The 139932-nt window shown below is 42.5% G+C and overlaps 2 protein-coding genes across 2 annotated transcripts; both read right to left on the bottom strand.

The window, feature by feature from the left end:
- Positions 1-10804: 10804 nt before the first annotated feature.
- Positions 10805-34146, bottom strand: LOC117368644 (vomeronasal type-2 receptor 116-like). Its single transcript, XM_033962371.1, has 4 exons — positions 34048-34146; positions 32504-33301; positions 25819-26083; positions 10805-11700 (listed from the first exon to the last, which is right to left on the bottom strand). The coding sequence occupies exons 1-4, from the start codon at positions 34144-34146 to the stop codon at positions 10805-10807; spliced, it is 2058 nt and encodes a 685-aa protein (XP_033818262.1).
- Positions 34147-63927: 29781 nt separating this feature from the next.
- LOC117368643 (vomeronasal type-2 receptor 26-like) lies at positions 63928-125499 on the bottom strand. The gene is made up of 7 exons (XM_033962370.1): positions 125294-125499; positions 116916-117204; positions 95245-96045; positions 74758-74985; positions 68902-68910; positions 65141-65255; positions 63928-64823 (listed from the first exon to the last, which is right to left on the bottom strand). The coding sequence occupies exons 1-7, from the start codon at positions 125497-125499 to the stop codon at positions 63928-63930; spliced, it is 2544 nt and encodes an 847-aa protein (XP_033818261.1).
- Positions 125500-139932: the final 14433 nt, after the last annotated feature.

The following is a 139932-nucleotide window of genomic DNA, read 5'->3' as shown; positions in this document are numbered from 1 at the left end:
AATTAAAATAATAGTAAGTGGGGGGGGGGGGGGGGGGGATTTTTGAGAGGACATCCAAGTCTGAGGGCGGACATTTTGGGCAAGACATCCACAAACCCAGCAGAAAAATGTCCATTTTCAAAACTGTCAGATGTCTATTTTTCATTTTTGAAAATGACTCATGTATAAGTTTTGATCCTTTGGATGTCTATCTTTTTTGGCCATTTTCAAAAATAAAATTGTCCGCGTGAAAACACAAAAGCAAGTTTTGTAGACGTACGGAACTACCTTGATTGGCGGCAGCAGAGAAATCACCATCAACTGAGCTGGTTTTGTGGATTTCTGCCAGCTCAGCTGATGGGGATCCCCCTTGTCAGGATCAGCTGAGCCGTAGAGCCCTACATCCCTCCCTTGACATCTACCTGACATCTACAGACCCCGCATCCCCCACATTCCCCCAAATTTCTGGACCCGCTGACATCCCTAGACCCTCACCAATATCTTCCAACATTGTTGGACTCCCTTCCACATCCCCATAACCCCCAGTACTGCCAATGACAGATTGGCAGGAGGGACTCTCACTCCCTCCTGCCTACAAGGCCACATGCTGCGAATGACAGGCTTTCCCCTCCCAATGCATCTTGGGATACAGTTAGAGGGGACTAAGCCCATGATTGGCTTAAAATCACCATTTTGAGTGGCTTTCTTCCTGCTGATCTGCCATGGGCAGGTATAGGAGGGTCTGAGGATGTTGGGGGGGGGGATCCAACATTGTTGGGGGATGTTGGGGAAGGTCCGGTGATGTTGGGGGTCCAGCAATGTTGGGGGATGTGGGAGATCCAAGGATATCAGTGGGATGATGGGGGATGTCAATGGGAGGGGTGTAAGGCTCTGTGGCTCAGCTGATCCTGGCAAGGGAAATCTCCTTCAGCTGAGCTGGTGGGAATCCCCAAACTGGCTCAGCTAATGGGGATTCCTCTACAGTCATTAGCTGATGGCAAGCCCTCAATGTGCTGTTTTTCCTCCATCTCTGGGTGGAAGTTTGTGACCACTGGGGGAGTAAGGAGGTGGTCATTCCATAAACACACTAGAGGTCATCTTGTCAGTTGGTCACCTTTGGGGCACTTAGACCTGTTTTGCTTTGGTCTACATCCCGGTACGTATGTTCTACCTATAATGTCTTGGAAAAGCTTCAGGTGGAAGCTGCCTGATTCCTGCCCATAACTCACCTCCCAACATGTCCCTTTGAGCTCTGGATGCACAGCAGCTTAGAAGTGCTTCTGAACATCCAGAAAGCTAGCTTTGATTATCGGCACTTGGACATCCCTGCTATTAGATCATCCAGTGGCATAGTAAGGGGAATGCGAGAGGGGAGATATGTCCCCAGACATGGTCTTTTAAGGGCACAGCAGCACCCTTCCTGCTCTCCACCCACCCACTCACTCGCTCCTTTGCTCCCTGCTCCTCTCACTGCCATGGGCACACATGCTCCTTGGCTTCCCCATTCCATTTTGGTGTGAAGTTGCTGACCTCACTTCCAGGACCTGCGCCTAGGAAGTGATGTCAAAGGGTTGATCCGACCCCGATGTGGACAGCATTCTGCTTACGCTGGAGACGTTGAATAGGGATGGGGAAATGGAAGGGGGTGAGTGCATGGAAGGCGGATAGGGAAGAGGGCAGGGCAGGAGCACCACCTCCCCTGGCGCTGCTTACTCTTACTACGCCACTGAGGATGTCTGAGTGCTGACCTACACAGCTTTTTGGATGTTTAAAGTTTGATTATGCCCCTCTTTAAATAATAAAGATATTTCGCATTTATATTCCTTCTGATAATACTGATATAACATCATCAGCCCCCTGCATCTGATTTTCTGTTTCTCATGATCTCTTACATAGCAACCAAGAACTTAAGGGCGCTTTGTAGTGTACCTGCAAATTAGTCTCCATTGATACTACAATGCAGTCACTGTTACTACTCTGTTAAAACAGCCCTCTTTAATTTGTGGGTAACCTCCAAGCTGTGTTTTTTGGAGGTAGAACTGGGTGATTTATAGGAAAAGAATGGGGTCAGAGTGTATACACCTCAGTTAGCGCACATTTTGTCCCACACGCAGAGGGACTTTTCTGATGCAACAATCTTTTCAAAATAATGTCCAAATGAAAAATACACAAAAAAACAGCCATTGGGACATAGGGGGGGGGGGGGGTCAGCATTCTTAGTAGACCGGCTACACAGACATCCCAGCAGAGCAGTGGAGCACCCTAGAGGTCACTGCAGTGAACTTCACATAAAAGGTCCCAGGTACACATCTCACCTTAACTAGGGTTACCATATGGCTACAGAAAAAGGAAGATGGATTGAGACATCCAGGTTTTACTTCCATCACTTTCAATTGAAGTACAACCCAGATGTCTCAATCTGTCCTCCTTTTTCTGGTAACCCTAACCATAACCCCCCTAACATTGTATGGTGAGCCCTCCAAAACCTACCATATCCAACTGTACACCATCTCAATAGCCATAATGCCTGCAGGTATCACCTCTATGTTGGTACAATAGGTTTTTGGAGGGATTTGGTGGGTTCACACTTTCCACTACAAGTGAATTAGTTAGAGTGGGAGATGAGCCTGGGTCGTCTTCTCTGCGGCTAGCGTGGCAGGTGGTTTAATGCGTGGTATTATGCGCGTTAAACCCCTACCGCAGCTTGATAAAAGGACCCCTATGTGTTCAAAGGTGAATAAAAAAATTCCTAGACTCTGAAATAAGGTTACAAAAAAATCTCTAATGTAATTATAAACTCAGCAATATCTACAATTGAAGCTGGGAAATGGGATCTCCTAATTATTCATTGACCACCAAAGATTCTTCATACAGGAACAAGTTACTTCTAGAGTTCAAAGTGAACAGCTAGTCACAGAGCAACTCACAAACACTTAGGAAACTGGAGGCAATCAAGGTTTCAAGGTTTTATTAAAATTTGATTTAATCGCTTATCTAATTTCTAAGCGAGTTTATAATATATAAAAAAAGAGCATGAACATAATAAAAATGCCATTAACAATAACATTCATAATTAAAAAACAAATAACAACAAAAACATATTACAAAAAAACATCAACTAATAATTGGCATATAAAAAAGGGATAAGTGAGACAGACAGACGAGAGTCAAAAGGAAATAGGTTTAGAAATGCAATTTGGATAGGAACAAAAGACAAATAAGGAAAAAAACAAACACAAAAGGAAAGGGCTCGTTGCTTAATTCCTTAAGGGAGTTAAAAAGGATACAGTAAAATTTAAATCAAATGTTAAAAGCTTCTTTAAATAAATGACTCTTCTCTAACACAATGCTACTTATTATGAATGTTCAATAGATAATTCGTTGCTAAAAGATTTCTTCATCCTAAGACCGTACTGTTGAACAAATTCCCCAATTATAATGTCCCCGTCCATGTAGTAAAAATTACTCAAAAAATCTCACCCAAAGTGGCTCAAAGGATACAACCTATTATAAATGCATAAATATACCACTTTATAGGGACAGTACATCCACTGACATCACTTTTTATAATGTCATATAAGAAATAGACTCAGGAAAAGGCCTCAGAATCGGAGCCTACGCACAGTCCTGATCACAGACTGAGGTCATAACAGTTGCATCTACTTATAGACGATCTAGTCATTTAAAGTATTTAAAAATATTTATTGAAAATTATTTAAAAAAGTATTTAAAAATATTTATAAAAATTATTTAAAAACATTTAAAATATATTCTCAGGTTTTTCCAGCCAATGACTGGAGCTAAGGAGCTAAAAAAAAACTATGCTGACAATCTCAAAGGCTCCGATTCTGAGGCCTTTTCCCGCCCATGTAGTAGCCATCTTTTGAAAAGTGCATTTTCAGTTTTGGACATTGGCTCTCAATTGGTTTCCAGAGATCAGTGTAAATTATTGATAATCCAATGGCTTACCTAGCATATGTGAGACCCAGGGCCCATCATTTTTTGACAACCCCCCCCTCCCACCATCTGTATGAAAAACATGATTTTTAGTAACAATCCACACATCGCACAAGAAAACGCAGCATTTTACATACTGCAGTGAGCAGTACAACATCAATACACTCAATACCCTGGAAAAGCGGAGACTGAGAGGAGACATGATACAGACGTATAAAATCATGAAAGGCATAGAGAGAGTGGAGAGGGACAGATTCTTCAGACTAGCGGGGACAACAAAAACAAGAGGTCATTCAGAAAAACTGAGAGGGGACAGATTCAAAATGAATGCAAGGAAGTTTTTCTTCACTCAGAGGGTGGTGGACACCTGGAACACGCTTCCAAATGAGGAAATAGGACAGAGTACAATACTGGGTTTCAAAAAGGGACTGGATGACTTCCTGGAAGCGAAGAGGATTGCAGGGTATAGATAGAAGGTTACTCTACAGGACATAAGCGAAAAGCGTATGTGAGTTTTAGGGTAGGAGCACTATCAGGTCCTGGACCTGAGGGGCCACCGCGTGAGCGGACTGCCGGACACGATGGACCTCCGGTCTGACCCGACAGAGGCAATTCTTATGTTCTTATGTTCATTGTAAAACTAAACAAGCCAGACTAGTACAGATCAATCCTGCCCAGTCAATCCTAACAAAAAACCATTTATTTCAAACACACAGAACACAGAAAACACCTTCGCCTAGTATGGAATATGTCATCACAAACTAAGCCCTCCCCCTTTTACAAAACTCTAGTGGGATTTTTAGCCATGGTGGTAGAATTCTGAGCATCAGAGCTGCTACCACCACGGCTGGCGCTAAAAACGCTCCACGGTTTTGTAAAAGGGGGGGGGGGGATAAAATAGAAATACATAGACAAAGGTTAAATTGAACCAACAAGAAGCTGGACTTTGCATACAATGCAACACCACAGAAACAGTGACACATGTCTCCTAAAGCAATAAGTAAATAGAAAATTTTTTTTCTACCTTTATCTTCTCTGGTTTCTGCTTTCCTCATCTTCTTGTTACTCTCTTCCTTCCATCCACTATCTGCCGTCTCTCTGCCCCTATATGGCATCTTCTCTCCTTCAATGCCCCTTCCAGAAACTGTATGCCTTCCTCTTTCACCTCCATTGGTCTGGCATCTCTCTCCCCTCCTTCCCTCTCCCACACTTCTCCTTTGCAATCCCTTTCCCTTTCCCCCTCATTTTCCTTTTCAATTTATTTACTGTATCTGTCTGGATTACGTTTTTACTACCCAGTCATCAATTTCCTTTTTTACTGTCTACCTATAGCTCGCCACGTCTTTCCCTCACCCCCTCCAGTATTTCATTAACTCAATCATTTTCCCCCCCATCATGTGCCCTCCTTTTATTTATACCCTCCTTCCATCATGTGCCCTCTTTCTCTACCCCTTCCATCTAGTACCTTCTCCTCTCTCTGTCCAAGTTTCAAGTTTATTTAAGATATCATATAAAGTACCACCCAATCAGCCTTCTAGGCAGTGTACAATGTCATAAAAACACGTATTGACTAAAAAAAAAAACATATTTAGGGAAACAGCACATCATTAAAAAAAATAATAGTTATTAAAAACAATTAAAAACAAACAGAAACAAAAGGGAAAAGTGCTAGAACTACATTTCCTTCCTGCATTTGCTCCCTTATCTCTCCCATTCGTACTTCCATCCAGCATAGACTCTCACTCTACCTTCCCCACTACCATCCAATGTCTGCCCTTTCTCTTTCTATCCACCCCTCTTCAATTAACATCTACCCCCTTTCTTTCCCTCCAATCTAATTCCATCCAGTATCCTTCCCCCTTATGTCTCTCTCCAGCTGGATGTGCACCCCCCTAGGGCATGCACTCGGGGCAGTCCGCCTCCCCTTGGTACGCCACTGATATAATAAAAAAGGGATGAGCTCCCGTATTTCAAGTTTATCAAGTTTATTTGAGTATTTGATTAAACGCTTATCCTAAGGTACAAAGCATTGTACAATAAATTTAAAATTCTATAGGATTTCAAGGAGACAAACAATTTTAATTGATTAGTCTTAAGAAGTTATGTAAGTCTAAAGAGACATTGGGAATGAAGGGAGAGCTATAATTTTTATATAGGAAAGTACATGAAAGGGAAACACAATAGGGATAGGGGGAGTTAAAAATTGCTGGACGTGTTTCGAATATTCAGTTAAAGGCGTCTTTAAAAAGGAAACATTTTAAATTACTTTTAAACTTCTGCAGATTACTTTCAGATCTTAAATATATAGGAAGAGAATTCCAGATCATTGGAGCAGTCACTGAAAAGATGAAGGTACGACGAGTACCCATTAATCTCAAAGAAGATGAGAAACAACTGCTCTTCCTGCTCTGCCACTCTGGAAAATTTCTAGTGAAAGATTTTGCACAGTTCATAGTGACCCCCCCCCCCCCATAAACACACCTTTTCAAATCTATGTATTAAGTATTAAGCAAGACGTTTCAAATTGACACTGAGAAGACATTTTGATGGACACAGATCACATTACAGATGGACCAGAGAAGCCTTCTCCTGATCTGAGCGAGAGTCCTGCAGCTCTGTGGGCACCATGTGATCTTTATAGGACTCTGTTCCTAAAAGGTTCAGCCTCAAGGGATATTGTCCTCTCATCTGTGCATCTATTAAACATAGATTGCTTTGTTTCTCTGAACATGACCTTGCAAGATAAATGTTAATTTGAAAGGATTGCTTTGTGAGGAGTGCACCTAATTTATAATACACAGAAAATAAATAAAGTAGACAATACACAGAAAATACACAGAAAATAAATAAAGTAGAAAATACATTTTTATGATTAGAACCTACCATAGTAACATAGTAGATGATGGCAGATAAAGACCCGAATGGTCCATCCAGTCTGCCCAACCTAATTAAATTAAATTTTTTTTTTCTTCTTAGCTACCAGATATTCAATCCCCTGATGGCCAAGGCAGGGCTCACTGTATATACAATACTAGTTTCAGTCTTAGAGTCAAACTTAACAGTTATTCTAATTATGAAAATACAGAATTGGGAGGGCATTTCGTGCCATATTGAAAGGGAATTGTGTTGTATTTTGTTTCATATAGTTTGGATTTTATTTTAAGGAAATGGTACTGAATCCAATAAAGTTGTGTCAGTACTAAAATCTCTCCTGATTCTAATGATCTAACATCAGCAGCCTCTCCCTCCCCATCTGAGTCTCTCTTCTCCATAATCTCTCGTACAACAACCACATCACTTAGGAGCCTTTCACTAAAGTGCATTATGCAGGTAAGACTAGATTCTCTATATCTGTGGTTCCCAACCCTTTCCTGGAGGACCCCCAGGCCAATCGAGTATTTAGGATATCCCTAATGAATATGCATGGAGCAGACTTGCATGCCTGCCACTTCCATTATATGCAAATTTCTCTCATGCATATTCATTAGGGCTAGCCTGAAACCCAATTGGCCTGGTGGTCCTCCAGGACAGGGTTGGAGACCACTCCTCTATATGGCTTTGGGAAAAAAAATCAATAATATCCAAATTCTATTAAAAATGCCTAATGTTAGGCACTTAAATTGGCCTGCCTATTCGATCTAGGAGTCTAACTTAATTGTATAAAAGGCTTAGCTGAATTGATGCAAATTGCATGTAATCGAATGGTACCATTTTCTAGTCCAAGGCCCCTAGATTGCAAGCTCTTTCGAGCAGGGACTGTTTTCTTCTTCTTTGTGACTCTGTACAGCGAGGCACTATAGAAATAATTAATAGTAGTAGTAATGTGAAGAGTTTCAGTCTTTGGGAATGCCTCATTCCACCAATAAGAGCCAACCTCATCAGTGATGTCACAATGCCTTGATTGTCCTGTACTCCCCTCTGTCCTCCAATCCAGTCAGCTCATTAACTGTTCCCCTTAACTGGATCCATGACATCCTGTTTGTCTTGGCTATTTAGATTGCAAGCTCTTTCGAGCAGGGACTGTTTTCTTCTTCTTTGTGACTCTGTACAGCACTGTGCACGTCTGGTAGCGCTATAGAAATAATTAATAGTAGTAGTCATAGTCCAATGCACCTACCTTTTGGGCGAAACGCAGTCTTGTGTCAGGCTCTTTGCGGTTGGTTGTGGTGAAAAAAGAAAAAAAAAAAGAGGGGAAAAAGGACAAAAGAATTGGTATCTAATGGACTTAGGGCTCCTTTTACTAAGGTGTGGTACGCGTTTTAGCGTGCACTAAATATACACACGCGCTAAATGCTAACGCGCCCATTATAAGTCTATGACTGAAACCCCTGTAAGAAGAAAAGAAGTGTGGACTTTGCACAGGTGAATCAGTTTGAACAGACTTCAGAGGACTGCCTGGCACTGGCCTTACCTCACAACCACAGAAGTTACCACCAAAGCTCACTCCAGTCCATCCTGATCTGTCTTGCCCTTTTTAGGACACAGATTGTAGAAGGTTGCTCTGCACTGACCTTGCTTCCCAAATTATAGAGTAGCCTTCTAAGCACCATGCCTGCCAGTCAGAACACATCTGCATTCCTGCATACTTGATTCACTTGTTTTCTGTTCCTTTAAGTTGTAGTGTCATTGGTGTTCTCTGCAACCCTTATAGTACCACCGTCCTACCTCTCTACCATACCTTAAGAACATAAGAATAGCCTTACTGGTTCAGACCAATGGTCCATCAAGCCCAGTAGCTCGTTCTCATGGTGGCTAATCCAGGTCACTAGTACCTGGCAAAAACCCAAAGAGTAGCAACTTTCCATGCTTCATTTTATTTATTTATTCATTCATTAATTCAATTTTCTATGCCATTCTCCCTGAGGAGCTCAGAATGGTTTACACAAATGTATTCAGGTCTTTAAGATTCAGGTATATAAGCATTTTTTTTCCTGTCTGTCCCATAGGGCTCACAATCTATCTCTAATACCTGGGACAATGGGGGACCAAGTGACTTGAAAATAATTTACTCAATGAAAATGCATGTCATCTAATTTACTTTACAACATTTTACTTGAAGGAAACGATAATTAAGAGATTTTCTCATATTAAAGTATATATAAAAACTAGTCGTTAAGCCCGTTACATTAACGGGTGCTAGAATTTATGTCTGTCTGTATTTTTCTTTCTGTCTCTTTCCTCCCTCCATTTCCCTGTGTAGCGCTGTCTCTGCTTTCTTCCTCAGTCTGCACTCTCAAGCTGTAACATTACTGCTTAGCTTTTTCTCCCTGCAAGCATCTCTGCTCTAGCCCCCTGTCCTTCTGTGACTGTCTGTGTGTCTCTCTCTACTTGTGCACTGTTTGTTTGTTTTTTTCAATCTCTCTTTAGCTCCTGATCCCCTCTCACTGACCCTTGCCGACTGCATGGCAACCCTGCTCGCGGGTCTGTTCGGTAGGGCCGTTTTTTCGGGTCTGCCGGCGCCGGGTGGGGAAGAGTCCTGGCTCCTTTTTTGGTTTGGGCGCGTGCAGAGGGGCTCAACAGCGCACAACCACCTTTCCTTCCCTCCCTCCATCAGGTGCAGTGCAGCTCCACCAATGTTAAAAGCAGCCGCATCGAAATCAGAGGCCTGCCACTGCCGTAGCACGTTCCCCTCTGCCTTGGTCCCGCCCCTTCTCTGACATATGGGACCGCGGCAGAGGGAACGTGTTACGGTGGCGGCAGGACTCCAATTTCAAAGCAGCTGCTTTTAACATAGGCGTAGCTGAACTGTACCTGATGGAGGAAGGGAAGGAACGGTGGGGCAAATTTCGTCAACGGCAGTCCTTGTGCGGTTCGAGAGAGGGGGGGGGGTGGAGTCGGCGACTTGCAGCTTCGCGTGCCTCCCACCCCCCCTTCCCTCCGGCTCCGCCGCCGATAGTCTCCACCTGCATTGCCCCTGGCGCAGCACTCACCGGCCCGTCGGGCGGGGAACGGAGGAACAGGTTCAGGGCTGCCAGGGGGGGAGGAGTGAGTCCGTCTGAGACTGGCAGGAAGAGGAAGGCGGAGCAGGTGAGCCGGCACCGAAAAAAACTTTAAAGAGCCAGCCAGACCGTGAGTGCGAGCTGTTGTAAGTTTGCATGTGCACTCTTGCCGGCCACGGACATACGGATCACGGAAGCACGCGGATTAGAGTGCGCATGCGCCGCCTACGGTTTTATTATATAGATAAATCATATATAAATAAACAAGATTTTAGGATCAATGATAATGAAATCCATTGGTTACCAATTGACATCAAAGAACTCTATGATTTGGAATTCAGAGATCCTTTTTCCTTCAAGTGAAATATTGTAAAGTAAATTAGATGAGTTAATCAAAACATAAAATACCGAGAAACAATATTATCAAAACACAGCTTCAAGCTTAAATTCAAATAATTCATAAATAATGAAGCTAAATATTCTTTAATTTTTTTAACATATATATATATATATATCATACAATCATTATTACTAAAATACCTACAATTATATACATTAACCATGTTAACAAATAAGAATACAGTGCATGAAAGCCCATTGCCTTCCCAGAACCCACCACCTTCGATTAGTATATGCTGACTGGCAAATTACAGCAAAAAGCTTTAATGCACTTTCTGATCAATTATTTTCCCTATATTAAGGGCTCCTTTTACGAAGCAATGCTAGCGGTTTAACGCGCATAATAGCGCATGCTAAAACCACCAGCCATGCTAGCCGCTACCGCCTCCTCTTCAGCAGGCGGTAGTTTTTCGGCCAGCATGGGGGTTAGCACGTGATGAAAAATTTCGCGTGTTAAAACCGTAAACACGCCTTCGTAAAAGGAGCCCTAAATGTGTGATAGCATTTAACGCAGTTTGGCAAAAGGGCACCTATATTTTTCTTAGGTCCTTCTTGTTGTTCCTTTCAGGCCTCAGCAGAATAATATAGCATTTAGGGATAAAGATACAGACCAACAGTCCAGCACTGGAGGCCAGAATAGCAAATATCTCCACTGCCACCATGTACTTGCCCTTGGAGCTCAGGTATGTTGGGATGAAGGAGATCCAGACGCTGCAGACAACCAGAAGACTGAAGGTGATATTCTTGGCCTCATTGAAACTGTCAGGTAGATTTCTTGCTAGGAAAGCTATGATGAAGCTGACGCCAGCCAGAAATCCCAGATAACCCAGAACACAGTAAAATGCAATTACTGACCCTTCATTACATTCAATTAGTATTGTTCCAATTTCTGATCTCATATTAAGATATGCAAATGGGGGAGCAGTGAACAACCAGGCAAGACACAGAACTGTTTGAATAAGGGAACAGGAAAGGACGATAGAGTTAGAGACCCTGGAACCCATCCATTTCCGGAGCTTGCTTCCAGGTTTGGTGGCTTGGAAGGCTATGACCACAGTGATGGTTTTTGCCAATATGGAAGAGAGAGCAATGGAGAAAGTGATTCCAAAGGTGGCATGTCGGAGGATACAAGACACTTCGTTTGGCTGACCGATGAATATCAAGGAGCAGAGGAAGCAGAGTATGAGGGAAATGAGGAGAATATAGCTGATGTGTCGGTTGTTGGCTCTCACTATGGGAGTGTCTCTGTAATAAATAAAGATTCCCAAGATGGCAGTAGTGATGAGAAAGAAGAACATGCTGATGGAAGTTAAAATAATCCCTAGAGGCTCTTCAAAAGACAGGAAAGTTATCATTTTTGAGATGCAGGCATCTCTTTTCTGATTTGACCATTGATCATCCGGGCATGTTGTACAGGTGTCCATATCTGAGAAAGAAGATTATCATCTCATTATCTCACATATATAATGAGGTCTATTTACTAAAGTGCACTTAAATATCACGAGTCCTATAATCTTCACAGCTCAGCCAAGACAGAGCAGTCTAATTCACTCTAACTGCATGGAGAGTGAAGGACTGTGAATTGCATTTTGAGTTAGCACCTGGTAATTTAACTCTAATGTCTGCAAATGTCTGCATGTAAGAGCAGGTAGTATATGCACTCATGCTACTACAAGCAGATACCATAGACCATTGCACAAAAAAATGCAACCATTCCCCCCAATATGAATCCTGAACCCCTCCATTCTACTGGAGAAGACCTAACCCTTCTCTCGCTCATACGGATCACCCAGCCTTTAATGATGGTGTCCCTGGGGGGTTAGGCAGGGGGCATGAGCAATCCTCAGACATTTTTGTTGCTTTTCAAGCTCAAATTGAAAATAGTGGCTCTGATCCATGGTAGTACTATAACCAAGGTTATAATATAAATTAAATTCCTGATCCATTTTCCAGAGGCATATGGCCATGTGTTGTGTCAGATACTGTGGAGTATTTGTGCTGGTGTTGTGTTGTGGAATGTTGAGCCCACATTCAGCAGAGGTGCTGTTGGTAGTTTCCTAATGCAGTGCTATTTTAGTAAAGATATTGATTAGAATGTGTTGAGAATCTATGCTAATGTAAGAATGTTTCTGATTGGCTGCTGTTGGTAGTTTCCTAATGCAGAGCTATTTGAGTAAAGATATTGATTAGAATGTGTTGAGAATCTATGCTAATGTAAGAATGTTTCTGATTGGCTGCTGTTGGTAGTTTCCTAATGCAGAGCTATTTGAGTAAAGATATTGATTAGAATGTGTTGAGAATCTATGCTAATGTAAGAATGTTTCTGATTGGCTGCTGTTGGTAGTTTCCTAATGCAGAGCTATTTGAGTAAAGATATTGATTAGAATGTGTTGAGAATCTATGCTAATGTAAGAATGTTTCTGATTGGCTGCTGTTGGTAGTTTCCTAATGCAGAGCTATTTTAGTAAAGATATTGATTAGAATGTGTTGAGAATCTATGCTAATGTAAGAATGTTTCTGATTGGCTGCTGTTGGTAGTTTCCTAATGCAGTGCTATTTTAGTAAAGATATTGATTAGAATGTGTTGAGAATCTATGCTAATGTAAGAATGTTTCTGATTGGCTGCTGTTGGTAGTTTCCTAATGCAGTGCTATTTTAGTAAAGATATTGATTAGAATGTGTTGAGAATCTATGCTAATGTAAGAATGTTTCTGATTGGCTGCTGTTGGTAGTTTCCTAATGCAGTGCTATTTTAGTAAAGATATTGATTAGAATGTGTTGAGAATCTATGCTAATGTAAGAATGTTTCTGATTGGCTGCTGTTGGTAGTTTCCTAATGCAGAGCTATTTGAGTAAAGATATTGATTAGAATGTGTTGAGAATCTATGCTAATGTAAGAATGTTTCTGATTGGCTGCACAAGTCTGCAGGGACATCAACTGTCTTGTGACAGTTAAACAGACTGAGTTGTCTTTGAAGAAGGGAAAACGGTTCTGGTTTTGTTCTGTGTGTAAATGAGAGTAAGTGAGATAGAAGGTGAGGTATATGAATGAAACTTTAATAAAAATTGTGTGTATGACTAACAGATTTTTGGAACAGATTTAAGGCAAATTGGTGTGTGAGAAAGTTGTGTGTTGTTTTAATGTCTGTCTAAGAAAATGGAAAAATGTAAGTAAAGAGAACTCAGTCTGCTACAATAGTTAGTTTAAGGAAAATAAAAAATAGTTTAGATAGAATTCCAGTTATAGAAACTATTTTTATTTCTTTTAATCTTATTTAGTGGAACAGTTCTTAGGTATCCTGAACTGGCAGGCAAACTTAAGATACTTACATATAGGGAGTGAGGGTATTTTTCCTCTTATTTTTATTTGACTTAGAGAGGTGTAGGGAGAAGAACAGATGAAGGAAAGAGGCCTGAAGATTGAAGAATGAAGAACAAAGATAAGTAAAATTCACCAAAGACAGAAGTCATTTTAATTTCTGCTAAGAACAACTTTGCCTACCTGAAGTTAAGACTCTATGACTTTAAATGACATTTATGACCCTGAGAACCGTGTAATATAAAGAAAGGTTTCTGTACTGTAAAGGAAACACTGTTGTTCAGTCATCAGTATGTATTAGTGATAAATAGTGAATGCTGAAACACGTTAGAATATTAGAATACTGGATCCAGTTAGGCATATGTTATTAAATTATAATGATAAGCACTTTATAACTTATTAAAAGATTTTATTTGCTTTTAACCATTTTAAAGACAAATTATTGAAGGTGCAATAAATTTGTTTTTGCACCTTGCATCTAGTCTGGCTATTCATTACAATGTTTATAACCTTTGTATATTTTATCTGATTTTCAAAACATTTAATCCTAGCCAGTTCTCTTAAAATCCAAGTTAAGAGTGGCTAGTGTTCATTTTTCTTCTGACTTTCCTCTTTTTCTGGCTGGGTGTTGAGCTAAGCCACTTGGATACCATGACTACAGTTTAGGATCCTCAGCACTTTGGTAAGAAAAAATAGAGGGGGGTTACAGTACAGTCTACCAAATAAGTAAGATACAACTTTGAGTTAGTTCTGAAAGGCTGATAAAGCAACATGAGGAAATGGGGATCATTATTGCCCCACTTGTAATGCATGGGAGATACCCATAAAAAAGTGCTGGGGGTGTGATTTCAGGTTTGGGTCTCTGGCCTTATATCAAGGAGTTATGGGTCAAAGATATTAATGTAATGTAATGTAATTTATTTCTTATATACCGCTACATCCGTTAGGTTCTAAGCGGTTTACAGAAAATATACATTAAGATTAGAAATAAGAAAGGTACTTGGAAAATTCCCTTACTGTCCCGAAGGCTCACAATCTAACTAAAGTACCTGGAGGGTAATAGAGAAGTGAAAAGTAGAGTTAGAGGAAAAATAAAATAAACATTTTAACAAGACAGCATTGATCTAAATACTTTGGAAGGTAGAAGAGAGGAGAGAAAGGAATAGAAGCAGAAGGGGGAGCCGTTGAACAGTAGAATTCTGCAGCATCCACTATCTCCTCCTCTCCCTATTGGCTAAGGCTCTTAACATTTGCATATCTTCTTCCCATTGGCTAAGGCTCTTTGCCTGCATTGTGATGTCATAGAGCTTTATGGTTATAGAAACCTAGAAACATGATGGCAGATGAAGGCCAAATGGTCCATGTAATGTAATGTAATTTATTTCTTATATACCGCTACATTTGTTAGGTTCTAAGCGGTTTACAGAAAATATACATTAAGATTAGAAATAAGAAAGGTACTTGAAAAATTCCCTTACTGTCCCGAAGGCTCACAATCTAACTAAAGTACCTGGAGGGTAATAGAGAAGTGAAAAGTAGAGTTAGAGGAAAAATAAAAATAAAATAAACATTTTAACAAGACAGCATTGATCTAAATACTTTGGAAGGTAGAAGAGAGGAGAGAAAGGAATAGAAGCAGAAGGGGGAAATTTAAATGATAGAAATAGAACAAAACAAAGACAAAAGGCAAAACAATAGATAAGATTAAAGATAAATCATAAGCTGGAAAGAAAAATAAAATAAAACTTTGTCTTCAATCCACGGTTTCAGCGTCAGTGATGAAGTGGAGCAAGTAAGTTTAGGAGGAGCGATTGACGTTTCCAGAAAGGGCTTCTTCAGGGAAGAGACTTGGCAGACAGTCCCAGGATGCCTATGTCTCCTCCCCTGCGATGTTCTCCCATCCATGCATTCCCTCCCAGACACATTAAGAGTAACAAATGTCCCAAACATTATTGGGATTGTGGGAAGGGTGGGCAGGTGAGTAGTATGGAAATCTAGAATCCTGTCAGGGTTGTGAATTCAAAACAGCACATTGCACTCTTCATACAGCTATCTTCAGACATTCAGTTTATCCTTGGAACTTATTCTCAATAGTTCATCACCTTAATCAAAGACAGGGCCAAACAACTGTAAGCTGTGCACAATTCAGTCTTGCAGCCCTCCCTGTGGGTTTTAAATAATTTTTTTTTTCTTTTTTATATAGTTTCTCTTATTGTAAACCATTTAGATATCTTTGAGGGACGTACATCAAGAAACTAACAAACTTGAAACTTGTGGAAAGTGTATTCAAGCAATCTTGTGTAATTCTGCAAGCAGGGAACCAGTTTAGACAAGCCCACAACTCTCAGGAGGAGTCGAGTGATTAAAGAACAGTCTACACTTGTTGCTAGTTTCCACAAGCCCTAGCAATGGAAGGCAAAGAGGTGGAATGGAGAGCAGCAGCACTGAGAAGACACAGGAAATGAAACCAAAATCCCAGCCACATTTGGAGAGGAGAAGCACAGCCCCCCCCAATGAAACCAGGTCATACAGCTACAAGATTTTGTATTTGAATTCCGTGAAAATAAAATGAAGGAAGGGGTTCTCAGGGAAGACAAGGCCATAGTCAAAAGATTAAATTAATGTTTTGCATTTGTCTATAATGAGGAAGATAAGGGGCAGATACCAGTATCAGAATGGTAGTCAATGCTGATAAACCATAGAAACTGAAACAGATCTATGACACACTGGAAGATATAGGGGCCCTTTTATCAAGCTGCGGTAGGGGTTTAACACACATTAAACCACCTGCCGCTCTAGCTGCTAATGCCTGCATTGAACAGGTGTTAGTTTTTTAGCCGGCCGTGGGGGTTAGTGCGTGATGAAATGTCCGACACGCTAACCCCACAAGCGCGGCTTGATATAAGGACCCCTTAATGTATTTTGAAGATTTAAATTATTTAATTATATTATTGTAATCACTTCATATGTATTATTGTATTAATAATTGAGATGAGTATGGGAGAAAATATTTGTTTTATATATTATTTGTGTAGTTTATAGTGCGTTTATGCAGTATTTTATGTTCAATTAATTATATTGCACTATCAAAGTTTGAAAATCAATAAAGATTAAAAAAAAAGTCATGCTAATTTTAAGGCTTCAATGGCTGGGAGGGTTTAGATGGGCTGGAGTAGGTAGTAACGGAGATTTCAGCAGTTGGAACCCAAGCACAGTACCGGGTAGAGCTTTGGATTCTTGCCCAGAAATAGCTAAGAAGAAAAAATTTAAAAAAATTTAAATTGAATCAGGTTGGGCAGACTGGATGGACCATTCGGGTCTTTATCTGCCGTCATCTACTATGTTACCTCACTTTTGTAAACAGCCAGCCACTTTTACAGGTCACTTTTGTAATAATTCACCTCACCTCAATTTTGTAATAATTCACCTCACTTTTATAAACAGGTCCCCAAAGAAATTTGATCACGTCACGCCTCTATTTATCGATGCTCACTGGCTTCCCATTAGCCACCAAATTTTATATAAGGTTATGCTGCTCATTTTTAAAACCCTAGTTCATAACGATCCTCTGTTTATATCAAGGATGTTAATTCCTTACAACCCTGTTCGCTCACTTAGATCATCTTCCCAAAACTTATTGGTGATACCCTCTCTAAAAGCAATAGGAACAAGAAGAGCAGACATGTTTTCCGTAATGGGTCCACAATGGTGGAACTCTTTACCACACCATATCACAAACGAAAGAGATCTCCATTCTTTAAAAAAAAAAAAAATTGAAAACCTACCTTTTTAAAGATGTTTTTAATACTCATTAAAATTTTTTTTTAATTTTTAACCTTCTACTTACCCCTGTTTCCTCATGTTTTTTCCCGTATTTGTTTTTTCTATATATAATAGATGTAATCTTTCCCCCACTTTTCCTCCCAATTCAAGTTTGTCATGTTTTAAAATTGTTGTTACTGAGTTTTTATTTGTATCTTTGTATTTTACTTTTTTAGTTATGCACATCGCTTTGTAAATAGATTTAGCGATAAATCAAATATTAATAAACCTTGAACCTTGAAACCTTGTTTTACAGCAATGGGAGAAAATCTTTAGATTATAAGCCCTCTTGGCACAGGGCAAGTTTTATTTCATTTTATTAAAAATGAACAAACCACTCTGTTCCAAAGTGATATACAGTACCTACAATGTCTATAAAATTTGAATGTAAGTCCTTCAGCTACAAATATAGAAGTTGAGTGTTTAATGCATTATCTTAAAAATTCTATAATATATATATTTTTTTATATTTTGGTGATTGTGTGGCTCTACATAATTTTCTTTTTTTTAATATTCTTTATTCATTTTTAAAACTTATAATAAGTGCAACAGCATATAACATCAATTTATATTTAAATACATCACTTAATATCCATAACCCTCCCTCCCTCATAGTCAATGACTTTCATCAAACATAAGAAGACATATAATAACCCCCCCCTTCCACATTATTTGCACTCATAAGAAAACCAAATTTTCATAAGACAAGATTGATTCAATTTTTATTTCATGGTATCTCTGTGCTTCGACTAAGCTGAGTTCCTGAGTTTTCATAGAAAGATAGAAACACGACAGCAGTTAAAGGCCTAATGGCCCATCCAGTCTGCCTTTCCCCACCACCCATAAGAACATAAGAACATAAGCAGTGCCTCCGCCGGGTCAGACCATAGGTCCATCCTGCCCAGCAGTCCGCTCCCGCGGCGGCCCAAACAGGTCACGACCTGTCCAAATCACCAGAAGGGGCCCCCATGCCACCCTGGCTTCCCATTGAGTCCTATCTTCCCATCAAAGTCCTAGCCCTCCGGTCTTGCACATGCACGACCTGGTCGGGTTTCTATACTTATTTTCTGGTTAGCTTTCTCAGTATCCCACGATCCCTTTATCCCTCAGGAATCCGTCCAGTCTCTGTTTGAATCCCTGTACCGTACTCTGCCCAATCACGTCCTCCGGTAGCGCATTCCAAGTGTCCACGACCCTTTGGGTGAAAAAAAACTTCCTTGCATTCGTTTTGAACCTATCTCCCTTCAGTTTCTCCGAATGCCCCCTCGTACCTGTTGTCCCCTTCAGCCTGAAGAATCTGTCCCTATCCACCCTCTCTATGCCCCTCATGATCTTGAAGGTCTCTATCATATCACCCCTGAGCCTCCTTTTTTCCAGAGAGAAGAGCCCCAGCCTATCCAACCTCTCGGCATATGGGCAGTGTTCCAGCCCTCTTACCAGTTTTGTTGCTCTCCTTTGGACTCTCTCGAGTACCGCCATGTCCTTCTTGAGGTACGGCGACCAATATTGAACACAATATTCCAGATGCGGACGCACCATTGCTCGATACAGTGGCATGATGACTTCCCTCGTCCTGGTTGTTATGCCCCTTTTTATGATGCCCAGCATCCTGTTGGCTTTTTTTGAGGCCGCTGCGCACTGTGCAGATGGCTTCAGTGATGCATCCACCAGCACTCCCAAGTCTCTCTCAAGACCGCTTTCTCCCAACAATGCCCCCCCCAATTTGTAGTTGAACAACGGGTTCTTTTTCCCTATATGCATGACCTTGCATTTTTCCACGTTAAAGCGCATTTGCCATTTGTTCGCCCAGTCTTCCAGCTTGTCTAGGTCCCTTTGCAGGTCCTCACACTCCTCCCTGGAGCTAACTCTGCCGCACAGTTTGGTATCGTCTGCAAATTTTATAACCTCGCACTTTGCCTCCTTTTCCAGGTCATTGATAAATATGTTGAAGAGTAACGGCCCCAGCACCGATCCCTGCGGCACACCGCTCGTGACTCCCCGCCAGTCAGAATATTGGCCCTTTACTCCGACCCTCTGCAGTCTACCCGACAACCAGTGCTCTATCCATCGGTGCACATCCCCTCCCACCCCGTGGTTCCACAGCTTCCTAAGCAGCCTTTCATGTGGCACCTTGTCGAAAGCCTTTTGAAAATCGAGGTAAATGATGTCGATGGGTTCCCCATTGTCCACCCGACTGCTTATTCCCTCAAAGAAGTACAGAAGGTTCGTTAAGCATGACCTTCCCTTACAGAATCCGTGCTGGCTTGTTCTCAGTAGGCCATTTCTCTCAATGTGCTCGCAAATGCCGTCCTTTATCATAGCTTCCACCATCTTCCCTATAATTGAAGTCAGGCTCACCGGCCTGTAGTTCCCGGGGTCACCCCTCGATCCCTTTTTGAAGATAGGTGTGACATTCGCCAATTTCCAGTCCTCTGGTACCTCTCCAGTTTTCAAGGATAGGTTACAAACATGCTGTATTGTGCCCGCTATTTCTTGTCTTAGCTCCTTCAGAACCCTCGGGTGGATCCCGTCCGGACCCGGTGATTTGCCGCATTTTAACCTGTCTATCTGTTTGAGGACATCCTCCTTACTTACCTCTATGTGCTCCAATTTTTCAGCCTGTTCCCCACTCATGAGCTCCTCTGAGTCCGGTATATTAGATGTGTCTTCTCTCGTGAAAACCGACGAGAAGAACGTGTTCAGCCTCTCAGCTACCTCTTTATCCTCTTTAATCACTCCCCTCCTATCCCCATCGTCCAACGGCCCCACCTCCTCTCTTGCTGGTCGTTTCCCCTTTACGTAACTGAAGAATGCCTTGAAGTTTTTCGCCTCCCTGGCCAGCCCCTCTTCGTATTTCCCTTTTGCTTTTCTAACCTCTCGGTGGCATTCTTTTTGGCATTTCCTGTGCGCCTGGTGATTTTCCTCCGTTGGATCCTTTTTCCATCTCCGGAAGGATACTTTTTTGTCGTTTATTGCCCTCTTTACTTCTGCTGAGATCCAAATCGGGTCCTTTGACCGCTTGTTCTTGCAGCCTTTCCTGAAACTGGGGACGTACATTTTTTGTGCTTCCTGCAGGGTGTCCCTGAATAGGGTCCAGGCGCTTTCCACAGTCTCCATCCTAAAGATGTTTCTGAGCTTCCTCCCCACCATTTCCCTCATAGCAACATAGTTCCCCTTCTTGAAGTTGAGCGCAGTTGTTGCGGTCCTCCTTACTATGGGTGTCCCCCTTTCTAAAGTGAATCTGATCGCATTGTGGTCACTGTTGCCTAGTGGTCCTCCCACTTCTACCCCTCTTGCAGGCCCTCCTAATCCGTTCAGGATGAGGTCAAGAGTAGCACTCCCCCGCGTCGGTTCCCTGATCAGTTGCTCCATAAAGCAGTCCCTCACAGCTTCTACAAATCCTGTTTCCCTAGTGCAGTTGGAGTGACCCGTACTCCAGTCTATCCCCGGGTAGTTGAAGTCCCCCATCACTGTTACACTTCCAGTCCTGCACTCCTGTCTCAGTTCAGCTTCCAAGTCGTGTCCGACTCCTTCCGGCGCACCAGGTGGGCGATAATACAGCCCCAGTTTTATGTCTGCACCCTTGTTTCCCGGCAGTTTGACCCATAGCGATTCCAGCCCCTCTGCCTTCGTTGCCATATCCATCCCGACCGAGTAGATAGAGTCTTTTATATATAGTGCTATGCCTCCCCCCTTCTTGTGGGTCCTGTCTCTCCTGTAGAGCTTGTACCCCGGCAGCGCCACATCCCATTGATTCTGCTCTGTCCACCATGTTTCTGTAATTCCAATTATATCTAGGTCTTCCCCCTTGGCCACGACCTCTAGTTCACCCATCTTGGCCATGAGGCTTCTTGCATTTGCGTATAAGCACCGCAGGTCCCGTTGTTTTTTCTCCACCTCTGCATTCACCTGGGCCGCCTCTCCTGTTCCCTGTACTTCTGCTTTGCCCTCAGCCTTTACCCTCGTAGCTTTCATCTTCCCCACATTTCCGCCACCCCACTTCCCCGCTTTTCCTCTGGGTTTTCTTGCCCCCACCTGGGCCCCTGCCTCTGTTCGATCCCCCTCGCCTTGTGTAGCCCCTATGATACCCTCAACTTTCGCCCTCGCGCCACCCAGTCCCCCTGTGTCTCCATGCCCTTTAGTCTCTTCCCAGCAAGCTCCCTTTACCTGTTGTTTCCCTCGCTGTCTGATCATAAGGTCCACTGGTCTCTCTACTTCCTCCGTGCAGTCAGCCCGTTCAGCATCTGTTCTGGATACTGTTGTCCGAAGCGTCAACATCAGATCAGCTGTCGGCTTTCCCCCTCTCCTCAGTTTAAAGCCCTCTCGATCTCCTTCTTCACATTGGCAGCCAGTAGTCTAGTTCCCTCTGTGCTCAGGTGCAGGCCGTCCCGCCGGTAGAGCTTACTCTTTCCCCAGAAGGACGTCCAGTTCCTCACAAAGTGGAAGCCCTCCTCCTGGCACCATCTCCGCAACCATGCATTCACAGCCTGGATGTCTGCCTGCCTCTTTGCATCTGCTCTCGGTACAGGCAGGATCTCTGAGAACGCTATCCTCCGGGTACTCCGCTTCAGTTTTCGTCCCAGGACCCTGAACTGGTCAGTCAGCGTGGCCATGCTGAAGTTCCTCCGGCTCACATCATTTGTTCCGACGTGGATTATCACCACAGTCTCCTCTGCCTCTGCTCCATCCAGGATCCTCTCGATCCTATCAGTGACGTCTCGTGTCTTGGCCCCTGGGAGACAAGTCACTAGCCGGTCCTCCCTTCCTCCAGCTACGTGACTATCTACCTCTCTCAAGATCGAGTCTCCCACCACAATAGCAGACTTCCCTTTCCTCAGCAACCTCCTCTGTCTCAGGTCCGTGTCCTCGGTGTAGTGTGGTGTCTCACTCTCGGGGTCTCGGTGAGTCACGGTCTCCTCCTCTTGCGTGGTTCCTCCGCTAGGTCCTTCCTCGGTGTCGCCTTGTGGATCCTGGGTCTCGTCTGCCGACATCCATCCGTGCAGCTGCTGGTCCTGTCCTCCCGCCTTCCTATAGGCCTCCTCGATGAATCTCTCGAGGTCCCTCACCTGGTCCACAATGAGGCCTGCTCCGTCTGTGTCCTTGGTTGACCAGCTCGTCTCCTCTGTGTCGCGCAGTCCCTCCAGTCCCTCCAGTTCCTGGACCTTGACCCTCAATCTGCTGACCTCCATCCTCAGGCTTTCCAGTTCCTGACACCGACCGCATATGTATGCCCGCCTCCCGGAGGGGAGGTAGTCATACATATGACACTCGACGCAGTAAACTGGGTAGCTCTGCTGGGTTCCTGTAGCCTCCATATCCTTCTCTTTGCTCCTGCTGTCCCTCGGTGGTCCCTCTTCTCTATAAGAGATCCCACATGCCTGCTCCATGCTGTATTAAATTCAGATACAGTCTTCATCTCCACTACTTCCACTGGGAGGCCATTTCACGTTTTACCACCCTTTCTATAAAGAAGCATTTTCTTAAATTACTCCTGAGACTATCACCACTTAGCTTCATCCTATGCCGTCTCTGTCTGGCATCCTACCCTATGGTGTTTTGTTTTTAAAGAGACAAGGGCTAGTTCCTGAATTATTACCATGACTGTGTGGCCAGCTGGTAGGAAGAGAGGAATCTTATCAAGTATTTTCCCCCTTCTGTAAAGGAAAAAAATAGTCCCAGCCAGCCTGTTTTCTCCCTTATTTGTATCTCTATCCTATCAATCATTGAATTTCCAGCACTTTATCATATGTATGAAATTAAATGTCTTTGGCTGATAAGCAGTATACAAATTTTTTAATAAACTTGAAACTTGAAAATGAATTACACTTTTTGGAGACCTACAGCCCTTCTTAATTTCAAGAACAGGGACCATAATAGATACCCTATATTTATTTGTATCCCATGTTTTCCATGATGTCACCCACCAGTTTGGTTGGAGATCTCTCCCTCTGCACACGGAATACAGTCATAGCAGCAGATGGGTTTTCCTTCCTTGGTTAATTTCCTGTAACCAGGATGGCAACTTGGACTGCATCTGAACTGCGGAGGTTTCTGAAGATTGAGAAAGCATGTTAGAAACATAGAAACATAGAAAGATGACGGCAGAAAAGGGCTACAGCCCACCAAGTCTGCCCACTCTACTGACCCACCTCATTAAGTCTGAGTGCTAATGACCTAGTTCCTTAACTCGACCCTCGTAGGGATCCCATGTGAATGTCCCATTTATTCTTAAAGTCGAGCACGCTGGTGGCCTTGATCACCTGCACCGGAAGTTTGTTCCAGTGATCTACCACCCTTTCTGTGAAGAAATACTTCCTGGTGTCGCCACTAAATTTCCCTCCTTTGAGTTTGAGCGGGTGCCCCCTTGTGACCGAGGGTCCCTTGGGAAAGAATATGTCATTTTCCACCTCGACACGACCTGTGACGTACTTAAATGTCTCAATCATGTCACCCCTTTCCCTGTGCTCCTCTAGAGTATAGAGCTGCAGTTTGCCCAGTCTTTCTTCGTATGAGAGATCCTTATATGTAACTTCATTTGATACTGGATGGTTGTTTCTGAACTGGAATGTTTCTTTTATTTATTTTTAAATTGTCATCATGTGTAGCAGCATATTTCATGCTTAGGAAGGTACTTGTAAAAATACCCAAAAAGTGTTGATTCTTGTCAGTGCATAGACAGATTAGACCAGCCTCAGATCAGATGTGATCACTTTAACGAAAATAGATTTATATAGACTAATTAAGTTATATAATAATATATAGAGCTTACTAACCTAAGGATAGATTATAGTAATCAATAATTGAATATTCATAATACATCACATTAAAAACAATAACAGTGAAATGGAAAAAAAACCTGTTAAAAAAATGCAGATCAGCCAACAAATTTCAAAATAGAAAAAAACAGCATCATGCCTCCTCACATTCTATTTGCTTCCTGAAAAAGAACACCTTCTCCTTTCTAAGTGGGGGAGTGGCCAAGTGGTTCAAGCAGCTGCCTCAGCACCCTGAGGTTGTGAGTTCAATTCCCACAGCAGCTCCTTGTGACTCTGGGAAAGTTGTTTAATACTTTTGGAACTTTACCTGTTCTAGCAATTTTTAAAGACTCGTTATTTAACTTTGATAGAAACTGTAAATAAATGATTTGTGACTACAGGATGGATTTGACATCTCCAGTGTATCTTTTTGTTGATTTTGCTTTGCGTCGAGGCTTGGTACCTTCTTTCCCTTTCCCTATAATACTTTATTGTACCAGGTCTAAATTAAGTACCTGTCTAAAACATGTAAAACACTTTGTAATCACAGAAAAAAGCAATATATCAAACCCCATCCCCTTTCTTTCTGTTTCAAATGAGTCAGGAGTTTGTTCCAAGTAAGTAGGCAGACATGCCTGTAACAGTTAATTAGTGTCAATTAACTCCAATTGACTAATTACTATGGGCTAGATTCACTAACCTTCCGATCCGTGTCCAATCCATGGGCGATTGGAGGCAGGCCGACTGATTCACCAACCATCTTCTTGCAAATGGGGGTGATCATAGGCATGCCACCAACTGACCACAGATCATTAGAGCCCTGACAGTAGTGACAGGAGAAGCAGCCTCTTGTCACTGCTGTCAGGGCTTTTGCCGGCTTTTAACAGTTTTTTAATCGGGCAGATATTTTGCGTGTTTTATACACACAAAATAGCAGCTTGGGACTTCCTTAGGAACTCACTAAAGAAGTCCCTGATTGGTTGAGGCACCTCAGGCCCCTTCCAAGGGCTGAGCCCAAGGCACCTGAGCCAATCAGGCCCTTAGGCCCCATCCCTCCTGCTATAGGCTACAACAGCAGCGGGCAGAGGCAATGGTGGGATCATCGGGGGGCATCGTCATGGGGGGGGGGGGGAATGGCATGCGGGTTAAAGGTTTTTGCAGAATGTATAAAAAAGGGGAAGTGCAAGAGAGTCGGGGCTGAGAGCAGGAGATTGGGGCAGAGAGCAGGAGATTGGGGCAGAGAGCAGGAGATTGGGGTAGAGAGCAGGAGATTGGGGCAGAGAGCAGGGTTTTTGTACAAGTGACTAGTCCTCACCAGTCGCTTGTTTTTGGATTGGCCAGCAAGTCAGTGTGCCCTAAAAATGTTTAGTGAATCATATCTTTCCCGTTTCCCCTCATTTGCATGCATGGATCAGAATCGGATCGGAAGAGAGGTTAGTGAATTGGGTCGGAGGAAAATCAGGTCGTAAAGGGGTCACAAACTGATCGGTACACGATCGGTTTGCTTAGTGAATCTAGCCCTATATGTACTCATCTGGGATCAGCACTCCAATTGAAGTGACCTTTACAGAATCTGGAAGCTAACGTTTTGCCCAGAAAGCCAAAATACACCATTCTATTGACCATTTTATGACAAGTTTCATGATACCTGTTTGGATCAGCACCTCTGATAGTTTAAATCTGACCTGAGTGAAAGAATTCTCCCAGATGATCGCCTTCTCATCAATGGTGAAATCCTGCCCTGGGGGAGCATGGGGGTTATAACGTCCAACAACTTTATATTCCAATGTTATATTAGGAAGAAAGTTCAAATTCAAAATATTGTATCCAGAGGTGAGGTCTCCATTCTCATCCAGGTACATCTCTTCCTCTAGGCCATTCTTAAAATGGAGGCGCCTCATATAACGATGGAGCTAAGTGAGGGGTGCATTTTAAGTAATGTCAGGTTAGAGAGATAATTTCAAGCATACATAAACATTTGTTTATAACTGTGAGAAGAAGTAATTTTAAAGCGCTCTTTATCTCCTCCTACTTACAGATAGACACAACCTTAAAGTACGGACCAAATCCCTGAAGAAGCTTAGGAAAATTATTTTATAACAGCCATATAAACTTCTCTGATTCCATTCTAGAAGTGCAGTAACCCCCTCAAATATAAATGATAATTTACATTTTCTAAGCGTAGTGTGCTTCGTAGTTTTTAAAAATTTTATGGTTACCATTATGAATTAATAAGATAGTATGTGTACATAAAAAATGAATGGAAGAAATTAGGGGCAGAATTGGGGGTGGGACTAGGGCGGGATTGGGGTAGGGCTATGGTGGGATTTGGGGCGGGACTGACAATTAATAGATGTTCCCTTTTGATGAAAAAATAAATGGTCACCTTAGTCATGCCTGCAGCAACAAGTTTCAGTTAGCGTTCATAAGAACATAAGAGCTGCTGCTGCTGCTGCTGGGTCAGACCACTGGTCCATCTTGCCCAGCAGCCCGCTTACACGGCGGCCTTCTGGTCAAACTGAGACTAGCCCTACCGGTGAGTGGCTTAACATGAAGAATTTTATTTATGGATTGATTTTTTGATTTATTTATGGATTTATTTATGGATTTATGGATTTATTTATGGATTGATTTTTATGATTGATATGCAACAAGTACAGGTTTTTTTTTCATATGTAAAGTTTTATACAAAATAGTTTTTTTGAGGACTGATAATAGTAGAGTCACTAATGCGATTTTCATTTTGGCTTTGCAGCATTCTACTCTAAAAGCTCACCCAAGCCCTGAAGAAAGGGTTGAAACGGATATTCCGTTGGAGAAGTGTTGCTGCTAAGCAAGCTAAGTACACGTTCGATAAATTAGAGTGCATTTAGTAGGTTTTTTAAACTTTATTTTATTCAAATTTTTCATCATAAAAAGTACAAAAACTTGAAAGGATTTGGAAATAATCCAATAAGGTAAATATAATTGAATTAACATCAAACAATAGATTAATTAATTATTTAGTCCACAATCTTTGGCTCCAAGAACAAAGAAAATTAAAATAAAGCAAAACAAATACTTAACCTATTAGACAGAATCAGGGACACAGGCCAGGATTCACTAAACCTCCAAACTGTGCATGATCCGTTTCCGTTTGCAAGCAGGCCGACTGATTCAGTAAAGGCCTACATGCAAATGGGGATGATCGTTAGCAAGCCCCCCTACCCACGTCCAGAGCGATCCCGACTCATGCGCACACAGGAGAAGCAGCCTCCTGTCATTGCTGTCAGAGCTCAGCCCATCTGAGATCTCTCTTGCCTGCTCCCGGACTCTCCTGCTCTCTGCCGCCATTCCTTGTAGTGCAAGCCCGTGGTTTTAAAGCGGGCTTGTACTGCATGGTTAAAGGCGGTAGAAAGCAGGAGATTCCGGGAGCAGGCAAGAGAGATCGGCCTGACACCCCCCCCAGGCCCCGATCTCTCCTGCCTGCCCTGCCCTGCCCCCCCCCCCCCCCCCGAGAAATAAGCAGGAGGGATACCAACTCCCTTCTGCCATCAGCGGTAAAAAAAAAAATGCTGCATGCATGCAGCACAGCCCTCGCCTCCCCCTCCTAGCACGGCCCTCCCTCACCCTCGCCCCCTCCCGGCATGGCCCAAACCCCCCAGCACCAAAAAGTTGGGAGCAGGAGGGGTGCTCAATTCCTCCTGCTCCTAGGCCATCAACCTCCGGCCCACCTCTGGTTGACCCATGCGGTTGGGCCCGGCCCACCTACCCGGTACCTGTAAAAGAGTTGGGAGGGGTGCCCGGTCCCTCCCAATCCTTGGACAAGGCTCCCCAACATCTTTGGAAACAGGAGGGGTGCCCGAACCCTCCTCCTGCTCCTTTGCACTGCCAAAATCTTCGGGAGCAGGAGGAAAGTCCTCCTGCTCCTACTCTTCAATTGGTCATCATCTGATGCATGGGGAGAGGCCTAAGGCCCTGATTGGTTGAGGCGCCTCGGAATCCTCCCTATGGAGGGGCCTAGGGCACCTCAGCCAATCAGAGATTTCCTTAGGTAGGAGTCTAAGGAAGTCCCCAATTGGCCAAAACAGAGGAATACATAAAAAAGAGGAATACATTAAAAACAAACAAACAGAGGAATATAAAAAAACAGAGGAATACATAAATTTAAATTAGTATTCCTTTCCACTAGGGGTATAGAAACCTTAGATAAGCTTTCTCAATCTATGGCATTTGCTTTGGTAAAAATCTGGAAAGATCTTCCTTCAGAAATTAGACTCCTCTCTTCTTTGACATTTCATAGAAAGACTTTGAAGACGTATCTTTTTAAGAAATTCTTAAATGATAAATAAGGGATTGTAATAGATTAATTTTGTCGTATCATTGCCTCCTTTGCCTTTTTGGTTAATTTTGTAAACCGTATCGAGTCCCTTTCTGAGAATGACCCGGTATATAAGACAAAGGCCTGGATCGATTGGTATTGGTTATACACATTCAGTGAATATTTAATTACAGTGGAGCTCATTGCAATTCAAACAAATAACTAAAGGACTAGATCTGTTGGCTACTACTGCATGATCAAAGGGAGAGGAAGTATAAAATTTGATAATGGAAGAGCAGAGTCAGGAGCTGTTTAACCTGTGCTACTGGGGTTATTGTTGAGCATGTGACAAACCCCCCCAAAAAAACTTATATATACTGTATAAGTTGAGCTGAATATAAGTCGAGACCCTCATTTTCCCCCCAAAAAGGAAGAAAAATGGTTGACTCGAATATGTCGGGTGGCTTAATATTCAAGTATCCTGTCATGCCAGGTTCTGCATTCAGCCCCCCCTCTCTGCCAAGTTGTGCACCCAGCCCCCTTCCCTCCCTGCCCTGCACTCAGTCCCATTCCTTACCAGGCTGTGAACCAAGCCCCCCTCCCTGCCAAGTTTTGAATATTGTCCCCCCTCCCTGCCAGGCAATGAACAATGTCCCACCTTCCTTCCTTGTACCCTCTTCCCCCTAAAAAGAGCCAACCTCATCAGTGATGTCACAATGGCTTGATTGTCCCATACTCTCCTTTAACCCAGCCAGTAGATTAACCCTTTCCCTTAACTTAAACCACCTAATGGTAGGCTGGGACAGAAGGGATCCCTCCTGTCTCCTGCCCTGGCTGACACTAATAATTACCATCCTCCCTCCTTCCCTCCCTTGTGTACCTGTTCCCTGGAAGTCCAGCATGTATCCCGAACTGAAATCCTCCTTTGTAAAGGTAGTAGCCAGCAGCGCACCCGGTCTGGCACGTAGGAGCGAGCTTTTCGTGCTGCCGGCCCGCCCTGTACCGCTCGTTGATAGGCTGCTACGAGAACCGCAAATCCTGTGAGAACTTACGGCAGCTTATCATGGAGCAGTGCTGGGCCGGCCGGCAGCACGAAAAGCTTGCTCCTGCGTGCTGGCCCTGTTGTGCTGCTGGCTACTACATTTACAATCTTCGAGAGGATTTCAGGTGGGATACACGCTGGACCACTAATTTTGAAAAGGCGCTGAGGGGGGAGTCCCTGACCGAGTCTCAGCTCCTTTCACTCTCTCTCCTGCCTCTAATCTCAGAGCCCCCAGGGCCTGCAGCGTGTGAAGGAGCAGGGACCCTTTCTCTCTGGCTTCGGGGGGAGGAGATGGAGGACCATGCTATGGAGGTATTGGACTCCTCGCTGAAGGAGAGGGGCTTACAATTGCCAGGGGAGAGAGGCGAGGGCTCTCAGAGCATTGGTCTTCAGTGCTGGCTGCTTTTGCTGTAGGAGGAATCCTGATCAGCTCCTCAGTATGCAGGTCTCAGTGCAGCTCCTCACACCATCAATGGGCGGAGGGGAGGGATTAGGGGGAGGAGGGGGAAGGCCAGAGCAAACAGCATTAAGGCAAGTCCCAGAGAGAGAGGGCAGCGGAGGAAGAAAGGAGGGGGCGGTACAGAGAGAGTACGGGGTTAGGACTAGATAGAGATGGGGAGGGGAGGAGATGGAGGGAGAGAGAAGAAAGAAAGAGTATGTGGGTTGGGGATAGATTGAAAAAGGAAGAGGGAGAGGTGAGGGCCAGAGATGAACAGGGGGTGAGGCTGGTGAACAATTCCAAAATAAAGGGAGAGTAAAGAAAATGCGAGAGTGAAGGGGGTGACATGATAGAGAACAGAAAGAGGGGAAGGTCCATCCATTGATAGGAAAGAAGGGCAAGAACTGCAGCTTATATCCTGTTCCCAGAGGAAGACGCAAGAGTAAGTCCAAGTTCAGAAGGGAAGATAGCGGGGCCCCATACAGGCATTAGGGAGGGGGGAAGGAGGTGTAGACGGGCAGTGCTGCAAAGAGGGTGGCATGGAGCCTTTGGACTGCGTAAGCATAGGAGTGAGGAAAGAAAATGGACGGGGAGCTTTGTACGAGCACCAGAGCTGGAGGAAGTGGCAAAGTAGGATTCAAGCCCCGCTTTAACTTAGTGAGCACACGGCAGACAAAGGAATGAAATCAATGAAGCTTCCACTGAATGCAGGCACTGCTTCATCTTTCCAAGAAATTTAAGGATATTGGAGTCCCACTGGCTTGGCACTGTTGGATTGGCTACTTCTAGGAAACAGGATAGTAGGCTTGAGTCCTTTGGTCTGACCTAGTATGTGACCCAATTGGGGAGTGAGAGGGAAGAAGGGAGAAGGAAGACCAGAGAAGGGAGAGGAAAACAAAGAGAGATGCCAAGACCTTGGGGCACTCCTGGACAACAGACACCCTTATTAGACAGATGTTTGCGGCTTCTGAGATAAGTCCTTGTAGATGGTAGTTTACGTTTGTTGTACATATGTAATTTCCTGCTTTCACAAGGCTCATCAAGTAGTGATTTTTGCACTTTTCTTTGCTTTTTGAAATTCTGGAAAGTTGTCATTTTGCTCTTGACACTTTTGGCTTTTTATTATAACTATTACCAATTTTTGCACTTCTGAATTCATATTTATTAGATTTTTATATATATACAAAAAAAGCTTATTGAACTAGAGCTAGAGCAGTGTTTTTCAACCTTTTTTGGGCAAAGGCACACTTGTTTCATGAAAAAAATCACGAGGCACACCACCATTAGAAAATGTTAAAAAATTTAACTCTGTGCCTATATTGACTATATATAAAGTAATTCTCTTGAATAGGAATCAAATAAACACAAAGAAAGTATTTTATAATGCTGCCACCGCCAACAACACCGTTGGCGGCGGTGGCACTCAAGTGGCTAAAGAGCCGCAGTTTGCCGGCCTAGGGACAACACTGGAGGGTGGCCAGCTGTGCACCCCCTTGGGACGTAAACCCGGGGTGGGGCAGACCGCCCCCCCCCCACCCTGGTATGTCACTATCTGTACCTCACTCCCTCCCTATGACCAAAAATTCTCCTTTCTTCTATTCCCCGTGTACACAACCATCTCTTTCCCTCCCTTCCTCTCTCCAAAGTCCATGCCTTCTGTGTCCAAACACTCATTCCCTCCCTTCCTCTCTCCCAAGTCCATTTCTTCTGTGTCCAAAAACGCATTCCCTCCCCCACCTCACCATCTCTTCCCCTCCCTTCCTCTCTCCCAAGTCCATTTCTTCTGTGTCCAAAAACGCATTCCCTCCCCCACCTCAGCATCTCTTTCCCTCCCTTCCTCTCTCCCAAGTCCATTTCTTCTGTGTCCAAAAACCCATTCCCTCCCCCACCTCAGCATCTCTTTCCCTCCCTTCCTCTCTCCCAAGTTCATGCCTTGTGTCCAAAACGCACTCCCTCCCCCCTTTTGTGTTCCGTGTTTGCCTCCCAGCCCATCTTTGCAACTTTCTCAGCAAAACGAAGCTCAAGCCGCAAGGCTTGTCTTCTGCTTCCTGCCTGCCCTGCCGCGCACAAATAGCCGAACGGAAGTATTCTCCGACGTCAGTGCTGACGTCGGAGGGCAGGCTTTGCTTAAGCCCGCCCTCCGACGTCAGCGCTGACATCAGGGAACGCTTGCGATCGGCTATATGTTAGCTGCAGGGCAGGCAGGAACAGAAGACGAGCCTCGCGGCTCGAGATGTATTGAACTCCGCGGGTCCCCCGTCCAGCTCTCTCCTGTCCATGTGGGGCGGACCGCCCCTCTCCCTAGACTGGTGGTACTGCCCTGATGGCGGCCCTGACCGTACGGCACACCAGGCAACATCTCGCGGCACACTAGTGTGCCGCGGAACAGCGGTTGAAAAACACTGAGCTAGAGGATGGTGTTATATGATGTTTGTAGGTAACCTTGCAATTTTCACTCTAGAGTGCTGTATGCTTTTTGTCAGAGTGCCCAGTGGACCTGTGTGCCTAGGGGCCCTCGATGAATTAATTCTGTCCTGAATTCAGGTCCTTACCTTCCATGGCAAAGAGTCCAAAACGTCCATATTTTCTCTGGTCCATGTAATGCCATTTCTTGAGCCAGACATGATCATGTTATGCAGTGCGTGTGCCACGGCATACACAGCATTATACACACTGTAGCTGCTCCCAAGGAATGTGCCGAGACAGTGAGCTACGACAACTTTCTTAAGTGTAGAGTTGCAGTCTCTTCTGATCTTCTTTGGGCATCTGCTGTCACACAGGACCTTCCACCAATGTTTACTATTGACATCACTTGCCAGCCTGACAGGTATCATCTCACGGATAAATTTATAAAAATTTGGCATAGCTTTCTTATATGGTTTGAATATAAAAAACTTGTTCCTTATGTTAAAATGTTTTAGATTGTCTTTTTTTTCTACCTCAGCTATAGTGATGAAAACCCGGCCCCTTTTCACATTTGCTTGAAGATTCCATAGATCATGTAGAAAAAATGCACCATTTTTATTAGAGTAGTAAATGTTCACAGCAGATGATTGTTTAATTGCTCTATAAAATTTCTGTAATTCTACACTTGAGCAAATGCTCTGGTGAGGACAGCTTTGATGTAATGCGATGCAGCCACCATTCCGTTCAATCCCTTCTTTCATGATCTCGATAGCTCTCACACTGCTTTCGTCATTGGTTGATATGATATTGACCCATTTCCAGCCAAAATACTTCAGTAGCTTGTCTATCGCAGCACAGAGATGCAACTCATTGGGGATAGTCCGGTAAAAATAAGGATACTTAACAGGGTCACTCATATAAAGATTCTGTGAGATATAACTGACCTATCAGGACAATATAAAATAATGAATATATAATCCTTTTTCATAACTCTGAGAGAACAGTTTATATCACATAGGTCATAGGATTTAATAGCACATAGTTTGCAGGAGGGTGCTTGTGTCTAGGCTCCTGTTAGTCTCTCTTTTATAAAATTGCTCTCCATGAGTGTAATTTTATAAAGGAATATATAATATACCTGATATTGCATGCTCCCCCTTTGGGGATATTTAGTCATTGATACATAGACAGCCTCACATTAGGCCAACTCTCTTCCTCCCACCCTCCCTCACAAATCCAAGGAGGTACATAAATGTATTTGAATCTAGAATGATTTTAGTGCAGTATTGTTTTGCAAGTTAATCAAGGCAACATCGACGGCTTCTTTTACAAAGCCGTGTTAGCGGCTGCCCTGCACTAATGGCCACAAAGCCCATAGAGATTTAAAGGGATTTTGGGCTGTTGCCGCATGGCTTTGTAAAAGAGGCAGTAAATGGTATTGGGTTTTCTTTGGAGCCTCTGGAAGAATACAGACAAAGTGGGGAACAGTCAGTAAATTTTTCAAGCTGTAAATATTCTGCAATCCAGTCACTAAAAAGCATGTATATTTGTTTTAGAGCAGTGATCTCAAACTAGCGGCCTGGAGGTCATATACAGCCTACCAGGTACTATTTTTGCGGCCAGCGGTCTGTACTAGTGCAGACCGCTCTTTGCAGCATCCTCTGGTTTCCCCCCAGCCTCCTGCTCTTACCTTCAGATCCGCCTGAAGAGCGGATTGCCAGTGATGTAGTGATCCTTGCAGGCTTCCATTGATATCAGCAGCACGTTTCCTGTGCCGCGATCCTGCCATCACAGGAGGGGCAGGACCGCAGCAGAGGGAATGTGCTGTGGAGGCCGATGGCAGCCTGCAAGGAACGCTACAGCACCAGCGATCCTCTCTGCAGGCTGCAGTAATTAGCTGAAACTAAGACCGGGAGGCCAGGAGGAAGCTGGAGGACACTGCAAAGAAGGAGGAAACATGCAGGCCTTCAGGGGGAGGGAAGATTAATAAATTATAAAGAGCTTTACCTCATGCAAAATTGTCATTTCTTTAATAAGACATTAACGCATGTATTGTTTGGCCATTCCCCCCAATAAAGTGGTCTAAGAAGGGAATTAAGATGGATTGATATTGTAAGATTGATTTTCAATGCTTTGATTTGATTTTCCTCCCTGTGTTTAATGGAGCAAGATGTATTCTTGTAAAGTTTGATGTATAATTAAAAATAAATAAATTAAAAAAATAAGACATTAACTATTTTTTTCTGAGGCCCTCCAAGTACCTACAAATCCAAAATGCGGTCCTGCAAAAGGTTTGAATTTGAGACCACTGTTTTAGAGTGAATGCATATGAAGTAAAGGGAAATAGGGACATTTCAAGGGGAAACAGTAAGCAGGAAGATGGGCTATTTCTTCCTTCTGGTTGCAACTTTTGGTTTAATTTTCAAGGCTCCTTTCTCTTGAGAACACAGATTAGTGCACGGGTAGATGAGGTTAAATATGATCAAGTGCAGGGTTCCATGTTAGAAGTCACCACCCATGGAAAGGATCTAGATGTCATCACTGAGGATACATTGAAATCCAGAGCTCAGTGTGTGGTGGCAGCTAAGAAATCAAATCAGATTTTAGAAATGGGAAAAAAAGATGCAGAACCATCTGAGACTCATTCAACCAGATCACAGAGGAAGCTGTTGAAATAGAGTCATAGAATCATAGAGTATGACGACAGAAAAGGGCCATTGGCCCAACAAGTCTGCCCACTCCAAGAGCCCTCCCCTTAAAAGAACCTACCCCATAAAAGAACCCTCCCCCTAAGCATTTCCCCGGAGTGAACCCACATGTTTATCCCATTGTCTCTTGAAGTCGAGCACATTGCCGGCCTCATCTACCTGACGTGGATGACCATTCCAACAATCAACCACCCTTTCAGTGAAGAAGTACTTCCTGATGTCACCATGAAGTCTCCCACCCTTGAGTTTGAGTGGATGCCCTCTTGTTGCTGTGGGACCTGTAAGGAAAAAGATATCTTCCTCTACCTCAGTAAGGCCTGTAAGATGTTTGAACGTCTCCCCTCTCTCTGCGTTCTTCGAGAGAATATAACTGCAGTCTGCTTAGACGGTCTTCATATGGGAGATCCTTGAGTCCTTGAGGCCTACAACCTGCCCTTTCTCCAGCAAAAATAGTACAAGTGAGTATTGGCCTCGTTGAAGGGGGCCAATTAAATTGTTCACTCCTTGTTTGGAGAAGGGCAGCAGACAACAACACAAAAAAAGACCTGTGGTACACCTCCTGTTGATAAAGAGCTCCCTTGATGAGGACAAGCTCAAAAACTACCAACTAGTCCCTAACATGCGTTTCCTGACAAAACATAGAATGGACAGTTTGCATTCAACTCAATAACCAGTTAATTGAATGTAAATATCTAGACCAGGATGTCAATATGGCTTCAGACCTGGGTATAGAACAAAGATAGTTATTGTGTCCCTTCTTGATAATCTGCACAGGGATCATTACAGGACATTAGCCTTTAACACTGAATCATAATATCATTCTTACAAGACTGGCAAAAAAAGGTATTTGTAGCACAGTACTTACAGTACATGGCTCAAAACCTATTTGTCAAAGAGACAACAATGAGTTTTGTTCAGCAACAATACATCATTACCTTGGACAGTGAACTGTGGGGTACCACAGGGGTCCATACTCTCTTCCATCTGATTTAATATCCACCTTAAGCCTTTGGCTGAACTGCTTCAGTCAATGGACTCAAAATTCTATATCCATACCAATAACATGCAACTTCTCTTACCCATTGAATGAGATCTACCCATAGCTTTGAGTAAACTGACTGCCTGTTGTGACCGGGCATGGCCAAGCTGGGCTCAGCAAGTGACCTAACCCATGCACACAAACCTCGGCCGAGCGGTTTGCGAGGTTGTTTTGGTATCAAAATAAAAGAGTTCAAAACTTTGGGTGCAATTTTTTTGGGTACTATTTATTGTTTCACCAGCATAAACAAGTGTCAAATAAAATGCTCAGGTTTGTGTCATCTTGTGCTTAAGTCCAGCATTCACAAAACAAAACAAAACAATTGCTGTCCAAAAATATGACAGAATATAAAAGCCTTATTCCAACAAAATAAAAGCTTTTCTTCTGAGGAAGGGCACTTTGTCCCTCAAGGGCCCTCCGTCACATATGAAGTGGAACTCTTATTAACTAACTGATGTCAAGACTCTATATGCAGGCCTGCCCTACATTTCATTTTCAACCTTCTTAAATTTCATTTATTAAAAAAGCAAGCTGAAGCCCTGCAGGACACCAAGCTTTTCTGGAAGAACACAAACTTGTCATGTCTTTGAACATGAATCATGTGAGCAAGAAGTTAAGAACATAAGAAGTGCCTCTGCTGGGTCAGACCAGAGGTCCATTGTGCCCAGCAGTCCGCTCGTGTGGCGGCCTAACAGGTCCAGAACCTGTGTAGTAGTCCTCTATCTATACCCCTCTATCCCCTTTTTCTTCAGAAAATTGTCCAATCCCTTCTTGAACCCTAATACCGTACTCTGTCCTATCACGTCCTCTGGAAGCGCATTCCATGTGTCCACCACCCATTGGGGGAAGAAGAACTTCCTATCATTGGTTTTGAATCTGTCCCCTTTCAGCTTTTCCGAATGCCCTCTCGTTCTTGTAGTTTTTGAAAGTTTGAAGAATCTGTCCCTCTCCACTTTCTCTATGCCCTTCATGATCTTGTAAGTCTCTATCTTATCCCCTCTAAATCTCCTCTTCTCCAGGGAAAAGAGCCCCAGTTTCTCCAGTCTCTCAGTGTTTGAAAGATATATGGTCCCTGTTCCAGAGAAGCACAAGCAAAACAACTGGTTGTAAAGATATAGTCGTCAGGCCTTAGGAATGTACTAAACTTTTTACCTATGCTGGACCTGACCCCAAATAACACAAAAAACAACAATTTTAAATTTCCGAATAAGGAAAAGACAGAACTATAGAAAAAACTGTGGACTTGTGTATGGATTAGTCATTTATAGATAAGCGCAACTATGGTTTCCAGGAAATTGAGCTATCACGATCAAATAAGTTCACTGTTTAGGAACTGCCTCTATAGGCTAAGGCTGATTAGATCACTATCCACATTCCTGGATGAAGCATCTCTAAACATCTTAATGCACTACCTAATCATATCAAAAATTGACTATTGTAATGCTTTGTATAAGGGAATAACTCTTAAAGAAATACGCAGACTACAAATCATACAAAATACGGCAATAAAAATAATCCCTAAAAGGAAAAAAATTTGACCACGTGACTCCCCTACTGAAGAAAAAACACTGGTTACCTGTTAACCATAGAATCACATACAAAATAGCATTACTTTCACATAAAATTTTAATGAACAAAGCTCCTGCTTTTTTAGAAAAATACTTAATCCCTTATACTCCGATAAGATCTTTAAGATCAGAAGAGAAATCACTCCTCCTAGTCCCCTCATTAAGAGTCATCTACTCTAGGAGTGACACGATCTTTTCCTTCACAGCTCCCCAAATCTGGACTTCTCTCCCAACTAATATAATGGAAGAAAAACTATTTGGCAAGTTTAAAAATCTCCTGAAAAGCTGGCTTTTTAAAGATGCTTTTAACTGAGTTATGTGTATTTTTATATATTGTTCTACTAAGGGTTCTGAGATTCTGGAACATTTGATATTGGACTTATGTTCCAACATTCTGATCCTAAACGCTCTAGTTGTCATTCCTACATACAATTTATTACAGGGGCAACAAATGACATACACTACAAAAGTGGATTTACAGTTCAAAAAACGAGTGATTTTATATTCCTTATTGTTATTAGGATTTTGCCACAACTTAGTTTGTACACACATCTTACAAATATTGCAAGAAAGGCATTTAAAGAAACCTACAGGGGCACACTTTTGTTTCTGCATACACTTATTTTCGCCTGTTTTTAGTATCTCTTTTAAATTTTTACCTCTAGAATATGCTATTCTGAGCTTAAGATTTTTCAATGCTGGGTGAATGGTAATAATATCCCAATATTTATGTAAAGAATTGGATATTGAACCACTCAATCTATTCTGTCTAATGACACAGGTTACTGTATCTTCTTCGATGGACTCTTTATTGGTTTTCAGTAATAACCAATCTCTATTGCAGTATCTAGCCCTTTTAAATGCCTTTCTTATAATTTTCTTTGGATAGCCCCTGACCAATAATTTCCTTTCTAAAATCTTACCCTGTGCTTTGAATTTATGAACATCTGAACAGTTTCTTCTCAATCTGATGAACTGAGAATATGGAAGACTATTCTTTAACTTGACTGAGTGATTGCTATCATAAGATAGCAACGTATTTCTGTCAGTCTCCTTGATGTAAACATCAGTATTGAACATTGACTGATCTTGTTGAATCTCTAGGTCTAGAAAGTTCAGTTTAGTTTCAGAATATGTCATGGTAAACACTAAATTCTCATCACTTGAATTCAACTACAATACAAAGTTCTGTAAAGCATCCACTGAACCCTTCCACAGCATAATCACATCATCAATAAATCTACGCCATAAATAGATATATTGATAGATATATTTTTATATACCCAGGATACTCGTTAAAGTAATAGCAAGATCTATAAGCAAAAATTGAGTGGGTAATCTTTCCCCCATCCTTTTGTTTCACTACCTTGCCCTGTTTGATTTGATTTACAAATAGTATTTAATCCTTTTTTATTTCTCCCTATTGTGTTTGTCTGGTTCAAAGGTGTGTGAATGATCTTGATTGAGCTATGTGTTTTTTCATTTTGTTACCCCAATTTTACTAGTTCTTGTAAATCACATTAAATTAAGATTTTGCTATCAAAATCAAAACTTTATTAAACTTGAAACTTAAACTTGATAGGATATGATAGATAGGAGCAAATTTGCAATATGAGTTTTGATTGGCATAAGAGTAAAGGGTGTAGCCATGAGAGAAGGTTATAAAAATCGATGCATGCCTTTGTGTAAGCTAGGGATGATTACTTACAGCTAGATATTTTCTTGCCTTGACATCTACCTGTACCAATCCCTCCAATGCATACCAAATGAGACAATATCCTTTGTTAAATACATTTTGTGCTGTTACATTTTCATATTCTGCTTAAATAAAATATTGGGTAATATTGCTTTTGGGTAATACATTGCCCGGTTATGTCAATTATTGAGGAGCTTGGCAGTGGCTTCTCACTTCTTCCAGGCAAAACTCCCTTGGGGTTAGGCTTAATGCCCCAAGGATGGGATCCTCTCCAAATAATATTCCCTCTATGGATCAGCTTGGAAAGATCCCCTCCCCAGATCCCAACAAAATAGCAGCCTGTGGCTTGTATTTAAAGTTCAAAACAAAACCTCAACATTTTCAATAAACTTGGGCAGACTTTACTTTTCCCTCCAGCCCCTTTATTAGCAATGGCTCTCAGCCTATGTCCATACCTTCAAAGCTGAGCAAATCAGAACATTCTATTTCCATATCATAGGTAATATCATTATCTGCCATTTCACTATCCTGCACAAACCCAGAATTAACCTTATCATTAGCCTCTTCATCACAAATCTCTGCCTGAGTTTGTTGACATGAGATGGACTGTTGCTTTCTGGTTCTCTGTGGCTGTAGTCTCCTGCTTTCTTTTTGCTGTGTGGCTCTGGCTTGCTGAGTCTGGAGCAGATGTGCGCTCTGAGGCTGGTCCTGAAACTGTCTGTGTGAAAACTAAACCCTTTTCTTTCATTGCAGGGAGCTGATTAGTCCTCCATGCAGGTGTGTTAGGGTAGCCTGCCCTCAGAGAATTTCTCACCAGGCCTAAACCAGTTTGAGCTTGTTTGGGTGTGGTGAGTATGCCATTCCTGCTCTTTTCTTTTTCTGGCCCTATGGCTGCTGGGAGATGTAGCCTTTCCCTCTGTTTTCCCACAACTGGCTTAGGTAAAGCTAATCCGGATCTGCCTGCTTTAGGCAGGGCTTTAGGAGGTTTGGGAAGGCTTGGCTTGTGAGTATTCCTAGGGACTACTTTGGGACTCTCCTTAGCAGGCTTAGGAATACTTTCAAGGGATTTAACCTCATTTTCTTCTTACAGCAAGGCTTCCTCACTAGGAACAGGGTCCGCCCTGTGACACTGTCTAACAGCAAATCAGGAATGAGAAAACAACAACAAACTCCATCTGAACCCCAACAAAACAGAGATTCCATGGGTTCCTAACACAATGGGACAAATACCTGACTTCAAAATTTATTTGGGTACGTATGAACACTGAAATGACCAAGTCCCAATTTGTATTAGCATCGTTCTGCTGTCCTCACTACAGATGCATCCAGGGACACCTCTGTAGAAAGAAAATCACACATACCCAAACACACATGCAAATAGACAAAAAAATGTCTCTCTTTTATTCAGAGTACTGCATACACCTTTATAGCATTTCACATTGGTCAGTTTTTTTAGCATATGACTTTAGGAAAGACCATATATGGTAACAGGATACATAAAAGCAACTAGAAAAAGGTAGCAAACATAAGGAATGGGGGTAACTATGGCATATAATACTGTCTTGTCTAAGGTTCAGCAATGCTTCTTATCTAAGTCCTGATGCACAGAACAGCAAAGGGTGTGCACAAGATGTGGGGGTAAACTTGGCGAAACTAATCAGCTATAGAACAGAAAAAGAAAAGACCTTGTGGCCTCTTGACAAACAAGAACTGTTTCAGCAGTTTTTGTATATGTTACACAAGCAGGAATAGAATAGACTTACAAGAAGTATATGCCCCTTCAATCCCCTCTTACGTCATGAAAATGATGTCAGAAGTGCACAGCATGAGCTTGGAGGGAGAGATATTCCGGATATGTCCTATGATATATATTTCAATAAGAAGGTGTTTAACCCCTCTTGGGACACCAAGAGCAGCAATATAGACATGGGGGTCAAAGCTTCTGGAAAGGTCGGGGGTCTGTGGTAGGGACCGGTAGGTACTAGTCAGGGCTGCAGTAGAGCAATGAACAGCAGAGTTGACTATATCATGGAATCACAGGGACCAGGCAAGGCAGGCAGCCAAGAGCGAAAGAGTCAGTCAGCAGAGAGGCCACGACAGGTTCGGAGAGGAACATGAGCCAGTTTGGTGATGTGGTCCACATCTTCCTCGAGCACGGTACCATCATCATCAAGATCAAGGCAGCAGTTAGAGAGGTGGAACTTGCCACAGACGCCACCTTCCGCAGCCAGCAAGTAGTCTAGGGACAGTCGATTCTGGTACATGGCACTGTAAAAGTTCAAGAAGAGCCTGCAAGTGAAGTATGCAGTTGAGCAGGTAGATTGGGGTCCAACAACCCCAGGAGCCATCTTTGGCCCATGTAGCAGGTCCATAAGCAGCAATGATCCATTCAGCAGGCTAGTTGCCACCCTATTTTCCAATCTGTATGGGGTGGAGAATGCTAACCGCTTTTAGCGACCCCCTAGTGTCGAACACAGGGGCTCCCAGGTGTTCGCTGTCGGCCAGCAGTAGCATAAAGGAGCTGGGACGGATCCAAGTACACATGTACCAGTCCGGTGAGCAGGCAGCCAAGGGTAAGCAAACAGGCCACAGAGCCAATATCAACCATCAGGAGCTGGCCATCGGGCATAGGAAGTTCCATGGAGCAGGTGCTGAAGAGGAGGTCCTGGTAAATTGATGATGCAATAATGGAAGGCAGGTCTAGCATATCCAGCTGTGTTCATGGCCACTGTTCTCCCATACCGGTCCCAACACAGAAAAAACAATTGCTGACATTAAGAGTCTGGTCTATAGATTCAGCAAACTGTCCTAGTTGTGACAGGAAAAACAAAATCTACTTTCATATGTGCAGAAAAATGGGGGAAACATAACAGAAAATAGCACACGAGACACATTCCCATAAAGGACAGGCTCCTCCATGAGTGAAGGTATCCTCATAGGGGCATTGCTTGAAATACATTTGAGATAATAATGCTGCCAATCGAGGAACAGTACCATGACCATAAGCAACATCAAATAACATGCATGTATCAAAATACAAAGGCACTGGGCGAGGAGGGTAATGAGGGGGCCCCCAACACCTACTAAAGGCACTAGGTGGGGGTTGCGATAAACCACAAGCTGCCAGTTACACTCAAACACTTGTAAACAGTTCCTGTCTAAGAAATTAAAAGGTCAGGATGTGGCGTTGCAGGGGTATCAGTTTCTTTAAACTGGTAAGGTCCATACTCGGAGAGAAAGGTGTCTGCACAGACAGGGAGGGATACACCAGCTTGAAAGGAGTTCAGGTATCATCCAGCAGCTAAAGCCCAGGGAGGTGAGTCAAAGGAGGACATTTACTTGGTATAAGTACGGAAATGAGAGACAATAGGCAGATACACAATGTTCATAAGGGTGATAAGTTGGTGTGGGTTGCGCACAACTAGTAAGGCATTCAAGAGAGACCATAAAGTGTTTGTTTTTCCTGTCACATCAAAATCTAATCTAAATAAAAACATACATTACGGTGCACAGTATTTCTGCCACATTAAATTGGTGCTAGCAAAAGTCACACACCCACAGCTTTATAAAAGAATTCTAATGTCTCCTAAAGCCAAAACATATCCTAAAACTATTAATTCATAAATTGTTTATGTAGATCAGAAAACTAGTTTTTGGCTCCTACAACCACAGGTCTACCTAGCTAAGTTATCACACAGTGTTGGGTTTTGTTTACTTTTATTATTATTAGTATTCAAACTCAGTTAACATTGATTCTCCATAATTACCCAAGCAGTGTTTGCTAATAATTCCCTGTTCCTTTCTTCTAAGCACAACACAAACAAAAAAATGACAATCTCCTTTCAAATTTGCAAAAAGAGTCCTAAGCACTAGTAAAAATTATTGAATTCCAAAGCAAACACTTTCTTCCTTGCTTTAGGAAATTTTGTTCGTATTAGCTCAACTACTAAAGCTCTCTTTCTTCCTGAGTCTTATCTATTTCAGCTTACTGCTCCCCCTTCCTATTCTGAATTTGAGAAAGTTTAATAAGTTTCAACTCTAGTCAGAAGTTCAGTATAGATTCCGACTTTTAACATCCAAACGAGGAAATGTTTTCTCTCACCCTGACTCGTTCAGCTCCTCCCATCTCTGTTTAAGGCACCATCTGAAATTATTTTCTCCTAACATCCCCTCTCCTCCGAGGGTTTTACAGGGAGGAGATAAATAGTTTAAAGGGTATCATGGGCAGATTTTTTACCTCTTTGCAATCCACTTTGTTTTTGTTGTTTTTTTTCAACAGGAAACATTTCTAGCTTCCTTAGTGTTGCTTGCAATTTTCCTACTAATGTAGAATTTGACATAGCCAATTTTTCCTCCGCACTAAACTTTGGCCAGAAGCTAGGTGGAATCTCAATACTTAACATTTGCTTCTTATCTTGCCTCTTAATACTGGACACACTGTCATTATCACTGCAGGATCCTCTCTAAGGGCTTTTCCAGAGGATTGCTGGCTGGGGAGGTCTCTCACTTCGGCTTTACTCCCCATTCTGGCCCCTTGAGCCACCTCACATTCAACAGAAATCTTTTGCTTCATCCGTCTCTGGCCACGCCCTTCGCAGGACAATGGAAACGCAAATAAGGACTCCCTCTCGCTTCGTGCCCCTGGCATGTCTCACACAATTGCAGGGTGCTCACAGAAGAAACTCAAGCCAGATCTGGACTCAACCCTATTCTTTCCCCTAATATAGATATATACAGTATATATACAAATGTACAACGTCAACTTTCTTTCCCTATTACAAAACACAGCGTGGTAATACACAAATCTTACTTACCTGACCTTATAAACAAGACACCGTAATATACAATGCAATAGAAATATAAAGCACATGCAAGAAAGTTTTCCCAGAACAGCAGAACAGGCGAGTCTGTACAGATTTGAATTAGGTATGTCAGTCCTTCCCAAAAGGACAGGTAATCTGTGGGGTTGCCAAAACCACAACTATTGACTTCACAAAAGCCCAATATAAACTCACAAAGGGTCAAAAGCCTCAAGAGACTTGCCAAAAGCCTCAATAATCAAATAAGGGCGTGGAAGAGGGCAGAGTCCAGTGAGCACTAGAAAACAGATACTCACTAGACCGGCACCATTCTCCACTTCCGGGCAAGCAACCAGCTGAAACGACCAGGTCCCAATTTGTATTAGCTTCGTTCTGCTGTCCTCACTACAGATGCATCCGGGGACACCTCTGTAGAAAGAAAATCACACACACAAACGCACATGCAAATAGGCAAAAAAAATGTCTCTCTTTTATTCAGAGTACTGCATACACCTTTATATCATTTCACATGGGTCAGTTTTTTTAGCATATGACTAGGAAAGACCATATATGGTAACAGGATACAAAAAAGCAACTAGAAAAAGGTAGCAAACATAAGGAGGGGGGGTAACTATGGCATATAATACTGTCTTCTCTAAGGTCCAGCAATGCTTCTTATCTAAGTCCTGATGCACAGAACAGCACAGGATGTGCACAAGATGCGGGGGTAACCTTGGCAAAACTAATCAGCTATAGAACAGAAAAAGAAAAGACCTTGTGGCCTCTGTTTCAGCAGTTTTTGTATATGTTACACAAGCAGGAATAGAATAGACTTACAAGAAGTATATGCCCCTTCAAACACCCCCTAAAATGACAGAAAAGGAATCTTGGGATACTGTTAGACTCATCGTTTACTCTGATCCTGCAAATTCAAACAACCTTTAAAAATAGTCTGTATCATCTTTGGCAGCTATGAAATATCTTTCCATATATTGAAAATACAAGTCTAAACAGAGTTGTCTATATCATGATAGCATCATGACTAGACTACTGCAATGCTCCATGCATAGTCTAAACAAAAAGAGTTTGAATCAGATGCAATTAATTCAGAATTCAGAATGAAAGCAGAATGACCACATTGCTATCTTATTGAAAAAGCTACATTGTCTACCAGTACCTTACAAGGACAAATTTAAAACTTTATTTTGATCTTCACTAGAACTTATGGATATACAATGAAGCTACTAAGTAGTACAATTAAAGCAAAGTGGCTAAAACATTTCCTTACTCAACATGTAATTAAAATTTAGAATTTGCTGCCTTTGCATGAGGTGAAGCAGTTATCTTAGCAGGGTTTTAAAAAGTTTGAATAATTTCATAAAATAAAAGTCCATTAGCCGTTATAAAGATGGACTTGGGGAATTACACTGGTTATTCCTAGGATTAGCAGCATAAAATCTATTTTACTCTTTTTGAATCTCTCCAAATACTTGTGACCTGGGTTGACTACTACAGGATACTAAGCTTGGTGGACCTCCAGTCTCTCCCAGTGTTGCAACTGTTTTGTTCTTATGATGTTATGGTACTGTAGCTCTGATGATTGAAAAATAAGATTGAAAGAATATGAGAGTGATAAAGCTTTCAAATGAGGGTTCACCATACAATATAAGCAGTTTATATTGACATGTGTACCTTGGACTATACAAGGTCTGTTCAATTTGGGAATGTATTGTGTTGCAGCAAAATTTGTTCTACGGTTGATGACCGATGACTAGAAGAACAACAACAAATTGTGCACAAAAATCACAATGACAGCTCTTCCCAACGTACCTTAATTTCCTGACTTGGCGCCAGCTGACTTCTTGTCTTCTAAACTTAAATCCATATTGAAAGGAAAGTGATTTGACACCATTGAAGTCATAAAGCAAAATTTGATGAAGCAACTTTTGTCAATTCCTGAAGATCTATTTAATGACTGTTTCCAGAAGTGGAAATGACATTGGGAAAAGTGCATATGTAAGGAAGGGGAGAACCTTGAAGATGACCCAATGGAATAAGTTGTAGGATTGTATAATATATTTTTATAAAATCAGTCCTGGAATTTTTAACAGACCTCTTATGTTACCATGAGCTTATCCTATATTATACTTTCTCTGGCCAAGAATCAAGATCCAGTTTCCATATGACCAGACCCTTCTCCTTATCTCACACTGTTCCTGAAATGAGCAGTTGTTGGTCAGATTTACATACCTCTGTTTGGTTCATTTAGCATGTGAACATGTCTCTATCTTTTTGCTATATAACAACAGGGGACAGCTGTTGCCCAGACTCACAATACATTTGCTAATTCTTCTCCTTCCTCTCCTTCCATAGTTCATAGATATTCCAGTGAGCTTCTGGTGGGATTTCCCACTTGTGGCTGCTCTACATATTTCTTGCTGGACCAGCTCCAGGAAGAAAAGGACATGGCACCTCCCTAACTTGGAATATTATACTTCCCTCCATAAAGCTCAAGCTCAAATCTAGTTGGGCCACTTCCTCAGCACAGACCTCTTTCTATTCAGATTTGATTCACACATTTTGGGAGCAGGAGTCTCAAATGTTCTTACTGCAACTACAAAGGAAAGAGCATTTTGGCAGCTTGATACAGATGAATTCATTTGAAGAGGATTTATATATGCAAGAATGGACTATATAGGGTAAGGGGTACAATGTAAAGTAAGATTAAGAATCTCTCTGACCTGTGGGTAGTGATATATCTGGAACATGTTGTAGAATGCATATGTTTCCTCATTTGTAAAGCCTTCAATGATGGCAGCCACTGTGCGAAATGAATTACACTTGAAATTTACGATTGTTCTCTGTCCTGCCAAAATTTGCAAGGCTGATTCCATTATTTTCCTTGTATACATGAAAGAATCTTTAATATGGAGCCCCAGTATGATGTTGGGTAAGAGCTCTGAGTTGTTGTTAATTTCCTCCACCGCAAAAACAAATGCCAAGAAGTTATAATTAATATAATAAAAATATCTGTAATGACATTAAGATCATAATTTCATAACAGTGTACCTGAAATATTTGCAAAAATGCACATATTTATGCATATTTATTATTTTAATAATATATCAGAATGCAAAACAAAACAAAATTATGTTCTCTTTTACCATGCAGTGTGAAAAAGAAACCTGGTGTGCTGAAGCCACTTGTAATGCTGCCAGGAACATGCAGCTTTTTCTATTTTTTTATAGTGGCCATGAGCTAATTTCCCCACTAAAGCAAGGCCATTAGATTGTGAGCCTTCCAGCACCTCTTTTGCACATACTATGAGCTCACACACTATTCCTGAGCTAATCAGTTAGCAATGGATTTGCATAGCTTTGTCTACCCTCTATTCCCTACAAGTATATCTTATCTTCTATAATATAAACCTTAAATACGCATGTGCTGTTGAAACAGTGTGATCCCTGCCCCGTGATGTCTGCTTCTGTGCCGAATTCGACTTCAGGCGCGTGGGGAAGCTTGCGACGGCTTGCGGCGTGTGCAACGATTTGAGCAGCGGTGGCGGTTTGACACCTGGGCTGCCACTGCCTGGATGCCTCTTCTCACCCCCGGACCAGCAAATGCAGCAGCCGCGGGGCATTTGCTAGGCCGGCCCACTTCAATAATGCGAGCTGGGCAGGCCTAGCAAAAGCCCCAAGACTGCCCGGGCTAGCAGATGCTGGACAGTGGGAGCAGGGAAAGGAGAAGGCCTACTGCTGGACAGGGGGATCAGGCAAGAGGTGCTGCTGGGCAGGGGGAGGTAAAACGAAGCGAGAAGGGCTGCTGCTAGACAGGGGGAGCAGGGAAGGGCTGCTGCTGGACAAGGGAGAGCATACAAGGGGTGGTGGACAGCCAAGGAAAGAGAGAGACAGAAAGAAAGAAAGACAGACAGACAGAAAGCGGCCAAGAAGAGAGAGAAAGAAAAAAAGAAAGATAGACACACACATCTATTCTAGCACCCATTAATGTAATGGGCTTAAAGACTAGTAGAACATAAGAACAACCATAATGGGTCAGACCAATGCTCTCCTGTTTCTAAAATTAGCCAATCCAGGTCACAAGTATGTTATGTTAGGATGTAATGTAATGTAATGTAATTTATTTCTTATATACCGCTACATCCGTTAGGTTCTAAGCGGTTTACAGAAAATATACATTAAGATTAGAAATAATATCTCAAGGAGGCAGTGCATGCAAATCCATCTCATACATATTCATTGTGGATATCCTGAAAACCTGACCTGGCTCCGGCTCTTGAAGACTGGAATTGCCTACCTCTGCCCTAGAGAAATACACAACATGATTAAATATCTAACCAGAATTGCCTACCCCTGCTCTAGTTTGTCAGCAGCATAAATGTCCTGAAACAAGTTGTCTTAAATTATGTACCAATGTCTGGAGGTGAAAAGGGCATATATTGTTTGAACTATTTTTGAATTTTCTGGGCTTTCTGCATTTACAAGTTGGTGGTGACTGCTAACAACAGAAGTAAATAGGAAAAGAGAGTCACTTGATTAAAGGCTTACATCATAAGATCAGGACCTGGAATAACTGCGTTATAGAAGGTCATATGATCCAGGTTTCATAAGCAACTCTGATACCTCTCTTCCAATTAATAGAAAGCAGTTTTTTCAACAATTTGTTTTGATGTTAATTTCAAATCTAGAGAGTGATAGTAATTTATCTATTCACCTATCCCCCTTTTTCTTTTGACTTGTTGAGGCCATGTGGGACAGTGTGTGAGAGACCCAAATAGAAGCAACATTTCATGCTACTGATCCCATGGCAAGCTGTGGCTTTCCTCAATGTCCATCTCAAAAAACAGGCTACGAGCTTTTCCTCCAGGAACTTGTCCAAACCTTTTTAAAACCCGGCTATGCTGACCACTGTTACCACATCCTCTGTCAATGAAATCCTGAGCATAAATATTCTATGAACTTTTCCTCTTTGAATAAAAAAAACTATTTCCTCCTATTTGATTAAAAAGTATCTCCTTGTAACTACATCGACTGTCCCCTAGTCTTTCTTTTCAAAGTATTCCCTGGTAATTTAATTTAAAGTCCCCTGGTTTTTGTTCTCTTTGAAAGTGTGAAAAATTGACTCTCTCTCTTACTCTTACAGGGTATAAATTTATCCTTCACTGATAAGTCTCTTACTGTAAAATTTGGTGAGTTCAGAAAAGCAAAATATAGTTTCACAAACTCTTCACTCTTTCTATCCAAAAGAACATTTTATTTGGGAATCAGTGTTTCCCATTCAATACAAGAACATAACACCTTTGAAATTAAAATGATGAAATATTTTGACTCCTACCAGACAGCACTTAAAGATCTGGGCTTTATTTCATACTCCAAAGAAATTTAAAACTTCTTAGCCACCTCTCTTTCTTCTGTCCAGCCACCCACTCCTCCCTCTTCCTGTGATACTATCACTGAAATGCTTATATGTTTCCCTTATATATACTATTTGTCACCATTTGCATCATAAAATGCTTTGAGTTACCTTTTTTCCTTTTTTGTTTTATTTCTTTTACCTTGAAAAGTGGGCCAACACAGCCACCAACCATTTCAACACATAAATAAAGTCTTACTCAGCAACTCAGTGGCATAGTCATGGTAAGAGGTATCCCCTCCCCTTCTGCACACCCACACTCCTCCCATGCCCCTATCAAACATTTGTCTACTTTTCTTCACATATCTCTTTAACTCTTTGCCAGCACAAACAGCTCCTACAACCTCCTGCCCACACTGGTATTGGTCACCGCATCTTAAGAAGGATATGGCAATACTTGAGAGGGTCCAGAGAAGAGCGACACGAATGATTAAGGGCATGGAAAACCTTTCATACACTGAAAGATTGGAGAAGCTGGAGCTCTTCTCCCTGGAAAAGCGGAGACTCAGAGGAGACATGATAGAGACCTACAAGATCATGAAGGGCATGGAGAAAGTGGAGAGAGACAGATTCTTCAAACTTTCAAAACATAAAAGAACAAGAGGGCATTCGGAAAAATTAGAAGGGGATAGATTCAAAACAAATGCTAGGAAGTTTTTCATTACTCAGCGGGTGGTGGACACCTGGAATGCGCTTCCAGAGGATGTAATAGGGCAGAGTACGGTACTGGGGTTTAAGAAAGGATTGGACAATTTCCTGTTGGAAAAGGGGATAGAGGGGTATAGATAGAGGATTATTACGCAGGTTCTGGACCTGTTGGGCCGCCGCGTGAGCGGACTGCTGGGCACGATGGACCTCAGGTCTGACCCGGCAGAGGCATTGCTTATGTGCTTATGTGCTCTGTTTATCAGCATTACCCCACACCATCTTACATCTGATCAGCTAGTGATGCTTCAGTTGCACTGCATTTTCAGTGGCATTAACCAGTCCAGTAGTGCTGAAAATCCAGGAGTAGCCAGCTCATCAGGAATTAACTAGGCAAGAGACTCTCATGATGTTTAATTTCTTATCTAGAATTCCCTCCTAAATGGTCTTCATTTTGTAATGTATATGCTTTAAATGTGACTGCACCTGCTATTTTGAGTGGTTGATTGAAAAGGGGAAATGCCCTGCCTTCTTGTGAAAATGTCATGTACATTCTCTGCTTTTCTCATCTTTTCAAAGCACCCCTTGGAGAAAACCTTCATACTGGCTGCCTAAAGGTGGAAGAAGAAATGTACTTTTCATTGGGCAGGGGACATTTTCAAACAGGACTATCAAGGCATGTTCATTTGTTTTAAGATTGACAAAAGTGCAAATATATTAAACTTCAGTTTAAAAAAATGATAACATATTAGCAGTGTATGGAAGATTATTGCTTCGCTAGTAAAAATTCACTTGCTACAGGTTATCATGAGTTTATGTGTTCAATGATAAATAAAAATATTCATAGACAGAATGAGGACACCAAAAACAGATGTACCGTATTTTCACGCATATAACGCGAATACGTGTATAACATGCATATGCGTATAGCGTGCGGGTCCAAACCATTTGTGTAAAAAGATTTTTATATAGCACGCACACGCGTATACTGCGCATGCTGCTATAACCTCCTCCCGCCACTCCCGCTTACCCCCTCTTCTGGCCTGCGAACCGGCATCCTCCCCCCCACTCGCGTCACCCCCCTCCCCCACGATCCTACATCCCCCCCAGCACCGCAAAGACATCGGTCGCTTACCCGATTGGGCACCGGCACCAGCACCAATGCACAGGACTTGCCAGTGCCAGTGCCCGAAGATCCTCCCTCGGGCTGGGCTGGGCTGGGCTTGGCAGTGCAAGGGAGATCCTCCCTCTTCCCTGTGCCGGGCTGGATTGGACTTTGAGCATTTGCGCATGCTCAAAGCCTTCTGGTCTCGCTCTCTGAGAATCTCGTAGAGAGCGAGACCAGAAGGCTTTGAGCATGCGCAAATGCTCAACGCCCAGTCCAGCCCGGCACAGGGAAGAGGGAGGATTTCCCTCGCACCGCCCAGCCCAGCCCAGCCCAGCCCAATGAGGGAGGATCTTCAGGCACTGGCACTGGCACGCCCTATGCATTGGTGCTGGTGCCGGTGCCCAATCGGGTAAGCGACCGATGTCTTTGCGGTGCTGGGGGGGATGTAGGATTGCGGGAGAGGGGGGGTGACGCGAGCGGGGGGAGGAAGCCGGTTCGCAGGGGGGATGCCGGATCGCACTGAAAAAAAAATTTGTATAACGCGCTCACACATATAACGCGCATGGTTATACTCAGTTTGTAAAATCGTGTATAACGCACGCGTTATATGTGTGAAAATACGGTAATTATAAATGTAGTAATATCATATAAAAAAGAAGGAAAATGTAAACTCCTTATAAGACTACAAAACATCCTTCATACAAGTACAAGTTATATTTCCAACAGCTAGTCACAGAGCAACTCACAAACACTTCTGAAATGGGAGGTAATGCACAATGCTACTTACCCTGAGTAATTAAAAGATATGGTGTTGGTAAAGGATTTAGTTAACTTAACTGCATACTGTTGAACAAATCCCCCAATTATAATGTCCCCATCCATGTAGTAGCCATCTTCTGAAAAGTTCATGTACAGCTTTGGACATTGGCTCTCAATAGTCTTCCAGAGATCAGTGTAAAATATGAATAAAATCAAAAGGGGATCAGCTGCCATATTTCAAGGTGAGGAACAACTGCTCTTCCTGCTCTGTCACTTTGGGAAATTTCTAGTAGTAGATTCTGCACATCATGGTAAACCCCTCCTTTTAAAATCTATGTATTATGCAAGAAGTTTGAAACTCACACTGAGAAGACCTTTTGATGGACACAGATCACATTATGACTGGACCAGAGAACTTCTCCTGATGTTGATGTGAACGCTGATCTGAGCGAGTATCCTGCAGCTGTGTGGGCATAGTGTGAACTTTATAGGTCTCTGCTCCTGAAAGGTTCAGTCTCAGGGGATTTCATCCACTGACTTGTGCATTTGATATTAAATATAGATTGTTTTTATAAACTTGTTTTTCTGAACATGCAAGATAAATATTAATTTGAAAGGAGTGCTTTGTGAAGAGTATAACAATACCAGCAGGGGAATTGTGCACTTGATTTATAATACAAAGAAAATAAATAAATTATAAAATGCATTTCGATGATTAGAATATAACAGATAGTCAACCCCCTGAAGACCATGACAGGACTCACTGTATATTGTGGCCACCATTACAGCCTAAATCAGGGCTCTGGAACCATCCTGAAAGTAGCCCCAAACAAAGTACTAGCGTGTGACCCGACAGAGAGTCACCCTGCAGGACTGAACTTTCAAAAACATTCACAATTATTTTCAAACCAAAAATAAAGTCCCCACAACAGGTAGTAGATTAGAAAAATAAGTCAATTTTACTCATTCACTGAAGCAGGTAAGTAAATCCTCAATCTTTGTCACATTAGTCAGGATGCCATACATCATTAAAGCAGAAAGAGGGGAAAAAAACCTGCCAAAAGGCCTGAACACAAAACAGTTCATAAACAAAATCAAACTTTCTTCTTCTGCTTATTAATTCCCAATTGTCCTTGATATCACAGTTAAATACAGAGCTTGTTCAGCCTGCTCCAAAGCAGGTATTTCTTTAACTCAGTAATAAAGTTCAGCATTCAGAATTCCTCAATTCTCAATCAAAACAAAATAAAAGAAAGCCTCTGGCAACAATCCAGGTCTGCCAGGATCAGGAGAGTGTAATAGGTTTTGCAAAAATAAAGGCCCTAAAATAGGCTTTCATAAATTCCCTCCCAAGGTGGAAGCAAAACCTCTCCCCACATACACTCCTAGCTTTCACAAAACCCACATTCCATGAAAAGAAAAAAAAACACACAGCACACAAACAGTCCAAAAGAAAACACACTCACTGTTTGTGGCTGGAAGCCATGTCTACCTGCATAAGCTCAGGAAAATTTGATTCACTGCCAGAACAGGCTTCTTGAAAATCCATAGGTTCTTCCCCCAGGAGGGACAAGTGTTCAGCTTGTTCAGCCTCGATCAGCTCCATGGGTTGTGGCCTGTTGTTCCTGTTTGGCTCAGGAGGATCCCTAGGGAGGCAAGGCTTAAACTTCCTCCCTAACCGGCTTCCTTGCTTGAATGCCACTGCTGGCTTATGTACTCTAGGGGCGTGCCTTATTCTGGGAGTGTCAGCAGAAGTCCAGGGCCTCTAGAGCTTCCCTGGTGGTCAGTGGCATTATTTCTCAAACTAACATCCTGAAAAATCCTGAAATTTTCATTCCTGGGTTTTACTTTTACTTTTTTTCTTGGTTTGATTGGGACCTTGGCAGGCCTTGCGTCTGACTGGTCACAATATAGAATCATGTTTTCTATCTTAGAGCTGAATTTATCAGTTGTTTAATTATGAAAATACTGAATTTTGAGGGCAATCTTGTGGATTAGTTCACAGGTGAATGGTTCTTTAGTCATATACAAATACGGATGGCAAAAAACCACTTTCCTATCTGTTTTATGGTCCTTGACACCAATAAAGCCTTTATTTTGAATGGACGTTATTTATTTGAGGCATTGCACTAGTATCATCTAGGCTCCAATTTTATTAATAAGGTCAATGTATTGTACTATCGCCCATTGGCCTGCATTTTTCTTGATGGTTGTGTCACAGAGGTCTTTGAGTTATCCCGGGGAGCCAATCAAGGATGCCCCTGATCACCGTTGCACTTCAATTTAGCTTTAGATCCATTATTGCACAAAATTCAGTCGCATCTCACAATCTTTGGAATTCCCATGAGTAATCAAGTTAAGGAAGAAGTCCAGCACATGGCCTTCATAGATGATGTTCTCTTCTACTTAATGCATCCAGAAAATTATTTCCCAGCATTATTAGCCCTGCTTAAGCATTTTGGATCTCTATCTGGATATACTGTAAACTGGGAGAAAACTGAAGTTATGCTAGCTTCCTTTCCGCTTCAGTAGTGCTCATCTGGGCCTAAGTATCGTGGTATAAAATTTTCACCCCCTACATACTCAGTATCTCATGCTAATCCAGTAGGAGATATAGTAGTATATAAGCATTAGACAACAACGGGTCTACTCAAATGAGCATCTTTTAGTCAGTTTTTCAAGATTTTTCCAATGAATATGCATGAGATTATTTGAATGTATTGCTTCCATTGTATGCAATAGATCTCACACATATTTATTGAGAGAAATCCTGAAAATATGATTTGGTGAGGGCTGAGGTTGGTTACCTCTGGTTTAGGTTTTCTACTGTACCCCTTCTGTAAATGTCAACACATGCCACTGGAAGCTAGTGTTCCTTAGCTTGGAAGAGAGATGGCTGAGGGGAGATATGATAGAGGTCTATAAAATACTGAGAGAAGTGGAACGGGTTGACATGAATCCTTTGTTTATTCTTTTCAAAAATACTAAGACTGGGAGACATGCAATCTAGTTATTACATAGTAAATTTAAAAAAGCTGGATGAAAAATGTCTTCACTCAACATGCATTTAAACTTTGGAGTTCATTGCCAGATGGGGCAGGAGTAGAAAGAGACAGCGCTAGCAGATGGTAGGGTGATTGCTGAACTCCTCACATACAAGGCTATATTTAAGATTTATTTCAGTTCATCGCTAAAAATATTATTCAAACTTGGACTTTTTTCACTCATTAATGTCATCTAGTAAACAAATTACTATGGAAATGGCATTTTCAGTGGGAGGAAAATCAAAAAAGGCAAAAGCAGGAACCACAGACACCTTCTAAAGCTCCTCTGCCTCCTGATTTAATGGAAAAATTGGATATTGGGAATGCATTAAAGCAAATTAGACTATTGCTCCAAGGAAATGCTGATAAATTGGAGGAACTGAGTAATATGTTGTGCAACTTGACTTCTCAGCTGGAGATTTCTAACTGCAGATTGGAAAATGTTGAAACCCGAGTGGGAAGAACTGAAGCAGTTCAAGTTCAATGCCAGCAGGACCATGTGGTAATTCAAAATCTATCTAAGCAAATTGAAGATTTTGAGAACAGAAATAGAAGATGTAACGTGAGAATTTTGGGTTTGGGGAGGGGGCTGAAGGATCTGACATGCCTTTTTAGAACAGCTGTTACCAAGCCTGCTTCCTCTTTCAAAAAAATACCCTTTAGAAATTGAAAGGGCACACCGTATACCTGCAAAAAGAGTAAATAATCAGTCTTACCCAAGACCTGTCTTTTTAAAATTCTTACGATTCCAGCACGCAATTGAAATTTTGCATTTAGCAAAAGAAAGGAAGAGGTTGAAATATAGATATTCTAGGCTAGTGTTCATCCCTGACTTCGCAAAGAAGACGGCTGAAGTATGGAAGCAATTCCAAGCTTTACGAGCAAAGCTCAGGGAACTTGGAGCACAATATGGGCTTTTATACCCAGCGATCATGCGTATAACACATGCAAACAAGACTTCACAACTTGATGACCCAGAGAAATTGCGAAACTATATTGCCTTGCAATCAGAACCAATAGTTTAAAGAAGAGAGGTGAAATTCAAGGGGAAAGGAGACATATCGCTGAGTTTGGGATTGTTATTTTATTGTTTTAAATCTGATTTATTTGATGACAATATCAAAAGTGATTCAAATAGAAGATTCAATATTACAACAATTTGAATACATAAGGACAAGAGGAGTCTCGTGATTATTTATAACGTCAGTTTAACTGTCAACTTTAAAAGAGTCATCTGAACTGTGATTGGAGGAATACAACTGACAGAGGTAATGTGTCTACCAATTAAAATGGCCTTTCACAAAAGAGATAAAGAAGGCAGGACATATGAAGAATTGATGACGTTTCCTCAAGCAGGAACCAGAGGGTATGCAATGCGTTCAACATTTTCGGTTGAAAGGTCAGCGGAGTTAATTATTCATCAACATCGCTTGTTTAAAAAAATCCCAAAGCAGGAGATCATTGAAATTAGAACGAACAGAAAAGGATGAGAGCATATGACATGGTAATATATTGTGAAATCCTGAAAAGGTATCACCCGCTTGCAGAGGATTATATATATCTTTAAACAAAGAAAGTGTTTTAAGATCAAGGTTGTTGCAATTGCTTCCGTGGAAAGGCCTAATTAGTACTATATCTGTAACTATGCCTTCATCGTGTGCAAGAATACGAGAAAGAGGAAAATGGAATGAAAAGGAAGGTGTAATCAGATTTTCTACTAAAGACTGCTGTTGGATAAAAAAAAAAAAAAAGGATGGACTATTCTAAACAGGAAACGGGGGCTAAGATGTATGAAGATGACCCTTGTTGGACTTATAAGTATTTATTAGAATATTAGAATATTGAAAGAATCACGATCTGATATTAAGTGCTAACTAACTTAATTTGATAGAGTTAACTAGCTATAATAGATGGATTTGTTTTGAAGGATAAAAATTATTAAATTGTGAACATAAGAATAGATTGATTTGATAAATTATAGCTTCAGTGTTTTATGTAAGGTTCTGTGAATTAAATGAATCTTACAAAGAAATGAAATGTTATGATTTTTAACAAAATAGTTATTTGCTCCAGTAATATATATCTAGATTTTCTAGAATAAAAAGATTACATATATTATTTGATACATAAATGTTATGAAATTTTAAATAACAGTTCTATTAGAATATATATATACTAGTCTTTTAGCCCGTTACATTAACGGGTGCTAGAATATATGTCTGTCTGTCTTTCTTTCTTTCTGTCTATCTCTCTCTCTGGCCCCCTTTCTTTGTCTGTCTTTCTGTGTCTTTCCCTGCCCCCTGTGCAGCAGCATTTCCCCCACCCCCTCTTCTCTTCCCACGGTCTGGCCTTCAGCCCCCCTTCCCTTCTCGCGGTCTGGCCTGCTCCGTTATTGCCTTGTTCCTCCCCTTCCTCCTGCCTCCTCCTGACCCCCCACCCATCTTTTGTAGTCTACACATCTATCTCTTATCCTCTCCACTGGATCAGCATTTCTCCCTCTCTTCACTCTCCCCTTATGCTCCAGGTTTCTCTCTCTTTCCCTTTCCTCAGCTCCTCCAACCTTAGGCCTAGCATTTCTCCCCCACTCCTGGGTCCAGTGTGTCTCTCCACCCTCCCCCTCCCTCTCCCTGTGCTTGGGTCCAGTATTTGTTGTGCCCCCTTCCCCAGGTCCAAACGCTGTGGTGGATCTCAGTAGAGACAGAGCTGAAAGCTGCTCTATCCATCAGAGTCTTTCCTCTGCTGTGAGCAGATAGACAGATGGTCGCTAGGGGTCTACCGTCCACCTACTGGCCTCCCGCGCTCGGCCCTGCCCAAACAGAGAAAATCCCCCGAACTTCGCCGCAGTCTCTGTCTCTGCGTTCCGATTGGCGGGTCCGCAATCGGCCCTTGACCTCCATATTTATTTTTGATTGGCTGTTTCAGCATTTTACGGCTCTTCTATTGGCTGGTCGGTCCGCGGGACTCAAAACCGAAACGAATTATGGGCAGAGGCAGGAGGGCTCAAAATCTGACCTGGCTAGCGGCGAACTTCGACCGCGTCTGGAAAAAAGGGCCCGGGGAGACTGGAGGAGCGGCGCGGGCTTGTGGAGGTGACTGGCGCCGCCTCTGTCCTGGCGGCCTCTGAGCGGCAGCGCTGGGTGCGTGAGAGGAGCTTGCTGCCCGAAGAGGAGGAGCGGCGGGGTCTGAAGAGGCTGAGCTGCGGCTCCCTGAGCTGAGATTTCTGCCATTGGCTTCTTCGGTCCCAGCTGTCTCTTTCGCCATGTTCCGCCTGTTGTGTGGTGACGTATTAAGCGCGCATGCACAGCGCGGGCACAGCGCAACATATCAGATCTCAGGAAACACGCGGTGAGTGTGCACATGCGCGGCTAGCATATTATTATTATAGATATATATTATTTACTAATTATACAAAATAAAATAAAAAAAGAAAAAGGGAAGTAGAAAATATAAGGGATGGAAGGAATTATTTTAAGATAATTAAATAAATAAATGAGAGTTTATTAGTAAAATAGCATAGGACGAAATAATTTATTGTTAGCTAGTAATTCAGAATGAATGAACACATAAGGATAGAATACATAAATTTCATAATAAGGGTATTTGTTTGTTCAAGGAATAAAAGTTATAAATGATTTAATTAGAAGATATAAATATATGTTAAATTTGAGTTTCAATTTTTTAATATATATGTACAACAATAATTATTATTATTAATGAGTGTTATAGGATGAAACATATTTAATAAATAAAATTTCTTAGGGGTCAAGGACCAATTTATAGATAAGCCTTGGGGGTGCTTACAGTTACCTTCTCTATGTGGGCGTTTTCAAGCTTGCATATGATTTTAATGGTGGGGGGGTTATAAAGAGGTGGGTAATGGATGTGTAGGGATAGAGATAATTTAAAAAATCAGATATTTAAAGGTTTTTATTATAAAGTTCAAGATAATTTTGATTAATAATGTCTGTTAAAATTTTATCTTTAAATGTCAATGGGTTAAATCATCCAATTAAAAGAAAAAAGACTCTTAATTATCTAAAACAACAAAATGCAGATATTTGTTTTATTCAAGAGACACACCTGATGGAATTAGAATAAAAAAACCTGGAAATAGATTGGGTAAAGCAATGTTTTTATGCTCCGGCTGTGGGGATAAATGCAGGGGTAGCGATTTTAGTTCATAGGAAATGTATGGCGGTTTTCAAGTTCATGGCTGCAGATTCTGCAGCAAAATGGGTACATGTGGAAATGAGATTGGGGAATAATTCTGTGGCACTTTTGAATAACTATGCCCCTAATTCTAATCAGGTGGAATTTTTCAAGTCTGTGCAGAAAATAATACTCCCACTGCTGCTTCTAAAATAGTAGTGATGGGGGATTTTAATGCTGTCATGGACCCATTGATGGATAAAAGACCTAGCAGAATAATAAAATCAATGGGGTTAGATAATATGAATCAATCTTGTGGCTTAAAGGATATTTGGAGGATCCTGCATTTTGATGCTCGGGCATTTTCATTTTGCTCTCATGTACATAAATCTTTTTCAAGAATTTATTATATTTTTGTTTCTGATTTATTAGTGCAAAGTGTGTTGAAAGCTATCATAGATCCAATTGTTTTATCTGATCATGGTGATGTTTGGATAAAATTGAGGGTGGATGAAGAAGATATGGGGAGACCTGTTTGGAGATTCAATAATACATTGCTTGCAGATTCAAAATTCCTTGAAGAAATTCAACAAAAGATGAAGGAATATTTTCAAATTAATGTTTCAAATGAAATTTCAGAGGAAACATTATAGGATGCTTTTAAAGCAACCATAAGAGGACAAATTATTTCATTTGCGGTACATGTTAAGAAAAAACTTAAAATGGATTTTGCTAATTTGGAAAAAGATATTAAAGAATTAGAGATAAAATTAGCTGTAAAATGGGAATATGCTACTTTGCAAGAATTATTAAAAACTAAATATAAATATAATGAAATTTCTTCACAGCTGGCAAGGAAAGATTTGTTTTCTGAACAGGCTTTGTATTATGGAAATTTGAATAAAGCGGGAAGATTACTTGCTAGTTATTTAAAAGCAAAAAAAAAGGAAAATAAAAATTGTGGCGATTAAATATGAAAAAGGATGATACTCATTCACATATTGGAAATATTTTAAAACAATTTTTGAATTTTTATAAAACTTTGCATTTTGAGCTTTATTCGAATAAAGAACATGATGGTTTCGAATTTTTAAAATTATTCCTGATCATGTAAAGTATAATCTTGAAGTCCCTATATCAACAAAGGAATTGCAAACAGCATTGAAATCCCTTAGAGTTGGATCCGCTCCAGGTGGTGATGGTTTTAAGGTGGAATTTTATAAATCATTCTAAATTACCCTATTACCTTATTTGTTAAATTTATATCAGGATCAACTAAAGGTTGTATATTAGGTACTATGGCAGAATCCTTAACTATAGTTTTACTGAAGCCAAATAAAGATCCAATGTTGGTTTCAAATTACAGGCCTATTTCATTGATAAATGTAGATGGTAAAATTTTGGCTAAGTTATTGGCTCTACGCTTAGCTAAGGCTCTCCCTTACATGATTGGAATGCACCAAACAGGGTTCGTTGCTCAAAGACATTCTTCTAATAATACTAGATTGGCTTTACAAATGTTAAATTTATCAAAAGACACAGAAGATCCGGCCTTCTCTGTATCTTTGGATGCAGAGAAGGCATTTGATCGAGTGGAGTGGACCTTTATGTATCAAGCTATGGAATGGTTTGGTATTGGATCTGGATTTATTCAGATGATTCAAACCTTGTATCCCCATTCGCCAGATTATATATTAATAATACTTTTTCAGAGTGATTTTGTATGAAGATGGGAGTTAGACAGGGATGTCCATTATCTCCTTTACTGTTTGATATTGTTCTGGAACCCTTGTTATTAGCAATTCAACAGATGAAGGAGATTCAAGGTATTCCTTATGCAGGTTGGGAATATAAAGTATCTGCTTATGCAGATGATATTTTGCTTCATTTGAGGAATCCAGTGACCACCATTCCATGTTTACTTGATTTGATTGATAAATTTGGTAAATTTTCAGGTTATAAGATAAATTGGAGTAAATCAGAGGTTCTTCCTTTAAATGTTAATTTTTCCAAGGGTTTATTTGACACCTTCCCTTTCCTTTGGAAAGAAGGAAGTATAAAATATTTAGGTATTTAGATACAGAAGACTTTGGAAGAAACGTTGCAAGTAAATGAAAGGTCCATATTATTAAATATATCAGAAATGTGTGAGCATTAGAACCCATCGCATCTGTCTTGGTGGGGGAGAATACAAACAGTAAAGATGATGATTTTGCCTGTGGTTTGTTACCAAATGGGAATGATACCAGTTTATTTTCAGGGGTCTTTTTATAAAAAAATTGAATACTATTCTTACTAAATTTATTTGGCTGGGTAAAAAAGCTAGAATTGCTTTAGTATCTGCAAAAACCAATTACAGAGGGTGGGGTAAATTTTCCCAACTTTTATAGTTATCATCATGCCTATATAATGCACCAGGGAATGTATTGGATCCTGCCCTAGCTCATGGAACATCTTCCAGACCGGCTATATCTAGAGTGGAAAATTATGTCCCCTATGAGACTATCCCATGTATTAAGTATCAGATTACCTAGTTATGCTAGGAATAACAGAATTTTATTGGATACATGAAAAACAATTAAATTTATTGATAAATTAACAGATATTCCTATAATAAAATCTACTTTATAGTCCTTATGGTTAAACTCCAAGATACAAGTGGGCAGTGCTGGGATTGCCTGGAAGATTTGGATGCAAGCAGGAATTCGGACATTAGATGATGTTATATCTAATGAGAAGCTGCTTGAGTTTTCACGGCTGCAACAAGCATTTGGTATTTTAAATTCTCAACATTATAGATCGTTGCAGTTGAAGCAGGCTATTCAGAGTGAGTTCCCTGAATGGAAAAATTTAAAAACCTATTATAGCTTGAAGATCCTTTGCTATCAGACAGATTTAGTAGGATATCAAGCTGCTCAGTGGTATAAATTAATTTTGGAATTTTTAAATAAAAAGCCAAAAAATAGTCTTAGAGACGTTTGGAGTATTGAGATAAAACAGTATATTTCTGCATCTCGATGGCCACAAATTTGGTCTTGGAGATTAAGATGTACAGTGTCAGCATCTATGAGACAAACATGGTTATTTTTGTTGCACAGGATTTTTTGGACCCCAGTTCGATTACAAAACATTGCTAATTCAAAATCTAATAGATGCTGGCATTGTCATATTAATATTGGGACATTAGATCATCTGTTATATTTTTGTACAATGATACTTAGTTTCTGGAGGTCAATATAGGGACAGATCAATCTTATATTAGAATCATCAATTCCTTTATCGTATGAAGTCATAATTTGTGGCTCATTGTTGCAGGTAAAGCCAGGGTTAGATAAATATAAAAGCCGTCTTTTATTCATTTTGACAGCAATAGCCATTCAAATGATCACAATAAATTGGAAATGTCATGACAGACTTAATTACTCATTCTGGTGGGCAAGTGTGTGCAATACATATAAATATGAAAGAATGAACGCGGAATGCTTAGGTTTGAGTAATGCATTTAATAAAATATGGAGCCCATTGACTGCATTTGTTAACAAACAATAAGGATAATGTAATTTTGTGTTTTTATTCACAGGTTTCCGTACACATTCAGGGTGGGGGGGAGGGGGGAGAGGAGGGAGGGATATTTTGAGGGGTTAAAATATATGAGTATATTATCATAATAAAAATATGATTTAATGTATTAATAATTGGATGATGGGGGGAATGGTTGTTTCATTTATATTTTGTGTATTAAGGTGCTTTTTATGCAAGCTTTTAATGTTATATCATCTGTAATACACTGCCAATGTCTGAAAATTCAATAAAGTTAAAAAAAAGTAGTAGAAAGAGACCATTCCTCCCCATTCCACTATACTGCTAGAGATCAACTTTGCATAATTCCCAAGGTAGTGAAGAGCCCGGCCATGGTGGCAGGTGTGAGATTTGGGGGAGGGACAGGGAAGTCAGAATGGTGAAGGGGGGGAAGGTAAGTGAAGGGGACTATAGATGGGAGATTAGAACTATGGAGGAATATGTGAAGAGATCAGACCAAAGGTGAGATTTGAGGGGGATAAGATACAGGGAGTTTAAAATCTGCATGGTCTATGCAGTCTTCCAGTCTGTGCATATTGAACACTGGTATCACAATCAGGGTTACTGGCAATATGTTACCACGCCTATAACATATAGACAGTTCTAAATGGTGCACAAAATCACACCAGCAGATCACTAGAGAAACATAACAGCCACACTAAGGTTGTCCAAAAAACTAAAGTGTGAATTGAAATCTGCAATGGTGTTCAATTCCTTGCAACAAGGCATCACACTGCACTGGGTCTGTGGTAAAATGAATAGCAAAGTCAGTTATCAGTTTAACACCTCGCTCAGCTGTGTTATTAACCACTTTCACTGGGTCCTAAGTTCTTTGTTAAGTCTACATTATCCAGTTTTCATTTGATCATCTTAATGTGCAAGTAGGAGAACACTGGAATGCCCATGCCCTTTCTATGACCCACCACCTTCGATTAGACCATGCTGACTGGCAAATTACTACAATAAGCTTTAATGCACTTTCTGATTACTCACTTTCCCCATATTAAGTGTGTGATAGCATTTAATGCAGCTTAATAAAAGGGCACCTATATTTTTCTTAGGTCCTTCTTGTTGTTCCTTTCAGGCCTCAGCAGAATAATATAGCATTTAGGGATAAAGATACATCCCAAAAGTCCAGCTGTGGAGGCCAGAATAGCAAATATCTCCACTGCCACCATGTACTTGCCCTTGGAGCTCAGGTATGTCGGGATGAAGGAGATCCAGACGCTGCAGACAATCAGCAGGCTGAAGGTGATATTCTTGGCCTCATTGAAACTGTCAGGTAGATTTCTTGCTAGGAAAGCTATGATGAAGCTGATGCCAGCCAGAAATCCCAGATAACCCAGAACACAGTAAAATGCAATTACTGACCCTTCATTACATTCAATTAGTATTGTTCCAATTTCTGATCTCATATTAAGAAATGCAAATGGAGGAGCAGTGCACAACCAGATAAGACACAAAACTGTTTGAATAAGTGAACAGGAAAGGACTATAAAATTAGAAACCCTTGAACCCATCCATTTATGGAGTTTGCTTCCAGGTTTGGTAGCTTGGAAGGCTGTGACCACAGTGATGGTTTTTGCCAGTATAGAGGAGAGAGCGATGGAGAAAGTGATCCCAAATGTAGTCTGTCTGAGAATGCAGGTGACATCCTCAGGATGCCCAATGAATAACAATGAACAGAGGAAGCAGAGTATGAGGGAAATGAGGAGAATATAGCTGATGTGTCGGTTGTTGGCTCTCACTATGGGAGTGTCTCTGTAATAAATAAAGATTCCCAAGATGGCAGTAGTGATGAGAAAGAAGAACATGCTGATGGAAGTTAAAGCAATCCCTAGAGGCTCTTCAAAAGACAGGAAAGTTATCACTTTTGGGATGCAGGCATCTCTTTTCTGGTTTGACCATTGATCATCCGGGCATGTTGTACAGGTGTCCATATCTGAGAAAGAAGATTATCATATCATTATCTCACATATATCATGAGGTCTATTTACTAAAGTGCATTTAAATATCACGAGTCCTATAATCTTCACAGCTCAGCCAAGAAAGAGCAGTTTAATTCACATTAACTGCATGGAGAGTGAAGGACTGTGAACTGCATTTTGAGTTAGCACCTGGTACTTTAACTCTAATGTCTGCAAATTACACGGCTGCATATAAGAGCAGGTAGTACATCCCTCCTTAATTTCAAGAACAGGGACCATAATAGATACCCTATATTTATTTGTATCCCATGTTTTCCATGATGTCACCCACCAGTTTGGTTGGAGATCTCTCCCTCTGCACACGGAATACAGTCATAGCAGCAGATGAGTTTTCCTTCCTTGGTTAATTTCCTGTAACCAGGATGGCAACTTGGACTGCATCTGAACTGCGGAGGTTTCTGAAGATTGAGAAAGCATGTTAGAAACATAGAAACATAGAAAGATGACGGCAGAAAAGGGCTACAGCCCACCAAGTCTGCCCACTCTACTGACCCACCTCATTAAGTCTGAGTGCTAATGACCTAGTTCCTTAACTCGACCCTCGTAGGGATCCCACGTGAATGTCCCATTTATTCATTTGATATTGAATGGTTGTTTCTAAACTGGAATGTTTCTTTTATTTATTTTTAAATTGTCATCGTGTGTAACAGCATATTTCATGCTTAGGAAGGTACTTGTAAAAATACCCAAAAAGTGTTGATTCTTGTCAGTGCATAGCCAGATTAGACCAGCCTCAGATCAGATGTGATCACTTTAATGGAAATAGATTTATATAGACTAATTAAGTTACATAATAATATTTAGAGCTTACTAACCTAAGGATAGGTTAGAGTAATCAATAATTGAACATTCATAATACTTCACATTAAAAATAAAAACTGAAATGAAAAAAAATCTATTAAAAAAATGCAGAACAGCCAACAAATTTCAAAATAGAAAAAAACGTGCCTCCTCACATCCCATTTGCTTCCTGAAAAAGAACACCTTCTCCTTTCTAAGTGGGGAAATGGCCAAATGGTTCAAGCAGCTGCCTCAGCACCCTGAGGTTGTGAGTTCAATTCCCACAGCAGCTCCTTGTGACTCTGGGAAAGTTGTTTAATATTTGTCTTTTGGAACTTTGCCTGTTCTAGCAATTTTTAAAGACTCGTTATTAAACTTTGATACAAACTGTAAATAAAGGATTTGTGACTACAGGATGGACTTGACATCTCCAGTGCTTCTCTTTGTTGCCTCAAGGCTTGGTACCTTTTTCCCTTTCCCTATAATACTTTATTGTACCAGGTCCAAATTAAGTACCTGTCTAAAACATGTAAAACACTTTGTATTCACTGAAAAAAGCAAAATATCAAGCCCCATCCCCTTTCCTTTCCATTTCAAATGAGTCAGGGGTAAGTAGGCAGAAGTGCCTGTAACAGTTAATTAGTGTCAATTAACCCCAATTGACTAATTACTATGGGCTAGATTCACTAACCTTCCAATCCGTGTCTGATCCATGGGCGATTGGAGGCAGGCTGACCGATTCACCAACCATCTTCATACATAGTAACATAGTAGATGATGGGAGATAAAGACCCCAATGGTCCATCCAGTCTGCCCAACCTGATTCAATTTAAATTTTTTTAAATTTTTACTTCTTAGCTATTTCTGGGCAAGAATCCAAAACTCTATCTGGTACTGTGCTTGGGTTCCAACTGCCGAAATCTCCAGCCCATCCTCCCCCAAAACGGCCATATACAGACACAGACCGTGCAAGTCTACCCAGTACTGGCCTTAGTTCAATATTTAATATTATTTTCTGGTTCTAGATCTGTATTCATCCCGCACTTTTTTGAACTCAGTCACCGTTTTGCTCTCCACCACCTCTCTCGGGAGCGCATTCCAGGCATCTACCACCCTCTCCGTAAAGTAGAATTTCCTAACATTGCTCTTGAATCTACCACCCCTCATCCTCAAATTATGTTCTCTGGTTTTACAATTTTACTTTCTCTGGAAAAGATTTTGTTCTATGTTAATACCCTTCAAGTATTTGAACGTCTGAATCATATCTCCCCTGTCCTTCCTTTCCTCTAGGGCACGGATCTCAAAGTCCCTCCTTGAGGACCGCAATCCATTCAGGTTTTCAGGATTTAACAATATATATGCATTGAAAGCAGTGCATGCACATAGATCTCATGCATATTCATTGGGGAAATCCTGAAAACCCGACTGGATTGCGGCCCTCCAGGAGGGACTTTGAGACCCCTGCTCTAGGGTATACATATTCACGGCATCCAGTCTCTCCTCATACGTCTTCTGGCGCAAGCCTCCTATCATTTTCGTCGCCGTCCTCTGGACCGCTTCAAGTCTTCTTATGTCCTTTGCCAGATAGGGTGTCCAAAACTGAACACAATACTCCAAGTGGGGCCTTACCAATGACCTGTACAGGGGCATCAACACCTTTTTCCTTCTACTGGCTATGCCTCTCTTTGTACAGCCCAGCATCCTTCTGGCTGCAGCCATCGCCTTGTCACTCTGTTTTTTCGCCTTTAGATCTTCGGACACTATCACCCCAAGGTCCCTCTCCCCGTCCCTGCATATCAGCTTCTCACCTCCCAGCATATACGGTTCCTTCCAATTATTAATCCCCAAATGCATTACTCTGCATTTCTTTGCACTGAATTTTAGTTGCCAGGCATTAGACCATTCCTCTAACTTTTGCAGATCCTTTTTCATATTTTCCACTCCCTCTTGTGACATTTCCTTCCCTAAGAATGATAATGTCAGAGTTAAAACCTATAGCAAATCCATTGTCCAGGGCAGAAAACTAGCTGTGCATGATGAGGCAGAAGATCTTGAGAGCAGAGCTGCCTACCCTGAGGAACTTGAACCTGACCAGGAGCTGGAATCCAATCCAGTTCCTCAGCCTAGTAAGAGAGCTAGCTCCCTGAGGAGATTTAATCAGTTTCCTAGTAGCAATCTGCCCAGTGACCTAGAGGGGGGAGCCAGAGAGTACGCAAGTCAGCCTCCCAAACACCTAAGGTAGGGAGTAGTTATAACTCTCTTAAACAGCTCTCCAAGTCAGTAAGGCAGACAGCCCACGAGGACCTGGCAGAAAGGACTTTCCAGGCCAGGTAAAGGGCAGACCTCACTCAGGAACCCATGGAGCAACAGAGCAAATGTGTGCTCAAGAAAGCATGGACACTACTGAATGGGAAATGCCTGTCGAAGGTGTGGAAGCCATGGATGTGAGCTTGGCAGTCTCCCGCTAATGAATGAAGGTACTGTTTCCAGGGAGAATATTTTGTTGGGACAATTTTCTTAAGAACTTTGAAGAAGTTTTGTTTTGACAAATACTGGGCTGTAAGCAATGCTGCAGCCGTTTCCAGCATTAATTAAGCTGCTGCACTCCAGCTGTGTTAAAGCCAGGAAACGCTGGTGAAAGTTTCTTTTTGTGTGCTTGGGGGTTTTTCTTTCTACCTTACAAACCCAAGGGACTTACAGAATTGGGGAGGATCCCTGAAGAGCTAGGGTTGGGACTTTGTGGGGGCTTGTAAAAGCTATTTACAAAAGGGGACCTGGCAATTCTGTTGCCCAGCCGTGGAAAGGGCTGGAGAGTTGCTATTGCTGAAAGAAACCACAATCTTCAATACTGCGTGTTTTTCCAAGTTTGTTTTTGTGATACATTGCTCAAAAGCCTGGTGAAGAAACAGGATTGTATTATTAGAAGTCCAGGTCTCAAGGACCATGTGAGTGACTATTCTTTATAATTGTTTTTTTTTTTCATTGTTATTGAACTTCTGGTTTGAAGCTGGGTGAAGCTGCCAGAGTATTACCTGAGCCTTGCATGAACTTACCTGAGACCGAAACTGCAATTTGTCCATTGAATTGCTATTGTTTGATTGGAAACTATTTTGAGGAAAAGGGAAGTGGTGAAATAACTTCCTTGTATTTTGTTTTCCATATTTTTGCTTTTGAACTAATTAAACTCTGTTGCATTAGTGTGAATGGACTTTGACTAGTGTTTATTGTAGTGAAGCCAAAGGACTGAGTCACTGGTAAGGTCTCCCATATTGGGAGCCGCGCTGTGCTGCCACATGCCGACTGTCCTCCGCAGTTTCCCGTGGGCCTGGCAGGTGACACTCTTCGGTGTCTACTCTGTTACAAATCTTAGTATCATCTGCAAAAAGGCACACTTTTCCTTCTAACCCTTCAGCAATGTCCTCACAAACATTTTGTACAGGATTGGCCCCAGCACCGAACCCTGAGGGACTCCACTACTCACCTTTCCTTCCTCCGAGTGACTTTCATTAACCACCACCCTCTGGCATCTGTCCGACAGCCAGTTTCTAACCCTGTTCACCACTTTGGGTCCTAACTTCAGCCCTTCAAGTTTATTCAACAGCCTCCTATGAGGAACCGTATCAAAGGCTTTGCTGAAATCTAAGTAAATTACATCTAGCATATGTCCTCGATCCAGCTCTCTGGTCACCCAGTCAAAAAATTCAATCAGGTTCGTTTGGCACGATTTACCTTTTGTAAAGCCATGTTGCATCAGATCCTGTAACCCATTAGTTTAAAGGAAGTACACTATCCTTTCTTTCAGCAACACTTCCATTATTTTTCCAACAACCGAAGTGAGGCTCACCGGCCTGTAGTTTCCTGCTTCATCCCTTGACCACTTTTGTGAATAGGGACGACATCTGCTGTCCTCCAATCTCCAGGAACCACTCCTGTATCCACAGATTTGTTGAACAAGTCTTTAACAGGACTCGCCAGAACCTCTCTGAGCTCCCTTAGTATCCTGAGATGGATCCCGTCTGGTCCCATTGCTTTGTCCACCTTCAGTTTTTCAAGTTGCTCATAAACACTATACTCCGTGAACGGTGCAGAATCTACCGTATTTTCACTCATATACCGCGCACCCGTGTAAAACGCGCACACGGGTATACCGCGCGGGGAACACAAATTTATGTAATAAAATGTTAATATAGCGTGCACACGCGTATACCGCGCATGCTAAAACCTCCTCCCGCCTACTCCGAACCGGCATCCCTCCCCGCTCGCATCACCCCCCCTCCCCCTCTGATCCGAGATAATCTGATCCGGCATTCCCCCTGCGAACCGGCATCCTCCCCCCCCGCTCGCGTCACCCCCACTCCCCCGCGATCCTACATCCACCCCCAGCATCGCTAATACAACTCTTACCCGATTGGGCACCGGCACCAGCACCAGCACTAATGCACAGCATGTGCCAGTGCCCGAAGATCCTCCCTCGTTGGTTTGGGCTGGGCTGGGCTAGACCGGGCGATGCGAGAGAGATCCTCCTTCTTCCTCTGCCGGGCTGGACTAGGCTTTGAGCATTTGCGCATGCTCAAAGCCTTCTGGTCTCGCTCTCTCCGAGATAATCTCGGAGAGAGCGAGACCAAAAGGCTTTGAGCATTTGCGCAAATGCTCAAAGCCTAGTCCAGCCCAGCAGCAGAAGAAGGAGGATCTCTCTCGCACCGCCCGGCTCAGCCCAGCCCAGCCCAAACCAATGAGGGAGGATCTTCGGGCACTGGCACTGGCACATGCTGTGCATTGGTGCTGGTGTCGGTGCCCAATCGGGTAAGAGTTGTATTTGCGGTGCTGGGGGGGATGTAAGATAGTGGGGGAGGGGGGGGTGACGCGAGCGGGGGGGGGGAGGATGCCGGTTCGCAGGGGGAATGCCGGATCAGAATGTAAAAAAAATTGTAAAACGCGCTCACATGTATAACGCGCATGGTTATGCACGGTTTGTAAAATCGTGTATAATGCGCGCGTTATATGTGTAAAAATACGGTGAAAAGGATAAGGCCCGATTATGGCCGTACACACTCTGTCATTTAACAAGCAGATGCATCCGGGGACAATATCTAAGAGAAAACAGACGCCTATTATCTCCTAAACATGTCCGCTTTATTGAATATTCTGTACCTCTTTTTATATCATTTTACATGGGTAAGGATTGTCAGCATATGACGTAAATGCAAACCATATATGGACACAGATCACATGCAACTTTAAAAGAAATAACAAATCCTTTACTACCTAAGACCAAGGTCTAGAAGTGCTTTGGTCAGAGCCTCTTATCTAAATTTTCTTACAAATACAGCTAAGAAAACAATTGAATTCGCTTCACAACAGAATAAGAAAACACATCTCTCAAACATACAATGGCCTTGTAATATATCAGCAAGAGAAGGCAAACAGTTAGGATTTACAACTTCAAACATAACTTAAGGAAAACTACATAATAAAATAGCCTTGCAGGATTTCAGCAAGAGAAGGCAAACAATGTCTGGATTAAACATAGCATAAGAACACACATCTTTTCAAACATAAAATAGCCTTGTAATATTTCAGCAAGAGAAGGCAAACAATGTCTGGATTTACAACTTCAAACACAGTTGGAAGAAAACTGCAAGACACATGAAAAGTATCCCTTCATACGGTACTCCATTTTATCGTGTAACTTTGCCAGAAAATCTCGGTCCTTCTCCAGGATTTTCTTCTGTGAACACAGAACAGAAGTATTTGTTTAGCACATTTGCTTTTTCCTCATCACACACCACATATCGGTTCCTAGCATCTTTTAGTTTAGAAATTCCATTTTTCATTTCCTCCTTTCACTAATATATCAGAAAAAAATTTTGTCTCCCTTATTTACATCTTTAGCCATTTGTCCTTCCGCCTCTGCTTTTGCCACAGGAGGCATGCCACCAACCGACTACACGGATCGCTAGAGCCCTGACAATAGTAACAGGAGAACCAGCCTCTTGTCACTGCTGTCAGGGCTTCTGCCCGCTTTTAATTTTTGTTTTTAATCGGGCAGATATTTTGCGTGTTTTCCACACACAAAATATTAGTTTATTAAAAAAAAAATGAACCCTCCTCCCTCTTTTGAGAAGTGCCCCATCCCCCCTTCCCCGAATCCTCCCAAAAATGTGCCAAAGCCACTTTAAAATTACGGCAGGAGGGTTCTCACTCCCTCCTGCCATTGGTCCCACCCCTGACTTCACCCCCACAAAAAAAAAACATATGGCAGGAGGGAGGCTGACTCCCTCCTGCCACCCACCGGATGCCCCCTTCCCATTCCCAGTCCCCTCCCTGTACCTTTAACAGATAAGGAGGGATGCTCAATCCCTCCTGCTCTAATGCCTCTCTTGATGAGTTTGATGTAGAGAATGACCCGCGGCTACTGTGTTTAGCCGCGGGTAACCCGCCAAAATGGGGAATGAAAAATAGCAGCCTCTGCGGGGACAGGGACAAGGCCATTCACCGCCCCGCGGAGCGGTGAATGGTCTTGTCACCGCAATGAGGCATCAAGGATCGCGCGGTCCCCGCATCACCCACCTGCACGCCGGCTCGATCGTTTAACCAGCTTCCTCTCTCTACCTCACCTTAGTTTGTTGGCTTTCTTTTTCGGTGACCGGCACGTTTTCAAAGAGCCGCGCATGCGCGGCTGCTCAGTATTCAATCTTCTGCTCTGACCCAACTGGAAACAGGAAGTTGCAGCAGAGCAGAAGATTGAACTTTGAGCAGCCACGCATGCGCAGCTCTTTGAAAGTGTGCCGGTCGCCGAAAAAGAAAGCCGGCAAACTAAGGTGAGGTGGAGAGAGGAAGCTGGTTAAATGATCGAGCTGGCGTGCGGGTGGGCGGGTGGGGGCTGCGGGGACCGCGTGTTCCCGGCTCACACAATGAAGGAGGGAGTGAAAGGGAAAAAGTTTCTCTTCCTTGGAAATAGATTCTGAAGTGACCTCATTAAAGAAGACCAGCACCAAATGTGCAAGAAATCCCTTAAACAATGTCAAAAGAGCCCAAAAGAGAAAACTGCTACTGCCGTGAGACTCCATTATTGAAGGAATCAACTTGAAATCACAGTTCAAGAGACAGGAAAAGGTTAAATGCCTCACGGAATCCTCAGCCACAACACAAACCAAATTGTGAATGAAATCAGAGCAGACAGTAAGAATTATAAAATCGATGTCATTATCCATCTGGAAAAAAAGGCGTACTAGAAATAATGCCTCAGCAATACAATTTTCAGAAGTTCTATTTGCTCATGGTAAGGGAGAAGAGAGACTGCTAGTGATGGTGGGGGGACTGATAGAAGATATGAAAGAAGGGTGGTAGAAAGGACAGATGGTAAAGGAGGGAGGGAAGGGTGGTGGAAAGGAATAGAACAGACATTGAAAGAGGGTAGAGAGGAACAGACCCTGAAGGGAAATGTGGAAGGCAGAGTGGGGAGAAGACGCTGGAAGGGAAGAAGACAGATGCCAGACTATGGGGGAGCGGAGGGAAGAAGATGGGTGCTAGACCAATTGTGGGAGAGGGTGAAGGGAGAGGCACAGTAACAGGAAATGGAAGACGCAGAGAGAAGACACACAGTGGATGGAAAAAATTGAATGAGAAGTTGTGGAAAGCAGAAAGCAGACAACAAATGTAGAAAAAAAAAATTATATTTATTTATTTATTTTTTGCTTTAGGATAAAGTAGTATATTAGTTGTGTTGATAAAAAGTTATAACCAAAGCCCTGCCAGCTGAACATCTCTTTCTCTAGTTCAGCAGCCAGAACTTTGATTTATAAGAAAGGAATAAGCTAAATATTGCAGTACTAAGGCTTATATGGATGCTGCAGGGACGGTGATGGGGCGGTGAATGGGATGGCAGTGGCGGTGATAGGGCGGTGAAAGGGATGGCGGTGACGGTGACGGGACGGTGAAGGGAACGGCGGTGACGGGGTGGTGCAGAGGATGGTGGGCCGGGAACGATGCAGTGACGGGGACAGATTTTTTTCCCCATGTCATTCTCTAGTCTGATGCATGGGGTGGGGCCTTAAGCTCTGATTGCATCAAGCGCCTTGGGACTGAAAGTGCCTCAGCCAATCAGGGACTTCCTTAGTGAGTACTTAGGTACTTAGGTAATCACTAAGGAGGGCCCTGATTGGCTGAGGTGCCTCAGGCCCCTTCCAAGGGAGGAGCCCGAGGTGCCTGATGCATGGGGTGCATGCATGAGCCCATGCATGCACGGCCCATGAGCCCATGAGCCCATGCATGAGCCAACAAGGGCCATGCATCAGACTCATCGAGAGAGGCATTACTTACTAAGGAAGTCCCTGATTAGCTGAGGTGCCACAGGCCCCTCCCAAGGGTGGAGCCTGAGGAACCTGAGCCAATCAGGGCCTTAGGCCCTGCCCTTGCTGCCATAGGCTGTGACAGCAGTGGACAAAGGCACACGGGGGTATCATTGGGGGGCATCGTCATGGGGGGGGGGAAGGCATGCGGGTTTTTGCAGAATATATAAAAAAGGAAGATTTTTTATATATTCTGCATAAGTGCATTGCCGGCCCATGGTTTTAAAGGCACGTTAAAATAATGGGCTTGCACTGCAGGGAAGGGTAGGAGAGTTGGGGCTAAGAGCAGGAGATTGGGGCTGAGAGCAGGAGATCAGGGCAGAGAGCAGGAGATTGGGGCTGAGAGCAGGGTTTTAGTACAAGTGACTGGTCCTCACCAGTCACTTGTTTTTGGATTGGTCAGTCAGTTGGTGTGCCTGAAAAATGTTTAGTGAATTGTGTCCGTCCTACTTTGCATGCTGTTTCCCTTCATTTGCATGCATGGATCAGAATCGGAATGGAGGAGAGGTTAGTGAATCGGATCAGAGGAAAATCAGGTCGCAAAGGGTTCACAAACTGATCGGTACATGATCTGTTTGCTTAGTGAATCTAGCCCTATAGGTACACACATGGGATAAGCACTCCAATTTAAGTGATCTATACAGAATCTGGAAGCTAACGTTTTGCCCAGAAAGCCAAAATACACCATTCTATTGACCATTTTATGACAAGTTTCATAAAATGTTTGGATCAGCACCTCTGATCGCTTAAATCTGACCTGAGTGAAAGAACTCTCCCAGACGATCGCCTTCTCATCAATGGTGAAATCCTGCCCTGGGGGAGCATGGGGGTTATAACGTCCAACAGCTTTATATTCCAATGTTGTATTAGGAAGATAGTTCAAATTAAAAATATCGTATCCAATGGCGAGTTCTCCATTTTCATCCAGGTTCATCTCTTCCCCTAGACCATTCTTAAAATGGAGGTTCCTCAGATAACGATGAAGCTAAGAAATGTAATTGGAAAAATGGGAATAGATTGAACTACAGTTTTTGGTGGAATTCAGTATGTCATATTTATAAAATGGAAAGATCATTAGCTATTCAGAAAGGGAATTTTAATAAATTTCAAGATGTGTGGAGGCCATTAACAAATTATTGTAATGAAGAGTTACCATTTTCCCTGATTTGTACAAATGAAAAAATTGGGTGGGGGGAGGGGGACTGTATTATATGATATGAGATATTAAAGGGATGGGAGGGAAAGGGATAAATTTTATTTAATATGAAAAATTGTAGAATTCAGGTGATATATTAAGTTAAAATGTGGATATTTTTTGATGCACTTGATGTAAGTTATTAAAATGAATAAAGAATTTAAAAAAAAAGAAATGAGGTTTGCATTTTAAGTAATATCAGGATAGACAGGTAATTTCAAGCATACAAAAAGATTTGTTTATAACTATAAGAACTACACTTCTCCCTCCCCATTCGCGGTTTCGACACTTGCGATTTCACAAATTCGCAATTTTTTTGTTTAGCACATTTCTGCCTCTCTCCAGCCTTCCTCCCAGCATCCCGGCCTTACCTGGTAGTCTAGCGGGCTTTTGGAGAAGGAGCGATCTTCCTACGCTCCTGCCCCGTGTAGATCGTCAATAGGGAATGGCTGCCGTGAGTTCCCGTCATAGTCTCGATAGACTCCGGGAACTCACGGCAGTCATTTCCTATTGGCGATCTGCATGGGGCAGGAGCGTAGGAAGATCGCTCCTGCCCCGAAAGCCTGCTAGACCACCACATAAGGCCAAGATTCTGGGGAAGGCGGGAAGGAGGCGGGAGTGGGTCAGAACCAGATGAGAAGATATTTGCGGTTTTTCTCAATTCACTGTCTCAATTCAATTCTCTGCCCCTATCCCCCGTGAATACCGAGGGAGAAGTGTAATTTTAAAGCCATTTCTGGAGGTAAATCACTCTCTATCTCCTCTCACTTACAAATGGACACAGCCTTAAAGTATGGACCAACTCCCTAAAGAAGCTTAGGAAAATTATTTTATAACAGCCATATAAACTTCTCTGATTCCATTCTAGAAGTGCAGTATACAGTAACAAAAATCCAGTAAATAATGTAACTAGCCAGTGAATGGGGAGAAGGAAGGCACAAAGGAAAGAAATATACATTATCTTTTCAATTCATTCTTCCATCTTCAATGACAGATCTATAGGAAGTTGGGACTGTAAGAGCAAAGACCTTTGCACTCATCTTTAAAACAGAAAAATGATTTGAAAGTGGCACCAAATGGCAGATATTTTTTCTTGCATAAAGATCAAAGTCTTGATTTTTGAATCTGAAACTTGAGTTGTTTTATGATACAGATTGTATAAATGGGCTGAAAATGGCTTAGAAGCAGGCCGGAGCAACTTGTGAGGCTCGCCATAAAAGGGGGGCCTCACGAGTCAAAGCACGCAGGGAGGAAGCTTAGGAGCCAATGGGAGGGAGAAAGGAGTGGAGCAAGACAAGCGGCAGGCATTTTAAATTAGGTCCTTCCTGGGACAGCCATCTTTTCAGCGGCACACAAGGAGGAAGAGAATACCCCGCTGCCCAGTGGCCCTGCCTTTGTGAGGGGAAGCCTCCGTTCAGAAGTGAAGCTCCAGTTTTGGGACACAGGGCAGCATGAGATAGTGCCATGGGGGCAGCAGGGAAAAGAGTGTGTTGCTCAATGAATGTGGAGGAAGCCTTGGGTTGAAAAAAATTCATGCTTTGTAGCACTGTAAACACTATCCCCTTGCCTACCTGCTTGCCTCGGGATGGGTGGCCCTGCCTGCCTGTCACTAGGCCGGCCTGTCTACAACTAGGCCTGCCTGCCCTGTGCCCTGTCCCTACCTGCCCTGTCCTGGCCTACCACTAGACTGCCAGAGGGGGCACAGGGTACAGGGCTTAGCAGGGAGAATTTGGTTTAGAATGTTTTTTTCTTGTTTTCCTCCTCTAAATCTAGGGAGCGTCTTATGGAGCGAAAAATATGCTAATCCAAACTGTTTTTCTTCCTTGATTTTGCAAAGGCAACAGCTGCTATGAGGAAGAAATTTTTGGCACTTCGCCCAAATCTGAAGCAAATGGATCCCTGTTCATTTGTAGAAATAAAGATAGTTCTAAGTCAAATAGATGCTGGCTCTGTCATCTCGATATAGGGAGACTGGATCATCAATTGTTCTATTGTCCTTTGATACTCAGTTTTTGGAGATCTATATGGGGATATATTACTCTAATTCTAGAGACTGTGGTTCCGATGTCATATGAAGCGGTATTATGTGGGAAGCTGATATATTCCATCTCCAGCAGATAGGCATAAAAACAGGTTATTGGGTATAATGATTGGGGTAGCCATACAAATGAGTATGAAAACCTGGAAGAATTGTGACCGCTTAAATTTCACTTTTTGGTAGAATTCGATATGATTGTATTATCGTTACGAGAAAATGATGTCTGAACAAAGGGGTAAGTGGTTTAATCTGACGTGGGGTTCATAGATCAATTTTATTGATTCTAATTGGTTGGTTTTTCCCTTTACTTTTGGTTATATATTTTACATCCAGGGAAGAGGGGTGGGTGTGAGGGAGAAGAATAATGTATAGGGACTGATTTATTTATGAGTTGTTAGTACTATTGTATGGATATCTTGAATATATTGAAATCAGGGGGAGGGGGCTGAAAATTATTCTTATGTATTTCACTGATAGATAAGTGGTGTTTTTTCAGGTAACTTGTTATGCAATTTTTGTATGCACTGTTTTTAGAATGAAAATGAATAGATAGATTACTTGCACTCAGTTAATTAAGATGGATTTTTGAAGCAAATACAATAGCCCCTGCAGGCCTGAATGAGGATGCACAATGGTTGACAGTAGCAGATTAGCGCAGTGCACCACTACGTTTGTGAACTCTATCAGCTGTGAGTACGCGGTCATGTACAAAGTGGGTGGAGCCTCTCATAAGACATGCAGGAGATATGCCGTGGCCATCTTTATTAATCAGTCATGCCTGCAGTAACAAGTTTCAGTTAGCGTTCATCCAGTGAGTGGTGTAACATGAAGAATTTGATTTTTATGGATTGATTTTTATGATTGATATGCAACAAGTACAGGGTTTTTTTTCATATGTAAAGTTGTATACAAAATAATTTTTTTGAGGGCTGTTAATAGTAAGGTCACTAATGCGATTTTCATTTTGGCTTTGCAGCATTCTACTCTAAAAGCTCACCTACGCCCTGAAGAAAGGGTTGAAATGGATATTCCGTCAGAGAGGTGTTGCTGCTAAGCAAGCTAAGTACACGTTCGATAAATTAGAGTGTATTTAGTATGTTTTTTTTAAACTTTATTTTTATTCAAATATTTCATCATAATAACAAGTACAAAAACTTGAAAGGATTTGGAAATAATCCAATAAGGTAAATATAATTGAATTAACATCAAATAGATTAATTATTTAGTCCACAATCTTTGGATCCAAGAATAAAGAAAATTAAAATAAAGCAAAACAAATACTTAACCTATTAGACAGAAACAGGGACATAGTTAACACCCAGACAGCTGGTTCGCTCTCGCGGTGGCCCCCCAGGTCAGTGACCTGTAAGTGATCCTCTACTGAAGACATTTTGTCCTGTATAGTATCCCCTCTATCTATATCGCTCAATCCCCTTTTCCTTCAGGAACCTGTCCAACCTCTTCTTGAAACCCAAAATCGTACTCTGCTCTACCACCTCCTCTGGAAGTGCATTCCAGGCATCCACCACCCTCTGAGTGAAGAAGAACTTCTTAGCATTCGTTCTGAATCTGTCTCCCTTCAATTTTCTTGAGTGCCCTCTTGTTCTTGTTTCCCCGGCCAGTCTAAAGAATCTGTCCCTCTCTACCCTCTCTATACCTTTTATGATCTTGGTCGTGGGACCACTAGGAACCAGTGACCACAACATGATTCAGTTCAAAGTGCAATTAGGATTACCTAAGGGAAAGAGAACCAAAGCAACAACGTTTAACTTCAAGAAAGGGAACTATGATGCCATGAGACAAATGGTGAGGAAGAAACTCAGAAACAGCTCCAAGGAAACGTGGACTGTGGAGCAAGCCTGGTCCCTATTCAAGGACACAGTAAACAAGGCGCAAAACCTATATATACCAATATTTAGGAAAGGATCCAAAAAGAATCAGATGAAGGACCCTGCATGGATAACCAGTGAAGTAAAGAAAGTGATAGGAGACAAGAAAAAATCATTTCGGAAGTGGAAAAAAGACAAAACCGAAGGAAATTGGAGAGAGCACAGGCAGTATCAAAAACAATGTCACCAAGTAGTCAGGAAAGCCAAGAAAGAGTATGAGGAGAGACTGGCCAACGAAGCAAGAAATTTCAAACCATTTTTCCGATATGTGAAAGGGAAACAGCCAGCGAGGGAGGAGGTGGGACCCCTGGATGAGGGTGACCGGAAGGGAGTGGTGAAAGAGGAAAAAGAGGTGGCCGGTAGGCTAAACGAGTTCTTCTCGTCGGTCTTTACAATAGAAGACACATCTAGTGTGCCAGAACCAGAAAAAATCTTCAGGGGAGATCAAGAGGGGAAATTATCATGCATGGAGATAAGCCTCGAAGACGTTCTCAGGCAGATAGATAGATTAAAAACTGACAAAGCTCCGGGCCCAGACGGGATCCACCCGAGAATACTGAAAGAGCTCAGAGATGAAACAGCAGAGTTACTGCGGCATATTTGCAACCTGTCCTTGAGAACAGGGGTAATCCCGGAGGACTGGAAGATAGCGAATGTTACACCGATTTTCAAGAAAGGATCGAGAGGTGACCCGGGAAACTACAGACCGGTGAGCTTAACCTCTGTTCCGGGGAAGATGGCCGAATCACTGATCAGGGAAGGTATCAATGAGCATATAGAAAAAAATAATCTGATGAGATCAAGCCAGCATGGTTTCTGTAAAGGCCGATCATGCCAGACGAATCTACTGCATTTCTTTGAGGGGATAAATAAACAATTGGACCGAGGTGACCCCGTAGACATCGTATATCTAGATTTCCAAAAAGCCTTCGACAAGGTGCCCCACGAACGCCTACTGAAGAAACTGTGGAGTCACGGGGTGGAAGGGGACGTGCACAGATGGATCAAAAATTGGCTGGCGGACAGGAAGCAGAGGGTAGGAGTAAAGGGGCACTACTCTGACTGGATAGGGGTCACAAGTGGTGTTCCGCAGGGGTCAGTGCTGGGACCACTGTTGTTCAATATATTTATCAATGATCTAGAAACGGGGACAAAGTGCGAAGTTATCAAGTTCGCGGATGACACAAAACTCTCCAGAACGGTCAGAACTGTTGAAGAATGCAAAGACCTGCAGAGCGACCTGAACAAACTGAGTGAGTGGGCAAAAAAATGGCAGATGAGCTTCAATGTGGAGAAATGTAAGGTCTTGCACATAGGGAAGGGGAACTCCAGGTACAGCTATACGATGGGAGGGAGGGTACTCGGGGAAGGCAGCCAAGAAAAAGATCTGGGGGTATTGGTGGATAACACAATGAAGCCGGAGGCGCAATGTGCAGCGGCCTCAAAAAAAGCGAGCAGAATGCTGGGAATTATCAAAAAGGGTATCACTACCAGAACGAAGGAAGTTATCCTGCCACTGTATCGAGCAATGGTGCGCCCACATCTGGAATACTGCGTCCAATACTGGTCACCATACCTCAAGAAGGACATGGCAATACTCGAGAGGGTCCAGAGGAGAGCAACGAGGATGATAAAGGGTATGGAGAACCTCTCATATGCCGAAAGGTTAGACAGGCTGGGGCTCTTTACACTGGAAAAGCGGAGACTGAGAGGGGACATGATACAGACTTATAAAATCATGAAAGGCATAGAGAAGGTGGAGAGGGACAGATTCTTTAAACTAGCAGGGGCAACTAAAACAAGAGGTCACTCAGAAAAGCTGAGAGGAGACAGATTCAAAACAAATGCAAGAAAGTTCTTCTTCACTCAACGGGTGGTAGACACCTGGAACGCGCTTCCCGGAGAGGTGATAAGCCAGAGTACAATTCTGGGGTTCAAAAAGGGACTGGATGACTTCCTGGAAGTGAAGGGAATAACGGGGTACAGATAGAGGTTTACCTCACAGGACATTGAGCAAATAGGATATGGACTTTTTAGGTTAGGTAGGGAACATTTTCAGGTCATGGACCTGGAGGGCCGCCGCGGGAGCGGACTGCCGGGCGCGATGGACCCCTGGTCTGACCCGGCGGAGGCAATGCTTATGTTCTTATGTTCTTATGTTCTTATGTAAGTTTCTATCATGTCCCCTCTAAGTCTTCATTTTTCCAGGGAAAAGAGCCCCAGTTCCTCCAGCCTCTTGGCATATGGAAGGTTTTCCTTTATCATTTTCGTTGCTCTTCTTTGGACTCTCTCGAGTGTCGCCATATCCTTCTTAAGGTACGGCGACCAGTATTGAACACAGTATTCCAGATGCGGGCGCACCATCACCCGATATAGCGGCAAGATAACCTCTTTGGTTCTGGTAGTGATTCCTTTTTTGATAATGCCCAGCATTCTGTTCGCCTTCTTTGAGGCCGCTGCGCATTGTGCCCACGGCTTCATTGTTTGGTCCACCAGAACCCCCAAGTCCTTTTCTAGGTTGCTTTTCCCCCAATACCATCCCCCTCATGCTATAGTTGTACATCGGGTTTCCTTTCCCTATGTGCAAGACTTTGCATTTCTCTACATTGAAGCACATTTGCCATTTATTCGCCCATTCTCTCAGTTTGTTCAGGTCCCTTTGTAGCTCTTCACATTCCTCAACAGTTCTAACCCTGCTGGAGAATTTTGTGTCGTCCGCAAATTTTATAACCTCGCACTTAGTCCCTGCTTCTAGGTCATTAATGAATATATTGAACAGCAGTGGTCCCAGCACTGACCCCTGCAGGACACCACTCATAACTGCTTCCCATTCCGAGTAGTGTCCCTTTACTCCCACTCTCTGCTTCCTGTCCTCCAGCCAATTACAGATCCATCTGTTCACGTCTCCTTCCACTCCATGGTTTCACAGTTTTCTTAGCAGGCGCTCATGGGGTACTTTGTTGAAGGCTTTTTAGAAGTCCAGATATATGATGTCTATGGGGTCACCATGGTCCAATTGTTTGTTTATCCCCTTGAAGAAGTACAGTAGGTTTGTTTGGCAAGATCTTCCTTTACAGAAACCATGCTGGCTGGTTCTCATCAGATTATTTCTCTCTATATGCTCATTGATGCTGTCTTTGATTAATGATTCAGCCATCTTCCCCGGAACTGAGGTTAAGCTCACTGGTCTGTAGTTCCCCGAGTCACTTCAGAGGAAGTGTTAGATATTTCAAAACTATATATGAATCAGGAAGTTAGAAAGTGAAGGCTGATGCTAGAGAATGTAAGCATCTTTAAAGAGGAAAGTTTTAAGTTTAGTTTTAAACTTTTCGAGGGAGTTCTCTAATCGAATGTCGAGTGGATGGGCATTCCACAAAGAGGGGGAGGTAACTGAGAAGATGGATTTGCGAGTGGTGTCATGAAACAATTCCCATATTGACGGTATAGAAAGTAAATTTTGATTATTTGATCGGAGGACCCTTGATGATGAGTATGGGATCAAAAGTTTATCTATAAATGCCAGTTGATTAGAATTTTTTGTTTTGAAGGTGAGGAGAAGTATTTTAAAGGAAAGAGGATGAGAAAAGGGCAGCCAGTGTGCTTTACAGAGAAGAGGGGTGACATGATCAACCCTTTTAGTATGATAGATTAATTTAACAGCAGTATTTTGTAATAATTGTAAACGATGGATTTCTTTCTGGGTTATGCCTTGATAGAGGGCATTATAATAATCAATGGTTGAAATTACTAGGGAGTGAATCAAGATATTAGTAGAAGAATGGTCGATAAAAGAGGAAATAGAATAGATGAGCCTGAGCTTATGAAAACATTTCTGCATGACTGCAGTGGCGTACCTAGCATATGTAACACCCGGGGCCCATCATTTTTTGGCACCCTCCCATCTGTATGAAAAACATGATTTTTAGTAACAAGCCACATGTCACACATGTGTACCTAGGAAAAGGCAGCATCCTACATACTGCAATACAACATTGTAAAACTAAACAAGCCAGACTAGTACAGATTAATCCTACACCGTCAATCCTAACAGAAAACCATGTCTTTCGAAAACACAGAACACAGAAAACACCTTCGCTTAGTATGAAATGTCATCACAAACTAACCCCTTCCCCTTTTACAAAACTTAAGTGTAGATTTTAGCCACGGTGGTAACAGCTCTGACGTTCATGGAATTCTGAGCATCAGAGCTGCTACCACCACGGCTGGCGCTAAAAAACGCTCCACAGTTTTATAAAAGGGGGGATAAAATAGAAATACATAGACAAAGGTTAAATCGAACCAGCAAGAAGCTGGACTTTGCAAAGAATGCAACACCACAGAAGCAGTGACACATGTCTCCTAAAGCAATAAATAAATAGAAAATTTTTGTTCTACCTTTGTCTTCTCTGGTTTCTGCTTTCCTCATCTTCTTGTTAATCTCTTCCTTCCATCCACTGTCTGTCATCTCTCTGCCCCTATATGGCATCTTCTCTCTTTCTATGCCCCTTCCAGAAACTGTATGCATTCCCCTTCCATTTCTCCTTTCACCCCCATTGGTCTGGCATCTCTCTCCTCTCCCACTCTTCTCTTCTGAGATCCCTTTCTTCCCTCATTTTCCTTTTCAATTTATTTTCTGCATCCATCTAGATTACGTTCTTACTACCCTTTCATCAATTTCCTTTTTTACTGTCTACCTAAAGCTCGCCACCTCTTTCCCTCAACTCTTCCAGTATCTAACTCTATCCTCTTCCCTCAATCCAGCATGTACCTTTTTTTCTTTCTCCTCCCCACTTCCTTCCAGCGTCTGCTCCCCCTCTCCCTCCACTTCCATTCAGTCTGCCCCCTTCTCTCCCACACTTTCATTCAGTGTCTGTCCCTCCTCTCCCCCCACTTCCATTCAGTGTTTGTCCGTCCTCTCCTCCACACTTCCATTCAGCATCTGTCCCCCCTATTCCCCACACTTCCATTCAGCGTCTGTCACTCCTCTCCCCCACACTTCCATTCAGTGTCTGTCCCCCTCTCTCTACCCCTTCCATCTACTGTTCACCTTCTGTCTCACCCCTTCCATTCTCTGCCCTTTCTGCCCTTTCCATCCAGTGTCCCTGCCCACTCTCTCTTCCATATGGTAACTACCCTCTTTCTATGCTCCTTCCATAAACTGTCTCCTTTGTACATGATTCATTTCAGCTTCACCCCCTCTCCATTTTTCTGTCTCCTTATGCTCTGGAATCTCTCTCTTCTCCTTTCCTTCCTTCCCACTCCACCCCATGGTCTGGCATCTCAATCTCCTTCCCTCCCCCATGCCCTGGCATCTCTTCCTCTCCATGCTCTGGTACCTCTTCTCCCTCTGGTCTGGCATTTGTTTCCTGTCTCTCCCCCATGCCCTGGCATATTTCTCCTCTCCTTCCAACTCCCCCTCCCCCTCCATTATCTGGCATCTCCTCTCCTTCCTTTCTCTCCCTCCCTCCCTCCTTCCTTCCTTTCCCATGGTCTGGCATCTGTCTCCTTCCCCACCCCCCCATGCTCTGGCATCTATCCCTCCCCCTCCATGATCTGATATCTCCTTTCCTTTCCTTCCCTCCCATGGACTTGGCATCTCTTGTTCCTCTCCCTTTTCCTTCTCCCTCCTTCTGTGTCAGCATTCCCCCCTATCTACCTACTACTCTAATATCCAGAACCTCCTTTTCTTCTTATTGCATCCACCCTGTGTCCAGCATCTCTCACCTGTCTTGCTACTCAAATCATGTCTGTTTTTTCCCTTCACTCTACAACCTCCATGTCCAGCATCTTCCTGTGTTCCTTTTTTTCTTCCTTATCTGATTTAGCAGCTTTCTTCCCTTTCCTGAGCCAGCCAACCCACCATCTTCCCACATCTCATTTCAGTACCTCCTCTCTTTTCCCCAACTTAATAGGCCTGAATGGTATAGAAGTCCTTCAGAGTGTTCCAGTGCTGCTGCAAGACCGGAGGCGATTCTTAGCTGCCATCAGCCCTGCCTTCGGCTGTGCCGGTAATCGGCGATCGCTTCCCCTCCCGTGCTAAAGCCTCCCTCCCTCCTTCCTTCCCTACACCACCGAAATGGTCAGGGGGGCTGCCAGGTCCGGAATCACCCTCCCTATTCTCAGGGCCGGCATTAGGGGATGGCACGGAGGCCCCGCGATCCAGGCTGCTCTCTTAGCTGCCATCTGCCCTGCCTTCGGCTGCGCTGGTAAAGCTAAACTGGATGGTAAAAGCAAAGAGAGATGCCGCGGGATTTTTCCACTTGCCCGCATCGCTCGAAGTTCTGCCGCTCTCGATCCCGCCCCTCAAAAACAGGAAGTCACTTCAGAGAAGGCGGGATCGAGAGCGGCAGAACTTCGAGTGATGCAGACAAGTGGAAAAGTCCCGCGGTGTCTCTCTTTGCTTTTACCGTCCAATTTAGCTTTACCAGCGCAGCCGAAGGCAGGGCTGATGGCAGCTAAGAGAGCTGCCTGGATCGCAGGGCTCCCTTGCCATCCCCTAATGCCGGCCCTGAGAATAGGGAGGGTGATTCCGGACCTGATGGCCCCCCCCTGACCATTTCAGCGCTATAGGGAGGGAAGGAGGGAGGCAGGCTTTGCGTGGGAGGGGAAGCAATCGCCGATCCCTTGTCCCCTCGCACAGCTTCGGGATGCTGTCCCTGACAACAGGACTTTTTGGCATCCCGAAGCGGTGGGTAGGGACAACGGGACAGTCGGTCACCTTAAGTAAAAAGGGCGGCAAGAAGGAGGGAGGGAGCGCGATAGGGACTGGGCCGGCTGTGCACCCCCCTAAGGCTGCACCCGGGGCGGACCGCCTCCCCACCCTTGGTATGCCACTGCATGTCTGCACTAATTTGTTGATGGAAAGTAAGATCCCTGTCTAGAATGACTTTGTTATCCATTTGAATTGGGGAGGAATCAATACTGATGGGTAGACATAGATGGTCAACTGGGGAAATTGAGAAAAGAACACTAGTAGTTTTAAGAATGTTCAATGATAGTTTGTTATGCTGAAGCCAAAGGCTTATTTTAATGAGTTTTTGATTAATTTCTGTTATGACTTCAGGGGATGTAGGATTTATGGGATGAAGTAATTGAATATCATCAGCATAAGTATATACATTAAAACCTATAGATTGGGCTAGGGTGAGTAGTGGAGCTAGGAATATATTAAAGAGAAGGGGAGAAAGAATTGAACCTTGGGGCACTCATAGTTTTGGTAGATAGTGGATCTTTCTTTGAATTCTCAACAACCCCTTTCATCTAGAGCAGGGTTCTCAAAGTCCCTCCTCAAGGGCTGCAATCTAGTTGGGTTTTCAGGATTTCCCCAATGAATATGCATGAGATCTATGTGCATGCACTGCTTTCAATGCATATTCATAGGGGAAATCCTGAAAACCCGACTGGATTGCGGCCCTCAAGAAGGGACATTGAGATCCCTGATCTAGATGAAAGGGGTTGTTGAGAATTCAAAGAAAGATCCACTATCTACCAAAACTATGAGTGCCCCAAGGTATAATTCTTTCTCCCCTTCTCTTTAATATATTCCTAGCTCCACTACTCACCCTTGCCCAATCTAATACATAAAGTTAAATTAGTATTCCCTTCCACTAGGGGTATACAAACCTTAGGTAGGCTCACACTCTATGGCATTTGATTTGGTAAAAATCTGGAATGATCTTCCTTCAGAAATTAGACTTCTCTCTTCTTTGACACTTTTTAGAATGAGTTTGAAGACGTATCTTTTTAAGAAATTCTTAAATGATAAATAAGGGATTGTAATAGATTAATTTTGTCCTATCATTGTCTCCTTTACCTCTTTGGTTAATTTTGTGAACCGGATCGAGTCCCTTTCTGGGAATGACCTGGTATATAAGACAAAGGATTGGATCGATTGGTATTAGTTAAACACATTCAATGAATATCTAATTACAGTGGTGCTCATTGCAGTTCAAACAAATAACTAAAGGGATAGATCTGTTGGCTACTACTGCATGATCAAAGGGTGAGGAAGTATATAATTTGATAGGGCAAGAGCAGAGTCAGGAGCTGTTTAATCTGTGCTACTGGGGTTATTGCTGGGCATGTGACAAAAAAAGAAACAAAACCTATATATCGTATATACTGAAATATAAGTTGATCCGAATATAAGTTGAGATCCCCATTTTCCCCCCAAAAAGGAGGAAAAATGGTTGACTCGAATATAAGTCAGGTGGCTTAATATTCAAGTGTCCTGCCCTGCTAGGTTCTGCACTCAGCCCCCCTCCCTCCCTGCCCTGCACTCAGTCCCATTCCCTACCAGGCTGTGAACCAAGCCCCCCTACCTGCCAGGCTCTGAACACTGTCCCACCTTCCTCCTTTGTACCCTCTTCCCCCTAAAAAGAGCCAACTCATCAATGATGTCACAATGGCTTGATTGTCCCTTCTTACCCAGCCAGCAGATTAACCCTTCCCCTTAACTTAAACTACCTGCTCCGCCCCCCTCCCGGCACAGGAGAGCCGACCTTTACAAAAACATCACCGGAGGACTTTTTCACTCTTTCGCCGGCCCCTCTGCACAAGGAGAGGAGCGTGGGAGCCCTGCTCCGCCCCCCTCCCGGCACAGGAGAGCCGACCTTTACAAAAACATCACCGGAGGACTTTTTCACTCTTTCGCCGGCCCCTCTGCACAAGGAGAGGAGCGTGGGAGCCCTGCTCCGCCCCCCTCCCGGCACAGGAGAGCCGACCTTTACAAAAACATCACCGGAGGACTTTTTCACTCTTTCGCCGGCCCCTCTGCACAAGGAGAGGAGCGTGGGAGCCCTGCTCCGCCCCCCTCCCGGCACAGGAGAGCCGACCTTTACAAAAACATCACCGGAGGACTTTTTCACTCTTTCGCCGGCCCCTCTGCACAAGGAGAGGAGCGTGGGAGCCCTGCTCCGCCCCCCTCCCGGCACAGGAGAGCCGACCTTTACAAAAACATCACCGGAGGACTTTTTCACTCTTTCGCCGGCCCCTCTGCACAAGGAGAGGAGCGTGGGAGCCCTGCTCCGCCCCCTCCCGGCGGGGGAGTCCAGCTCCGTTCACCCGAGGCCTCCTGCGGCTTAACCTTTGTTTGGTTTTACTTTCATTTACACTCTCGGGCAGCTCCATTGAATCCGGAGCTACCCCATCACTGTCCAACCCTCCGACTGCAGGGACGAAGCTTCGGGACGCGTGGGAGTCCAGCTCCGCCTCCCGAAACCCCCTGCAACCAAGCTCTCCCTAGCGCTACTCTGCAGGGCAGCTCCATCGATACAGAGATCTGCCCCAACGCGAGACTCGTCCCTCAGCTGCAGAGCGAGAACCTCGTGCAGCGTGGGAGTCCAGCTCCGTCACTCGAGGCCTCCTGCAGCTCAAACTTCTTGATCTTACTCCTATCAAGTCTCACCACACCTGTCAAGTCTCATCCTACCCTACTACTACTTAAGCCTGACTCTGTACACTGTTTAAATCCGCCAAGGATTACTTGTTTTCTTCAACTGTTTTATGCTTTGCCACTCATTTGATTACTCCTAATCGCTTTAGTCTACTAAATGATCCCCAAATTCTATTTCAACTGCCCATCCCTTGCTTAGGACCTCCCGATCCTTCCCAATTGTTTTTCATCCTAGCCCACCTGATTCTTTTCAACTGTTTCAGTCCCACCCAACCACCCCGCCCCCCTTCAATTACAGACCTTTCGCTACTCTCGCCTCCCCATCCCCGAAGACCCTCAAACCCCCACCATGAAGCCACACCTATGGATCCTTCTTCTCCTTATCTGCTCATCCTCCAACATCTCCCTCTGCCTGAACCCCCCACCCCCTTACTTACTGAACCCCATCTCTGACAGTCCTTCCCACCCTGGTCCCAAAATCCCCACGCTCTTGCGCAGCAGAACCTACCCCTCCAAAAAAAACCCCCGAAGAATCAATCTCGCCTCCCTAAAGCCCATCCCCCCTGCCAACCCTCCCAACCCCACCACAGACTCCCTCACCCCAGTCCCATCTCTATACTGCAATGCCAGATCCGCGTGCAACAAAACCCAAATTCTGAAGGACCTTCTTGAAGATCTCAATCCCGGTTTCTTATTCATCACCGAAACTTGGATCGCAAAAGACGACTTCTTCTCTCAAAATGAACTCTGCCCCCACGGATACCAAGGCCTCTTCTCTCCCAGACTTAACCGGAAAGGAGGTGGTCTGGCAATCCTCCATAAATCATTCCTCGACGTCCAGCTCCTTGATAAGGGTAGCCAGGCTCCCCTAGAATACATGCTAGCCTCTGTCAACGATGAGCTTCACCCGCATCCACTAGGTATCCTGCTTCTATATCGCCCACCCTCGTCCCCCTGGAACAAATCCTCCGACCTTGTCCTTGAGACCATTACAAACGCCTTCCTCAGATTCCAAAGATTACTAATCATTGGGGATATTAATCTTCACTTAAACGACACTACCAACAAAGATGCATCGGATCTCATCATCTTCCTCACCTCTTTAGGCTTCCCCCCCCCAGCCCCCTCCCCAACCCATGAAAAAGGGCATGCATTAGACATCATCAGCTTCATCGACCTCACTGAATACAAAACCTCGACTGACGACACTCGTTGGGAACCCGTTCCCTGGTCCGACCACTTCCTAGGGGCTTTCTGCCTCCCCATTTTCATGTCCCGCATCGAACCCCCCCCTCGTTCCCCCAATCCTATCACCTTCCGGAAAAAAATTGCGAGCGAATTGTTCTGGGCCAAATTCCTCAACCTAATCCCCACCATCCCCAAAGTTCCCAACCCCGAATCCAACTGGCACAACTGGATCACTCTCTCTGAGACCACCTACCACTCCCTTGCTCCACTTTCCACTAAAACGGTCTCCTACACCCGCAAAGCCCCCTGGTACCTTCCCCTCCACAGACATCTAAAGCAGAAATGTCGTACACTAGAACGAAAATGGAAAAAATCAAAATCCCCCACCGATAGACAGTCCTGGAGGACTTCCATTAAGATCTACAACACCGAATTAAAAAAATCTAGGAAGAACTACTACGGCAACAAAATCTGCAGCTCCAACAACCAAAGTAACACCTTGTTCAATATCTGGCGTTCCATATCCTCTAAACACGACTCCTCCTCATTTCCCTCCTCTCCATCTGCTAATGATCTAGCAACATTCTTCAATGAAAAAGTAACCACCCTACGATGCTCCTTTCCCCCAACCCTTGCCTACAACTCTCTGGTGCTTACTACCTCCACCCCTAATCTAAACGAGGCTAACCATATCCCAGCCGATAGATCCTGGACTGCCTTTGAGCCTGTTTCCGACTCCCAAGTCTCTAAACTTTGCCTCAAACTAAAATCTTGCAACTGCACATTGGATCCTTTCCCTTCCTACTTATACGAGAACATTCCAGCACAGGCCATTGCATCACTCACCAAACTCTTAAACTCCGCCCTGCTCTCAGGCCTATTTTCGACCAAAATGGGACACATCTCCCTATCCCCTCTCTTGAAAAAAGCTGATCTGGACCCCTCCACCCCTTCCAGCTACCGCCCAATAGCCAACATTCCACTTCTGACCAAAATGCTGGAATCCATCATAGCCACCCAACTCTCATCCTACCTTGAGAGATTCTCCATTCTCCTACCCTTCCAACATGGATTCAGACCCAACTATAGCACTGAATCTCTTTTATCCTCTTTAATTTCAAAGGTCCAACTACTCCACGCCTGCAACAAGTTCGCTGTCCTTCTTCAATTCGACCTCTCTGCTGCTTTCGACATTGTCCACCACGACATTCTAATCCTCCAACTTTCCGATATTGGCATAAACTCCACAGTCCTAGATTGGTTCTCAAAATTCTTGCGCTCCCGCTCCTACTTCGTCAACATGAATGGCACCTCATCCTCTCCTTGGAAACCGCTCTGCGGAGTCCCCCAGGGTTCACCTCTATCCCCGATTCTTTTCAATGTCTATATGTCCTCCCTGAAACTCCTCCAACTTTCTACCACTGCGACACTCTACACCTACGCCGACGACATCCTTGTCCTTCTCGAAACTGACTCGAATCTCACCAACCTCTCTGAAAACATCTCAACCTGCATAACTAATCTCCAATCCTGGGCTCTCTCCGTTCAGATGAAACTAAATGAGACCAAAACAAAACTTCTCTGGCTCGGCCCAAAATTGGATCACCTACCCTCCTCCATCCCTCTTTCCTCGGGCTCCAATCTACAGCTTGAGCACTCTAGCAAAGTTCTGGGAATCACCATTGACTCTACATTGTCCTTTAACGACCACATCAACTCCCTAGTAAAAAAATGCTTTTTCAATCTTCATATGTTAAGGAAAATCAGATCCTGCTTTCACCAGCATCATTTTGCTGTCCTTGTCCAATCCATCATTCTCTCCAGACTTGACTACTGCAATTCCATCTACCTAAGCCTAACAAAGAAAAATCTTATCAGACTCCAACGGATTCAGAACACCGCAGCTAAACTAATCTTCACAAAAGGCAAATTCGACCATGTCTCCCCGCTTCTATCTAAGCTTCACTGGCTCCCAGTCTTCCTCAGGGTTCGTTACAAATGTGCCTGTCTTACCTTCAAATCTCTTCACGGCATCCTTCCCCCCCTCTTTCCTTTATCTTGGCTCTCGAACACTCATTCCACCAGATCCACTCAGAAATTCAAACTATCCTTCCCTTCTCTAAATGGCATCTCTCATACAGGAAAGCTCGGAACATCCCTCCTCTTTAGGATCACCGAGCTATGGAACAGCTTTACTGCCCACCTCCGGTGTACGACCTCCCTCCAACACTTCAGAAAACATCTGAAAACCTGGCTTTTCGCCAAAATGTAACTCCCCCCTCCCTTCCCCCCTCACCTTCCTACTTACCAAACCCTCCTCCCTTCCATTGGAGTTCCTTTCTTTGTTTTTAATTCCTGTAAACCGTGTCGAGCTCCACTTCTGTGGAGATGACGCGGTATATAAACTTTAAGGCTTAGTTTAGTTTAGTTTAGTTTAGTTTACCTAATGGTAGGCCGGGACAGGAGGGATCCCTCCTGTCTCCTGCCCCAGCCAACACTAATAATTACTACCCTCCCTCCTTCCCTCCCTCGTGTACCTGTTCCCTGGTGGTCCAGGGAAATCCTCCTTTGTAAAGGTAGTAGCCAGCAGCACACCCAGGCCGGCATGCAGGAGCGAGCTTTCGTGCTGCCAGCCTGCTCTGCACCACTCCTTGATAGGCTGCCGCGAGAACTGCAAATCCTGTGAGAACTTGCGGCAGCCTATCAAGGAGCAGTGGAGGGCTGGCCGGCAGCAATAAAAACTCATTCCTGCATGCCGGCCCGGGTGTGCCGCTGGCTACAACATTTACAATCTTCAGGAGGATTTCAGCGCGGGATACACGCTGGACCACTAATTTTGAAAAGGCGATGAGGGGGGCCCCGATAGAGTCATAGCTCCTTTCACTCTCTTTCCTGCCTCTAATCTCAGAGATGGGGGCCTTGGGCTCAGAGGGCCTGTAGCATGTGAATGAGGAGGGACCCTTTGGGGGGAGGAGAGGAAGGGCCATGCTAGGGAGGTGTTGGATTCCTCGCTGAAGGAGTGGAGCTTCCAATTGCCAGGGGAGAGAGGATGTTTGCAGCTTCTGAGATAAGTCCTTGTAGATGGTAGTTTAAGTTTGTTGACTAAGTCACACTGAATTTAGTAGTGGGTGTGTGTTGTCGTAGCTTAAAGGGCAAAGAAGTGAAAGTAATACTGTGTAACTGGATAAGACTTCTCAGAATACAAATAAGCAAAATATATGTCTGGCTTATAAAGTAAGTAAAGTGTTCACATACACTCAGAATTGTGAAATTTGACCAAGAGCGTTAGCTCCTATAGCCAAACCCACCACCCCATCACTGTGTATGACTTATTTTGGAAAAGAGCTTGAAAAAGATTATACTGTTCAAATGCTCAACTAATTTTCAATGGCAAAGAAGAGAAAGAAGTTCCCACTTAGCTTTCAACTGTGTCAGCAGGTCCCACTTAGCTTTCAACTGTGTCAGCTGACACAGTTGAAAGCTAAGTGGGAACGTCTTTCTCGCTTTTGCCATTGAATATTAGTTGAGCATTTGAACAACATGTTCTTTTTCAAAATAAGTCATACACAGTGATGGGGCATTGGGTTTGGCTATAGGAGCTAACGCTCTTGGTCAAATTTCACAATTCTGAGTGTATGTGAACACTTTACTTACTTTATAAGCCAGACATATCTTTTGCTTATTTGTATTCTGAGAAGTCTTATCCAGTTACACAATATAAGTTTGTTGGACATATGTGACTTCTTGCTTTCACAAGACTCATCAGTAATGATTTTTGCACTTTTCTTTGCTTTTTGAAATTCTGGAATGTTGTGATTTTGCACTTGACACTTTGGGCATTTTATTATAGCTATTACCAATTTTTGCACTTCTGAATTCATATTTATTAGATTTTTATATATACAGTACTTCCTGATATTGGAACCCCCATGAAACTTGAAAAACCGCAAATATGGTTTTTCATGGGGGAGAATGGAGAGGGCAGAGGGAGAGCAGGAAAGAGCAGCCAGAGCACCGGTGAGTGAAGGAAATCATTCGCTGTATGCTCCGACTGCTTCTTCCTGTACTAAAGTCGGGCCTTACCAATCAGGAGGTGCGTGTCAAAGCAGCTCCTGATTGGTGAGGCCCGACTTTAGTACAGGAAGAGGCAGTCAGCACACAGCGAATGATTTCCTTCATTCGCTGGCGCTCCGGCTGCCCTATCCTGCCTCTCCAGCTGTCCTCTTCTGGTAGGCGGTACATGGTCGGAAAATACTGCAAATGATCGGGACCGCGAACCACCGACCGTGAATTCATGGGGGAGGACTGTATACAAAAAAAGCTTATTGAGCTAGAGCTAGAGGATGGCGTTATATTTTTGTGGGTAACCTTGCAGGCACTTTAGGGTGCTGTATGTTTGACCAACCCTGGTGAACTTCTGACTTTTTGTCAAAAAGTTCCCATAAACCGATTGCCACCCTCTGCTATCTATTAAATTTTCTGAAAACATTGGTACTTCTAACCAGTATTAATTAAGTGGTGCAAACTTGAAAGCCCATAGATTCAAGACAGTTCCATGAAATGAGAGTACGTCTCTTTCTTCCAGTTTATATGTTATGACCCTTCTTTTATAGAGTAGGCTATTTATTACGAAGGAAAAGAGATACCAGACCATGGAGAGAGAAGTGAAGGAGAAAGATACCAGACCTGGGAGGAGGAAAGGAGGAAGGAGACAGATAACATATCTGAGGAAAGGAAAGGAGGGGAGAGAGAGAGAGAGATGCTAAAATCTTGTTAGTGGGAGGGAGAGATGGAAGGGAGAGGCAGACAGTTTTAGGAAGAGGCATACAAAAAGATCAGATGGCATATGGAAGAGGCAGAGAGAGGGCAGATAGTGGATGGAAGGAAGAAAATGATGAGGAATGCAGAAAGATGACAAAGGTAGAAAAAAAATTATATTTGTTTTATATATTTATTTTTGCTTTAGGATAAAGTATTATTGTAGCTGTGTTGATAATAGTTTATTAATAGAAAATGGAAATAAGGTGATCCTGTTTATTGGACTAATTTTAATACATATTTTACTAATTCAAAGACCATAACTCCTTTCCTGGGTCAGAGCAGGGATACTGTAAAAGCAGTATAGTTTATTGACCTGAAGAAAAAGGTTTTAATCTCTGAAAGCTAATTGAGAAATGTATTAGTCCAATAAAATGACAGGCACCAAATTTTCTTTCCGCCATGCCCCTTGCCTCCTACCCAAATGCAAAATATAAATTGGTGGGCTTCCCAAAGCCCTGCCAGCTGCAGATCTCTTCCTCTAGGAAGGAAGGGGGGATTTGGTCAGAGATCTTTGGAGGTTGCATAGAAGAAAAACTGTACACTGGTTATGGTAATCTTTGTTGTTTGTTTTGAATTTTAAAATAAAAGAAATAAAGTGGAAATAAAGAAGTAAATAAGAAAATGGGGCAGGGGGCATGATAGGGAGGCAGAGGGCCCAGTGGACCTGTGTGCATTGGGGCCCTCGATGAACTAATCTTGTCCTGAATTCAGGTCCTTACCTTCCATGGCAAAGAGTCCAAAACGTCCATATTTTCTCTGGTCCATGTAATGCCATTTCTTGAGCCAGACATGATCATGTTATGCAGTGCGTGTGCCACGGCATACACAGCATTATACACACTGTAACTGCTCCCAAGGAATGTGCCGAGACAGTGAGCTACGAAACCTTTGTCAAGTGTAAAGTTGCAGTCTCTTCTGATCTTCTTTGGGCATCTGCTGTCACACAGGACCTTCCACCATTTTTTACTCAAGACATCACTTACCAGCCTGACAGGTATCATCTCACGGATAAATTTATAAAAATTTGGCATAGCTTTCTTATATGGTTTGAATATAAAAAACTTGTTCCTTATGTTAAAATGTTTTAGAGTTATATCTTTTTTTTCTACCTCAGCTATAGTGATGAAAACCCGGCCCCTTTTCACATTTGCTTGAAGATTCCATAGATCATTTAGAGAAAATGCAGAATTTTTATTAGAGTAGTAAATGATCACAGCAGATGATTGTTTAATTGCTCTAAAAAATTTCTGTAATTCTAAAACTGAGCAAGAGCTCTGTTTAGGACAGCTTTGATGTAATGCGATGCAGCCACCATTCCGTTTAATCCCTTCTTTCATGATCTCGATAGCTCTCACACTGCTTTCGTCATTGGTTGATATGATATTGACCCATTTCCAGCCAAAATACTTCAGTAGCTTGCCTATCGCAGCACAGAGATGCAACTCATTGGGGATAGTCCGGTAAAAATAAGGATACTGAACAGGGTCACTCATATAAAGATTCTGTGAGATATAACTGACCTATCAGGACAATATAAAATAATTAATATATAATCATTTTTCATCTCTCTGAAGAACAATTTATATCACATAGGTCATAGGATTTAATAGCACATAGTTTGCAGGAGGGTGCTTGTGTCTAGGCTCCTGTTAGTCTCTCCTTTATAAAATTGCTCTTTATGAAGATCATTTTATAAAGGAATGTATAATATACCTGATATTGCATGCCCCCCCTTTTGGGATATTTAGTCACTTACACATAGACAGCCTCACATTAGGCCAACTCTCTTCCTCCCACCCTCCCTCACAAATCCAGGGAGGTACTTAAATGTATTTGAATGTAGAATGATTTTAGTGTAGTATTGCTTTGCAAGTTAATCAAGACAACATTAAATGGTATTGGCTTTTCTTTGGAGCCTCTGGAAGAATACAAAGTGGGAACAGTCAGTAAATTTTTCAAGCTGTAAATATTCTTCAATCCAGTCATTAAAAAGTATGTATATTTGTTTTAGATCAGTGGTCTGAAAGTGTTGGCCTGTGGGCTAAATGCGGCCCGCCAGGTACTATTTTGCGGCCCATGGTCTGTACTAGTGCTGACCACTCTTTGCAGCTTCTTCTGGATTCCCCCCCGGTCTCCCACTCTTATCTTCAGATTATTACCACAGCCTGCAGAGAGGATTGCTAGTGCTGTAGCAATCTTTGCAGACTGCCGTTGTCCTCAGGAGCACGTTCCCGCTGCCGCGATTCTGCCCCTGACATCAGAGGAGGGGCAGGACCACAACAGAGAGAACATGCTGTGGAGGCCGATGGAAGTCTGCAAGGAACACTACAACACCAGCGATCCTCTCTGCAGTCTCCGGTAATTAGCTGAAACTAAGACTGGGAGCCCAGGGAGGAAGCTGGAGGATACTGCAAAGAAGAGGGGAACATGCAGGCCTTCGTGGGGGGGGGGTGGGGGGAAGATTTATAAACTATATAGAGTTTTACCTCATGCAAAATTGTCATTTCTTTAATAAGACATTAACTATTTTTTCTGCGGCCCTCCAAGTACCTACAAATCCAAAATGTGGTCCTGCAAAAGGTTTGAGTTTGAGACAACTTTTTGAGAGTGATTGCATTTGAAGTAAAGGGAAATAGGGACATTTCAAGTGGAAACAGTAGGCAGGAAGATGGGCTGATATTTTTTCCTACTGGTTGCACCACTTGGTTTAATTTTCAAGGCTCCTTTCTCTTGAAAACAGAGATTAGTGTTCGGGTAGATGAGGTTAAATATAATCAAGTGCAGGGTTCCATGTTAGAAGTCACCACCCATAAGAACATAAGAAGTTGCCTCCGCTGGGTCAGACCAGAGGTCCATCGCGCCCAGCAGTCCGCATCCGCGGCGGCCCATCAGGTCCATGACCTGTCAGGTTTTCTTGATTTAGCCCTATAGCCCCCTTATTTTTCTATCTATACTCTTTCTATACCCTATCTACCTCTCTCTGTACCTCTCAATCCCCCTATCCTTCAGGAATCTATCCAACCCCTCTATGAATCCCCGTAGTGTACTCTGCCCGATCACCTCCTCCGGAAGCTCGTTCCATGTGTACACAACCCTCTGAGTGATGAAAAACCTCCTGGCATTGGTTCTAAACCTGTCCCCTTCCAGTTTCTCCGAGTGCCCTCTCGTACTTGTGGTTCCCCTTGGTCTTAAGAACCTATCCTTGTCTACCTTCTCTATGCCCTTCATGATCTTGAAAGTTTCTATCATGTCTCCTCTAAGTCTCCTCTTCTCCAGGGAGAAGAGCCCCAGCTTGTCCAGCCTGTCAGCGTATGAACAGTCTTCCATACCTTTTATCATTTTCGTCGCTCTTCTCTGGACCCTTTCAAGTATCGTCATGTCCTTCTTGAGGTACGGTGACCAATATTGGACACAGTATTCCAGATGTGGGCGCACCATCGCACGATACAGCGGCATGATGACTTCCTTCGTCCTGGTTGTGATACCCTTCTTAATGATGCCCAGCATTCTGTTTGCTTTCTTTGAGGTCGCTGCACATTGTGCCGATGATTTCATTGTTGTATCCACCAGCACACCCAAGTCTTTTTCAAACAAATTATCATTAAATATTAATAAGACCAAATCCATTTTATTCAACTGGAAAAAAGACATTTGTCTTGCAAAACCATTTTTTCTTAATAACTTTCCTATCAGTACCGAAGCATCAATTAAAATTCTCGGGGTTATACTTGATGACAGTTTATCTTACCATGATCATATCTCTTCTATCGTCAAAAACTGTTTCTTCAAACTATGTCAGATAAGAGCCATTTCCAAATTTCTAAACCCTTCCTCCATAAAAATCTTAATACACTCATTTATCATTGCAAAACTCGACTACTGCAATGCTCTATTCTTAAACATCACTCAGAAGGAAAGAAGGCGACTCCAAATTATCCAGAATACGGCTATCAAACTTATCTACAACGCTAAAAAATTTGACCATGTATCCCCACTGATGATTGACGCGCATTGGTTACCGATTAATCATAGGATATTGTACAAAATTATATTTTTAATCTTTAAGACTCTAACATCTAGCGAGCCACAATTCATATCAAAATCTCTGATCCCTTACAAACCACAACGATCTTTACGTTCATCCGAATCAAATTTACTAACTATCCCTTCTCTAAAAATCATCGGTACGAGAAGAGCAGACATATTTACTGTAGCAGGTCCACAATCGTGGAACTCCCTACCTCAGTATATTAGAATGGAACACGATATCTCAGTTTTTAAAAATCTTTTAAAATCTTATTTGTTTAGGGACGCCTATGACCTTTAAAACTCTAATGTATCTACTTTGTTTAAATTAATATCCTTAAAGAGTGCCTTGTAACTATTTACCCAACCTTTCGTTTTTTCCTTTTTTCCTATGCCCTTATTGTAACTTTGCCCCCTTTTCCTCGCTTTCTTGTTAGTCATTATTGAAATTTGCTGTTTTTAAATGTATATTAATGTTTCTATGTTTTATTATATTATGTACATCGCTTAGAATATTTAATATAGGCGATATATCAAGAGTTAAATAAACTTGAAACTTGAACTTGAAGATTACTTTCCCCCAGCAATGCTCCCCCCATTTTGTAGCTGAACATCGGGTTCCTTTTCCCTATATGCATGACCTTGAATTTCTCTATGTTAAAGCGCATTTGCCATTTATTTGCCCTCTCTTCCAGTTTGCTTAGGTCCCTTTGCAGGTCTTTGCACTCCTCTGTGGTCCTAACTCTGCTGCAGAGTTTGGTGTCATCTGCAAATTTTATAACTTCACACTTCGTCCCATGGATAAGACCTAGATATCATCACTGAGGATACATTGAAATCCAGAGCTCAGTGTGTGGTGGCAGCTAAGAAATCAAGTCAGATTTTAGAAATGGAAAAGAAAGATGCAGAACCATCTGAGACTCATTCAACCAGCTCACAGAAGAAGCTGTTGAAATCCCCCTGAAAGGCCTATGGCCTACAACCTGCCCGCTGTCCAGCAAAAATAGTACAAGTCAGTATTGGCCTCGTTGAAGGGGCCAATTAAATTATTCACTCCTTGTTTGGAGAAGGACAGCAGCCAACAACACAAAAAAAGACCTGTGGTACACCTCCTGATGATAAAGAGCTCCCTTGTTGAGGACAAGCTCAAAAACTACCAACCAGTCCCTAACATGTGTTTCCTGACAAAACATAGAATGGACAGTTTGCATTCAACTCAATAACCGGTTAATTGAATGTAAATATCTAGACCAGGATGTCAATCTGGCTTCAGACCTGGGTATAGAACAGAGATAATTCTTATGTCCCATGCAAACACAGAAGAAACCGAAGACGAGGTAGGAGACAACCGCACACCAGGAGAAATAGTGAGAGCACAGGAAGACATCCCCCCACCCAAAGACCAGGAAACAATTTCAAGAGTATCATTGGAGGAAGAAGACTGGCCCTACTCCAAGGACGTGGACCTACGCCCCCCAAGGAACTCCCGAATAAAGAAGATGGGGATCATCGTAGGCGACTCCATTATACGACATGTGGACAGCCACACCGCAGGAGGAAGAGAGGACAGAGTCGTCACCTGTCTGCCTGGAGCAAGAGTGAAGGATGTGACCAACAGGATCTCCAGGATCATAGATGGCGCAGGGGGAGAGGACACCGCTGTGCTTATCCACGTGGGAACAAATGATGTGAGCGGGCGGAAGTATGACAGGGAAGAGCTGAAGGGCCAGCTCCGCTCACTCGGAAGACAACTGAAGATCAGGGAGGTGAGGGTGGCCTTCTCTGAGATCCTCCCAGTACCAAGAGCGGATGGAAAGAGACAAGGGGAATTGCAAGTAATCAACGCCTGGATGAGACGATGGTGCGAAGAAGAAGGCTTCGACTTCGTGCGCAACTGGACGGCGTTCTGGGGAAAAAGCAAGTACTACAGAAGGGACGGACTACACCTCAACAAGGAAGGAGCACGAGTTTTGGCAGGCAACATGAAGAAGGCAATCGAGAAGGCTTTAAACTGAAAGATAGGGGAAAGCCGACAGTCGACCACCGGTCGATGGCACGGATAGCAGGATGCCCCGACGATGAAGCCAAGGACTACTACTCCTACACAAGAGAAGACGACCCCACAGCCAATAAGGGAGAAAAAGCAGGAAGGGACAACTCAGACACAGGAGAGGACGACCACACAGCAAACAAGGGTGATAACACAGGAGCAGTAAAGGATACCGTATTTGAAACTATAGGGACGGCCAAGAGTAGAAGGTCCAAAAAGGTAACACAAAGGGAATTTAGATGTATGTATACGAATGCTACAAAATGGGGGAACTAGAGACAATAGCGAGACATGACATATTGGATATCATTGGCATAACAGAAACATGGTGGAATGAAGAAAACAAATGGGACACAGTACTACAGGGATACAAACTGTATAGAAGAGATCGAGTAGGGCAGAAAGGTGGAGGTATTGCTCTATATGTTAAGGAAGGAATAGATTCTGTTGGAATGATTACAACAGACAGGAAAGAGAAGCTGGAGTCCCTCTGGATCAAAATTCCTGGTCAATATGGTGCAGATACGAAAATTGGCCTTTACTATCGTCCCCCAGGACAGGCGGAGGAAACTGACTCAGAAATGATGGAAGAAATCAAACAAGAATGCAAGACGGGCAATGTAATTGTATTGGGAGACTTCAATTTCCCAGGGATAGACTGGAAACTAGCAACCTCCAACTGCGGCAAGGAGGCCAAGTTCCTGGATGTGCTAGGGGATTGCTTCCTGGAACAAATGGTAAAAGAGCCGACAAGAGGCAACGCCACCTTGGACTTGGTCCTAAATGGCCTCACGGGACCGATAACAGAAGTGGAAGTCGTGGTCCCACTGGGAACGAGTGATCACAATGTAATCAACTTTAAACTTGACATCGGGAAAGGGAAACATGCCAAAACCTTAACCACCATCTTAAACTTTAAAAAGGGTAAATACGATCGCATGAGGGCCATGGTAGAAAAACGACTAGAGAAGATGGTGGACAAACTTGAAACGGTAGATCAGGCATGGTCCCTACTGAAAAATACTATCACAGAAGCACAAGATCTCTACATTCCGAGGATTTCCAAAGATCGGAGAACAAAGAGCAAAAGAGAACCGGCATGGCTTACCATACAGGTGAAGGAAGCCATAAAAGAAAAGAAGGACTCTTTCAAAAAATGGAAATGCATAAAGACAACCGAAGCCTGGAACAAACATAAAGATGATCAGAAGAAATGTCACAAGGCGGTGAGGGATGCCAAACAGGATTATGAGGAAAAAATAGCCCAGGAGGCCAAAAACTTCAAGCCCTTCTTTAGATACGTGAAAGGGAAAAAACCTGCAAAAGAGGCAGTGGGACCCCTGGACGACCAGGGAAGAAAAGGGTACATCAAGGAAGATAAACAAATCGCAGACAAACTAAATTCCTTCTTTGCGTCTGTCTTTACGAAGGAAGACACCTCAACAATACCTGAAGCAGAGAAAGTGTTTCCAGGAGAAATAGAGGACAGCCTCACCACAGTTGAAGTGGACTTAGACCAGATATACTATCAGATCGACAAACTTAAAAGTGACAAATCCCCTGGACCGGATGGAATTCACCCGAGAGTCTTAAAGGAATTGAAGGTTGAAATCGGAGAGTTATTGCACAAACTTGCAAACCTGACAATCAGAACTGGACAGATACCGGACGACTGGAGGATAGCGAACGTCACGCCAATTTTCAAAAAAGGATCGAGAGGGGAACCGGGCAACTATAGGCCTGTGAGTCTTACGTCGGTCCCCGGCAAGATGGTTGAAGCACTGATCAAGGATAGCATAGTCCGGCACTTGGACGCACACGACTTGATGAAACCCAGTCAACATGGATTCAGGAAAGGGAAATCATGTTTGACGAATTTACTCCAATTTTTTGAGACCGTAAACGAGCAAATTGATAGTGGGAAGCCTGTGGACATAATATACTTGGACTTCCAGAAAGCGTTCGACAAAGTTCCACACGAAAGACTTCTCAGGAAACTACAAAGCCATGGCATAGAGGGAGATATACAAAGATGGATAGGCAAATGGCTGGAAAACCGAAAGCAGAGAGTGGGCATAAATGGGAAGTTCTCCGACTGGGAGAAAGTGACTAGTGGTGTACCCCAGGGCTCGGTACTTGGGCCGATCCTTTTTAATATTTATATCAATGACCTGGAGGAAGGAACATCCAGTGAGATCATCAAGTTTGCAGACGATACAAAACTATGCCGGGCAATCAGATCGCAGGAGGATAGAGAGAAACTCCAGAGCGACTTGTGTCGGTTAGAAACATGGGCGGAGAAATGGCAGATGAAGTTCAATGTGGAGAAATGCAAGGTAATGCATTTAGGCAATAAGAATAAGGAATACGAGTATACAATGTCAGGTGCAACTCTGGGGAAGAGTGAACAAGAAAGGGACCTGGGTGTACTGATAGATAAGACCCTGAAGCCGTCGGCACAATGCGCGGCAGCGGCAAAGAAGGCAAATAGAATGTTGGGCATGATAAAGAAAGGAATCTCGAGTAGATCGGAGAAAGTTATAATGCCGCTTTATAGGGCAATGGTCAGACCACACTTGGAATACTGCGTCCAACATTGGTCTCCCTACCTAAAGAAGGATATAAAACTGCTGGAGAGGGTGCAGAGACGAGCAACAAAACTGGTGAAGGGTATGGAGAGACTGGAATATGAGGATAGACTTATAACACTGGGATTGTTCTCCCTTGAGAAAAGGAGAATGCGTGGGGATATGATCGAGACCTTCAAAATACTGAAAGGAATCGACAAAATAGAGCAGAGAAGATTATTTACACTGTCCAATTTGACACGGACTAGAGGACATGGAATGAAGCTGAGGGGGGACAGGTTCAGGACTAATATCAGAAAGTTCTGCTTCACTCAGAGAGTGGTTGACACCTGGAATGCCCTCCCAGAGGAGATTATTGCGGAATCGACCGTCCTAGGCTTCAAGAGCAAACTAGATGCATATCTCCTTAAGAGAGGCATATAAAGATATGGTGGACTATAAATTACGCCAGGTGTACACCTGGCGGGGCCTCCGCGTGTGCGGATCGCCGGACTTGATGGACCGAAGGTCTGATCCGGTGATGGCAGTTCTTATGTTCTTATGTTCTTATGTTCTTGATAATCTGCACAGGGATCATTACAGGACATTAGCCTTTAACACTGTGAATCATAATATCATTCTTACAAAACTGGCAAAAAAAGGTATTTGTAGCACAGTATTTACAGTACATGGCTAAAAACCTATTTGTCAAAGAGACAACAATGAGTTTTGTTCAGCAACAACACATCATTACCTTGGACAGTGAACTGAGGGGTACCACAGGGGTCCATACTCTCTTCCATCTGATTTAATATCCACCTTAAGCCTTTGGCTGAACTGCTTCAGTCAATGGACTCAAAATTCTATATCCATACCAATAACATGCAACTTCTCTTACCCATTGAATGAGATCTACCCATAGCTTTGAGTAAACTGACTGCCTGTTGTGGCCGGGCATGGCCAAGCTGGGCTCAGCAAGTGACCTAACCCATGCACACAAGCCTTGGCCGAACGGTTTGCGAGGTTGTTTTGGTAGCTTGCTATTGGTATCAAAATAAAAGAGTTCAAAACTTTGGGTGCAATTTTCATGGGTACTGTTTATTGTTTCACCAGTATAAACAAGTGTCAAATAAAATGCTCAGGTTTGTATCACTTTGAGCTTAAGTCCAGCATTCACAATCCAAAACGAAACAATTGCTGTCCAAACAAAGATGGATAGATCGGTTACATAGCCTCCAACCATCTGGCTTGAATATTGCCATCAATTGGCAAGCTTTCATGTAATATGATTCTTTTTTTAACCAACGGCATTTTGTAGATATGATGTCACCTTCCTGGTTTAGTTTACTTTGAATTTGCATAGTGTTATTGCTTCCGGAAGTGACATCAGACGCCTTCGTTTTAAAATCTTCGAAAACCGGTAGTTCTCTAAGACGGCTCTAGAGAGAGAGTAAGCAGGGCGTGTAGTTGGACTTAAGGGTCTTTCTCTCGCTCTCTTCTTGTCTTCAGTAGGAGCGATGCCGATTTAAATAGGTATGTTTAGACCTTAGATTCTAAAGTCTTGATATGTTTAACTTGAAGCTCATTATTGAGTTACTGAATGGTTAAATAAATAAGCTTTTTTCAACGTGTTTCAGCTAGTAGGAACTTAATACATACAGCAAGTTCAAAACAACAGCAATTATAATAATCTTTTATAGGTATGTTCAGATTAAGTTACATAGTCCTAAAGTACAACCAAAAGTGATGTCCTAGAGCGCTCTTTAATACAAGTGTGTAAAACTCAAATTTTGATATTATCGTTCACACTATTTAAATATATATTTTTTAAATAGATATTTTGTTTTTCTTCTTTTTTGTAGTGATAACGGCAGTTTCACCTGATGAAGCTCTTATAAATTCATTTTGAGCGAGAGCGAAACGGAGATCTTCCGTAGCCAGTCATTGCTATTATGTCACTACTTTATTGAGATAAGTACTTGAAGCCTCATAGAAGGAAACTTAAAAGTACTAATAAGTATATCATGAGAAGAAAATGCATATATATATAGATATTTAAAAACTTTTTGTGAAGAATATTCATTTTAAAAAATATAAAAAAATATATATATATAAAAAAATACAAAAAATACAAAAAATACACAGAGTGGTTTTGATAAATAATTAGAGAGAATTCATAAGGATCAATGATAGCTCACCCTATGGTTATTAGCTCTTAAGATACATTGAGCTTTTAGCTGTGAGCGCTTGAGATTCCTTCACTTTCTCTCTTACAGTCCCAGTTGGGAATTATTTTGAACTTGTATCTTTGCCTGCTAAAGGTTTTTTTGTGTGTTTCACATATTTTTTCGAGGTTATTGAGTGTCCAAATATATGACCAAATATAAAAGCCTTTTTCCAACAAAACAAAAGCTTTTCTTCTGAGGAAAGGCCCTTTGGCCCCCCCAAGGTCCCTCCGTCCCACATGAAGTGGAACTATAATTAACTTACTGATATCAAGACTCTATAAGCAAGTCTGCCCTGCATTTCATTTTCAACCTGCTTAAGTTTCATGTATTAAAGAAGCAAGCTGAGGCCTGCACGACACCAAACTTTTCTGGAAGAACAAAGGCTTGTCATGGATTTGAACATGAATCATGTGAGCAAGAAGATATATGGTCCCGTTACAGAGAAGCACAAGCAAAACATCTGGATGTAAAGATATAGGCGTCAGGCCTTATGAATGTACTGAACTTTTTAGCTAGGCTGGACCTGACACCAGCTAACACAAAAAACAACAACTTTAAATTGCCAAATAAGGAAAAGACAGACCTACAGAAAAAACTGTGGACTTGTGTACGGATTGGTCATTTATACATAAACACAGCTATGGTTACCAGAAAATGATAGGATATGGTAGATAGGAGCAAATTTGCAATATGAGTTTTGATTGGCATAAGAGTAAAGGGTGTAGCCATGAGAGAAGGTTATAAAAATTGATGCATGCCTTTGTGTAAGCTAGGAATGAGTAATTTACAGCTAGATATTCTTTTGCCTTGGCACTAACCTGTACCAATCCCTCCAATGTATACCAATTGAGACACTATCCTTTGTTAAATATATTTTGTGCTATTACATTGTCATATTCTGCTTAAATAAAATATTGTCAGCTTTTGGGTAATAATTGCCCGTTTGCATTGTCCTTGATGTCAATTATTGAGGAGCTTGTCAGCGGATTCTCACTTCTGCTAGGCAAAACTCCCTTGGGGTTAGGCTTAATGCCCCAAGGGTGGGATCCTCTCCAAATAATTTTCCCTCTATGAATCAGCTTGGAAAGATACACTCCCCAGATCCCAACAAAATGACTGCCTGTAGCTTGTATTTAAAGTTCAAAACAAAACCTCAACATTTTCAATAAACTTGGGCAGACTTTACTTTTCCTTCCAGCTCCCTTATTAGCAATGGCTCTCAGCCTAAGTCCATACCTTCAGAGCTGGGCAAATCAGAACATTCTATTTCCATATCATAGGTAATGTCATTATCCACCATTTCACTATCCTGCAGAAACCCAGAATTAACCTTATCATTAGCCTCTTCATCAAAAATCTCTGCCTGGGGGGGGCGTGGCTTGACTGCGCTAGAAGATGGCTGGGTAATTAACTAGCTCCACTCCTCCAGGCATAACTTTAATTTCTTATCGGTTCAAAAATTCAAGTCTACTGCCAGATTGGTCATTCATGATCTATTATGGCCTCAACTAAGCAAATTAATTTAGAAACAGCGTTCACTGGGAACAAATCAAAGAGAAGTAAGTAAGAACAGCTGACGCCGTGTAAAGTTCCCTTGCCAGTTGAGCCGACAGAAAAAGTTGAATTCATGGAGGAATTTTGTTGTATTAAACTGCTACCGCATGGAATTCAGAGAAGCTAGAGACAGTGATAGAAAAAGTTGCTAATTTAGCCAAAAAGATCGAGGTAACAAATGCTCGTTTAGAAAATCTAGATGGAAGAATGGGAAAAGCAGAATCGGCTATGATTCAGTGCAAACAGAATCACAAGGAAATGCAAGAACTATCAAATCTTGAAGAAAATTATCTAAATGAGCTGGATCTACAAAAACATATCTAACATTTTGATAAGTCACCACAGTTGAAGTGGACTTAGACCAGATATACTATCAGATCGACAAACTTAAAAGTGACAAATCCCCTGGACCGGATGGAATTCACCCGAGAGTCTTAAAGGAATTGAAGGTTGAAATCGGAGAGTTATTGCACAAACTTGCAAACCTGACAATCAGAACTGGACAGATACCGGACGACTGGAGGATAGCGAACGTCACGCCAATTTTCAAAAAAGGATCGAGAGGGGAACCGGGCAACTATAGGCCTGTGAGTCTTACGTCGGTTCCCGGCAAGATGGTTGAAGCACTGATCAAGGATAGCATAGTCCGGCACTTGGACGCACACGACTTGATGAAACCCAGTCAACATGGATTCAGGAAAGGGAAATCATGTTTGACGAATTTACTCCAATTCTTAGTATTCAATACGTATTTATATAGAAAATTGCAAAATAAGTATAATATTTAAAAATAGAATCTTGTTCCAATGAGGAGTGGGAGCATAAAGCCATACACAATGAGAATGCTTGAGTGTGTGGTGGCCCGCTGAGGAACAGTGAACAAATACTGAACAAATTGCTGAATGAAGGTTGGTAAGGCAGTGAGACAATATCTCTCTGCTGAAAGTTAGCGTGATTAGTTACTTTCTTCATTCTAAATTGATTTAAATATAGTGCCTAGTTTACTCTTTAAACCTGGCATTATTGGTTGAAAATGGTTAGTGCCGCCCCTCTTCACCATTTCCTGTGGGGGAAGATAAGTTTTTTGTCTGCTTCGTTTGTTAATGGCGGCGGCTCCTGAGGAAGAAGATTGGTTTTGAACTTATTCAATGGAATTCTCTCTGCCTCAACCTATATATGCTCATTCAGATAACTGGTTGGATTCACCACTTTGCTTATAACTTGGATGGATTCGCTACTTTGCAACAATTCTTATGTGGGAAAATGGAAACTGATTGCCTGTGTTTGAAGGGGCATGGCTGGACTATCGGAGGGAAACCTTGTAAAGTTTTCATTTGAATCCTCGGGAAACTGCCTGGATTTTAGAGATATGAGAAGAATGAGAGCAGAATAGATGTGACTCTGGCTTCGGGTGAAGGTTCGGATGGAAGAGGATCTTGTGTTTATTGTACATTATTAAAAACTTGTCTAATATTTGAGAGGGAAGATCTATGAGATAATAGCAATGGAATGAATTGTTGGCTGCTCTGGTTTAATTTTTATGAAAATGTGTTAAAGTGAATTATCCCCAGATACAGGATGAGAAAGGAGTGAAAGGGAATAGTTTCACTGCCTTTGGTGGGAAGGAGAAGGAAGAATGGAAGAGAAAGGGGGGAAAAAAAGAAAAAGTCAGAATTTGGTTAGGGTGAATGTTAGTTTTCTGGCATGGATTGACAGAAAGCGAGAGTTTTGGGGGTTTTTTTGGTTGGTGTCTGCTTCTTTTACGAGTCGGCGTCCACGAGGCCCTTTAATTTTGTATGGGGTTCGGGGCCGTTGAAGCGGAGTGGCCGCTGACGTGACTATGTATTCAAAGCCCTAATTTTTTGTTATTGACTGATAAGATTTTCTGCCCTTTAAAATGCTTTCGGTATGAGAAATTAATTTTCATCCTTCAAATAAAGTATGTAGGAGTCGAATGGTATAGATAATGTATCCTAATGAAAAATATTTGAACTTATATAAATTCACTTTGTCTTCCTTTGATTTTCTTCCTCTGATTTATGATTTTATCTTAACACTTAGTAAACAGGTTGGAATCCATATAAGTATTCTTTCTGCTTGAACACTTATGATATGTCTTTAATAACTCTATGAGGAGTTTGCAGAAGGATGTTAAATATTTAAGTCAAATATGGGATGGGGGTTTTTGTTATGAGACTTAAACATATATTGTGAAGTTATAAAATATTTTTATTTTAATTTCTTGCTATTTTTTTAATGAAATACCAGATCTATAGTATTCTTTTCCTGGAATTACTAGTTGATTTGAATTTTATGGTAATTAATGAAATAGTTCATGATTTGTTTTTAACATTTGAAATTTTCTATATAGAATACATTTGATTTATACGAGAGAACAAATGAGCATGAGATTTGATATATTCTCTTACTGATACTTTAATATTCCATTTTTTTAGATTTATGACCAATTTTACTTATTTATAGAATATATGAATCTTTCAAATTAGTTAATGATTATATACTATTATATTTATATTATATATATACTATTGATGATTTAATTAATCACTTAGTTTATTTAAATATGCTTTGTCTGATTATTTATACAATTAATTTAATGTATGCTTTAAAGATATTAATGGAGTGCATTTGCCTGGAGGGAGCTGTCGATTGCTTGTCTATTTGAGTGCTTTCAAGCAATCGTATTATTTATGGGGAGGGAGATGGGAGAGAGAGGGGGGTTCCATTGGATGAGTTATGGATGTGCATTGGATATACTAAAATCTTTAATTTAAATAATTTGGGTTTACTTATTTGGGCTATATTAACAAAAAATTCACAATGGTTTTGAAAATATTCTCGTTAAGCGTCAATGGGCTCAACCATCCTATAAAAAGGAAAAAACCACTTAATTTTCTTAAAAAACAAAATGCAGATATTTATTATATTCAAGAGACCCATTTATCTGATATAGAATCTAAAAAGTTAGAAGGTGATTGTGTCAAACATTGTTTTTATGCTCCTGCTGTAGGAAAGAAGGCGGGGGTTACTATACTAATAAATAAAAATTGTACGGCATCACTTAGTTTGATTTCAGCTGACAATATGGGAAGATGGGTACATGTGAACATGAGTTTAGGCAATGATACTTTGATGCTTTTTAATATTTATGCTCCTAATTCGAATCAAATAGAATTTTTCAAAACACTCCAACATATTTTTCTACCTCAAGCTGAGACTAATTTAGTGGTGGCGGGGGATTTTAATGATGTTATGGATCCATTATTGGATTTAAAAAACCTAGTAGAATGATAAAATCATTAGGATTGGATAATCTGATTCAAGTTTGTGCACTGAAAGATATATGGAGAATTCTAAACTTTAATGCTCGGGAGTTTTCTTTTTGTTCACATGTTCACAAATCATTTTCTAGGATTGATTATATTTTTGTTTCAGATAATCTAGTACAACAGGTAAGGAAAGCTGTCATAGATCCAATTATTTTATCAGATCATGGTCGAGTATGGATAGAGTTTGAATTGGTGGAACAAGATGGAAACAGACCTATTTGGAGGTTCAATAATATATTGTTTGGGGACACAAAATTTACTGAAAAATTTCAGACAATAATGGAAGAATATTTTCAACTTAACTCATCAGATGAGAACTCATTGGAAACTATATGGGATGCTTTTAAAGCTACCATGAGAGGGCATATAATTTCATATTCGGCTTATGTTAATACTCAGTCTAAAAAAGATTTCTCTGAATTGGAGGAAAAGATTAAGGAATTAGAAGCAAAATTAACAGTAAAATGGAAACATGATACATTCCAGTCCCTCTTAAAAGCTAAATATAAATATAATGAGATAACTTCTAAATGGGCTAGGAAAGAATTATTTACTCAACAGGCGTTGTATTATGGAAACTCGAATAAAGCGGGAAGATTACTAGCAAATTATTTAAAAGCAAAAAAAAAAGGAAAGTAAAGATTGTGGATATTGCAGATGAAAATGGGGTTACTCATTCTCAAATTGATAATATATTAAAACAGTTTTTGGAATATTATAAGACTTTGTATTCTTCTGAGCTTTATTCAAATAAAGAACTTGATGGTTTAAAGTTTTTGAATTTAATAGAGATCCTAAAATTCCCAAACATATAAAAGGATCTCTTGATGCACCTATTACATTGAAGGACATTTAGACAGCATTGAAGTACCTTAGAGTTGGATCCATTCCAAGAGGTGATGGATACACTGTGGAGTTTTATAAATCATTTCAAAATATATTACTGCCTTTTTTATTAAATTTATATCAGGTTCAACTGAATAAAGGCTGCATTTCAGGTACTATGGCAGAATCTTTGACTATAGTTTTGCCAAAGCCAAATAAAGATCCTTTATTGGTTTCAAATTACAGGCCAATATCTTTGATAAATGTTGATGGAAAACTGTTAGCTAAGTTATTGGCTCTACGCTTGGTTAAAGCTCTCCCTTATATTATAGGTATGCACCAAACCCGATTTGTTGCTCATAGACATTCCTCACATAATACTAGATTGGCACTTCATATGTTGACTTTAACAAAATCCATGGAGGATCCAGCCTTCTCTCTATCTTTGGATGCGGAGAAGGCATTTGATCATGTAGAATGGACTTTTATGTACCAAGCCATGGACTGGTTTGGGGTGGGTTCTGGATTTATTCAAATGACCAAAGCTTTGTATAACTCCCCTTTGGCTAGATTGTATATAAATAATTCTTTTTCAGACAGTTTTCGTCTGGAGAGGGGAGTTAGGCAGGGATGTCCCTTATCTCCTCTATTGTTTGATATTGTATTGGAACCCTTACTATTGGCTATTCAACAAACAGCGGAGATTCAAGGTATTCCTTATGCTGATAGGGAATACAAAGTCTCTGCATATGCAGATGATATTTTGCTTCATTTGAGGAATCCTGAATCTACTATTACACATTTATTGGATTTGATCAAAATATTTGGAAAATTTTCAGGAAAATTTTCAGGATATAAAATAAATTGGAATAAATCAGAAATCCTTCCACTTAATATACATTCTCAAAAAGGATTGTTTGATCAGTTCCCTTTTCTTTGGAAAGAAGAGGGTTTAAAATATTTAGGAATATGGATTTATAAGACACTGGATGATACAATAAAAATAAATGAAAAATCTTTATTGTTAAAGGTTACAGATATGTGTGAGAAATGGAATCCGTTACATTTATCTTGGTGGGGAAGAGTTCAAACAGTGAAAATGATGATTTTGCCTGTGGTGTATTACCAAATGGGAATGTTACCAATTTACTTTCAAGGTTCTTTTTATAAGAAATTGAATAGTATTCTTATCAAATTTGTTTGGATGGGCAAAACTGCTAGAATAGCTTTAGTATCTCTACAAAAATCAATTGTGGAGGGAGGGATACATTTTCCAAATTTCTATAGGTATCATAAAACCTATATTATGCTTCAGGGTATGTACTGGATCCTGCCTGACCTCATGGAACATGAGGTTAATTTTGGAATGGAAAATTATGTCCCCAATGCGTCTGTCTCATGTATTGGACATTAAATTACCTAGATATGCTAAGGATAATATCATTATTTTGGATACTTGGAAGTTAACTGAAATTCCTATAGAACAGTCTTTATGTCAATCCCTATGGCTGAACTCCAAGATACAAATAGGCGGGTCCAAAATTGCCTGGAGGATTGGATGCAAGTAGGCATAAGAACATTAGAAGATGTCATTTTAAATGGAAAATTGCTTGATTTTTCACGGTTGCAACAATTTTTTGGTATTTCAAAATTTCAGTTTTATAAATGGTTGCAACTGAAGCAGGCTATTCAGAAAGGGTTCCCTGAGTGGCGTAATTATAAAATTTTTTATAGTCTGCATTTCCTCTATTTTCAGGCAGACATGCTAGGACATCAAGCCGCCAAGTGGTATAAATTAATATCTGAACTTATGAATAAGAAATCCAAAAACGCTTTTAGAGATATTTGGAGCATTAAGATTAAGCAGTATATTTATGCATCTCGATGGCCACGTATTTGGTCTTGGAGGATGAGGTGTACAGCTTCAGCATCTATGAAACAAACTTGGTTCTTTTTGTTACATCGTTCTTTTTGGACCCCAGTTAGATTGAATAAAGTTAGATAATTCTAGATCTAACAGATGCTGGCACTATCACCTAGACATAGGAACATTAGTTCAAAAAAATGGAAAAAGGACCAAACAAAGGACAACCAAAAGGAGCACAAAGAACACCAAAGGGAGTGTCACCGTGTGGTTAGGAAAGCTAAAAGAGAATATGAGGAGAGACTGGCGGGGGAAGCGACAAACTTCAAATCGTTCTTCAGATATGTGAAGGGGAAGCAACCTGCAAGGGAGGAAGTGGGGCCTTTGGATGATGGAGACAAAAAGGGAGTGGTAAAGGAGGAAAAAGAGATAGCTGAAAGGTTAAGTACGTTCTTCACGTCAGTCTTCACGAGGGAGGACACATCCAATATTCCGGAACCGGAGGACATCGTACATGGGGATCGGGATGAAAAGCTGGCCCAACTAGAGGTAAGCCAAGAGGATGTCCTCAAGCAGATAGACACATTAAAGAGTGACAAATCGCCAGGTCCGGACGGCATTCACCCAAGGGTACTCAAGGAACTAAAGAACGAAATAGCGGAGCCACTTCGCCAAATATGTAACCTGTCCTTAAAAACTGGAGAGATCCCGGAGGACTGGAAAATTGCAAATGTCACGCCCATCTTCAAGAAGGGTTCAAGGGGGGACCCGGGAAACTACAGGCCGGTGAGCTTGACCTCGGTCCCGGGAAAGATGATGGAAGCACTGATTAAGGACAGCATCTGTGAACACATAGAAAACAATGACAAGCTAAAGCCGAGTCAACACGGCTTCTGCAAGGGTATGTCATGCCTCACAAACTTATTGTACTTCTTCGAGGGGGTAAACAGCCAGGTGGATAAAGGGGAATCCATCGACAACATTTACCTTGACTTTCAAAAAGCCTTCGACAAGGTACCACACGAAAGGCTGCTTAAAAAGCTGTGGAAACATGGAGTGCAAGGGGAGGTCCACCAATGGATCAAAAACTGGCTGGCAGGCAGGAAACAGAGGGTTAGAGTAAAGGGCCATTACTCAGACTGGCAATGGGTCACGAGCGGAGTTCCGCAGGGGTCGGTGCTGGGACCGCTCCTGTTCAATATATTTATTAATGACCTGGAGGCGGGAACAAATTGCGAAGTTATTAAATTTGCGGATGACACCAAACTCTACCGCAGGGTAGAAACCATGGAAGACTGCGAAGATCTACAAAGGGACCTAATGACACTAGAAGAATGGGCCAAAAAGTGGCAAATGAGCTTTAACGTAGGGAAAAAGAACCCGATGTTCAGCTACAAAATGGGGGGATCACTGCTAGGGGTAAGTAACCTTGAAAGAGACCTGGGAGTGATGGTAGACACAACCTTGAAGGCGTCGCACAGTGCGCCACAGCCTCAAGAAAAGCAAACAAAATGTTGGGTATCATTAAGAAGGGTATCACGACCAGGATGAAGGAGGTCATCCTGCCACTGTATCGTGCAATGGTGCGCCCGCATCTGGAATACTGTGTCCAGTTCTGGTCGCCTTACCTCAAGAAGGACATGGAGGTACTTGAGGGAGTCCAGAGAAGAGCAACTAAACTGATAAAGGGTATGGAAAACCTCCAATATACTGACAGACTGAAAAAGCTGGGGCTGTTCTCCCTGGAAAAGCGGAGACTTAGAGGAGACATGATAGAAACCTTCAAGATCCTGAAGGGTATAGAAAAGGTAGACAGGGACAGATTTTTCAGATTATGGGGAACCACAAGTACAAGGGGGCACTCGGAGAAATTAAAAGGGGACAAATGCCAGAAAGGTTCTTTTTCACCCAGAGGGTGGTGGGTACATGGAATGCGCTTCCGGAGGCTGTGATAGGCCGGAGCACGTTACAAGGCTTCAAAGAAGGTTTGGATAGGTTCCTGGTGGATAAAGGAATTGAGGGGTACAGATAGGAGTAGATGTAGGTTTAGGGATAGTCTGAGACTCAGTGGCCTGATGGGCCACCGCGGGAGCGGACCGCTGGGCGAGATGGACCTCTGGTCTGCCTCAGCGGAGGCAATTTCTTATGTTCTTATGTTCTTATGTTCTTATGATTTCTTATGTTCTTATGATATTTTTTGGAGATCAATTTGGGGACATATTAATAATATTTTAGAATCTGAGATTCCGTTAATAATAATAATAATAATAATAATAACTTTATTTTGTATACCGCCATACCCAGAGAGTTCTAGGCGGTTCACAGCAGTTAATAAGATTACACACAAGATAACATTGGAATTAACAATTTTTTGGAATGTACATGTCGTTGAAGTTCACAGGGAGATACAAGGAATATACAAGGGGTATACAAGGAATATATAAGGAATATAATACAAGTAATGTACAAAGAATATGCGAGTAATATACAAGGAATATAGTACATGGAATATACAAGATTGTACAATAGTTGGTTTTTTGTTGTTGTTGTTATAGGGAAAAAAAAACATACCGGTCAGGGAAGTTAATTGGTTTGGAGGGTACCTTGGGGGGGGGGAAGGATTAGCAGCATAAAATCTATTTTACTCTTTTGGAATCTCTCTAAATACTTGTGACCTGGGTCGACCACTGCTGGAAACAGGATACTAGGCTTGGTGGACCTCCAGTCTCTCCCAGTGTTGCAACTGTTTTGCTCTTATGATGTTATGGTACTGTACCGTTGATGATTGAAAAATAAGATTGAAAGATTATGAAAGTGCTAAAGCTTTAAATGAGGATTCACCATACAATATAAGCAGTTTATATTGACATGTGTACCTTGGACTGTGCAACACTGGGAGAGTCTGTTCAATTTGGGGATGGATTGTGTTGCAGCAAAATTTGTTCCACGGTTGATGACCGATGACTAGAAGAACAACCAGAAATTGTGCACAAAAATCACAATGACAGCTCTTCCCTCATGTACCTTAATTTCCTGACTTGGCCCCAGCTGACTTCTTGTTTCCTAAACTTAAATCTATACTGAAAGGTAAGTGATTTGACACCACTGAAGTCATAAAGCAAAATTTGATGAAGCAACTTTTGTCGATTCCTGAAGATCTGTTTAATGACTGTTTCCAGAAGTGAAAATGACATTGGGAAAAGTGTGTATGTAGGGAAGGGGAAAACTTTGAAGATGACCCAATGGAATAAGTTGTAGGATTGTTTAATATATTTTATAAGATCAGTCCTGGAATTTTTAACAGACCTCTTATGTTGCCAGGAGCTTCTCCTATGTTATACTTTCTCTGGCAAAGAATCAAGATCCAGTCCCAACATGACTAGACTCTTCTCCTTAGGTCACACTGTTCCTATAATGAGCAGTTGTTGGTCAGACTTACATACCTCTGTTCAGTTCATTTAGCATGTGAACAAGTCTCTATCTTTCTTCTATATAACAGGGGACAGCTGTTGCCCAGACTCACAATACATTTGCTAATTCTTCTCCTTCCTCTCCTTCCATAGTTCATAGATATTCCAGTGAGCTCCTGGTGGGATTTCACTTGTGGCTCTTCTACATATTTCTTGCTGGACCAGCTCCAGGAAATAAAGGACATGGCTCCTCCCTAACTTGGAATATTATACTTCCCTCCACAAAGCTCAAGCTCAAATCTAGTTGGACCACTTCCTCAGCACAGACCTCTTTCTATTCAGATTTGTTTCACACATTTTGGGAGCAGAAATTTCAAATATTCTTCCTGAAACTGCAAAGGAAAGAGCATTTTGGCAGCATATTATAGATGAAATCATTTGAAGAGGATTTATATATGCAAGGTTGGACTATATAGGGTAAGGGATAGAATGTAAAGTAAGATTAATATCTCTGACCTGTGGGTATTGATATATCTGGAACATATTGTAGAATGCATATGTATCCTCATTTATAAAGCCTTCAATGATGGCAGCCACTGTGCGAAATGAATTACACTTGAAATTTACGATTGTGCTCTGTCCTGCCAAAATTTGCAAGGCTGATTCAATTATTTTCCTTGTATATATAAAAGACTCTTTAATATGGAGCCCCAGTGTGATGGTTGGTAAGAGGTCTGAGTTGTTGTTAATTTCCTCCACCGCAAAAACAAAGGCCAAGAAGTTATAGTTATTATAATACATATATCTGTAATGACATTAAGATCATAATTTCATAACAGTGTACCTGAAATATTTGCAAAAATACACATATTTATGCGTATTTGTTTTTTTAATAAAATATCAGAATGCAAAAATAAAACAAAACAAAACTATGTTCTCTTTTACCATGCAGTGTGAAAAAGAAACCTGGTGTGCTGAAGCCACTTGTAATGCTGCCAGGAACATGCAGCTTTTTCTATTTTTTTATAATGACCATGAGCTAATATCCCCACTAATGCAAGGCCATTAGATTGTGAGCCCTTCTAGCCCCTCTTTTGCACATAGTATGAGCTTGCACACTATTCCTGAGCTAATCAGTTAGCAATGCACAAGTGCTGATGGATTCACATAGCTTTGTCTACACTCTATTCCCTACAAGTATATCTTATAGAACATAAGAACAACCATACTGGATCAAACCAGTGCTCTCCTGTTTCCAAAAGTGGCAAAATCTAGGTCACAAGTATGTTATGTTAATATATGTTAATCAGGTTCTTTGTACCCTCTCTACCTATTCAGTTCAATAATAATAATAACTTTATTTTTCTATACCGCCATAATCTTGCGACTTCTAGGCGGTTCACAATGAAGATAAGCTGTACAGTCAGCGAATTACAGAGTATAGATAGAAGTGAGAACATTCAGCGATCAGTGAATTAGAAGGTGCCAAATGGTTAGGAGAAAGATGTACATAGGTTGTTGAAAAGAGTTAACTTAATTTTCATATTACATTGAAAAACATTGGGCATCAGCAGAAAGCTGGGTACAATTGTGAGGAAGACATAATAGTAGACGGAAAAAAATGGGGCTTCTAATTGAGAGGAATAACGGAATATGGGTGAGGTGAGGTAGCTTTGATCGTGTAGGGAAAAATCTGGCTAGGACATGAATTTCTTAAATAAGGCGGTTTTTAATTCTTTCTAAAAGGTCTGATTACATTAAAGAAGTTGGTTCAGTTACCCAGGAAGTTACAATGGACAGTTTGACACAGACATTCAATAGATTTGGAAGTTCAGGTAGATCAGTACGATTATTAATACAATTATGTTGTAGTTACAAATACATAATTACAAGTTACAAGTCAAAAGGAGCCTGAGAAGTTTCACTTCATGTACAACATCGAGATTACTTTATGTACTGTGGTGCCTTGCCCATTAATATAGGTGGGTAAAACATGAAGGCTTTTTAAAAAAAATATATCTTTATTAGATTTTCAAACTACAATTGTGCAACAAATAATTCATATACATAAAATATCACAAGACAAGCACAATAAACTTTCAGACATTAATATACAATTAAATATTTCCCCACCCTCCCACCCAATACTCAAATAAAATAAAACCCACAAGAAACTATCCATATATACCCTGAATCAAGTTCCAATGCAACTCCCTCCCCCCCCCAACCTACCCTGGATGTGTATGTTTACAAGTCTATAAAATAAAATCAATTATTCTTCCTTACAAAATTTAGCCAATGGCTCCCAAACATCCATAAACGTTCTGTAACGCCCTTGCTGTATGGCCATGAAGAGTTCCATTTTAAAAATGAAACACAGAGATTCCCACCAAAAATTGTAACTTAATCGATCCAAATTCTTCCAATTCCTTAAAATGAGCTGTATGGCAACCCCTTTCATTATAAATAGAAGTTTGTTATTTCGATTAGATATTTGGCTTTTAGCTCTCATCAATACATCAAATAAAATGGTGTCATATGTTAATGCCACTGGATTTTCCAATATTTTGTTCACTTGATTCCATATGGACCTCCATAATTTAAGTATCAAGGGACAATAGTATAATAAATTATCCCTAGTCCCAGCTTCAAGACGACAGTGCCAGCATCTATTAGACTTTGAATTATCTAATTTCTGTAACCTAATAGGGGTCCAAAATGCTCTATGTAATAAGAAAAACCATAGATGCAGACACGTTAAAAACGCAAGCGCACCTTTGTAAAAGGAGCTCTAAGTCCTTAATATTTTGTTCTAAATTAGTGAATTCTAGCTTAAGTTGCATCCTAACATGAGCTGATTATGAGATAATTTGCCTTCTCACGGTAGCTTTAAAAGCATCCCAAAGTATTTCTAAATAGATTTCCTCTGAGGCATTAAGTTGAAAATATTCCTTCATTTTTATTTGGAATTCCTCAATAAATTATGCATCTGCAAGCAATTCATTATTAAATATCCAAACAGGTCTATTATATTCTTACTCCTCAACTTTAAATTCAATCCAAACTCCACCATGATCTGCCAAAATGATTGGATCAATAGTGGCTTTTGTGATCTGTTGTACAAATGTGTCTGATACAAATACATAATCTATATTTGAAAATGATTTATGGACATGGGAATAAAAAGAAAACTCCTAAGTATTATAATGAAGAATCTGCCATATATCCTTCAATCCACAAAATTGAACCATATTATCCAATCCTAATGATTTTAACATCCTACTAGGTTTTTTATCCAGCAATAGATCAATTACAGCATTGAAGTCCCCTGCCACCACTAAATCAGAGGCAGACAGTGGTAGAATCAACTGTTGTAGAACCTTGAAAAATTCAATTTGATTTGAATTAGAGGCATATATGTTAATGAGCTTCAGCGTATGTTTCCCCTCGCTCAGGTTTACTTGAACCAATTTGCCTAAAGGATCAGCTGAAAGGAATTTAAATGTAGCCAGACATTTTTTATTAATTTAAATAGCCACTCTCACCTTCTTGCCTACCGTAGGAGCATAAAAGCAATGTTTAACCCATCCTTTTTCTAATTTACTTGATTCTGAGGCATTTAAGTGCGTTTCCTGAATGTAATATATATCTGCATCTTGTTTTTTCATGGAATTAAGAGGTTTTTTCCTCTTAATTGGATGATTAAGGCCATTGACATTTAATGAAAACAATTTCAGCGTCATGTATATTCTAGCAAAAATGGGATCCGAAAATATAATTCAACACGCTTAACCCTTACTAGCATTATATAAACATTACACATCCTATAAATAATCCCTCCACCTACTCCAGAGCACCTATTTAGTTTTTTAACTCAAAGACCCCTTCAGGCCTTCTTTAAGTTCTTTTCCAAATTCAACCTTGTATCCCTTACAGATTACTACATGAATCAACTTCTCATATGACACTACTGATTAATGATTTATAATATATATGAGATAATCTTTATAACTTATCAATTTATCCCAAAATAAATTATTGCTCTGAAAGTCATTAAAAACTATAACTCTAAAAATAAATAACAAACCTTAAAAAGAGCCACAGAAACCCTCCTCCCCGCTCAATATCATTCCAATACACCCCCATTATATTCAGTTAATATTACCAACATTACCTATATCACTCTACAACAGAACAACCCGTATGGACAAAAATATAAATCATTCATTGCATTTGATCTATTAAAACACAGCCTACCAAAACAAGTTCCCCACATACCAAGCAATCTTTTCCATATACTCCAATCACTCTCACAAAATTAAATCATCAACTTAAATTAATAACCAGTAATAAAAGTTACTCAAAAAGCTATTTCATTCACATTCATGCACTGTCAAACACAAATGAATAAATTAATATTGAAAGAGTAAATAATCCAAAGAGACTATAAAGAATCATTATATTCCATATCTACCCCTCCCACCTGTCTTACAAAACTATTCATCCCAACCCCCACCTCGCTCTCTACAAAGGTTCCCCTTAAACATCCATACACTACCAACCACACACCAATATATGCACATTGCCAATCTACAACAGAACAACTTCCAATCTGACGTGTCTTTTCCCTATTTAATACATTTCCAAGCATTAGAAATACAGTCAAACCAAACTCCAAGACAGGGCTCTCAATGAGGCAGAGTGAACATCCTGAAGGGTCTGCCAATGCTGCTGCTTCTCCTCCATCGCCCAGTGTCAGTCTGCACATGCCGGATCCAAGCTTCATGCTCTTTTACCCTTCCATGTGCTGTTTTTTTCCCTCCCCTTTTTGTCCCAACCAAACTGCTTCCTGTTCATTCCTCCACCATTCGGGATGGTAATGCTTTCTAAGGGTCATAGGGGCCTGGAGCTCGGACATTCTCCTCTCCCCTCTGCAGCAAACCTCCCTGCACCTCTTCTCTCATTCTGCCTCCTCCCAGTTTGCAAACACCAACGGAAATCGCAAGAAATCCACTTCCCATTTGGAAATCAACATGAAGGCTTTTAAAAAATGAGGATTATTGAGCATTAAATTCACATCTAAAAACAGGTCAAGAACTCACCTGTAGCTGCACATTGTTTGATTTCCACCATTATTTTAATAACTTATGATTCACAGTTTTGGAGACAACACAGAATAGTCTGAGGGGAAGTGGCTTTTATAGACTCTTGATACAGTAGGAGGGGCATTGGATTTTTTTATTTAGCCAGTGTGTTTCCAAATGGCTAGTATCATGAATGTGGCATTGGAGCCCACTTTTTGCATTCTAGGCATTAACTTCCAGCTTAGGGAACAAAGAGGAGAAGTGCATGCCATTCCTAGTGTTAGGCAAGTTGAATGTTGTAAGGGTGTTTATAGTTCTTTAGAGTGATTTAGAGTGTATATGAAGGGGGTTTTGTGATCTTGCATGTTTCTGATGGTGTGTTTTTGTGAAGGTGGGAACAGCTTTAAAGTGGTTTTCTAGATATTCAGTGCTACTACTGATGTTTGGTGGAGTCATCTAATATAATAAAACGGTAAGCCGCGTATGCACACTTCCTATGCGTGCGTCCGTTTTCCGTGAGCTGTAGCACACATAGGAAGTGCGCATGCGCGGCTTACGGTCTGGCCTCACGCGAGGTAAGACAAGTGTCCTGCACGTCCTTCCCTGCTCTCCACTTGCGGAGCGGCGGCTGCCGGCTGCTAGCACCCCCTGCCCTCTCCGTTGGCTCCCGGCTCCAGCGGCGTAGGCAGCACTATAAACACACTGCTTCGCGCCCTTCTCTGCCGATTTCCTCTGCCGCGTCTCTGATGACATCATCGGAGACAGACGCGGCAGAGGAAATCGGCAGTAGAAGGCCACGAAGCAGCATGTTTAAAGTGCTGCCTACGCGGCTGGAGCCCCCGAGGTTTGTTGGCGGTGGGAGGGTCAGGAACAGGCCGGATCGACAATGGCAGTAAAAGAAGGGGGAGGGGCCGAACAGAGCAGGGAAGAGAAGGTAAGAGAAGGGAAAGGGGTAGTGGGGGAAAATGCTGCTACTACTTCTACACAGGAAAGGGGGGGGTAGGAGGGAAATGCTGTTGCTGCTGCATAGAGAAATGTGATGGAAATGCTGCAGCACAGGGAAATGGGGAAAAATGACAGACAGACACCGGGAGGGTGGGAGACAGAAAGAAAGAAAGACACAGGGGCAGGGAGAAGGACAGAAAGACAGACAGAGAAAGGGGACCAGAGAGAGAGTCAGCGGGAGAGGGAAAGGGGGCTGCTTTGGGGGGAGGGGTGTGCTTGGGGCAAACAGCTTTGCTCTGGGGGGAAGACAGAAGGGGCCATGGAGAGACAGGGAGAGGGATAGGGGGCTGCTTTGGGGGGAGGGGTGTGCTGGGGGGAGACAGAAGGGGCCATGGAGATATAAGGAAAGGGGACAGACAGCTTTGCTCTGGGGGGGAGGGGGAGACAGAAGGATACAGACAGCGGCCAAGGAGAGAGAGATAAAGAAATACAGACAGACACATCTATTCTAGCACCCGTTAATGTAACGGGCTTAAAGACTAGTTATATATATATAATCAAATTCTCTAACATAGTCTTCCATTAAACCCTGGTTACTTAACATGCCATCACCAGATTACAAACAAGCGGGTGCTGTAAATTATCAAGGGTTGTGGACTCTCCTTGAGTCAGGAATCTTCTTAAACCAGGAATTATTGTGAGCTAGCTGTAGTAGAGTAAGTTTTGATTGAGGTAATTTTATTCTAGTTAGATTGGTGGTTAGATATTTAATCATCTTATGTATTTTTCTAGGATATCGGCAGCAAGAATCCCCTGAAGCAAGTTGCCTTAAATCGTGTACCATATATTGTTAGGACTATTTTTGAATTTTCTGGGTTCTCTGCATTTACAAGTTGGTGGTGACTGCTAACAACAGAAAGTAAATAGGAAAAGAGAGTCACTTGATTAAAGGCTTACATCATAAGATCAGGAGCTGGAATAGCTGCGTTATATAAGGTCATATGATCCAGGTTTTATAAGCAACTCTGATACCTCTCTTTCAATTAATAGAAAGCAGTTTTTTCAACAATTTGTTTTGACGTTCATTGCAACTCTAGGGAGTGATAGTAATTTATCTATTCACCTTTCCCCCTTTTTCTTTTGACTTCTTGAGGCCATTTGGGACAGTGTGTGAGAAACCCAAATAGAAGCAACGTTTCATGCTACTGATCCCATGGCAAACAATGGCTTTCCTTAATGTCCATCTCAAAAACAGACTATGAACTTTTCTTCTTTGAATGAAAAAAGTATTTCCTCCTATTGGTTTAAAAAGTATCTCCTTTTAACTTCATTGACTGTCCCCTAGTCTTTGTTTTCAAAGTATTCCCATGTAATGGAATTTAGTGTCTCCTGGTTTTTGTTCTCTTTGAAAGAGTGAAAAATTGATTCTCTCTTACTCTTACAGGGTATATATTTATCCTTCACTGATAAGTCTCTTACTCTAAAATTTGGAGAGTTCACAAAAGCAAAATATAGTTTCACAAACTGTTCACTCTTTCTATCCAAAAGAACATTTTATTTGGGAATCAGTGCTTCCCATTCAATCCAAGAACATAGCACCTTTGTAATTAAAATGATGAAATATTTTGACTCCTACCAGACAGCACTTAAAGATCTGGGCTTTATTTCATACTCCAAAGAAATTTAACACTGCTTTGCCACCTCTCTATCTTCTGTCCACCCACCCACCCCTCCCTCTTCCTGTGATATTATAACTGAAATGCTTACATGTTTTCCTTAAATATACTATTTGTCACAAATTTCATCATAAAATGCATTGAGTTACCATTTTTCCATTGTTTTTGTTTTATTTCTGTTACCTTGAAAAGTGGCCAACACAGCCTCCAACCATTTCAATACATACACAAAGTCTTACTTAGCAACTCAGTGGAGTAGTCATGGTAGGAGGTACCCCCCTCCCCTTCTGCACACCCACACTCTTCCAATGCCCCTATCAAACATTTGTCTATTTTTCTTTCCATATCTCTTTAACTCTTTGCCAGCACTCCCAGCACCTGCAACCTCCTGCCCACACTGGTCTTGGCTCTGTTTATCAGCATTACCCCACACCATCTTACATCTGATCAGCTAGTGATGCTTCAGTTTCAGTGGCATTAACCAGTCAAGTAGTGCTGAAAATCCAGGAGTAGCCAGCTCATCAGGAATTAACAAGGCAGGAGTCTTTCATGATGTGAAAGTTCTTCTTTAGGGTCCCCGCCTAAATGGTCTTCATTTTGTAAAGTATGTGCTTTAAATGTGACTGCAGCTGCTATTTTGGGTGATTGATTGAAAAGGGGAAATTCCCTGCCTTCTTGTGAAAATGTCATGTACATTCTCTGCTTTTCTCATCTTTTCAAAGCACCCCTCTGGGAAAACCTACTCACTGGCTGCCTAAAGATAGAAGAAGAAATGTACTTTTCACTAGACAGAGGACATTTTCAAACAGGACTATCAAGGCATGTTCATCTGTTTTAAGATTGACAAAAGTGCAAATATATTAAATTTCAATTTTAAAAAATGATAACATATTAGCAGTGTATGGAAGATTATTGCTTGGCTAGTAAAAATTCACTTGCTACAGGTTATCATGAGTTTATGTGTTCAATGATAAATAAAAATATTCATAGGCAGAATGAGGACACCAAAAATTCAGATGTAATTATAAATTTAGTAATATCATATAAAAATGAAGGAAAATGTAAACTCCTTATAAGACATAGACTACAAAACATCCTTCATACAAGTACAAGTTATATTTCCAACAGCTAGTCACAGAGCAACTCACAAACACTTCTGAAATGGGAGGTAATGCACAATGCTACTTACTTTGAGTAATTAAAAGATATGGTGTTGGTAAAGGATTTAGTTAACTTAACTGCATACTGTTCAACAAATCCCCCAATTATAATGTCCCCATCCATGTAGTAGCCATCTTCTGAAAAGTCCATGTACAGCTTTGGACATTGGCTCTCAATAGGCTTCCAGAGATCAGTGTAAAATATGAATAAAATCAAAAGGCGATCAGCTGCCATATTTCAAGGTGAGGAACAACTGCTCTTCCTGCTCTGTCACTTTGGGAAATTTCTAGTGGAAGATTCTGCACGTCATAGTGAAACCCATCTTTTTAAATCTATATATTATGTATTATGCAAGAAGTTTCAAATTGACACTGAGAAGACTCTTTGATGGACACAGGTCACTTTATGATTGGACCAGAGAACTTCATCCTGATGTTGATGTGAACGCTGATTTGAGCGAGTATCCTGCAGCTGTGTGGGCATCGTGTGATCTTTATAGGTCTCTGCTCCTGAAAGGTTCAGCCTCAGCGGATTTCATCTACTGACTTGGGCATTTGATATTAAATATAGATTGTTTTTATAAACTTGTTTTTCTGAACATGACCTTGTAAGATAAATATTAATTTCAAAGGAGTCCTTTGTGAAGAGTGTAATAATAACAGTAAGGGAATTGTGCACTTGATTTATAATACTTAGAAAATAAATAAATTAGAAAATGGATTTCGATGATTAGAATCTACCAGATATTCAACCCACTGAAGGCCATGTCAGGACTCCCTGTATATAGAATCATATTTTCTGTCTTAGAGCTGAATTTATCAGTTGTTTAATTATGAAAATACTGAATTTTGAGGGCAACCTTGTGAATTTGTTCACAGGTGAATGGTTCTTTAGTCATATACAAATACGCATGGCAAAAAACCACTTTCCTATCTGTGTTATGGTCCTTGACACTAGAGAATGACATGGGGAAAAAATCTGTCCCCGTCACCGCCCCGTCCCCGGCCCACCATCCTCTGCACCGCCCCGTCACCGCCGTTCCCTTCACCGCCCCGTCACCATCACTGCCATCCCTTTCACTGCCCCATCACCGCCACTGCCATCCCATTCACCGCGCCGACACCGTCCCCGCAGCATCCATATAAGCCTTAGTACTCTAATATTTAGCTTATTCCGTTCTTATAAATCAAAGTTCCTGCTGCTGAACTAGAGAAAGAGATATTCAGCTGGCAGGGCTTTGTTTATAAATTTTTATCAACACAACTAATATACCACTTTATCCTAAAACAAAAAATAAATAAATAAATAGAATAAAAGCAAATTAGACTATTGCTCTAAGGAAATGCTGATAAATTGGAGGAACTGAGTAATAAGTTGTGCAACTTGACTGCTCAGCTGGAGATTTCTAACTGCAGATTGGAAAATGTTGAAATCCGAGTGGGAAGAACTGAAGCAATTCAAGTTCAATGTCAGCAGGACCTTGTGGTAATTCAAAATCTATCTAAGCAAATTGAATATTTTGAGAACAGAAATAGAAGATGTAACGTGAGAATTTTGGGTTTGGGGGAGGAGGCTGAAGGATCTGACATGCCTGCCTTTTTAGAACAGCTGTTACCAAGCCTGCTTCAGGTATGGCAATTGCCATGTAAGACATATCAGAAACCCTGAAACGTGGAGGCGACTATCAGATGCTAAAAAGATATAATGGAGGAACGGGAGGTAATTGTCACATCAATGAATATCTGTGCAGTTGATATCGGTGCTGGTAGCATACTAAGTGCTCATTCTCTCAACCCCTTCTCTGCAATGAACTGCATTGTCAAGGAGGCATTCCTGAACAAGGGATATACACCTCAGAAGCTACTGGCCACATGTTGGTCTGGAGGTCACCTTCATAGCTCCAGACCAATGTCAGGCCTGCTGTTGTGGAGGCATATATCCCTTGTTCAGATATGCCTCCTTGACAATGCAGCTCAATGCAGAGAAGGGGTTCAGAGAGACACTATAAGAACATAAGAACATAAGAACATAAGAAGCGCCATCTCCGGATCAGACCTTCAGTCCATCAAGTCCGGCGATCCGCACACGCGGAGGCCCTGCTAGGTATACACCTGGCTTATTTTATAGCCAATCTTCACACAAAAAAGTATTCCAATATATACCCACTACTACAGAGGAGTGAAATGTGAGATAGGTATATACTTATAAAAGGAGAAAAGACCTCAGTTTCTTCCAGGGAAAGAAAAACGTTCACCTGGAGGACCTCTATGTCTGCCACATTCAACTACAGGCAGCATAGGAAAAAACATCCCTGGTCAAAAACTCCATTATAAGATTATATCTGAAAAACTGTTAATCTGCAGTCCAGAACATCAATAATCACTTATCTCTTTGATTCACTGTCCTCCAGGTGAAGCGGTAGCTCGATATTTCTATAGACCTCCCCTGATGCAACGTTCTTTTAGCGAAACAGGGCCTGTCGGGAGTCTTATATATATATCCTTTCCCATGTTTGCAAGAAAGTCAACGTGGTGGAATATCAATTGAACTGTTTGGATTCAGTTCCCACCTGGAGGACAGTGAATCAAAGAGATAAGTGATTATTGATGTTCTGGACTGCAGATTAACAGTTTTTCAGATATAATCTTATAATGGAGTTTTTGACCAGGGATGTTTTTTCCTATGCTGCCTGTAGTTGAATGTGGCAGACATAGAGGTCCTCCAGGTGAACGTTTTTCTTTCCCTGGAAGAAACTGAGGTCTTTTCTCCTTTTATAATATATACCTATCTCACATTTCACTCCTCTGTAGTAGTGGGTATATATTGGAATACTTTGTGTGAAGATTTATTATATTCCTCTTGCTATGGTAGATTAATTTATTTTATAGCCAACCATATCTTTATATGCCTCTCTCAAGGAGATATGCATCTAGTTTGCTTTTGAAGCCTAGGACTGTCGATTCCGCAATAATCTCCCCTGGTAGAGTATTCCAGATGTCAACCACTCTCTGTGTGAAGCAGAACTTCTTGATATTAGTCCTGAACTTGCCCCCCCTTAGCTTCATTTCATGTCCTCTTGTCCGTGTCAAATTGGACAATGTAAATAATCTTCTCTGCTCTATTTTGTCGATTCCTTTCAGTATTTTGAAGGTCTCGATCATATCCCCACGCAGTCTCCTTTTCTCAAGGGAGAACAATCCCAGTGTTTTAAGTCGATCCTCATATTCCAGTTTCTCCATACCCTTCACTAGTTTAGTTGCTCGTCTCTGCACCCTCTCCAGCAGTTTTATATCCTTCTTTAGGTAGGGAGACCAATGTTGGACACAGTATTCCAAGTGGGGTCTGACCATTGCCCTATAAAGCGGCATTATAACTTTCTCCGATCTACTCGAGATTCCTTTCTTTATCATGCCCAACATTCTATTTGCCTTATTTGCCGCTGCCGCGCATTGTGCCGACGGCTTCAGGGTCCTATCTATCAGTACACCCAGATCCCTTTCTTGTTCACTTTTTCCCAGAGTTGCACCTGACATTCTGTACTCGTATTCCTTATTTTTACTGCCTAAATGCATTACCTTGCATTTCTCCACGTTGAACTTCATCTGCCATTTCTCCGCCCATTTTTCTAACCGACACAAATCGCTCTGGAGTTCCTCACTGTCCTCCTGCGATCTGATTGCCCGGCAGAGTTTTGTGTCGTCTGAAAACTTGATGATCTCACTGGATGTTCCGTTTTCCAGGTCATTGATATAAATATTAAAAAGGATCGGCCCAAGTACCGAGCCCTGGGGTACACCACTAGTCACTTTCTCCCAGTCGGAGAACTTCCCATTTATGCCCACTCTCTGCTTCCTGTTATCCAGCCATTTGCCTATCCATCTTTGTATATCTCCCTCTATGCCATGGCTTTGTAGTTTCCTGAGAAGTCTTTCGTGTGGAACTTTGTCAAATGCTTTCTGGAAGTCCAAGTATATTATGTCCACCGGCTTTCCACTATCAATTTGCTTGTTCACGGTCTCAAAGAATTGGAGTAAATTCGTCAAACACGATTTCCCTTTCCTGAATCCATGTTGACTGGGTTTCATCAAGTCGTGTGTGTCCAAGTGCTGAACTATGCTATCCTTGATCAGTTATTCAATCATGTTGCCGGGGACAGACGTAAGACTCACAGGTCTATAGTTGCCCGGTTCTCCTCTCGATCCTTTTTTGAAAATTGGCGTGACGTTCGCTTTCTTCCAGTCGTCTGGTATCTGACCAGTTCTGATTGACAGGTTTGCAAGTTTTTACAATAACTCTCCGATTTCAACCTTCAATTCCTTCAAGACTCTCGGGTGAATTTCATCCGGTCCAGGGGATTTGTCACTTTTAAGTTTGTTGATCTGGTAGTATATCTGATCTAAGTTCACTTCAACTGTGGTGAGGCTGTCCTCTATTTCTCCTGTAAACAGTTTCTCCGCTTCAGGTATTGTTGAGGTGTCCTCCTTCGTAAAGACGGACGCAAAGAAGGAATTTAGTTTGTCTGCGATTTGTTTATCTTCCTTGATGTACCCTTTTCTTCCCTTGTCGTCCAGGGGTCCCACTGCCTCTTTTGCAGGTTTTTTCCCTTTCACGTATCTAAAGAAGGGCTTGAAGTTTTTGGCCTCCCGGGCTATTTTTTCCTCATAGTCCTGTTTTGCATCCCTCACCGCCTTGTGACATTTCTTCTGTTCATCTTTATGTTTGTTCCAGGCTTCGGTTGTCTTCGTGCATTTCCATTTTTTGAAAGAGTCCTTCTTTTCTTTTATGGCTTCCTTCACCTATATGGTAAGCCATGCCGGTTCTCCTTTGCCTTTAGTTCTCCGATCTTTGGAAATCCTCGGAATGTAGAGATCTTGTGCTTCTGCAATAGTATTTTTCAATAGGCACCATGCCTGATCTACTGTTTCAAGTTTGTCCACCATCTTCTCGAGTTGTTTTGTTACCATGGCTCTCATGCAATCGTATTTACCCTTTTTAAAGTTTAAGGTGGTGGTTAAGGTTTTGGCATGTTTCCCTTTCCCGATGTCAAGTTTAAAGTTGATTACATTGTGATCACTCGTTCCCAGTGGAACCATGACTTCTACTTCTGTTATCGGTCCGGTGAGACCATTTAGGACCAAGTCCAAGGTGGCGTCGCCTCTTGTCGGCTCTTTTACCATTTGCTCCAGGAAGCAATCCCCTAGCACCTCCAGGAACTTGGCCTCCTTGCCGCAGTTGGAGGCTCCTAGTTTCCAGTCTATTCTTGGGAAATTGAAGTCTCCCAATATAACTACATTGCCTGTCTTGCGTACTTGTTTGATTTCCTCCATCATTTCTGAGTCAGTGACCTCCGCCTGTCCTGGGGGACGATAGTAAAGGCCAATTTTTGTATCTGCGCCATTGTGACCAGGAATTTTGATCCAGAGGGACTCCAGCTTCTCTTTCCTGTCTGTTGTAATCATTCCAACAGAATCTATTCCTTCCTTAACATATAGGGCAATACCTCCACCTTTCTGCCCTTCTCGATCCCTTCTATATAGTTTGTATCCCTGTAGTACTGTGTCCCATTTGTTTTCTTCATTCCACCATGTTTCTGTTATGTCAATGATATCCATGTTCTCATGTCTTGCTATCGTCTCTAGTTCTCCCATTTTGTTTCCTAGACTTCTAGCATTTTATACATACATCTAAGTTCCCTTCGTGTTACCTTTTTGGACCTTCTACTCTTGGCTGTCCTTACAGTTTCATTTACGGTATCCTTTACTGCTCCTGTGTTATCTCCCATGTTTGCTGTGTGGTCATCCCCTCCTGTGTCTGAGTTGTCCCTTCCTGCTTGTTCTCCTTTGTTGGCTGTGAGGTCGACCTCTCTTGTGTATGAGTAGTAGTCCTTTGTTCCTACGTCGGGGCAACCTGTTGTCCATGCCATCGACCGGTGGTCGACTGTCGGCTTTCCCCTGTCCTTCAGTTTAAAGCCTTCTCTATTGCTTTCTTCATGTTGCCTGCCAAAACTCTTGCTCCTTCCTTGTTGAGGTGTAGTCCATCCCTTCTGTAGTACTTGCTTTTTCCCCAGAATGCCGTCCAGTTGCGCACGAAGTCGAAGCCTTCGTCTTCGCACCATCGTCTCATCCGGGCGTTGATCACTTGCAATTCCCCTTGTCTCTTTCCATCTGCTCTTGGTACAGGGAGGATTTCAGAGAAGGCCACCTTCACCTCCCTGATCTTCAGTTGTCTTCCGAGTGAGCGGAGCTGGCCCTTCATCTCTTCCCTGTCATACTTCCGCCCGCTCACATCATTTGTTCCCATGTGGATAAGCACAGCGGTGTCCACTCCCCGTGCGCCATCTATGATCCTGGAGATCCTGTTGGTCACATCCTGTACTCTTGCTCCAGGCAGACAGGTGACGACTCTGTCCTCTCTTCCTCCTGCGGTGTGGCTGTCCACGTGTCGTATAATGGAGTCGCCTACGATGATCCCCATCTTCTTTATTCGGGAGTTCCTTGGGGGGCGTAGGTCCACGTCCTTGGAGTAGGGCCAGTCATCTTCCTCCAATGATACTCTTGAAATTGTTTCCTGTTCTTTGGGTGGGGGACATCTTCCTGTGCTCTCACTATTCCTCCTGGTGTGCGGTTGTCTCCTACCTCGTCTTCGTTTTCTTCTGTGTTTGCATGGGTGTCTTCTCTCCTCACATGGGTTTCCTGAGTACAGTTTTCCAGCCCTGGGATCTCTACGTGGTGCTGATGGGCTTCCTCTATGAACATTTCTAGATCCTTGACCTCGTCGTTTGGGCTGTACTCCACTAGAATCTTCTCCTGTGCTCGGATTCTGTCTTCGAGTTCCATCACTGTTCCCTCCAATAGTCTTAACTGACATTTCAAGCTATCCATCTCCATGCATCGATCGCAAATGTATGCCTGGATCCCCGAAGGGAGGTAGTCATACATATTGCAGTCGATACAGAAGACAGGAAAGCTCATCTTCTGACTTCCTTGGGCTTCCATTTCGTGCTTCACTCGTGGGTTGTCTGAGTGATTTGTTGTGACCTACTGCTGCTCTTTTTCCTACTGATCCTACCTCCCCCTTACCTTCTGACTTCCTGACTGCAGGCTTCCTATTTGAGTGAGTCTGTTTGTGTTACAGTGCCTGTGCCTTTGTGTGCTTGTGTCCCTTGCCTGCTGCTTCCTTGTGTTGCTTGCCTTGTTGTCTCTCTCGTGTGTGCTGTCTCTGCTCTACCTCACCTTGATTGTATGTGCGGGTTGGTTTCTTTTGTGTCTGTCTCTTCCTTATCTTCTGTGCTTGTCGGTTCCTTACCGGTCTGTTCTCCTCTGGTGTTCTTGAGAGTAGCGCTCGTCCCTTGCAAGGCCCTTCGCAAAGGCGCTCTCGCTAAGGCGAGCGCCTTTACCGCGCGCCTTCGCCGCGTGCCGAACGGCTGGGCGCCGTTGGCTCCTCCCCATTTCAAGGGGGAGTCCGGCGCTGCCTGTGATGCGTGGGGGGGGCGGAGCGAACTCTCGCCGCTACCCCGAGCCTACTGTCCTCCTACTTCCTTCTGCTTTCTTCGGTGCTCGGCACCAACGCTACCTGTCTCCGAGCCTACTGTCCTCCTACTTCCTTCTGCTTTCTTCGGTGCTCGGCACCAACGCTGCCTGTCTCCTCTGCTTCCTGCTCCCCTTCTCTCCTCTCTCTTCGGCACCGCGTGTGCCGCGCTGGCTCCTCCCCTTTTCAAGGGGGAGTCCGGCGCTGCCTGTGATGCGTGGGGGGTGCGGAGCGAACTCTCGCCGCTACCCCGAGCCTACTGTCCTCCTACTTCCTTCCTACTCCTACTATCCGATTCTAAGCATAATGTATGCTTCATAGTTGCACATGTCACCCTCTATCCTGTCATATCATGTCTGCTACCTCTCAAAGCTCACTTTCTTGTGAATGTGCTCTTCCTTGGCAGCTGTTCTGGTATGCAACCTATTGCGACCCAAAATGTGGGTGATGAGATACCGGTCAGTCCACTGTGTCAACAAATACATCAAAGCCATTCAGTGTCACCTGCATATGCCGGCCACCTTTTGTTTAGATGTATACCGGTGTAACTGTACACAGAAAGTAGTTTACATATATGTTCACACACTGGCCTGATCTGTCTCCCACTTAGTCTTACTGGGTTGGGTGGGGGGGGGTTGATAGGTAATTGTGTATGTAGTATGCAACCAATGCACGCTATGGTAACCTTGAGTTCATATTCTTACTGCACATGGGTCGCGCACAGCATGCTGCTGAGGGCATAGCCCAGGAGGTGGTGCAGGACATATGCCTATAGGCAGCCAGGGAGGCAGTGGCAGAGGCAGAGCAGGAGGTGGAAGGCTACTCTGCCTCCGAGGAAAGTCTGCAACCTGAGGAAGTGGTGGAGGTCTCTGATGTGGAGGACCAGGCCCAGGTGGTAGAGGCGGAGGTGGAGGCACAGGTGGTGGCGGAGGTGGAGCAGCAGCATGTGGTGGAGGAGCAGGGAGCATGGGAGGTTCCTGACTTCTATGAGGATATGCCTCCTCTTGAAGGGGATGAATAGGTGGTCATGGAGGCAGCAGCCTCAGCCCCACGCCATGATGTGCAGCCAGCGGCCCCAATAGTTCCTCCCCCTCCTGAGGCGTATGGAGAGCTGCTCAACATGGTGGGACAAATACGCAGTGAATTGCAGGAGGGGAGGCGTGAAACTATGCAGACCCTGCAGGATATTATAAGTCTTCTGCGCCAGCTGGTTGAGATATTCAAGGAGCCAGTGTAGGGTTTGAAGGGGCAAACCTGAGGGCCAAGCTGCCAATGGGCCATTGAGGCACCAATCATGTTACCAACAGTGTCCGTGACAGCTCACAAGTAGCTGGCAGAAATCCAATGACTGAAAGGACATCACACGGCCTGTCCTTCACATATTCAGGAGACTTTACCTACTGTATCTCATTGGGACATACTTGGATGTTAACCTACTTGATGGTACTGGCTGTTGTGTACAATGCTGTCACCATATGCTCTGCCAATGATTGCAAATGTTGAGATGTGATGTACAGATGCAAACTGTACAGTGATGGTTAAGGTGTACAATAGTTGCACTAAAGGTGTGTTCCAATCCCATGACTAGGGTAGGAAGACATGCATATGGTGGGACAGTGTTAAACGCAATACAGGGTACTCTCCCCATATCAGTGGAAAACAGGTATCCAGTGAAATGAAAAGACCCTACCATCAGATGGGATGTGGTGAGGAACATAAGAACATAAGAACATAAGCAGTGCCTCCGCCGGGTCAGACCACAGGTCCATCCTGCCCAGCAGTCCGCTCCCGCGGCGGCCCAAACAGGTCACGACCTGTCTAATTCACCAGAAGGGGCCCCCATGCCGCCTTGGTTTCCCTTTCTAGCCCTCCGGTCTTGCACATGCACGACCTGGGTTTCTATACTTATTTTCTGGTTAGCTTTCTCAATATCCCATGATCCCTTTATCCTTCAGGAATCCGTCCAGTCTCTGTTTGAATCCTTGTACCGTACTCTGCCTGATCACTTCCTCCGGTAGGCCATAAAGATTGACACTGAGAAAGTGGGAATGCTAGGCTGCATTTCTGAGGTCACAAATAGCTTCTATAACCTATGGGCCAATGGATGATGATGTAACCAGGCCAGGGGTACAGGAGCACCATTGAGATTAGAAGCCGCAACCTCTGGAGACAGAGGCTGCTGCAGCAGGACAGCCCTCACAGATATTTGCTGACCCTTACAAATGAAAACATATGTGAGGCTCAGAATTGCTCGATTACTTTGCACAGGTTGGAGCAGTGTTAGGCATGTTGGGGCAATTGGACAGGCGTGTGCCATGTTGTTACCATACCTATGATATTGTATGTTCTCATAATGCGTACATATTTGTATGGCGATTGTTCTATGACAGTCATTTGTGACCAGGTGTTCTACCATTCAGGTCTACCTCAGCAAAGGTGTATGCATTTATATTTGAATCTTGACTACAAAAACAGGCCAAAATAAATAACAGATATCTAAACTGGGTGTCATGTGTGATCCCTTGATATCATGTCACTGACCTGCACCTAACAAAAGGACAGGCAGGCGGCCAATTGAAAGTGGGAACGTGGCCATCTTGTAAATAAGATCTGGATGAGACCAGGACCATGTCACTTGCAGGACCTGAGACAGAGGTTGTGTTAGTCACAGTTCAAGAAAAAGGGGAGAGATGTAGAGTTCCATGAAGACCAGGACCATGTCACTTGCAGGACCTGAGACAGAGGTTGTGTTAGTCACAGTTCAAGAAAAAGGGGAGAGATGTAGAGTTCCATGATTTGCAATGGATGTAACACCTGACTGTCCGAATAGCTTCCCCTCTTTCTAGAGGCCTCTGAAGGGACAAATTATGATTGAGGACTCATGTAAAAGGGAGCTGGTGACTGCTGTGCAATGCTGCCGTTCATATGCAATCAGTTAGATCCCATAAGATCTACACATGTGCAAGGTGAAGCACTAGGAAGCTGACCAGTGGCTGGCCTAGGCAGGGATGGAGGACGGGGAGAGGGAAGAGGTGTGTTCCAAGAAGCTCACCCAGTCTTTGCCCTTACCCTGTTATGGCCCCTATGCAGATTGCTCCCCCCTGCTTGTCTAAACGCTGTTTCAAACAGGCTTTCCAGAGGGTAACCAGCAACGTGAGGCCCAGACATTTCTGTAAGCATGTAAAATATCATCGATGAAGCAGGAATACTTGCTTACCTGAATACAGCCACACGCTTGACAAGGCAGACCATGTAATGTGTAACATCCAACAAACGGGTTAGGATTGCATCAGTAGATAGGACGGTGTCTCTGAACAGATAGGAGATGGACGTTCGTGCTGATGCAAACGTATCCCGGGCCCCTGGATTTAAATGTACCAATAAACGTGGCCTAGACGTCTTTCGGATTTGTTCATAACCGACCAGATGGACGTATTATGTCAAGTCGTCCAGCGGACGGCTTGTTGGACGTACTTAATTACACAGAAACATAGAAATTGACGGCAGATAAGGGCCACGGCCCATCTAGTCTGCCCACCCTAATGACCCTCCCCTACCTTTGTGAATAGATCCCACATGTCGATCCCATTTGGCCTTAAAATCAGGCACGCTGTTGGCATCAATCACCTGAAGTGGAAGACTATTCCAGCGATCAACCACCCTTTCAGTGAAAAAGAATTTCCTGGTGTCTCCGCGCAGTTTCCCACCCCTGATTTTCCACGGATGCCCTCTTGTTGTCGTGGGACCCTTGAAAAAGAAGATATCTTTTTCCACCTCGATGCGGCCCGTGAGATACTTGAACGTCTTGATCATGTCTCCCCTCTCTCTGCATTCCTCAAGAGAGTATAGCTGTAATTTATCTAGCCATTCCTCGTACGGGAGATCCTTGAGTCCCGAGACCATCCGGGTGGCCATTCTCTGGACCGACTCCAGTCTCAGCACATCCTTGCGGTAATGTGGCCTCCAGAATTGCACACAGTATTCCAGGTGGGGTCTCACCATGGATCTATACAATGGCATAATGACTTCAGGCTTATGGCTGATGAAACTCCTACGTATGCAACCTAAGATTTGTCTTGCCTTGGATGAAGCTTGCTCCACTTGATTTTCAGCCTTCATGTCCTCATTGATGATCACCCCTAAGTCTCGTTCTGCTACAGTTCTTGTTAGGATTTTGCCATTAAGGGTGTAAGTGTTGCATGGATTTTGGTTGCCCAGATGCATGACTTTGCATTTTTTGGCATTGAAGCTGAGTTGCCAGGTCCTAGACCAGCGCTCCAGTAGGAGTAGGTTGTGCATCATGTTGTTGGGCATTGAATTTTTGTCTGTTGTGCTTTTGCCCACTACATTGCTTAGTTTGGCGTCATCGGCGAATAATGTTATTTTACCTCGGAGCCCTTCTGCCAAGTCTCTTCACCTCCATCATTTCACTACCCTCTGAAGCCTACCTCCAAGCCAGTTCCCAACCCATTTCGTCAATGTGTCGCCTAATCCTATAGAACTCATCTTGCTCAGCAACCTGCGGTGTGGTAAGCTATCGAATGCTTTGCTGAAGTCCAGGTATACGATGTCCAGGGACTCCCCAACATCCAGTTTCCCCGTCACCCAGTCAAAGAAGCTGATCAGGTTGGATTGGCATGATCTCCCCTTAGTAAATCCATGTTGACCGGGGTCCCGTAGATTCTCCTCGTTCAGAATTGTATCCAATTGGCGTTTGATTAGAGTTTCCATTAGTTTGCTCATTATTGATGTGAGACTCACTGGTCTGTAGTTTGCTGCCTCCATCCTTGAGCCTTTCTTGTGGAGTGGAATGACGTTAGCCATCTTCCAGTCCAACAGGACGCTACCTGTACTAAGGAAGAGATTTAAGAGCATGGATAGCGGTTCCGCCAAGACATCACTCAACTCCATGAGCACCCTGGAGTATTGGTTGTCAGGCCCCATTGCCTTGTTAACCTTGAGCTTTGACAGCTCGCAGTAGACACTGCTGGGCATAAACTTGAAATTACTAAACGGGTCAACTGAGTCAACCCTTGTCTTTAGCTGAGAGCCAAGTCCTGGCGCCTCGTGGGTGAAGACTGAACAGAAGTATTCATTTAACAGTTGGGCTTTTTCCGAGTCCGTTTCTACATAGTCTCCGTCTGGTTTCCTGAGACGTACTATCCCGCCTGAGTTTTTATTTCTGTCACTGATATACCTGAAGAAGGATTTATCTCCCTTCTGGATGTTCTTTGCTAGAGACTCCTCCATGCAGAATTTGGCCTCCCTAACTGCTGTTTGATGGCTCTTGACTTGGCCAGATAGTCTACTCTAGAGTCCTGTTTCCCTGATTGTTTGTAAGAGAGGAATGCTTTTTTCTTCTCCTTGATGAGGTCCGAGATCTCTGCAGAGAACCACTGTGGCTTATTGTTCTTTCGCCGTTTACTTACTGATTTAACATAGCAGTTTGTTTCTTCCTGTATGGTGGCTTTCAAAGTCGACCATATGTCATCCACGTTATCGGTTTCTGCTTGGCTTTGCAGCGCCTGGCGAATGAAGTCTCCCATGTCTTTGAAGTTTGTGGCCTTGAATTTGAGGACCTTGCTCAGTGTGGTAGATTTAGTGAAACCTTTCCTGAGATTGAACCATACCATGTTGTGGTCACTGGAGTCCAATGTGTCTCCCACCGAGACCTCTGTGACACTTTCTCCATTGGTAAGTATCAGGTCCAGTATTGCCTGATCCTTTGTTGGTTCCAACACCAGTTGCCTGAGTCTTGCTTCCTTCATAGAGTTTATTAGCCTCCTGCTGCTGCCGGAAGCAGAGGAGAGTGTGTCCCAATCCACATCAGGCATGTTGAAGTCTCCTAACAATACTGTGTCAATAAATACATCTAACCTCATATTATCAAAAGTGTGGGTACTTTGACACCATGGCTCCCAAACCAGTCAAAGCTCTGTCCCGAAAGCCTAACTTCTCCCAGGCTCAGACAGAAATGCTGGTGCAGGAGGTGCACACACACCACCAGCAGCTCTTCTCACCCCAAGAAGAAAGAATCGGAGCATACTCAAAGAGCAAAGTCTGGACAGCAATAGCTCAGCGCCTCAATGCAGTCCACCGCCATAAGCAAGATGTGGAGGACTGCAAGAAGAAATGGAGAGCCATCAAAAGGGAGGTCCGAACTAAGGTGGGCAACTGGCCTCCAGATGCTGACACGGCAGACCTCAGCCCCATGGAGCAGCTAGTGCTCACCTTTGTGTCAGCAACCTCCACCTACTGTGTAGGCACACAGGACACTTCAGCTGCCGCACCTGCACAGCCTTCTGGTATGTACTTGTCTTAATCCCCAGTCTCACAGCTATGTGCCACATTCTGAGAGACCTCTCTTTCATCCTCCTCTAATGGGACAGTGAGTACACCTGCTCTTCAAACCTTTCCATAACACCTGTTTGGTACTGCTCCATGTGTTGATGGCAGAGCATGGAATTAGATTCCTACACCCTTATACTGACAATTTGGAACATTTGCTATGATCAGCAGGTGTGCTCACGTAAGGTGTCTTCACATACAGTGCTTTCATCCCCTTCATAATGTCACCACCACACCGCCCTATGGTAGCTGGGAATGTAGTCACACACACCTTTGGGATGGTTCATAGACAACGGCGCGAAAGACAAAGGCGCGCCCGGACAATTGAGCGCAGCGCGGAGGCGCGCGCCGCTCTAAATTACTGTTTTTAGGGCTCCGACGGGGGATCGTGAGGGGGAACCCCCCCACTTTACTTAATAGACATCGCGCCGGTGTTATGGGGGTTTGGAGGGTTGTAACCCTCCACATTTTACTGTAAACTTAACTTTTTCCCTAAAAACAGGGAAAAAGTGAAGTTTTCAGTAAAATGTGGGGGGTTACAACCCCCCAAACCCGCCACAATGCCCCCACAACGCAGCGCGATGTCTATTAAGTAAAGTGGGGGGTTCCCCCCACACACCCCCGTCGGAGCCCTAAAAACAGTAATTAAGAGCAGTGCGTGCCTCCGCGCTGAGCTCAATTGTCTGGGCGCGCCTTTGTCCCGGCACGCTTTTGACCTGACACCCTTTGGGATGCATGTTACCTGTGATATGCTGTGACATCCATATGTGCTTTTCCCCTATGTAGATGCCA

This window comes from Geotrypetes seraphini, chromosome 10 (genome assembly GCF_902459505.1).
Source record: "Geotrypetes seraphini chromosome 10, aGeoSer1.1, whole genome shotgun sequence".
NCBI classification, from domain to species: Eukaryota; Metazoa; Chordata; class Amphibia; order Gymnophiona; family Dermophiidae; genus Geotrypetes; species Geotrypetes seraphini.
The sequence above is the reverse complement of the archived record's forward strand: the minus strand, read 5'-3'. Positions and strand labels throughout refer to the sequence as shown.

Excerpts from the sequence above, each read along its gene's own strand:
- LOC117368644 (XM_033962371.1), bottom strand. The coding sequence starts at position 34,146 with ATGGCAGGATCGCGGCACAGGAAACGTGCTGCTGATATCAATGGAAGC. Across the intron at positions 26,084-32,503 it reads TGGACTCTTTGCCATGGAAG|CTCCATCGTTATATGAGGCG; the intron begins GTAAGGACCTGA and ends CCCCTCACTTAG. Across the intron at positions 11,701-25,818 it reads AGAGGTGCTGATCCAAACAG|ATATGGACACCTGTACAACA; the intron begins GTATCATGAAAC and ends CTTCTTTCTCAG.
- LOC117368643 (XM_033962370.1), bottom strand. The coding sequence starts at position 125,499 with ATGGCAGCTGATCGCCTTTTGATTTTATTCATATTTTACACTGATCTC. Across the intron at positions 117,205-125,293 it reads ATATCTTTTAATTACTCAAA|ATATATGTATTATAATAACT; the intron begins GTAAGTAGCATT and ends ATGTCATTACAG. Across the intron at positions 96,046-116,915 it reads AGATATATCAATACCCACAG|GTCAGTTATATCTCACAGAA; the intron begins GTCAGAGATATT and ends TTGTCCTGATAG.